This window comes from Amborella trichopoda, chromosome 6 (genome assembly GCF_054954075.1).
Source record: "Amborella trichopoda isolate Santa Cruz 75 chromosome 6, AtrichopodaSantaCruz75HAP2 v2.0, whole genome shotgun sequence".
Classification (NCBI taxonomy): Eukaryota; Viridiplantae; Streptophyta; class Magnoliopsida; order Amborellales; family Amborellaceae; genus Amborella; species Amborella trichopoda.
Window position 1 is genome coordinate 40,516,070 of NC_142341.1, and position 144,179 is coordinate 40,660,248.

A 144,179-nucleotide genomic window follows, 5' to 3' on the forward strand; every position below is an offset into this window, starting at 1 on the left:
TTCTCTCTTAATCTCACGAGGCTGTGGGCCCAACTCCTTCTCCCCTTATTCTTTACTCTCTTTTTTTAACTCTCTCTCTCTCTCATCCTCATGGATCCATAGTCTAGCTGGGGACCCAGCCACTTCTCCCCCTTTTCTTCTCTCTCTCTCACTCTCACGGGCTGGCAGTCTAGGCTGCGGGCCCAACCACTTCTTCCCTTCTTCTTCTCTCTTTCTTACCCTCTCTCTCACTCTCATGGGCCTGCAGGTTAGGCTGCGGGCTGCAGCCCCAGCCACTTATCCCTCTCACTCTCTCTCTTCCCATAAGACTCTTTTTTCTCTCGATCATCTATTTCTCTCTCTCTCTTTCACGTATCTAACTCTCTTTCTCATCTCTATCTCTCTCTCACGAATTTCACTCTCTCTCATGAAATCTCTTAAACTCTCTTTCTCTTATATATATATATATATATATATATATATATATATATATATATATATATATATATATATATATATATATATATATATATATATATATTTATCTTCTTAAGTCTCTCTCTCTCATCTCTCCCTATTGAGCCAGCAGTCTAGACTGCGGGGCTGGCTCTCATTCTCTCTTACTCATTCTTCTTCTTATCTCTTTATTTCTTTACCTCTCTCAACCTTCATCTTCTCTTAAACTCTCTTTCTCTCACATAAGATTCTCTCTCTCTCTCTCTCTCTCTCTCTCTCTCTTTTCTCAAGTCTCTTTCTATCGGGCCCACAATCTAGATTGCAGGGCCCAACTCTATTTCTCTATCTCTCTTCCTATTTGATCTTTCTTACACTCTTATTTCTCCTTCCCTCATCTTTTAACCTGCTCTCTCTTTATTTTCTTATTATTTCTTCTCTTACTTGTTTCTTCACTCATTCTTCTTCCTTTTTAAAGAAATTGAATTCTTCTTCATCTCTTTTAGAATAGTTGTTTATTATAAAATTTTTTATTCTCTCATGTTCTACTTAGAAATCTTACATTATCCTTCTATCGCATGATTGCATTCATTTTACTTTGATTTAAAGCATCTTTAAGAATCATGCTTATCTTCTCTTATATTCTCTTTCTCTCTCACATAAGATTCTCTATCTCTTTTCTTAAGTCTCTCTCTCTCTCTCTCTCTCTCTCTCTTTTCTTAGGTTTCTCTCTCGTCTCTCTCTATCGCACCCACAGTAGGCCGAGCTCTAATTCTCTCTATCTCTCTCTCTTTTTTTAAGTTTCTCTCTCGTCTCTCTCTATCGTGCCCACATTAGGCCTAGCTCTAATTCTCTCTATCTCTCTCCCTATTTGATCTTTTTTACACTCTTATTTCTCCTTCCCTCATCTTTTAACTTGCTCTCTCTCTTTATTTTCTTATTCTTTCTTCTCTTGTTTTTTCACTCATTCTTCTTTCTTTAAGAAATTTAATTCTTCTTCATCTCTTTTAGAATAGTTTTTTACTATAAAAGTTTTCATTCTCTCATGTTCTACTTAGAAATCTTACATTATCCTTTTATCGCATGATTTCATTCATTTTGCTTTGATTTCTAGCATCTTTAAGGATCATGGTTATCTTCAAAGAATGCACATTACTTATCACCATCTTTGTATATACCCTTTCTTAGACTTCATAATTCATTATTGTTATCATGCATATCGCATAAGGGGACTCTTCAAAAATGATTCGCGATGGTTTAACCCACGGAATCCGTTCTCTTGAATCCTCCAGGGTACTTCAATCACAAGTTGAGTACCTTTCTCCATTCACTGGTAACACTTCTTGGGTGAGGTGACATCGGAAGGCTGTCTGTTTCCGTCAGTTTATCTTTTGCATTTCTAAGACTAATTCATTTATTTTTCCATCCTCTTTTAATTCATTTTCTTTTTATTGTCTCTATCCCATGAAGCCTAATTAAGACGACACCTGAAAGCTAACCATACAGGAATTTAAAACAAGCTGAGCAAGGAAAGGAGAGGGAGTTGAACTCAAATCAAACTGCGGAAGCTTGGAAGGCTTTCTCCAAATATATAAGAGGGTAGCTTTTACCTTGACGCATCCCACGAATCCAAGCGGTAAGGTGAACATCTCACACTTCACTTACCGTGTTAAAATTCCCTTATCGTTGGTACCTATCCGTACGCATCGCGTGTGATTATTTTGAGGGGGTCTTTCCTGCTGAACCTGGGTCACCAACTCGAGATGCATTTGGACCTGTGAAAAACCCAGGTTCTCTAGGTAGTATTGTCAGGCCTCATGGTGAGGTCTTTAACTCCATTCTCACCAAAAGGTAGAGGCCCAAATCCCCACTGACTTACCACTTCAGAAAAGAGCGTGGGCTTTGGTTAGCGCTTGATGATTTGCAATGCTAGATCCTATGCTCAATTCCTACCAGGGTAGGGGCCCTCTCCCCACTAACTCATCAAAAAAATACGATCATGAACATGAAAAATAAAAAAAATTAATGAAAACTAAAATAATAATTATATTAAGAAAACATTTGGACCGTTAGTTACAATTGTTTTTAGATGGGTCACCTATTTGCATCCAACTTTAGATGGATGCTTTATGCCTCTCAACCTCATATTGTACAAATGTTGTCCAGTCTGCATGAAACAATTGTTCAAAAAAATAACTAACCCAAAAAAATAAAAATAAGAAAAATTCACGTATAGTTGTTGGACCGAGGAAGATGCAACAATGCATCCTGCTCGACTTGACTAATTATTAGAAGCGATTCCAAAAGGTATTGAAAACGCTGCAATAAAGGCACCGTTACCGTCTCTAATAAGACCACCCCCACCTGCTCGACCTGGGTTATGTAAGGTCCCCTACCCCTTTTTTAATAATATTTTAAAATGAAAAAGGTTATAGCTCATTTCTTTACTATCCTGGAACATGGCACTAGTGACAAATCATGAAGTACTAACGAAAATAAAGTCCAGTGGACGAGAATGCCAAACAATGGCTTGTAAACGATATGTGGCACTAACGAGCAGGGCTGAATCGCTTCCAATTTGAAGAGGGAAACACTTTAACAGAACAACAAGAGTTAGACCTTCTTCAAGAGCAAAGAATTATGCATAATTATTAGAAGCGATTCCAAAAGGTTTTGAAAACATTGCAATAAAGGCACCGTCACCATCTCTAATAACACCATCCCCACCTGCTCGACATGGGTTGCACAAGGAAGCCCTATCAATGTTTAGCCTAAAGTGATTAGGGCTAGGAAATGACCACACAACCAGGATGGCCAAACGTTGATGGTAATTGACATGTAAATTTTCAATGAGTGCTTTTTTTGAAATATAGAATGTCCATGATTTAGCATCAGCTAACTCTCGAACATGAGAGATGATCTGTCGAAACAATTGTTCCCTCCTGATTAATCTTGATCAGAAAACTCTCCGATTGTCTTTCGCTCATAAAATCCAGAAGTTGTGAAAAATAGAGACATCCAAATATTGAAAAACCCATTTGATTTGAATCTAAAAGATAACAAACTTCTTAGCATAATAGGAATAGAAGAGCAAGAAATAAAGCATTTCCCGCAACACCTTGTAAGAGATATCCATATAGCTTACAAAATATCACAGAGGAACAATAGATGGCAGGGGATGTCATCACTATTTGTGCAAAAGGGACATACATGACGGGTCATGGCTATTCCACGTTGTAGGAGAGAGATAGTGAATAAACAATAGTGAAAGGCTAACCAAGAGAACCATTCCACTCGAGGATGACATTTTGATGACCACAAGATTATAAAAATCGGCAAAGAGGTACCCTTATGCCAAATAAACTCCCAAGCCCTTTAGTTGAGAATAATCTACTTGCACAATAAATCCAAACTAAAAAATCCCTATGTGGTTGTAATGGGTAAATCTCTCAACCTCCTGCCATATCTAAATCAAACAACTTGATGTAGACGGGGGTAAACCCTAGGACTGAGGAGCACCACCAATATAATTGGAGACCTTTAGCATAGCAACCTCAAGGTCAAAATGTAAGTCAATGGGGATTTGGGACCCTACCTTTGTTGAGAATAGCAACCTCAAGGTCAAAATGTAAGTCAATAGGGATTTGGGACCCTACCTTTGTTGAGAATAGAGCTATAGACTTCATCATAAGGCTAGTTGGTATTACTGCCAAGGGTCCAATCTATTCTTGAAGAATGTGGATTCTTAACTTGTTTAAAAAGCACTATTACATATGTTTGGTAACGTCCTTGGTATTTAAATATAGGGAAAGTATATAACGAGATGATCTAGGGAAATTCACCATGTTTTCTCTCTTATCCAGTTGTCCAATTTAAGTGGACTGAGGTTATTTGTCTCAAAATGTTACAAGTGAGCCACTAACCATGTGTTATAGATTTGTCTTCTCAGAGTATTTTTTTTTTCAACTTTTTATAAAGGGTGCGGTATGTATAGAGCCGAAGCTCTAAACAATATGAGTAAAGCACACCTTCAAATAGTGTCGAGAAATGTGGTTTCAGTATTGGAAATCTTTGTCATAGCCATAAAATATATTTTTATCTTTAATTATAAAATTTAAAACTTAAAAAATAGTGTAGATCGAGCAGATATTTGAAAACTTGAAAATCTTAAAAATTGACAGTCGAAAAATATGTTACAAGATGCACTATTTTCTAAACTTGAAATCCATTTTTTTTTTTTATCATGTCCATACATCTTGATATCGAGATGATCACTTTTGAGGATATTTGGGCATCAAAACAACCTCTTCCATTGAAATTTTTGAGGTGTGCTCTAATTTGATTGTTTAGTGCCTCGACTCTATATAACATTTTTAATTTTATAAATCATATAAATATGCAAATTACGCATCGTCATCTCAATGGGATACACCTAAAGAAAATATTAAAAATATTTTTGAAATAATAAAATGAAAAAAATACCACTAAAACTTTTAGGGGTATTTTGGTTATTTTATTTATTATTTTGGTTATTTTATTTATCAAGAACATATTTTTTTAATATTTTTTGCCTGTGCGAGTTTAAGAGAGTGGACGCCCGAATTTGATGTCAAAATATTTTCTAGAAAACATTATAAATAAATCAGTATATAGGCATGATACTATGATTGGGGCCATATTAGCCATACATTCAGATTGGATAGCTGGGAGATGAGAGAAATGCATAAGATATATATGAAAATATATCTTACTTCTTTTGGGAGTATCTATTTAGAGAAAAATTATTCCATATCTCATCCAGTTCAAGCTTGCTATTAGAAAAGCAAACCCGTTCTTAGACTAACTAATTGTGGGAGGAAAGGAGGATATTCGAGCACGCGTTTTTCACAGGAGAGGAAAAAACAATCAGTAAACCATGTCTCCGTAATTATAAGAGCATGTAAAATGAAATACACCAATAAAGAAAATGAATAAATCAAATCCCATATATTGCAAAGTTGTCCATCAATTTTTTTGACATAAACCGTCCATTTTATTAGGGAAAAAGTTTATATAACGTTGCAACTTTAAAAAGTTTATATAACGTTGCAACTTTAAAATGTTGAATTAAGGTGCACCTCAAAAATTCGTTATAAAAGGTTGTTTTGATGTTGAAAAACCCTCTAGTTGATCATCTCAACATCAAAATGTATGAATATGTAAAGAAAACATATTTTGAGTCCCAAAAATAATATATCTTACAACACATTATCTGGACCATCTATTTTCAATATTTTCATGTGTTTATAGATTTACTGAATTTGGACCATTTTTGGAGTTTAAAAATTTATGTAATTAGAGATTAAAATAGATTCTCAAGCTATTCTAAAAAACTTTGACACCAAAATTATATTTGTGATAAAATTTGGAGGAGCACCTTTATTTAGTTGTTTATGGCTGCAACCTTATGCAAACCACACCCTTTTATTAGTACTACTTTGAAAGATACATGATTGTTGAAGTTCCTTTATTGAACATATATCAACCCATCGTAATGTATTCGAATGAAAGGTTAAAATAGGTTAATTTCCAGTTTCCCAGGTTTAATCAAACAAGCGATACGCAAATCTTAGATTACCAAACAAGGGCTTTGCCATTCCAGGTTTCTGAGTTCCAGATTTCATATTCCTAGGTTCCCAATATTTCCAGATTGGTAATTACTGAACACGTCAAAAAGTTGAAATGGACAGAAAGAAATAGAGAGAGGCTTAGTTTGGGCTTCTAACCAAGGAAAACGTTTACATATGGGTGATGCCCTGAACAATCAAATTAAGGCGGATCTCAAAACTTTACTAGAAAAAGTTTTTTTAATGCTAAAAACCCTCAATTCGATCATCTTGACCTCAAGATGTATAAACATGATAAAAAAATGGATTGCAAAGACATGATAAAAAAATGGATTGCAAGTCTTGAACATAGTGCATCTTATAATGTATAAATTTTCAGCCATAAAAAAGATTTATGATGCTAAAACAACATGTTTCGATACTATTTGAAAGTGCTCCCTTGTTTAGGGCCTCGGCCTTAATACAAAGCACTTTTTAAAGGGAGTGTTTGGAAGGTGTTCCTTTTTAAAGGGTGTGTTTTTTTATTAAGGCTGAGACCCTAAACATCAAAGGAACACGTTCAAATAGACCAAAACACGTTTCAGTATCAGAATTCTTTGTGATGGCTGAAAATTTATTTTTCGTCTCTAATTATTAAATTTCAGAATTAATATAGCATAGTTCAAGCAGATTCATGAATGCTTGAAAATCTTGAAAATTGATGGTTAAGTAAATGCACTATGAGATGCACTATCTTTGAGACTCAATCTATTTTTTCTCATTTTCATAGATCTTGAGGTCGAGATGATCGATTTGAGGATTTTTGGGTATTAAAATATGTCATTTTCTAATGAATTTATGAAGTGCGCCATAATTTGATTGTTTAGGGACTCACCCTTATATAAACTTTTTCCTTTAACCAAAGCAATCATGGGAAAGGCAGGAGACCGAAAACAATAAAGATTAGGTCTGGATGAGTAAGGCTTGTCCTTAAGTCCCAATTCTATGACAAGCTACAAGTTCATAAAATATGTAAAATCTTATGTTACGATATTGAAATGGTCTTATTACCTAATGGAAAGTTAGTTAATTCACAGTTACTGCAGGACCAAGGTTTGTTAGCACCCAAGAACAGCAGAATTCAGTTCCCCAAAAGTTGGATGGAATGTGTAGTTCACATGAACTGGAAGCCAAAGGATTGTCACTACATGACGATGATGAGATCTAAAATGTAAAATTGATAAGTTGTTGCGCCAATGTTTTATATATTATTTCAAATTAAATACAATAGACAATTATTTCATTGAAAATTAATTTATTTCATGTACAATAGACAAGTCACTTCATACATACAAATCACACAAGCCTTTAGCACATTAAGACACAGTTTGAACCTCCCATAAATTACACAATCTCTTAAAAATGAAGGCAGTTATACTGATAATTTACAATGGCTCATTTGAGATCCACCTCTTTAACATTGCAGCGCATTCTTTGGGCTTATACTCAGGAGCTGTGTGCCCGGCTCCCTACAGACCATAGAGTTTAGCATTAAAATAATGAGAACAGAAAAAACACAAAAGGAAGGAAAAAAAAAAATCATCATTATTGTCTCAAAAATTGTGATTACAATGAGATAATGCATTACGGAAACAGAGATGAATTGTTTCTCTTCAAAGACCAGACTACCAAAGAGAAATGATCGGCATAAATACTTTACAATCCATCAAAAATGCAACGGGCAGGGATTCACACTCTGCCACACTTGGCAACTAACGTTGACAGCACCTTGGAGCAAGACTTTAAAGCAACCACATAACTATAACTTATATCTAGATACTTAATAGGGCCCTAAATGAATTTCAGGCTGTAAATTCAGAGATTTTCGTTCTTTTCTTTTATTAATTGCTGGAAACTCTACTTATAGATGCCACAAATATAACACATTTAAATTATGGGATTATATGCAATGAGACCATTTACCTTTGATACAAAGTGAGCACAATTACTTGCACCCATCCAATGTGAAATTCGATAGCTTAGGTATGTCACGAAGTTTCGAAAAAATTTCTTTTGAAGTTTGAGCTTGGTCAATGGAATAAATGCAGCCACCCAATTTCACATCCAATGGTCAAAACTAATTGTGACCACCTTGTACAAAAAGTAAATAGTCTCATTTTATACTTTTTCTTAAATTATTATAGTCTAAAATCTTTATAACTCACTTCCAAATAATTTTTATTCAAACTAAATACAATACTGAGATTCTAGGAAGAAAAAATAAGACAAAAAACAACATCAACTAAATGTAAATAAATAAGAGAAGACTTATTGGAATTTTCTTAGGGTTCTAGTACACCCCACACCCGATCAGCTGATCAATAGTGCACTGGATCATAGAACCTGCTGAAACCACCAATCTGAACTAGGAAGGAATTCTAGAACTCCCTCTTTGATTTTAAAGAGAGCTAGGGCAACAATAAGGTTTTCTACAAAGAAACCATTTTTAAACCTCAGCAAGCCACAAAGGCACCTCCCATAGCCTAGGGTTGGGCGTGCCCTCTCCTTGGCCTCTCTTTTTGAGATGTGTGCAACATCAACTCTTATGGGTGGCATGCTACCTTTTGGGAGAGAAAAGAGAGAGGACCTAGAGAGAAATGACAGAGAGTTCAACAATATCTAGGATTATTAGGAGATCTGTGAGGTGAGAGAATATTAAATCTGAGCCATCAATCTTTGAGATTAATCATCATGATTCAGAGAGGATATTTAATAAACTTATCCCCTAAGATTTGACCCATATGCACTTCTAATCCATTTAGAACTTTGACTAGTTAAACCTTATTTTAGAACAATCAAAGATAAATGGTCTCCTAGAAAGAGATAATTAGGCCCTCTATAGTTATTAAGAAAATCAGTATGATAATCTTTAAAAAAAAATTAACCAAAATGTTACATTTTTTCTTTTACAAAAAAAAAAAGTGGGCATCACACTTAATGGGACATGTGGGCCCTCGTGGGCTTGACATGATGCCCCTATGTGGGCCCCACATGTGTTGGGGATGGGCCCTGAGCCCCCCACATGGTCCCACTAATAATTGAATTCCCAAAAATTCCCTCATATTTTAAAAAATATAGAAATACCCTTTTGGGATTTTTACACATTTAAAATTCGTTTTTAAATTTCTAAAAAAATCCCCAAAGATCATAAGAACATTTTTTTAATTGAAAACAATGTTTCTGGATTTCCATAAAAAAACTAAAACTAACAGAAATACAATCTAGAAGTGGATGGGTACCTTATTAGTCAGATAACAAGTGAATATCATGGCACTCCACCCGTGCCATGACCTATGAGACCCTACTATCTTCTTAAACTAACCAATTGAATCCATGACCCACAATCAAAAGCATGGGCTCATGATTGATCCGTCAAAGTTAGCAAATAAATAATAGAACCATTGTCCCAGTATGTGGATTACAAGTTCCCGCCAAGAGCAAGTCAAATGCACACATAACTATTATACAAAGAAGCACTCTCTCTATGCATATGTACATGTATCCTTCTATATAAGGTTGCTTCCCAAAATACGGTTGTCATATGTATATGTTATGTGGAATTTATGTTGAGTATTTGGCTCTTGCTTTCACAAATCCTTCCTCAGCAAATAGGAGACCATACACCTCTTCTGGCCAATAAATATTATCCCTAGGTATCTTTTCGACCTCAACAAGGGAAAACCCACAACAGCCACTCAATGGTAGTACCACATGCTCAGAGGTAAAGGTTTTGGATGTGACCCGAGCCCTATATCGCCCAATACTAGGTCAGTCAACCGCAATACAATTGAATTGTAGTGTACAAAATACTCTAAATTATTTTATTTTCAAGCTCCACAAAACCCAACATCTCCCATTTGGCCTTTGAAGGCCATACAATCACTTCAAGTCCATCGCATGTACATGCTTGGCAAACACAATTTTCACTAATCCTTATATCAAAGGATTTGTAAACATAGCCTCTATTGGGAGATAAGCAACCTCGGTCTCTTTTGCTCGAATCTCATTGCAACGTAGTAATAGTCCGGTTTTATATGCCTTGATTTCTTGTGAAATCGTTGCCCATTAGACCTCGTTGTCTTGTTATCATAGAAGATCCTTATGCATGGACATCTCACTAGATTGAATCTGAGCTGATTCTAAAACTTCTTCAACCAAACTGCTTCTTTCGTTGCGAGACCATAAGCCACATACTTTGACTCCATAGTTGAGATTGCAACCACGTCATGTTTCTTTCAGCACCAAGAACCATCTCCACTGGTAAGAGTGAAGATATACCTACATGTGGACTTCTCATTTGGATCTCCCCAATTGTCTGCATCTGAATATCTCTATGCCTAAATATCAGAGCTTCCTCCATATGTGAGTGCAAGATTAACAGTCCCCTTTAACTGCCGCAATACTTGTTTTATCTATTTCCAGTTCTCCATGCCTAGATTACTTTAGAACCTGCTAATCAAACTCATAGCAAAAGATAAGTCAATCCGGTCTCGTCCCTAACATAGCATACATAGCAACCCGACTGCACATCTGTAATGTATTTATATACATGGCTCTTTTCCTTTTGAACTTGTGGGACACATGGCTAGGCTTAACTAGTTTTTTTATTAATAGGGGTCAATATGGGATTACAATTATCCATCACAAATACTTCCAATATTTTCTTGCAATATGTCTCATGTGATAGCTGAATGGTTCTCTCTCTTCTATTTTTAGTTATCTTGATATCGAGTACATACAAAGCCTCTCCAAGATCCTTTATATTAAAGTGCTGAGAAATGAAAGCTTTTGTTTCCAAAACAAGAGTCATTGAACTACTAGCAATTAGCATGTCATCAACATACAGGGAGATGAACACTACATCACTCCCATTGACCTTGACATAGATGCAATAATCCTCCTGGTTAGTCACAAAACCAGCTTTTGACAAGATCTCTTGAAACTTCATGTACAACTGCTAAGATGCTTGTTTTAGGCCATAAAGGGATTTCTTAAGTATGCATATTAAGCTTTCTTTACCCTTTTCTATGAAAACCTTTGGCTGCTTTATGTAAATTTCTTCTTCTACTTCCCCATTTAAAAATGCCATCTTTACATCTATCTGGTGGAGCTCGAAGTCGAAATGGGCTGCTTTGACTAGCAAGATCCTAATGAGTGGGAACTTAGCTACTAGGAAGGTCTCATCATAGTCAATCCCTTCTTTTTAAGTGAACCCCTTCGCAACGAATCTGGCTTTATACTTTTTTAACTTCCCTTCCGCATTCACCCTTTTCCTGTAATACATTTACATAAGATTTCAATCATGAGGTAGGGTGATTAGATCCCAAACATGGTTATATTTAATGGAGTTTAGTTCATCTACCTTGGTTTCTTCCCACTAGTTCTTTTCTAGATTGAATATGCCCTCTTGGTAGGAACAGGGTTCATGCAAGGATATGTCTTCAATCTGCTCATAGAACTCTCTTAAGAAGCTAAAGAGTTCGGGTCTCCTTCTAATTCGGTTACTTCTCCTAGGCTGGTGGCTCAGGATCCTGGAACACACACATGCCACTCATTATTTCATAAAAGTCAGCTGGATTGCAAGTGGCATGACCCTCATGCGCATTACCAAGAATCTATACCCTTTTGGAAACCCAAATTTGTGCTAAATTTGTAAATATCCTACTATATCTTGGATATATATATATATATATATATATATATATATATATATATATATATATATTATATGCACACACATATTATATGTATGTGTGTGTGTGTGTGTGTGTGTGTGTGTGTGTGTATATATATATATATATATATATATATATATATGTATGTATGTTGTCCTATATCGTTAACTCCCATAAGTGTATACATGTGTATATTTATGACAAAGTTATCATCATCGTTTTAACCTTTTTTAAATTAATTGGGGTCGGCTATATGAATCCTGGTTCTCCATTCTGCTCTATTAGAGGCCATATATACGACACATTGCTTGAAAGAATTTTACCCAATCGTGGGCTTGAATATTTCTCTCCCTCCTATCCCTCAACCTTAATATGGTATCAGAGCTAAGCTTAAAATCTTAGGATATTTTTCTTTCTTCTGGGGCTTGAAGCTGTGGTACATCAACAAGGTCATATTTCCAACAAGATCATCTCGCTTTTTTCTCCAGTGAAAATGAGAAGCCCACGAGGAAAGGGTCATTGTATGTCGATAGAGTCTGTTCAGCCATATAAATATGTTGAAATTCCTTAGGCTTAACCTTAGGGCACACCACGTATGCATCTTTGATAATAGAACTAGATTCAATGGTTGAACTAATTTCCCCTATTGATTCTCTTTTGAGGCCTTCATCTTTTTCTTCGTCAAATGTTGCTTTAATCACGTAAACTTGGTCATCATTACAAAGTAGATCTCTTACAAGATCTTCATCTTCATCTAAGTATGTATCGAAAATTGGCGGCAGATTCCAATCTACAACTTGCTGATTTTCTATTCAATCGATGTAGAAATCACCCTCGTTCCCTTTCAAATATGTAGATCAACTGAATCCCATGATTTATTTTCTCGAACATGGGGCTCTCGACGCAGAGCGTGCACATAGAACGGGTTCTCAAAGACAGTGTCCCACTCCCTACCACCATTGTCTGTTGCTAATGTGTTTTGCACCAAGTCAATTCCTCAACTTTTTTTTTTTTGAGAGAAACTTAACATGGTATTACTGATAAGTGTTGTATATAAGTATTTGTGAGTCCGAATTCACCCGCTAAGGGTGACTCGGTAAAAAATTTGTCAGCATAACATGCACAAGAGGGGCTTATAGATACCGCCTGATTGCAAGGATTTACATGAAGCTTTCAAAAGTTATAGCATGCCTAAAATTGCCAAAAAGTACACTATGTTTATGATATGTGCCAAAGGTTTTGAGCAAAAAAGAAGTCGAACCCGGCTTGATCTTCTACTTGCATTCTAGCTCCCTCTTTCGCCAAGAGATCTGCGAACTCGTTGGACATCCTCCATATATGCCTCCAAGAGACGTTCATATCCTCGCAAATGTGGTCAATTTCATCAAAGATAGGGGTTAGGAACCATGGTGGAGTGGTAGTCCTACTTGCCCATGAGAGGACATTTTTTTAATCTCCTTCAATTATGAGGTGTAAGCCCCAAGAGTGATTGAAACTTTTCAGGCCTTGTAGGAGGGCCAAGGCTTCCGCATTATGGGCATCCTTGATACCAAGATGCTCTGAATGATGGTCTCTAAAGATCCCCCCAGCCCCTGCCGGGCCAGGATTCCCAAGGGAACAACCATCGAAATTTAGCTTGATGCTGCCTTCTGGTGGTGGTTGCCAGTTGTTGGGTCTTGGTGCCTCTCGTGGTTGATGATGGAGGATATTTTTCTATTGAGGGATGAAAAAACTCCTTGGTATGCCGAGATGACCTTGTGATTAGAGGCCCAGAAAGTGGCCATGGAAGTTGCCTTGTGTAGGAGTGCTGAGGTTTGAAGTTTTAAGTATTTCTTTCCACCCAGATGGTCCATACAGTTGCCGCTATGGTGGCCTTCCACAATACTCTTCCATCCTTCGGCCATTGAGAATCTAGATCATAAGAGATGAATGCTTTGACAGTAGGAGAGGTGACCCATTCGATGCCAAAGAGTTGCAAGACTTTGCCCCAAAGTTCGTAGGAGAAGTCACAGTGAATGAATAAGTGGGGATTAGATTCCTCCTCACTCTGGCATAACATGCATCTGTTGGGGATCGATCAATTCTTCAACTTGCCTTCTCAAGTCTTCTATCTCAGTGTATCCGAGGTCTCACTCTCGCTGGATGGGTTCATTCTTGGTACTTGGCCATAGACCATGTCCACAAGCTACAATGCCTATCGACAAACGCCACAATCCACAAAAATCGTCTAACATTCTAATACCACCTGACGCAGTTGAAAATTACAGACCGCCAATAACCGGCAAATCAGCCACGTTTTACAGAGAAATAAAAATCGAAAAGAAACTTACAAGAAAAAGAAACAAACACGGGGATCTGAGATCCCCACCACGCACCATCAACAAGAGAAGAAAAGAAACAAAAGCCAAGCATGATCTCTCTCTCTAAATAATAACTATATTATCCATTTAATAAAAAGAAAACCATTTGTTTACAATAGACTCCTTGCTACCGATACTATTTCTGTCTCTTGGAGAACCACGTCACCAAAAGATTAACTTATTCCTAATAAAAGCAAACTACCAAACTAACACCACCACAAAAAAAGAGAAAAAAGTACTTATCCTATGGACCCTACCTACTAACCCAAATTTAAACCAGCTATCCTATATCATTCCAACGGACCTCACCACAAAAAAAATCATATTTTAAATAAATGGACTCACTTAAAAAATAAATGAAAAAATAAAAATTTTAATAAAATAATCTTCTATTTCTTCTTCTTCCGATCACCATCTAAATGACAAAAAGAAATTTTTTAATAAAATCATCTTTTATTTCTTCTTCTTCCGATCATGATCCAATTGGTCAAAAAAATATCCAGCTTGATAATTCTCCTTTAACAAAATCCAACTCGATAATCTCGCTCTAAAAAAAATCCAGTTCGATAATCTCGACTGCATTAGTAAGTTTAACCCAATCTTTTCCTTTCAAGCAAAAACCCCCTACCTCATTAACTTTGTTTTCTTTACCCACACAAAAAACACATCAATATATTTCATATTCAAAGTACAAAAATATATTCATTACCCCTCTTGCCCAAACAAAAAAAAAAACGGGGGTTCTATGCCAGCATTAAAACTAACGAATTAGTACATGGCAAAAGACAAAGAGTTTTGAGTAATAGAGAGAATAAAAAGGATTGAAATCAAACACGATATTTCCTTGGGAATCGCTTGATCATCTAGGATTGATGATCACAACATTTAAGTTATAGGGGACAAACTACATGGAAGAGCCGCAATTTGCCAAAAAGTTCATTAGAATCCAAAGAAAATACAGTTACAACACATGATGAATGGAAAGTGAGAATCCGAAATTAATTGCATGGCTTTTGTATTCAATGCAGCAAAATAACCAAGGGACTACTATTTCTTAGAATTGTGTAGGATATACGAGAGGTGGTAGCCAAGACATACTTGCAACGAGATGATATGGCTAGAATTTACCAATTGCTTCGTAAAATACCGCATTTGCAATAAGGGAAAATGACTGTGGGAGAATACTTTGGGATATTAAGGCAAAAGTGGGAAGAACTAGACCACTATTAGCATATTAATCCCAACATTGATGGCAAAAAAAAAACAGGTCCATCCACGGAGGATATTTGATTTCTTAGCAGGTCCACATCCTAACTTTGAATTTCAGAGAGTCCACGTTCTAAGGGAGGATAAATTGCCCTCTCATGAAGCAATTTATAATTATGTGCGGGGTGTTGAGGACAACGCTCAAGCATCCGTCTTGAACAATCAACCTTTGTAGTAAGTTGCAAGCAAGGAAAAGAGGGTGTGAAATTACCAAACCATGCCTCACGTTCTCGTGTCGAAAAGAAGAAACTCAAGTGCTTCCATTCTGGGAGGAGGAGACATACCAAAAGGATTGTTGGGGCTTGCATCCACACTTGATACCAAGCCAAGGAATGAAAGTGCCAATATAATACCAAGTGAGAGGGAGGACATTCAGCCACACATAATGTATCCGTTGCAAGAGATCACGCCATCAAAAATCTATAACACCAATTGACCACTCTCAATGCTTCACTCAGCCCTAAGACACTAATAAAGCAACTAGCTACATATGCATATGGAAACCCTGTGTATCCCAAATCTAGATTTAGGGGCTACTAATCATACGGCTGGCAAATAAGTTAGTCTTTTGTCATTTTCTCTTGTTACTAGTGAAGTTAAACTTGTTGTTGGATCCATGACCAACTACCTCTAGGAGCCTCATTCTTACTCTTTGTAATACCTGTGCCTTCTTTCCATTCCAATCTTCTCTCTGTAAGCAACCTAACAAAATAACTGAATTGCAGTGCAACATTGTCTTCCTATATTATGTTTCTTAGGACCTGAAAACGAGAAAGATGATTGGTCGTGGCCGTGAAGAAAATAGGATGTACCTATTCAACATGGGATGTGCTTCTACTGCTCTCAATTTTGAGTCTATAAGATATGAGCATGTACTCTTGTGGAACACCCCCTTATGCCATATGTCTCTAAAATCGTCAAAATTATTGTTTCCAAATAAGTTTGATGATTTGAATGTTTCTCAGTTACAATGCCAGACCTATCAATTGTCCAAACCTATTGTAGAACCTATTTTTCGTCTAATGAAAATACATGGTCTAAACCATTCCATTTTGTTAATTGTAATGTTTGGGGGCTTCCTCCAGTTATTTTTGTATTTAGATATCGGTATTTTATCTCATTCATCAATGAATACTCTCATTATACTTGGTTCTATCTTATGAAAAGTAGAGACAAAGTAACCTCAATAGCTAAAATATTTCATAAAATGGTTCAAACCAAGTTTGAGACCCAAATCAAATTCTCCCATTCTAATAATGCACAAGAGTATCTATACAATGGATTAAAGAATTATTTTCTTGAACAAGGTCTAGAAACTTAGACAACATGTTCCTACACACCACAACAAACTGGTGCGACAGAACTAAAAATTAGGCAATTGTTGGAAGTTGTAAGATCTATCTTAATAGGAATAAAGGTCCATAATAAAAATTTTGATTGTCTGCTTTGTTCATTACCCTGGGCAAGGCTAGGAATATATTAGCACCCCAATCTACTAGATACGTGTTCCTAGGATACTCGAACTCTCATATGGGACATGTTCTATCTAGTGACTAAAAAGAAAATTGCCTCAAAAGATGCGATCTTCTTTGAGAATATACTCTACCTTTGTTCTTAGAGAGATCCGTTGTCACCCGACAAGCTTATTCCTCTTCTCGTGATCACAGATAGTTCTAGTAATCCAACCAGGAAGCTACCAAGAAACAGTTGAAAGTGTACACCCGAAGAAAGAACAAGGAAAGTCTAATATAAAAGATCAGCCGCAACTTCTTGATTTATTATTTACTTCTCCCCTTTCTACCTTTAGACCTTCTCAACTCGATTTACCTATTGCCACAAGAAAGGAAAGAAAGACTTGTATTTCTTATCCAATCAATAAATTTGTTTCCTATACTTTAATTTCACCCTCCTTTCATCCATATCTTTGCTCTACTTCCTTTCTTCTTGTTCCGACTAAAGTTGCAGATGTGTTGACCTATCCAGAATGGAAAGCAGAAATAATCGCCTTAGAGAAGCAACCAACTTGGTACGTAATTGATCAGCCGTGAACTTGGGATGTCATTGATCGACTACAAGGAAAAAATGTAGTAGGACACAGGTGGTATACATCCTGAAGCGCAAACCCCATGGTTTGATTAAGAAATACATAGCTCGTCTGGTTGCTAAGGGTTTTATGTAGATATGATAAATGCCTTTCTTCATGGAGATCTGCAAGAGGATGCATAATGGCATTACCGTTTTATTCTCAAGGGAGAGAAAGGGAGGGTCTGCAAGTTGAGGAAAGCTATATACAACGGAAACAATCACCTCAGGTTCGGGTCAGAAAATTTAGTATAAAGTTACCTGAATCTCTCTCTGATTCGGCAATTCCAAACAAAGGAATCATCATGAAACCACTTTCGTTGAAGTGTAGAATCTCAATTCCTTATGTTACGAATCTCAATTCCAACACTTATTGAATCTCACTTTTAATATTGTTGATTCCCAATTCTGTAATTGGCGAATCTTGATTCTACGCTTGTTAAAACCGGTATCCACATTTATCAAAATTCCATTAACAGAATTCCACCAGTTTCCTCTTTTCTTTTCCCTTTTTTCTTTCTTTTTTCTGTGAAATAATGTTTAGAAAATTTCAAGGCATCAAATTACTCGAGCAACACACCCAATCTCAAGCTATAAGGTGTAGTCATCTTTTTTTATATGAAATGACTAATAGAAATCGAGGTGGTTTTCTATGTTCTCTACTCAATTCTTTAGGTATGCATTGTATTGAACCAATGGAGAGATTTTAATTAAAGTGGTGTTCCTTGAAGCCTAGAATCTCGTTTCCAATATTTACTGATTCTTGATTATGTAATTGGTGAATCTTGATTCAACACTTGTTGAAACCCCTCCCCCCCCCACCACCACCACCCTTCTTCTTTTTTGCCTTTTTTGTATTTTCTGAGAAGTGATGTTTAGAAGTTTTCAAAGCATGAAACAAGCAAGACACCCCGTCTCATGCTACATGGTAAAGTTATCTTTTATTGGCATGAAATGGCCAATAGAAATCAAAGTCGTGTTCCACGTTCTCTACTTATTTCTTTAAGTGTGCATTGTATTGATCCAATGGAGAGATTGCAACTCCAAGATGTTAGAAATAATATAATACAAATAATGTAAACATGCATGTATGACATGTCGGTCAATGAATAGCAGCCAGACTGTACTATTTCCCTGTTCCCTCTCAATCTCAAATATGTCGGAATTTCAATTCCATAAATGAAGGAATCTCGGTTCCATAATGGTTGATTCTAAATAAGTTAGAATCTGGATTACATAGAGCTAGGAATCTCGACTCCATCTATGTAGGGATCTCGATTGCATTTTCGGTCAAATCTCGACTCCTATAAAAGAGGAGTCTCGTCTCCCACAATTCCTCTTGTACGGACATTGTTGAGTTTATGTGTCCATTACAAACCTTATGAGTGCTTATAACTAATATATTGAAATAGTGGAACATAAAATCAGTGGGAGTATGGTCTTTAATGGACCATACTAGACAAATACTATTTGCGATATTTAGATTTGGTTTGACATGCTAGGCCAGTGAAGTTGGAAAACCCATGATACTTGGGCATGGAACTAAACCGATGAGAGTTTTGAGGGTTATCCCTTGATGAGATCAGAGTTGCCCGAATGAGTGAGTCGAGGGACTGTATGACCCTTGTGGGTAATGGTTGGCCTTTAGAGACGAGGGCCAAGGCCTCATCACTTCATCATCACACGGCATGTACATATGATAGCTGTATCGGGAAAGCGAACCACCTTTCAGGGTGAAGCGTATATATATACGAGATTACCCCTATGCATCATAGAGTCGTGGTTGCATCAGGTCTAGATGACCTTGGTTCGTCTCAAGGGGAGAACCAATAGTTCATAGACTGGGATTGTGTCCTCTTGCTAATTGGGGATTTTGGTGGTCCAATCATGAACCCCGGTGGTGGTTTGGTGGGTCATGGGAACTACTGGGTCAGTTTGAGAAAGCAAGTGTGCATTATAATTCACAGTAGAAAGTGCAGTGCTCTAGCAATTTTATAATTCATAGACCTTGTTGGATTCGATTCCCATCAAAATTATTTGGTTTTAATTATTTTGATGATATATGATTTTTAGATTGATTATTTGCATTTTTGTGAATCTCTAAACATTTTATTTTTACAAATTGCATTTATAAATCCAGCAATAATCAATTTTCAGTATTTAAATATTCAAAAGAAAATAAAGTTTATTTCAACGTTTCTAAAAATCAAAATATGAATTTTATAATTAACTAATCATATGGGTACCCACCATAGAACATGGGCCCACCATTAATTAAACCACATGGGGGATTAGGTGGGCCCCGCTTAAGGGTGGTGCACCCCATTCAATAAGAAACACCCCTCTTACCATAAAAATTACACATGACTTGATTGAAGTGAGGACCACATGAAGACCACCAAGGGTGCACGCCCCACTCAAGGCAACCCTTACTTACTAAAAGTTGGTCAAGCTAACATGGCTTGCAAATCAAGATGAAAAACTTTGGTATGATTTGAAATTTAAAGAAGATTGGTTTCAATAAAAATATTGTATAAGAAGGTTATGGAAAAATAAAGTCAAATTGAGAATTTTTTTATATTACAATATTTGATGGGATTAGGTTTAGGAAGTTGGAGGATAAAGTTCTAAGCCTACTTGAGGTGATCTCTGGAGTCTTCCTTATATGCTTTCTTGTGATCTTTTATTCCCATGAGTATTAAGTTCTTCATGATCCCAAGATCAAGTTTATGCAGTTTTAATTGTGTGATAAAAGAATTGTTAAAGTGGCATTAAGTGAAAGCCCTTGGGATTCTTGGATTTTTTTTTGTTTCTCACTTCTGTAAGTAATCTGGGTGGTGAAAATAAAGAAAAAATAGAAAAAATTTAATCTGCATACACTTGCCCGAGCTACATAGTCCAAGTTTCATTGGTATCAAAGTTCGATCATATGCTGACATATTTCTTTTATTTCACGGTTTTTGTGAGTTGAGAATCAAAGATTCGAAAGCCAATGGCTTTGTGGTCATATGGCAAACCTCGGGAAAGCTTATTCGCATGAGTCCTGCATCTAAAAGGCACCTATAGAATAGGGTATTCTTTGTCATTTTGGAGCACTGATATGAATAGGAGAATGAGGTATTTCTCTTATGAATACTACAGTGATATGTTGTGTTATTAAGAGTAGGATCTTCCTGCAAAATTTCAATAGAAGATTTTGGAGGAATTGAGAGTTATGAATTCATCACTGAGTGGTACCAGTTCTGACCTGCAAAATCTAGGAACTGTACATTGAGTTCCATGAATTTTTCCACCAAGCAAATAATTTTACTTTTGGGTACTATTTGAATGCAACACATCAAATTGAGTCTACTTTCAAACAAAAATAATTTCATGAAGAAAACCCTTATGATTTGAAAGATGTTGTCATTTTATTGAAGGGTACGCAAGTGTTATTTTCTGCAATGAAAAACTGTCTTTGTGGCATGAATGTCAAGATTTTATTTTCATTATTAACAGAATGATCTAAGGGCCACACTGAGTTTCAAGTTTCCGTTTTGAGTCTAGTTTCAAACAAAAATTATCTGAAAGAAAAAAATCCAAAGGAAATAACAAAAAAAAAAAATTATTGGAGAAGGGTCGTCCTGAATTTATACAGGTAGATGTGTTTCATTGAGATGTGAATATCTATATTTGTCAAGCCTACTAAATAGAGTGATATGAGGCCTGCAAAAAGATGTTTGTTGCCATTTTGTGTCCACTTTACAACAAAAACAACTTTGAAAAGGAAACTCCATGTGCATAGAGAGAAAATGCAATTTTACTGGATAGTGTTCATCTTGGAATTCTGTAATATAACATATTTTGTGATGTGAATGTCACTTATTTATTTCTCTAAAGAAAGTATTTGGGATTCACATCATGATGTTATGCTTTGGTTTTGAGTCTAGTTTTCAACATAAAGGATTTCAAGAAGAAATTCTGAGGATTGAAAGAAATAATTATTTTATTGAGAGGTGCGCAACCTTTTTTTTTGGTGTAAAAACTATATTGTGATGTGTAAGTCACTAATTGATAAACTCACTAAATGGCGCGATTTGGGGATGGAACTAAGTATTGATTTGAAATTGAGTCTATTTCTATACTCAAAAGTTCTAAGGATAAACTCTTTGTGAGTTAAAAAGATATCATAATTTTATCATGGGATGTTAATCTTCTATTCTACAGTACAGCAAAAGATGTGACATATGAAGGCACATCTTTGTACTCCTTATAATGGAAGCATTTTTCAGGCTCATTCAAAGCTTTATAGTGTGCCATGAGTATGATTTATAACAATTAGAACTTCAGAGAGAGGTAATACAATGTTGGGGAGATATGACACTCTAGGTGTAGGGTGCTAAATCTGGGAAGGAACTGCATAAAATAGAAGAAACATAATATATGTAAAAGAATCTTGGTTTCTCTTCATAATGAAGGGATGTATAAAAAGGACTTGGGGGCAGCATAGAAATTCTAAAAGATCAATGGAAGAATCAAAATTGTGATTTTTTGAATGATAGGATGAAGAAGAGTATTTCTTCATGGTATAAGAAAGGGAGAAGCCATGGGTTGAAGAGATGGACACTTCGTTGATATGTAAAACCAATGATCAAGAGATTTTCCATCAGTTGTATGCTCTTCTAAGATCATAAGAAGTTCATTAGCAAACAAAAGCAATGATCAAGAAAGTTCAAGTACCACACGACATAGTTTTAAGGTCTAAAATCTATCCACTTGTTTTGCATGGTCAGGTCATATAGGGAAAGAGGATTCAACATTTTTTATCTCCTTTATACATCTTTGATTATATCTTGGCTATTTGTTTATGAATATGTATGGAGTATATAGACATTAGTTGATAGGTGCTAACATATTTGAAAGAGCCAGTTTTTTAATACCCTATGTTTTTCTGCCTCCTTGTGCTCGTGTTTGAACTACTCGAGGTAATAAAACATATGGAGATGTGGGTTGATCAAGGTCTATGGACCTAAATATCAAACACGAAAGATGAATATGGCTCATTCAAATATGTAACACGAACGGAGTGTTCCAATGGAACATGGTCTTGGTGACCATCCTCTCGATAATGTCCGACGATAATGGTATGTTGCATCTGATGATGATCTCATGTTAAAGACTTCAAATATTTGTCAGTTTTGATAAACACCTTTTTAGTTGTGTTTCATTTTAGCTAAGTTCATAGATGGCTTTTATATTTTGTTTTGTGGCTATAACACGACTTGGTAAGTAATAAAAGTGTATGTGGTAAAAATTTTAAAGGATAAATATGTTCTTTTAGAAATTGGATTGAACCTTTTATGTTGAAAAACCAAGGTCCATGGATACGACTTTGAGAAAACCCCACAGTCTTGCTTGGTCCACTAAGTATTTATGAAAAATTAATTTAAACCACCATGTTTTTTTTTTTCTAAATATTGCCTGTGAAAATATTCCAAGTCAAGAGTTTTTTATATAAGGAAAAGCATTCGGTCTGGAAAGTATTTCATGTACGTGTGAGAAAGTATCATTTATCTATGAACGGTTTTTAAATACCCATATGTCTTGACTCATGTATCATAGTACCAATTATGTGACCTGTTTTTTGAATTCTTTAGAATCCTCGATTAACTAAGATCGTGAACCATGGGGTATCTTAAAGGATGGCCATCTTGCTAGGCTTTCATGACACATGTTGGGTTGATAAGATAACTTGGTTTATATGGATATACAACCAAGAGACTAGTGTGGTTGAATCGTTGTGGTTCGGAAAAATGGTTTTTACATTTTGCTAAACCAAATGGGCATTGAGTTACTATTTGGTATGAGACTTGATCTATTACCACATGATACATGCATGAGAATGTTGAAATAATATTTTTTTTTACATGTTATGTTTGAGAGGGAGCTGTTAACAATCCCACGATTATTTTTAGATACTTGGATATTCATAAATGCAAGTATCCTGTTATGAGAGCTCCGGATAGCTTAACATTCCAATGGCAATACCTGGTTGTGTTGGCAGACCAGCTGAAAAATGTTGTTCACCCATAGAATTTAGATATGTGGTGTTGGTTGTATGGCTACAAAAGGGAGCAGCTTTATTAAAGAACTCCCTTAATCTGCTGAGATACGACCCCATGCAACGACGGTACGTAATGATCTTCAGTGACAACGAGTCTGGATTCACGATGCGACATAAAAAGATGGACTATGACCACGTTCGAGATGTGATTCAAGCAGCAAAGAGAAATAGGCTTCATGATTCGCTCAGAAGTTGCATCCATAAATCCTTTGTGAAAGGATTTATGACGAAAAAGTTCGTCAGGGTTAATGTAATGAGAGAGAAGAAGTGAAAAATGCTTGAGAGAGATTGCAATTGGGGGACGAAAATATGAGGAAGAGAAATTGTAAGGCCTTCAAAGGCCAAGTGAGAGATGTTGGATTTTTGTGGCAATTAAAGGCCTTATGAGAGCTTGTAAGTAATATCTTGATTAAACTCATATGGTCCTTAGTGAACCATACTAGACAAATGTTATTGTCGATGCTCAGACTTGGCTTGACGTGCTCAACCAGTCGAGTTGGAAAACTCATGTTACCTGGTATAAAACTAAACCAATGAGGGTTTTGTGGTTCATCCCTTGATGAGGTCGAAGTTGCCCAGATGGGTGAGCCGAGGGACTGTGTTACCCTTGTGTGTGATGGTTTGCCTTTAGAGACGAGAGCCATAGCCTCACCACTGAACCATCACACGACATTGTACATATGATAGCCGTATCGAGAAAGTAAACCACCGTTTAGTGTGAAGTGTGTACATGTACAAGAGATTATCCTATGCATCGTAGAGATGTAGTTGCATCCGGTTTAGTAACCTTGGTTTGTCTCTAGGGGAAAACCTCTAGTCCATAGACTGAGATTGTGTCTTCTTGCCTATTGGCAAACTTTTGTGGCCCAATCATGAAACCCTACAGTGGTCTGCGGGTCATGGGAACCGCTTGGTTAGTTTGAGAAAGCAAGTATGGATTATAGTCCACAGTAGAAGGTGGAGTGCTTCGGCAATTTTATAATTCCTAGACCTTGTCGAATTTGATTCCCATCAAAATTATTTGGTTTTAATTATTTTGATAATATATAATTTTTAGATTGATTATTTGAATTTTTTTGAATCTCTGAATATTTTATTTTACAAATTGAATTTATAAATCTAGAGATAATCATTTTTCAATATTTAAATATTCAAAAGAAAATAAAGTTTATTTTCATATATCTAAAAATCAAAATATGAATTTTATAATTCACTAATCATATGGGGGCCCACCATTAATTATATCGCATGGTGGATTGAGTGCGGCCCATTTGTGGCCACCGAAGGGTGGTACGCCTCAATAAGAAACACCCTCTTACCATAAAAATTGCATATGACTTGATTGAAGTGGGGACTACATGAAAACCACCAAGGGTGACACACCCCACTCAAGGCAACCCTTACTAAAAGTTGGCCAAGCTAAAATGGCTTGCAAATCAAGATGAAATATTTTGATGTCATTTGAAATTTAAGGAAGATGGATTTCAATCATAATATTGTGTAAGAAGATTATGGAAAAATATAGTCAAATTGAGAAAATTTTCCATATTACAATATTTGATAAGATTAGATTTAAGATGATGGAGAATAAGGTTCTAACACATTCCTTTTAATCATGATAGTTGATCTAAGGAATGAATGACTCATATTTCTCACCCCACAAGTCTCCTATGATCAATGGTCTGGATCAAATTTCACTAAGGATGGCTAACCCTAAGGAAACCCTAGCCCATGAAAAATTTATAAATAAGGGCCTCCTCTAACATAATTCTCTACACCATAAATCTCATCTCTCTCTACTCTCTAAAAGGGTGGCACGCCACCCTTAGGTTTTCATCTCTCTCCTCTCTCATCTCAAGATCTCTAAAGGGGGTTAGAAGGGAATCACACCCCACTAAGGCATTAAGAGGGGAATACCCCACTTAGGCATTAAGAGGGACATGCCCCACTTAGTTAGTGAAGGCATTGAATCCTTATGCAATTAATTGTTCCACATTCTCATAATTAAGGGTTGAGCCTTAATCTTTCCTATACTTGGTAGATCCAAGATATATCATTGATCACCTGCAGCCCGATTAAAGTAATCTCCGGTGTCTTCCTTTCATGCTTTCTTGTGATCATTATTCCCATGAGTATTATGTGCTTCATGATCCCAAGATCAAGTTTATGCAATTTTACTTGTGTGATAAAAGTATTATGTGCTTCATGATTCTTTGTGTTTTTAATGTTTCTCATTATGTATCTGGACATCTATAAGTAATCCGGGGGGTGAAAATAAATAAAAGATAGGAAACGTTTAATTGGTATACGCTTACCCTGGGTTACATAGTCCAACTTTCAAATGTCGACTACAAAAACAGGAATCTTCTATCTGGATGCAATTCCACTATTCAGATTCAGAATCGTTTCCAACAACCATGATTTAGTACATTAATATGCCTATTCAGATTTCAAAGAAGTGCTTTTTATCACCTTGTATGTTAAAAGTGATTCTTGTTCAACCATAATACTGGTAGTATACGTGGTTAATCACAAACTGTATGACACAGGAATGCTCAGAGCGAAACCTGCAGATATCCCATAGAGGTTAATCACAAACCGTATGAGCAACAATCAGAGCATCTAAATAACCTTGCTGTACATTAGAGATTAGGCAGACTTATCTCTTTGATTGTCTAACAGGCAGATGTTGTAGATGCTGTAGGAGTGTTGAGTCAGTTTATGCAATCACCATGCTCCCATCACTTGGAGGTTGTTTATCGCATGTTATAATTTTTTAAATCAGCTCTAGGGAGAGGACTACTTTATACCAGTCACTTCACCTTGATATACACGGCTTTTGTGATGCAGATTGGCTGGGTGCTCTCTTGATCAACGGTCTACCAGTGCCTACTCAAAGATAGTGGTGGTCATTTAGTCATCCAACAGAGTAAGAAGAGTTTTATAGCTCATCTTTAGCAGAAGCTGAGTATCGAACAATTGAAAACTACATGCAAAATAATTTAGCTTTGTTTTCTTCTTCAAGAGATGGGTGTCAATGCAGCAGCTCCTATTTCTTTACAATGTGATAATCAAGCAGCAATTTCTATTGCCTTGAACCTGTATTTCACTAAAGAACCAAGCATATTGAGATCTACTATCACTTCACAAGAGAAAACGTTGCTTCAAAGAAGATACGTATTCCATTTCTTCACTTCAAGAATCAATTAGCAGACATACTTACCAAACCATCCAATCAAGTTCAACAAAAAGAAACGTTGGGCAAGCTGGGCATCTACGATATATATGCTCCAGCTTCGGGGGAGTATAGCGAATATTATGGGCCTCACACCCATTCGGGAAAATTGCAACACTAACTATTGGCTCATGCCCATTAGGGAAATCTCCTATGGTGATAAGGCACACTGACCAATAACCCCTGCACTTTTGAAAACCCATATCTGTACTATATATCTAGATGATTTTGCTGCTGTAACCTTTATAAATGACAGTTGTAACTTAAATGATAGTTGGCCTATATTATAACTCTTATAAGGATACATGTGTATATTTAGGGCACATTGCCCATGATTGAAATAGGATGAAAGACATCTAAATTTTACCCAATTGTGGGCTTAGATATTTTTTTTCTCTCTTATCTCTTCAATCTTTACAGCATTCATTTGTATTGTTTCATGCTTGTGTTATGTCCAGCAAACTTGAGGACATTAGTGTAAAATGTCCTGGGGCAGATTTGTAATTTGTATAACATTTGAATCTCCTAAAAATCTGCCCTTACATCCTTAAATGTGCTGGACATAAACATAACATAAAAAAGAAAAAGAGAACACATATGCAGGACAGAAGTGCTCACAAGTGTAACATAGGTCTACACTCCCATTTATTGCCCAAAACTTCACTTGGAATCCTCACCATCCCCTATGTAAGCATTCAACATTGTGTGATCTATATTGTTAGCTTAGTTTAATTGAAGGGATTTATTTTCCCTTTCACACTGAATATAACAGATCCTTAGTTGGACTCTCAACCTCCGAGCTTAGGGTTCTGGAAATGTAGATTTTAAATCTTTTCCAAAATAAAGGAAACACTTCTTTTAGACTGCAGCTCTTGAATTTGTCAACATTTTAGTCATGTGTAAATGTCCTATATAGGCTCATGAATGGCCAGCTCATGAGTAGGAAGTATCCAAGATCACTCAGCTTTGATTCTTCATGATGTTCCCCGAACATCTTTCAAGTTCATGCTTGTGCTTTGCAATGCTAAGGGCAAAGAGGATGCTCTTAATATTTGCTCACATCTAGTAGTTTGGTTGAGCACATTTGTACCCTCACCATATAAAATAACCAAGGAAACTAAAATGTGGAGTGCTCAAACAAAAGCTACACTAGTCTCAGGCCGCAACCTATCACAGCCACATTTCTAAACGAACACAAGTGTGAACTACAAAATAGAAGAGAAGACATAAAACTAAATCAAGGAATGCCTAAACTAGGATGACCATCATCAGTAGCTTTCATACCTTAAACTAGCTGTCTGTGCTTATCTATGCATTGAGAAAGTTTCACCAACAAACAATAGACTCAGATAACTGATTTTAATACTTTAGCGGATAGGAGCTTCAGAAATTTCACCAATGCTAATGATTCACAAATAGATTTTTCGTAACAATAAGGTCATCATGCTATGTTAAAACAGTCTGATGAAGTAAAAGAAACTTACTCCCAAATTACCCAGGAAAAGGTGCAGATTCAACAAAAAAGTCGGTTCAAACTTTTGTACATTCTTTCCAGGATTCACTTCCTTTTTCGATAGCTCCATGTATATCAGTTGAAGGTGAGGAGACCAACTGCAAAATTCACTCCACTAGAGCTTTTTCTAAATCTCCAAGCTCAAATGATTCTAAACAAGGTTCTTGAGTTCTAAAGAGTAGAAGGCAGCCGTGAAGCAGGGTGGGTGTACCTCCATTTCTTTTATCCAAATAGTGAGGTTTGCGTGGAGCTTAATATAGCAATGAAAACGAGCTTACCTTATTATGTACTCTTGAAAGTGATCATATGGCTGGAACATGAGCTCAAGCTTACCTTATTATGTAAGTGATCATATGGCTGGAGCACAAGCTCAAATTGACTCAACGTCATTCTTATTGGTGATCAGCAACTACGAAATTTCTCTCCTATGTGTGAAGGGGCCTAGAATTGCTCCTGCACTGTCAAATATTAGGTTATCTAGGCCACCAGATGGCTGTATAGAATCCTCATCCCTCTCATCTGATCAAGTCCAGAGCATGCTTTTGAAATGTTCAGATCAAACCTAACCGGTACAACTTTGGGAAAAATTTCAAAGATCCATATGCTCTTGAAATATCCCTTAAGCCTGTCATATAATTGTGTTACAAAATTATATTTTCTAAAATAAGCTTCATGTAACTTACAAAATGTTATGTAACATTTTGATACATGAAATACGAGGACATAACCACTCTTGCCCATGTTTTCAATTCATTCAAAATGAGGTGTGCAAGAAAATAAAGACTTCGATAGAGTTTCTTCACTGGCATGCTTGATGGCCTCTACATTAAACTTCAAAAATGTACAAAAGATACAATACTTCAATCATGGAAAAACGGTTTGATCATATATACCAGGTATGTTATATGTATATCAAAATGTGAATTGGGACTGGGCTATAGTAACAGATTCCATATCGACCATTCTCGCCTGTCATCTTCCACTGATTTTTGTGTAATGTTAATATTATAAAGAGAGAAAATTTCTAAGGGGCAACACTTTATACATGAACCATTAAAGACGGCTACGCACTATGGCCAGGAGACTGTATTTGCCAAACTTTGATTTGGAAAAGGAAACACACATGAATTTAGGGTAAGTTGTAATACGATCATTGATTGATCTTTGGATCTAAAGTCCAAAGGAGAAAACCAATAGGACCTCTCAAATACTTTATCAATAATACAAATGTCTTCTAGATAGTAATTTATTCTCTAACAATAAATGTGTTGCAGAGTGTGGTAAACCCAAAAATGATTGCAGCAAATAGTAGAAGGTATTACCTTGACAGTAGCAAAGGTCAAATTATTGGCGTACTTCCTGGTGTAGCTGCAAAAACATGAGCCACAGAGAGAGAGAGAGAATCAGAGAGCATAGATGAGAGCTTATGTATCTTTCAAATAGCTAAAGCCCATTTATCAATTGGAATGGAGAAATGGTGAAGAAGCTTACCCTGCAACTTGGCCATCAACCAACCAAGCTCTCCAATCATCAATGATCGGGAACTCAAGAGATCTTATCCAAGCTTGAGTACCAATAAATGGAACACCACTATCATGATCTCCACTGAAACAGTCCAAATTAAAGCATCAGCGACAAGAAACAAAACCAAATACATGTCATATTGGAAGCCAAAAACCAATGTGACCCAATCAAAGCCACCTGCAAAAATGTAAAAGAGGATGTGTTGTTGTATAGCCAGTTACACTACTTAAACCTGGGGGGGCACCTTGGAAAACATTGAAATATCACCAAGTTAAAACATAATTGGTGGGGTTTGGCACAACTACAATTACGCGTATCAACGTACCCATCATAGAGAGAAAAGAATGCACAGGGGATCGACGTCAAATTCATTCTTGAATCATTTATTAATGAATTGAATTAAGAAGAGGGCTCTTAAAAAGTCTACCCTCCTACACCGCTCAGATGGAAAGAGGATCGGCCATAAGAAAATAACCACCAAGAGTGGTTGTTTGGAAGAGCGCGGAGCCCAAGTGAGTTTTGCAGTTCAGCAATCAAATCAAATGAGGACCTGAAAATGGCTGCATCTCAAAATCCCATCTTGCAGATGTATCAATTGAGGACCTGAAAATCTGCATATCCATCCTTCCTCACCTCCATTATTATGAATCTGGCCAAAAAAAAAAGAAAAAAGAAAAAAAAGAAAAGAAAAAAGGGGAATATTTCTAGCCCCAAAAATATGTTGATTTGCTATCCTTTTTACTGAATCGTCCACTTTGGAAAACAATACGGATGTCAATTTGCACCATGATAGGAGCTCCAACTTCAAGATTTGGGAGGAGAAATGGATTTCTAAGCGTCTAGAAGGAGATTCAGGTCCTCAATCCTGGAGGAGGAGATTCAGCTCATCAAATCCATCTCCACGATGGGTATTTGAGGCGCCACCACATAAAACAGCTACTTCGCCAAATAGTTTTGCAATAACAACAATCTCCAAAGTCGAACCATATAATCAGTGTTCAAAAATTCGCCCGCCCAGCAGCCTAGTGCAATTTCTTTAAAAACAAGCTAGGTGGGGTCATTATGCGTCTTGCATATGGGCGAAATGGGTTTTAGGGTAAATGAAGGGCAAAAAAAATCATTTTTTCCCTGACAAAGGGGATAAAAGGGTTTTGGAGGATATTATAAACCCTCAAAACCAAAACGGTAGCTTTTAGAGCAAAAAAAAAACTCCTAAAAAACCACTTTTTTGAGATTTATCAAAAGGTCGATAACTTTATGATTTTTTTGATTTTTTTCTAAAAACAAAGGCAATAGTTTGTGGTGGATTTGGAGCTTCTAGTAGTTGATTTTGAGGACATTTTGAGGTTTGCTCCGACGTCAATTTGATTTTTCTATTTTCAAAGTATTATCATATTTGAAAGAAGGTTTTGATTTGATTTTCCTACAATATATTATGTTGCGAATCATATATGTTTTTTTTTTTTTTTTTTTTTTTCTTTTACTATATATTTATATGTTTAGAGTTAAAAGATTGATTTTTCGTGATTAATTGAATTTTTCCTCACTTGGACAATAAAATTGAGCATATATCATATTCAAGCATTTTAATGTCTTACAAGTTACAATCTCTTTGAGACTTGTATCCATAAATCTGTTATGTGATTGTACGATTAAGTTTTCGTCTATGTCACGAGAAGTTTGGGGCCCTAAAATTGCGCTAAAAACTCCCTAACACTTAAAACCATGCCCTAAGAACTTTTTTTTTGTTTTTTTTTTTTGGGGGAGAGTTCAATTTTGGTGAGGGCACCCTGTGTCTAGGCAGCCGAATCTGCATTTTGAATACTGCATATAATCATGACCAAAAATCTTCTGCTGAATTTCATTCTAGGATTCAGAAAATTATAATACTAATAATCTTTAGATTGCTTTATAGAAGATTTAACAATTTGGGCTTAAAACATAAGCTTTACCTAAAACAAAGTTTTTCCTTATTTATCAAGATCCATCCCCTTAGTTATCTTGATTTCCTCGTTTTCAAAATTTCAAACTTCTTGTCACATTATCAGTAAAAAGAAATAATTACAGTGAATATCGAATTCCTAGCAAAATCAGTAACAACCCCTGCTACTTATGTGGAAGCTATTTTTGAATTTCCAACTTTGATTATGAAAAACATACATTTTTGTGCTTTTGTTCCCAAATTAATAACACAAACAGGGAAAGGCAATATGCAGGTACCTATAAATGAGAGCTGAGTAGCCTCTCATAGTCAAATTATAATGATAAACAACAGAACTTGTAACATCTGCTTTAAAATTGATACCATAGTTGCATCTTTTCCATTCTTTTACAGTTCCCTGAAAACAAGAACAAAATAGCTATTTGGTTATCAAGAAGCATGTTACAGGATTTTTCAATGCTTCACTAACAACAGCACATACTTTTTTTCATCTGAACTGAGAGTATATAATTGAAAGATAGAATCAGTAAATTACTATGATTTACTATTTAATATAAAATTTACTTCTTGATCATGTACTGAGAGTCTGAGAAAAGAGCAGAAACTAAAACCAAAGTTCCACAAATGAGGGCACGAGAGAGTAACAGTTCATGCCTCACAACAGATCCACAAAAGTAATATATTCTGGAATTCTTGACCATGTGACTGTGAGCAGAAAGTGCAGGGTGATCAAAGTAAAGATTCCACAAATTTTCTTGTAATTTTATTACATGTGCCTAGATCCCCCACATTAAATGTGCTGTGATGTACATTCAACCATCATGAAATAAAGAAAATATATCACAGAAGAAAACAAAAACAATGACGGAGACTAGATTGCTACCGCATTCTCACACACCAAACACAAACTCAAAATAAATCAAGAAAGAAACGTAAAAACAAACTTTGAGAGTTGTCTCGGATTACCTCCAAGGACTTTGTACACCATCCATCTTACCTGATCAGTGGCACATCATAACTTGGGCAAAGTTCTTTTCAATTCTTACAGCTCTTGACCTATTCTACCCTTCTCAAAAAGGAAATCTAGCCAGGTGTTCTCCAAAAGAGACTCACATTATCATCATGTAGGAGATTTGGTCACGACCCTCTATATAAATTTTCAGGTGAGGATTTAGAGGAGATGACATTGCCTTCTATGTAGATTTTTAAGGTGAGAGAGGCTTTTAATTAAGCCCTTTATTCTTAGATCAACCATCATGATATAAGAATGAGAATTACACCATTGCCTCTAGTTGGTCGTGTCCCAAAATCTTTCAAATAAAGAAAAAATTGCTTTTCTATTTCAAAAAGAATTCACACCAGCTTTCCCATTATCTCTAGAATTCAAATCATTCCAGAAGCTCAATCCTTTATCAAAAAGACCAACCCTTTTTAAAATAATTCTCATTAAATTCATTATCATCATCATCATCATCATCATCGTAGCCTTTTCCCAATTAATTGGGGTCGACTACACGAATCCTAATCTGTCATTTTGCTCTATTAAAGACAATACCCTCAATGAGGCCATAAGTCTCCATATCTTTTCGGATTACTTCCAACAACATCCTTTTGGGCCTACCAATTGTCCTTTTCAGTTCTTCCACTTGAACTAACTCGCACCTCCTAATAGGTGTTGTACTTGGTCGGCACCACACATGGCCAGCCCACCTAAATCTATTCTCTCTCATCTTATCGCCTATTGCAGCCACACCTAAATTCTCCCATATGGATTCATTTTGAGTTCTATCCCTTCTTGCTTGCCACTCATCCATCTCAACATTATCATCTCCACTACACTCATTATATGGGATAATTCTCATTACATTATTTTATTTTAAATGGAGATTTGAAAAGCGAAAACTAAAAAACTATATGGGTTCTCCAAACCCTTTTATGAATTAGTTGTATAAAAATAATGACATCTCTCAAACAAATTAAAAAATGAAAAGGGGGCTCAGTTCATGTGGGACCCATTGCCAGTGGGGCCCATGTGATGCACGTGAGTCATGAACACATATGCCGCAAACGTAGCCCACGTGTTGCTCAAGTGCTCTAAATTTGGAGAGGACAAAAAATTAATATCAAAATGGTCCTATGGAGAGGGAAAAATTAACTCCACATCAATCCACCTCTCCTTTGAGAGCAGAAAACTATAGTTTTGTGGCTCTAGAGAAGTAAAACATATTTAATATCTTCATCTAAGTGCAATATGATGCACTTAAAGATGTAAGAAAAACTTGAAAGAGTGACCATTGTATGGGATGACACATTACTTATTGCAAGGTATTTTGTATGTGGTAACCATGAATTCACATTCTACCTCCCAACTTAACCAACAAAGCGCATGACCTATGTGTCTCTATTATATGGGCTCATGATTAGTCCATCAAAGTTAGCCAACATGTAAATGGAGTATAAGGTTACTATGGATTTCTGGGGTCCACCAAGGACAAATCATCTCACCCAAATATATATATCACTCAATGGTGTGGGAATCCACTCTCAACACAAACACACATAGAGCACCCGAAGTCCCCCAAATATGTAGTTATCATGCATGCATGTTCTACAAGTTGTATCTCAAGGTTTTGGGTCTTGCTCTCACAAGCCTCTACACTGTCATGCAGGTGTACTTATTCCTCCTGGCTCAAAACCACTGCATTCACTCTGATCTCAATGAAGGTTGACCTGTAAACCAATTTCAATGTGTCAAGGCTCATGACTCTCCAAAACCCAGGCCCTCGAGTTTTTCTACTAACCACCTTAAGTCTAGCATGCAAACCATAGCTAGTCTTATCCGTACTCATGCTTATATGCTTTAAGCCCTCTTCGCCCAAAAATTCCCATTCATCCCTCGTCGCCCAATCCAAACTACCACTCAAATTAGGGTGCCTCCTTTATTCACATAACCCATATGAGAAAAAGGCTACAAGACTCTAAAGGTTTTGTTGTCCTTCTCCAACCAATCCACATCCTTCTTATGTTGGATCTATTACCAAAACTTTCCTTCTAACATTTTAACCCCCCCCCCCCCACCCCCCTCTTCCAAAAAAAAAAAAAAGCCTTCTTATGAATGAGGTTGTCCATCAGCTTCACTGTTGAATGGTCATTGGGCAAAAATAGACCAAGGCCCATGACCATGTTTTGTTTGTCCTTTGCCAGGAACTCTCAGCTGTTTTAGTTTTCATGAATGTTTCATCCAGTGGATTTCCTCCATGATATAACTACATCCATAGTTGTTGAGAGCAAGATCGGGAATGGTTCCATGATCCTGGTAGGATCGATGGATCGAAGCTACCTTGAAGATCCCTAGTTCCTCTATTAGATGGGACAATGTCCATACAACGTCAAAATAGGGAACACAGTCCATGTGTGTTGTAGATCTAGTTCCTCTATTAGATGGGATCGATAATTATAATACTGGGGAGCGAGATCCTCCAATTTGGAAATGGAGTTCCTGAGCTCAGGTTTTTGAGTTTCTTAACCTAGGGAGTGCAATAGGAAAATGATAGGAGTGAGCTCCATCTACTTGAAAAATGAGGTCATCATGCAAGTTTAAATAGGGTTCCCTGGCTTTACAGGAAAGTTCCCAATGGCATTAATTAATAACATCTTCATTTGAATTCTTAAATCTACAATCAGATCTATAATGCCCAAATTTTTTACAATTGAATACCAAACATTAGGCATTTCATACCTTTGTCAATTGAAGGGCTGGCCGAAATTTCTACTGCCTTGCCCCATGAGGGTGCCTTACTTCACCTTTACTGCTTCCAATATTAAAGTTGTCGGGATCTCGTCCCCCTATGTGTGTAGAACCACAACTTCTTTGTCCTTGTCCTCTAAATCCACGTTCTCTTTCATCCTTTAGAGAAAGCTTTGCTTGAACACTTGCTTGGGAGGACTGTTTGTCTACTGAAACATTCTTCGCTCCCGAGCATGTAGGGATCTAGATAGTTGACTAATATTCATAGCCGATAGACTTTACTTTCCTCTATTGCTACAACAATGTGTTCAAATTTTGTAAGTATAGATCTCAATAAATTTTCCATGACACGTACATCAACCAAGGTTTTCCCATTTCTTCTTAATTGGTTGACTGCAATCAAACCTTTGTGAAATAAGAGCATGAAACCCAGAAGAACAATCTTTTAACTTTAGGTAAGCCTTCATTTGAATGCTCTAATTCTCATAATATGCCATGGAGAGGTGCGGGACTTGTGGCTGAAACACGATGCTTGCAAAGGCCATCTCTCTATCAGGTAGCTTTGATAACCAATGTAATGGAGGTATAATAGAGAAAAAGAAAAAGGAAGTTGCTACAACACTTTGGAGTAATTTGGAAATTTTCGCACAAGTTGCAGTCTTTAACCAATGTAATGGAGGTATAATAGAGAAAAAGAAAAAGGAAGTTCCTACAACACTTTGGACTAATTTAGAAATTTCGCACAAGTTGCAGTCTTTTTACAAAGTCACACAAGTACCACGGATATTTATTATTATTTCTCTATCCTCTCACATATGATCCTTGGATTTATTTATAGCAGCCTCTTCTCTCTCTAAAATGCACAATGTGACACTCTTTATATCACTCCAGAATTCTTCTCTAACAACACCCTCGAAATTTCCTTACTAACACCTACTTCAACTATCTAGACTCTTCTATATGGGAACTCTAAAACATCCTTCTACTAGAAACTTTTCATGCACATGCATATTAACGCTCGTTGAGTTGCTCAAATTATAACACAAACTCAAAAATGGGTTTACGTCTTAACAATATTCCTTATCCTTTTTTGTCACTCTGCAGCTCATCGACCATAATATACGGTTACTAGTATATTGGTATTTGTAATTGTACATCTCAAGCTGAACTAAGAATTTACTGGGAATGATTAGAAAAACTTTCCTTGGGAAGGTAGAATCAATTTATTCTCCTCTCCTAGGCTTTCATTGATGTAGGAATGAGAGAGAAAAGAGAGAGGGATAGCTAAAGAAAAGAAGAAAAAAAGAGAACTTAACTGTGATACAAAGACAATGGGTTGAAACTAACAAAGCCTAACTTCAATGGCTTGTACAGGGACTCAAAGACACTCCAAATGGGAACTTAGTTCCTGATTATCTGAGATCTGCAAAAAAAATATTGATTTCCAATAGGGTAAGGTCTCCCCTTTTAATAGATTTCGTTTGACTTCAAAGTAAAAGCTCTCTTAAACTCTACCCCTTCCTAAGTCATGCAGAATACACTTTCCCAAGCCATATACCACTGCCTAAGCAAGGTTTCAAATTCAAATTCAAACATTTCCCTCCAAATTTTTCCCACAGCCCAAAATTTAGAAGAATCCCTCCTAAGTTTTCTGTAAATTCCAGTAAAGTAACATCACGGAGGAAAAAAAAAAACCAAGCAAACAAAAAAGAAAAATGCAATTCTTCTTTAGAAATCTACGAGCTCTTCACATCGGGCTGGTTCTTCCACTTTACTAATTCCTAACTGTAATTCCCTAGCTGGTAGAGATGATACGGCTATCCAAAATCCTTTCAACCATGTCCCCATTTTGCATACGTAGATGTGCTTCCCAACTAGCACCACCTTCCATATCAACCTCCCCATGATACTCATAGAGGTCGGAAATGTTGAAAATAGGAGAAATTTCATATGTCAGGAAGCTTGATCTTATAGGCATTCTGCCCTAGCTTTTGAAGCACTCAACCAGGGCCAATCTTCCAATGTTTAATGTTATAGTAGTGCCCCTTGGGAAGTGCTCATGCTTAAGATACACCATTACCAAATCTCCTCCTTCAAACATTTTTCACATTGGTGCAAGTCCGCATCAGCTTTGTACTTGTCATAACACTTTTGTAGTCTTTATAGGACTTGTTGATGGAGGTCTTGGATGTGGTCAGCCCATAGCTTTTGCATCATTGCTAACTCGTACCCCTTGGGGCAAAGGGACAAGGTCAAGCACCTTGTGTGGAGGATGACCATAAACCACCTAAAATGGAGTGCTCCCTGTGGAAAGATTAAGGGACCTGTTGTAGGCAAATTCTGCCTAAGGTAAAACTCAATCCCAATGAGAAGGCCTGTCCCTAGCAAGGCTTGTCAACAAATCTCCAAGGCTCCAATTGACGACCTGCTTTGGTCGTTAGTTTGAGGGTGATAGACATTGCTACACTGCAGTTTAGTGCCCAAATTTTTCCACAAGGGTTTCCAAAAATGGCTCACAAATCTTATATCTTGATCGGAATTGATGGTCTTTGGCACACCATGAAGGCGGACCACCTCCTTAAAGAAGAGATCTGGCGCTTGAGTCGCATCTAAAGTATTTAGGCAAGGAATGAAGTGGGCCATTTTAGAGAACCTATAGGCCACCACAAAGATAGAGTCACACCCTCTCGAGGTGCAATGAAATCCTACAAAGTCCTTACTCACATCTAACCATAGTCGGTCAGGGATAAGGGAGTATAAAGATAGGTGTTTGGAGATTGCCCTTTCTTCCGCAAGGGTTGTGCTCTTATCCAGCCCAAAGTGACCACTAAGATTGTCACGATGCATCTCACCCATGATTTTGATGTGAAGCAACCCCTAGGGAATGCAAAACCGACTCCCTTTGAAGAGAAAGTCATCCTGCATAACAAAATAGCACACGTTTCCATTTCTCCTTGTGCAAGTTCATTGTTTAAAAAAGCAGACCACTCAACGCCGAGGGGGTCCAGATAGGCGGCCAAATTAGGCGGGCCGTCCCTAAGCACCTGCCTAGGCACCAGGGAACCCGCCTAGGAAGGTGCCTAGCATTCAGCCTTGGGCAGCCGCCCAGGGCCTGCGTCCCACCTAAGGGCGGAAATGCCCCTCATTGAGTGTATTTTTTGGTCTTTTTTTTAATATAAAAAGGGCAAAATAGTGGATTTTAGGTTCATTTGAAACTTAAACCCTATTGGAGCCTATTTTTCAAAGAGAAAAACCCCAAAAAACTAGGTTTTGATGATTTCCATAGGATCGAAGGGTTTCTCAAAGTTACGAGAAATCGATCTAAGCATCACTCATTGATATTAGATTTAGTTTTGGATATTTTCTAAATCTATTAGATGGTTTTTTAGAAGATTTTGAGTCCTTAGAAGTATCTTAGAGGTGGAAGTTTGGAGATCAAGCAATCAAAGTTAGTGAAATTTTGATGTGGACTTGTGTCTTACACATTTGATGTGCCCTAATCCCTACTCTTATGTGTTATACCGTTATACCTATATTGTTAGACTATAGCAACATTTTTCTTTCTACTAAGCCGCCCAGGTTCTGGATACCCGCCTAGGCGTTGGGCAGCCTGGACCCCCCCCGGGCCGCTTCGGCACTTAACATTTTCTGAAACACTAGGCAAGTTGCTAAAGGATCTTAGAGAAGTAAGGGTCAGTAGTATAAGCTTGAAGTAGGGACTCAAACCCCACAACTGAGGTGGCAAAAGTACTAAGGAGGAGACACCTCCGACTGGGGGAATCAACCACTTTGTTTTGGCCGCATGATTTGTGGCGGACTAAGAAAGTAAACTCTTGTCAGTACGAGACCCACACAGCACGCCTATGATTTAGGTTCTTTTGAGCACTCTGATACTTCAAATCTTCATGGTCTAAAAATAAGATACATTCTCTTTGGATGAGGTAGTGCCTCCAATGTCTCAAGGCTTGAACCATAGCATAGAACTCCACACTGTAAGTAGCATAATTAATCTTTGCCACACTTAGTTTCTCGTTAAAGAAGGCCAGAGGTCTACCCCCTTGACTTAGGGGAGCTCCAATTCCCTCCTTCGAGGCATCACAATCTACTTGGAAGACCTATTCAAAGTCTGGAAGTGAAAGGAGAGCCCATGTCATCCTTTCTTTCACCAATTTGAAGTTTTCAGCAACCAAAGTCCACTCAAACATCCCTTTCTTCTTGCAATCAGTTATGGGTGCTATTATGCTGTTGAAGTTTCTGATAAATCTCTTATAAAATGTTGCTAAACCATGAAAACTTCTCACATCAGTTACTGTTTTGGGTGTCGGTCAGTCCATAACAAAACCCAAAAATACTAAGTTATTAGTAAAAAATGAACCTTTTTTTAGGTTTACAAACAACTTTTCTTTTCAAAGGTCCTCCAACACCTCCTGTAAATGCAACAAATGTTCATCAACGCTTTTAATACAAATGAAGATATCATCAATATACACCACTACAAACTTGCCAATGAATGGGCGAAGTTGCCACTCATCCATCTCAACATCTTCATCTCAGTTACACTCATCCTATGCATATGTTGTTTCTTGCCCGCCCAACAATGTGCCCCATAGCAAAGTTGGTCTCACAACTGTCTTACAGAACATCTTCTTCAGCTTCATTGGTACTCGGGAATCACATAAAACTCTGGTTGAACATCTTCACTTCGCCCACCTAGCTCAAATTCTATATGCGACGTCTTCCTCAATATTTTCATTTTCCTAGATTATCGACCTAAGATATCGATAGTGGGCTCGTATTGGTATTTCGTGGTCGTCAATCGTAACTACTTCTTATTAACTAAACTTGCATTCCATAGACTGTCAGACTAATTTACCTTTAGATTCTAGAGCATCCCTTCAAAATGCTATCTTTGTGTTGACACCATTTTGGGTCTCATCGATCAAAACTATATCATCCGCAAATAACATAGACCAAGATAAATCATCTTGCAGGTGCCTAGTTAAGTCGTCCATAAAGAGGTATGGGCTCAACACTGACCCTAGATGTAGACCTATTGTCACTAAAAACTCACTCGTCTCTTTACTAGTTGTTCACACACTAATTAGTGCTCTCTCATAAATATCTCTCACCAAGTCGATATAGTATCTGGAGACTCATTTCTTTCCTAATATCCACCAAATTAACTCTCAGTGCACTATATCATAAGCTTTCCCTAGATCAATAAAGATCATGTCGAGGTCTTTTCTCTTAAGTCTTAAACTTCTCAATCAATTGCCTAAGTAGGAAAATAGCCTCAATTGTTGACCGCACTAACATAAAACCTAATTGATTTTCTGATACATACGCTTCATGCATTGTCATTGCTTAATCATTCCCTCCCACAACTTTATAGTGTGGCTCATATATTTGATCCCTCAATAAGATTAAAAAAATCTTAGAAATGATATGTTCAAAATCGTTGGTGGAAAGAAGTAATGAGCCTAGTTAAAAAAGGTATTGTATAATGGTTTGCCACACCATTGGTAGGTCTTCATGGCTTAGACAGAATCACAAATCAAGTCGAAAGCCAAACAACAAGAGGTTTAAAACCCATATGAGTCATCCTACTAAACGTCCAATGTTCATCCGAGTAGACTTGGCCGAGTAGTGTACACATTGAAAAAATAAAAAAATAGAAAGGGTATATAGAACTTTGAGGAGAGCAAGAGCCCCATAAATCAAGTAACATCAATGGCAATGCTGATGCAAAAGACTAGAATCTGTTTTTGAAGAATAGAACCAATCTAGAGCATTGTTTATCTTAGTATAAAGAAGAAAATCCCAGCTGCTCTTTTAGAGTCTAATGGTGCTGAGCATTCAAGTGAAAACTTAGATGTTTGCCTGAACACGGGAAGAAAAGAAATTTGCATGGAAGAACAACATGCAAACAAAATTACTTTGAATGATGCTCTGCCTATGAGGCAATCAAAAGATACTTCCCCTCTTTCCGTTGATGAACCATAGTTGTTTGAGATTGTGAATCATTTTAAGAATCAGAATTGCGAAAGAAGATTTTCGCTTTCGGAATCGACATCTGTATAAGAGGAAATGTAGGAAATAAGATTCCTTATTTATAAGAATCAAGATTCGACCTAAATGGAATCAAGATCCCTACATATATAGAATGGAGATTTTGTCCTCTTTAGAACCAAATTTTGACGACCTATATGGTAACGGGATTCCGATATCTTTGAAATCATGTTTCTAACATGTCAAGTATTAATATACGTGGAATCCATATTCAATAAATGTAGAACCGAGATTCGAAATTTGCAAAATCGAGAATTAATAAATATTAGAAACAGTATTCTATAAGTGTCGGAATATAGATTTCTAAAATAAGGAATTATATTCCTAGCTTTACCAAATTAGTTTCCGTAAAGATTCCTTGTCGAAAATTGCAAAATCGGGATTCCAAATTGGAATTGCAACCTTGGTTGAAAGGTTCCGAACTATGTGAGGAACCCCAGCGGATTGTTGCTGGTACTGAAATCAGGGGCCTAGAGGTTGTTCTTGACAAAGCAATTCATCTTAACGAAGGGGAAGGATATCGAGATAGAGGAAAAGGGAGACGATTTCTAACCCCCTTTGAGAGAGAAATAGATGAATCGGGGGGTTGGATCAACCTCCTTTCAGATAGAGAGAGAGGGAGATGGAAAAAGGCAGGGAGGGGGTGGGGCGAATCTGCCCCCTTTTTGAGAAAGAGAGAGAGAGAGAGAGAAATTGTGTTTTCCTGTGTACCCGAGTGGGTATGGGGGTATTCTCCTCGACCACTGGCCCAGGCCAAATAACTCGGTTGAGTCCGAGTGGACTCAGCTGGGTTGTTCAACATTGGCAAAAACCAAAATGTGAAGACTCCCACCAAAATATATCAGGATTAACTACTAAGGAGGAAGCTAGTATTCATGTGGGGTTCGAGGGGACAAGGAGTATCCTAAATGTTGATCAACAAGTCTCTATGATGGCTGCTTCCATCCCTGTTAGGAGTGTTAACAACAATGCCATAGAAGTGGTAGAGCTTCTTTTAGGCGAGGGAATTAACTAGAGCTGTACATATTCAAGTTTGGGTCATGGAGGTGAAACGTTCAAAGTTCAAACACTTGAAGTTCGTAAGGATAAGCCAAACAAGCTGACCTACCCTTTTTCTTTCTTTTTTTCTTTTTTTCTCTTTTGGCTACCACATGAATAAAATCATAGAGTCGCATCAAGTTTTTGAGGAAGATTTTTTGCAAGGACTCTGGTGGTTTAGATAAATATGTTTTAGAAGAACAACAATATAACAAGTTATCAGTTGTTGTCTTACTTTTTTTTATGGTATTAAACATATATATATATATATATATATATATATATATATATATATATATATATATATATATATATATATATATATAGTTTGGTAAGTTCAGACACATGCAAGGAAATGGCTATATCAGTCTCACCTTCTTCACATGGAGCACCTCTTGAACCCTCTCATTGTTTGCCCAATAATGGGAAAGTATATATCCATATGTCTGCATACCATTTTGAGAATGTGAAATATTAACAGAAAAACAAAAGAATCTGAAAGAAAATCAGTGGTTATGTTGTGTACATGAGATAAAGAGACAAACCAATTTGTAGGAAGTGTACTCTGTAAAATATAAAAGAGAGAGAGGGGTACCCTGTAACTTATGAGAGAGAGAGAAGGGTACCCTGCAAAATATAGGAGTTGACTGGAGAGGTATGCCAGAGGAATTCTCATGGAGCCATCTCCTAAGTCCTGTTCCTATTTCTACTCTTGGCCTTGGAGAAGCAAAAGGGCATAATGGCTCCAAAATGTGGACGGGATTAATTCTTGAAAGGCACTACAAATACACAATCAATGCCTTCAGTGACCACTATTACGTTCCCGAGAAACACGTAGCAAATATAATACAAGAACAAAGAGATGCAATGCAAATAACTAAACTTACCTCATGTACAGCTTGCATATTTACATTACACTGTGAACCTTTTGGGAAAGCATACTTGCCATTGCAACTTATCTTGGTAGCCTGCAAATAGATTGACAAGCATTTAAATTTTACTCCATGCAGACATATATTCCTAAAATCATTGTGAACAGTATTTAAATGAACACTGCATCTTTTCAAATCCCAGAATACACTTTTTGAGCTAGAAGTAGTTTTGGTCATAATAAAAATGTATTTTCAAGTGCAATAATGAAAAACTACCTAAAAAACATGTCATCATCATCGTCATCATTGTCAAAGCCTTTTCCCAAAAAATAGGCGGCTACATAAAAAAAATGTATAAGACAAAAATACATTGATTTTTGTGTGCGGACTTACAAGCACATATAGATGATCAATATATCCAATCGGCACAAACTTATAAAGTGAAAAAATAATGGATATGACATTTGAGTTCACCATGAATCAAGTGCCAAGCGTGGATAATGAATAGCTGTCTACCGTACATCAGACCAGTAACTAGTATTCTTCTGCCTCATTTTTCCTAGACAAGCTGTAAAGACTACTTACTTTACTCTACTTCACAAATCAACGAGCAGCAATTTCTTATCTCTATGATAACCATGAGATAACTTATTTATAAAGTTTGTGTAGCAACCTATAGGGACTGTTCATTGAGTAGGACAAATTGCCCAAAGTATAATTAATCTTCTTTTCCTTTGACTGGGGAACCAGAACTAAGTCCAACCTATTGTTTTGATAATTAAAATCAAGGTTTAGGTAAAACCAAGGAGGAAAGAAAAATTGTACAAAAATTAGTAAAGACTTACGTGATTTGGCAATTGCCTACATCCACATGGCTGTAAACTTTCTCTTCCAATAATCAAAAAAATATCATGCAAGTGTGGAGGATACAAGAGTTTAGAAAGTCTCTCAAAAGCCCTAAATAAAGTTTTCACTATCTAGAATACCTATCTAAAGGCTCAAGAAAGCTCACCCTTTTATTAGTCTCTCTCTTTACACTACTTATCTCTCTAAATAATTACCTTTATATAGAGAAAACCAAAGAATCCAATATGTGTTGTCTTTCTCTATCCCAGCCCTTTTATATTTAGGACTTACTGAGTAGTAGCCCACTCAATTGGGATCCCATGAATTTCCTAAATCGAAAAGGAATCACCTTCCCATATAGGAGTTGAAGTAATCACGTGTGGGTTATGTTAGGGTGCTCACACTATGGAGTAATTTATTATTGTACCTAACAATTTTTGACACTTCTATATTCTTGTTTTGTACATGGAGCATTTTTTAATAAGGGTCATTATAAAGAGTGTGACGTCATCCACATGGAGCGTGACGTCACCCACATAGAGCATTAAATGCCACTAATGTAGTCCATGTGGTTGATGTCACACCCCATGTGAATGATATCACACCCTCATAATTATCAAAAATACCCTTATTAAAATAATGCTCTATGTACAAAACAAAGGTATAGAAGTGTCCAAAATTTGTGGAGTATAATATTAAATTACTTCATAGTGTGAGCATCCTAACGTAACCCATATATATATATATATATATATATATATATAAACATGGCTTCACTGCCAACATTACCTCCCACGCTAGACAAGAAAATCATTAGAGGTACCGGAAAGAAAGAATTTTCACCTCATGTAAGAGATGGGCTGCTTTGTGGCCCTCTCGGAACAATTAAGAGTCACGGTACAGGAAATTCACCAAAATTTGTGTGTGTGGGAAAAGAAGTGGGAAACAAGAAATAACTAAATAAGCAAGCAACCTACACAAAGATTCACATGGTTTTCCCTTATAAGCTACGTCCAAAGGCGAGAGGCAAAAATCCATCAAAAATAAAATGATTTGATAGAGTAGTTCACCTTCTTCCAAGAGGATATTGATCTCTCTTGAGTGTCTTCTTCAAGAGGCTTTCCTTCTCACTTGGATCACAAGTCTCTCTCTCTCTGTCTCTGTCTCTGTCTCTCTCTCAAGGATCTCTTATCTCTAAGGTTTCTTCTCTCTAATTGAGCTCTCTCTAACTATCGTTCTCTCTCTCTAAGAGGTTTTTCTTCTCTGTTAGGTTTTCTCCCCTAACAACCAGAGCTCTCTCTCTCTCTCTCTCTCTCTCTCTCTCTCTCTCTCTCTCTCTCTCTCTCTCATGTTAAAGTTAAACGTGCCTCTCGAAGGCATGGCCTCCAAGGTAACTCCGCCTTCACCACCCCCCAACTAGTCATGCCAGTCCCGAGCTGGGTAAAGGAGGAGGTAGGTAGACAACCAGCATAAAACTTTGCCACAACTTTTCATGAATCGTGATGAATAACTTAGAATCTAAGTCATTGAGAGCTCTTCCTAAAAATCTGTCATTCCTTTTTGAAATGATGTTGGGGCCACTCCTCATGGGATGGGAACCCAAACAAATTCCCCTTTCAGTCTCATGATGAGCATTCAGCCTTGCATATCAACTTAGTTCTTAAATGGAAGCCCTTGCAGTCATGTTTCTGCACAGCTCCTATTTCTCCTTAGCTAAGATCTTTGTCATCATATCCAATGTATTCTTGTCGGTATGGATCTTCCCTAGCTATGACAATGTTTTCACAAGGCAATCACAAATCTATTGATAACGCACATCAATGCACTTTGATCTTGAATGGAAGCTTGCATACTTGCGCAATTGGAATGTACATTGACTGCGTAGGGAACGATAACCTATCCTCTTTCAAGCCTAACTAAGGAATCTTTTCATCCACAACATTTTGCTGCAAGCTTCAGTGATTGCAGTGCATTTGGCCTTTGTAATTAACATGGTCACACATCTTGCAATTTGCAGAGCCATGATACAGCTCCCTTACAAAAGCCATGATCCTAAGGTTGACTTTCTCGAGTCAATATTTCCTGCTATTTCAGCATTTACGTATCCATGTAGCATGGGTTTTCCTTCCCAAAAGCTTAAGAAAGCTTTGGATGACCCCTAGAGATATCTCAGTATCCACTTGAATATTGTCCAATGTTCCTTACCAAGATTGGCCATGTGTCTAGTCATCATACCAAGTGCATGTGTCATATCTGGCCTCGTGAACACCACAGCATACATCAATTTCTGATGGTCGATGCATAACTTTATGCATTTTTTCCTTTTCTATCTCACTTGAAGTGCTCTACTCAGCATTTTGCTTGAAGTGACCGCCAAGTGGAGAATCGAAAGGTTTTGTCTAGTTCATGTTGAAACTTCCGAGCTCTTTCTCAATGTATCTTTCTTATGACACCAGCCTTTCTGCCACGAGAAAGCTTCATGCCAAAGATTCTTTGAGTTGATCATAAGTCCTTCATGGAAAAGGACTTCCTTAGTTCTAGCTTCAATCTGTAAATTTTGTCGATGTCTTTATCAACAACCAGCATATCATCAAATATAGAGCAAAAGGATAATAAATTCAACATCAAAAATTTCTTAATGAACACACAATGCTCTGAGGTTGTTATCTTGAACCCACATTTCTACAAGAAGGAATTGAACTTCTTGTGCCACTGACTTGGGGCCTCTTTCAAACCATAGAGACTCTTCTTCAGCTTATAAGCATTGTATTATTTATCTTATACCTTGAATTCTTTTTTTTTTTTGGAAGCTGCATACTTTGAATCTTTTTAGCAGTTGGATATATATCTCTTCCTCATCACAGTGGAGAATGCAGTCTTGCATCTAGTTGCCTAACTTCTACATTCAAGCATGCGGTCATACCAAATACCACACGAACTAATAACGCTTTCATCACAGGAAAAATATTCATCAAATCGATGCCATGTTCTTCTTGAAACCTTTCACAACTACTCTTCCCTAGTAGCTTGGTTCCCGGTTCTTCTCTTCAGTCTTTAGTTTGAATACCCACTTGTTCTTAAGTTCTTTTTGTCCTTTTGGCAACTATATTATTTCTTAGATGTGGTTGTTATGCAAGGAATCAATCTCACTGATCTTTTAGCAAACCTACTTTGTGTTCATCAAGGTGAGCTTTCTTGTAGCTTTCTGGTTCACCGCTGATAAGTTAGAAGGACATTTTTTAATGCAGAGTACCTATTTGATGGTTTTTATTGTTTTGAGGACCTTCTCAGTTCAATCTCAACAGGTTGCTTCCCTTGCTCCATAGCACCCAAAGCTGGTATGTCACTCTCATGGGATTCATCCTCTTCTTGCAATTCTCCCCTATGTCGATCATATATTACGTTAGGAGGAATTATGACTCGATCCTGTAAAATCATTGAAAATTTTTGGTTTTTTGGATTATTCACATCTTCAATGTTATGTCTTGCTGAAATACCACCTCTACTCTTGATCATGTTTTTGTTCTCAAGGTCCCATAGCTTGTAACAGAGCTCTTCATTGAGCACCCCAAGAATATGCATAGGAGTCATTTCTCATCCAACCTGGATATCTGTTCCTTGGGCACGTACACAAATGGCTTACACTTGAACAACTTCAAGTGTAAATATGATATGTCTTTTCCAGTCTAAACTCTCTCGAATATATCATCATCCATAGGAAATGATAGGGATCTGCTTATAAGATAGCTTATTGTGAGGTCTATTTCACCCTAGTATGGTTTGATAACTTGATGGTATATAGCGTGCTTTGAACTCCATAATGGTTTGATAACTTGATGGTATATAGCGTGCTTGGGACTCCATAATGGTTTGATTCATTCTCTTTACTACACCATTATACAAGGGTTATATGGTATTGTGATCTTGTGCTTCATTTCATGCTTGATACACTTGATTTTATTATTTCATTAGGTACACCCACACTTTCCATGAAGCATCATCTATAAAATATGAAGTGCCACCAAGAGACTTCACCTCCATGGGACCGCACATATCTAAATACACCGTATCAAGGATTTCTATATCAACTATAGAGCTCTTATTAGTGAAAAAGTGTTTATGTTACTTACAAAACAAGCAATGGTGGGTTAGAGATAAATTCTAGATGTTGGGAAAGATCTACTTCTTTGCTAAGATCTCTATTCGTTTTTCACTCAGGTGGCCAGATGCTTATGCCACAGGTCTAACAAGGATTCTTCCATTGCAGCATCAACCTTACCACTAGAGATATGCATAGATTGTTCTATAGAGTGAAATTAACAGGTCTTGCCTTTAGCCATCACAAGATATCCCTTTGTCAGCTTATAATATCTTTTACTGAATATTGAGTGGTACCTTTCGTCATCCAAGTATCTTCCTAAGATGTAGCTCAAAATTTTAGTACATCCCTAACATCTTTGAGTACTAGCAACATCCTAATATTAGTCTTGATGTGTACATCTATTCTTCCCACAACCTTTGAGGAACCATTTTTCCCCATCTTTACAATACCAAAAGTTCCTGCCTTATAGGAAGTAAAACAATATCTGTGGGATAACATGAAACAATGCTTCAACATCTGTAACCCAATCAATGTACAAAGCCTATGAAACACTGATGCACTAATCACTATAGTTTCCAACTACCCCTACATTACTTTAATGGTCACTGCAGCAGTTTCCTTGCACCATTCTTGGTATTGTTCTCTTTCTACACTCTTATGAGCTTCATATGCTCTTTCTTGATGCACCCATTCATATTATTTTCAAAACACTTTCTAGACTTCAATCTAGTTTTGGGTTTAGATCAATTACTTTGGTCTCTACTCCTAGACCTTCGTCAATTTGTGACAAGAGCTTGTGAAGTGGATGGTTGGAGGATCCTTTACCTATCTCCTCCCTTGGCATACTACCAGTGACCTCTGACGTGAGTCATGATCACCTTTCCTTCTGGCGCTAAGATGCTCCGGGAGATCACCAATGTCTCCCAACTGTCTGACAATGAACTGAGCAACAACAGATCATGCAACTTATCATCTAAAGTCATTTTCATTATTGCAAGATGGTTGGCGCTGTTTTGCATCTCATTTAAGTGCTTTACAATAGAAACTCCATCCCTGAACTTCAAGTTCATTAACTTCCATATCAAGAAGCCTTATTCCTAATAGTCTTCTCTCACCTAGATCTTGTAGCTTGTTCCATAGTGACTTGAGTCATGATCACCTTTCCTTCTGGCGCTAAGATGCTCCGGGAGATCACCAATGTCTCCCAACTGTCTGACAATGAACTGAGCAACAACAGATCATGCAACTTATCATCTAAAGTCATTTTCATTATTGCAAGATGGTTGGCGCTGTTTTGCATCTCATTTAAGTGCTTTACAATAGAAACTCCATCCCTGAACTTCAAGTTCATTAACTTCCATATCAAGAAGCCTTATTCCTAATAGTCTTCTCTCACATAGATCTTGTAGCTTGTTCCATAGTGACTTGGGGGATATCTCACTCCACATGATGGATTGGAAAATAACCTTTGCCAACCATTGTCAAATTGCTCAGATTGCTTTTCAGTCTAATTGCCACTCTTCATCAGATGTGCCTTCAAGCTTGTTTCTACCCCCCTCAAAAGGCATATACAAGTCCTTACAATATAGAAGATCTTCCATCTTTGATTTCCTTATGATCCAATTGCTCTTGCTAAGGACAATCATCTTGCTCCCGATACTGGAGTCCACATAAACAACCAAAACAAATGGTATTATCTGAATTCTTCAGCGGTCTAGTTCACTGACACCGATGGTCCACTCACTTGTCTTTATTGTCGATTTAAAGATGCATCGACGGTCTTTCCTCTCAGCAGTGGTATACATTCTCTTCACCGACAGTTGCACACCAACAGTCTCACATGGTGGTACACGTCTTCCATTGATGGTCTACCAGATAATCACTGGAAGCATTCTTCCACAGTTCCACCGACAGTCCTCCTACACCAATAGTCTACAATTACCAGCAGTTCCTTTCTAGTCCACACTTGACTTCAATGGCAATTCACACTGATGCACTAGAGGTCCAACAATGAGTCACAAGTGGTTCAGTTCACTTCATTGTAGTATGGGACAACTTCCCAGGTATATAAAACTCACAGTCGGTGTGTCAAGTCTCTTCTCTGTACCAGCAGTCTTAAAGATCCATTGTTTGGAGGTTCAACCTTGCTTATCTATATATGCTAGTCTCACTTCACCTGGCTGTCTACAAACCGGCGACTTAAAGATCCACCATTTGGACGCTCGTTCTCGCTCGTCTATGACTTCTAGGTGATATCTTGGCCTTCAAATCATTAAGAACTCTTCCCGAAAAGCCCTACGGACTAATGCCATTGAGGGGGCCTGTCATTCCCTTATCAAATGATGTTGGGTCCCTCCTCATGGGACGGAATCCCAACCAGAGAAAGCTATTGTAATACATAGATATGATTCCCAGCCAAATCAATTGCCATGTATTCATAGTTAGATGCTCCATATTGGAAAGTTTGTAACCATCAACTGATCTAAGATTATTCACTCTGAATAGGATCACTAATGACATCAAAGAACCAGCACCAGTAGCACATAATGCAACAACTCATGACCGAACTCAATGCAATCAATATTAACCCTGAATAAGATCAATAAGTGGACATCAAAGAACCTGCACCAGTAGCACATAATGCAACAACTCATGACCAAACTCAATGCAATCAATATTGGATGAATACACTTAAAATTGATACCAGCAAATACAATAATTCTTGTACATAAAATTGCTATTTCCTGGACAAACAAATTCTTTATACATAATCAATAGAAATTTCCCAAAAAAAACATCAAAATTTTCCTTCTTGCAATAGCATTTAAATTCGAGTTGATGATTATTGGCAGTCCTATAGATATATTCACCAGCTCATTTAAAGATGGAAAAGCTTTACATGTGGTGCCACGCGCATCATCTGATCTGAATTTACGGCTTGGATTTTTCTCTCACGATGTCATGTCAAATGATTTTTACTTTTCTTTCTACAAAAGATTTTTAAGCAAAATTTAGGACATGATCTCACCTTATTGTGGCGGACCAGGTAAAAAATATTGGGTTGGGTATAAGCACAATTTCTAGTTAGTAAGCCGCAGATTGGTGTGTTTGTTAGTGCGTCCTACATAGTTGACTTCTTTTACATGTATTGGCATCCATTATGATGAGGGCTATTTTTTTTTTTGAACTCCGTAAAACGATGGCCTTTTTTACTTTAATTATTCTAAGAGAAATGATCTTGACCCTCTCCGACCCATGTGGAGGACCTCCAAAAGATCACCATTAAAGTTGGTACGGATCTTTAGAAAAATCAAGTTCCACACCCACTTGATAACTTTTCTAGAGATCTCTACCAACTTTAATGGTGGTCTTTTGAAGTCCTACACATGGGTGGGGGAGGGTCCTATAGGATCATTACTCTTATTCTAATATCTCAAATCTAAATCATATATGCTACAATGTAAATCTAAAGCATATATATGTTACAATGTCTTTTGGGGCTGCATAAAGTTTGGCCTTGTGAGGGTTCCCCCAATAGAATGGAAGGGAAGACCTCTTGAAAAGAGGTGTACTATGTAGGAAGCACTATACTATAAATATTCAGATTTTGAAAAGCCGAAAATTTTAATTTTAGACTTTTGAAACAGAAAGTTTAAAAGATTTTGGTTTTTGAAAAACCGAAAATGGGTAGCTCCATCTTTTTCTTAAAAAAAATATGTTAGGAAGTTGAAAAAACAGATATATGAGTAATAATAGAAACTTTGAAGTATTTCCATAATAACGGTACATATGACCGATAAATACCTTATTTTCCTTTTTTTTTTTTATGATGTGTGGCACCTCTATTAGAATTTTCACATCCCAAATTTGGTGCAACATTGTTGGTAAGATTAAAAAAATAAAATAAAATACCCTAAACCATTGGATAACATCTAACACTCAAGAGCTATCTTATGGCATTGTGATTAAAGTCATCTTAGACGTCCATTCAAATCAGAAGGCTTAGAACATGTCTCATATATAATTTATATACAGGTGGCGCCCCATGTAAAGCGTCTCTTTTAAATGTATGGCAAAGCAAATCAACATTACCTGCCAGTGAAACCCGCTTAACTTGAAATAAGAATAAGAATGAAAAAATCCCCAATACCTCAAACAATTCATCTGATATGAGGCCCATCCCATGAGCAAATGGAACTAACTGGGAATCAAACTCAACATCTGTGACTGGATTGCCCACCAAGTAACCCTGAAAGGCATAACTGACGAATTAAAAACCCTCTGATATCATAAGAATACAATATTTTCATCACAAGTCATTTCCTCATTTGAGATTGCAAACCTTGAGATTAAAAACAGGTCGATAACCGGAATCAATGCCTGCAACAACACCTCACTCAAAGAAATCAAGCATGACACATCATTTCTGCTTTAAAAAACAACTTTGGGAGAGAGAGAGTAATGTTGGGGTACCATTGGCTATTTCATAAGTTAAGACTGGGACTGTTATTCCTGAGTAGGAATCCCCTGCAATGTAAAGTGGGTTTGACAAGAATTCTGGGTATTCAATGAACCACTGTTGTACACATGACGAAACTGTATATTATCAGTCATCATAATATAGTGAGGAAAAGTAGTTATAAATGTTGACGGTAGAGTTACTTACATTGGTCAAAAATTTATGGAGATCTTTGACAGTCTTGGAATCGCTGGTGGCATAGTCTGGAGGGGATTTGGAATATGAAAAGCCAGTTCCAATAGGTGAATCCACATATATTACGTTAGCAACCTGAAAATGAATCAGTGTTCGTTGACTCTTAACATATCGTTGTTAAAAAGTTTATATAATGTTGAGGCAATAAAAAGTAAGGTGCACCTTAAAAATTCCTTAGATGAGGCCTCTAATGGATCATCTTGACCTTGAAATTTATGAATATGAAAAAAATGGATTTTTAATCGAAAAAATAGTGTATCTTGTAATATATTATTTGGGTGGTCAATTTTTAATATTTTTAAGTCTTATAAATCTGCTCATTCTACATAATTTAATAATGGATGTAGTTTGTATGGAGCCCCGGCTCTAATCAATCATATTAGAGCCTACCTTCAAATAGCATCGAGAAATGTGATTTTACTATTGAAAATCTTTGTGATAGCCTTAAATTATAGATTTAAAAATAGTGTAGATTGATAGATCTATGAAAACTTGAAAATTTTGAAAATTGATGGTTCAAAAATACATTACAAAATACACTATTTCCAAAACTTAAAATCTATTTTTTTCTCATTTCTATGCATTTTTATGTCGAGATGATCAATTTGAAGATATTTGAGAATGAAAACAACCTCTTCTAGTGAAATTTATGAGGTAGGCTCAAATTTTATTGTTTAGAGCCTCAGCTCTATATAAACTTTTCCCTTTAATAATTAGATATAAAAATATATTTTCAGACCATGATAAAGATTTTTGCAGGAAAAATTATCTTTACGCTTACTTTGATTCTTTACAATCTCAATCTCATATAAACCCCACCCTAAGTTTTTCTCTCAAAATTGGCATGACGAGACACATCAGTACATAAAATAATTTTATATTAAATAATAGTATATTTGTATAATAGAATGTGCATATTATACTTCCCACTCACCTTTGTAGTGATAGCTCCTTACTGTAATTCGAATGATGGGTCTCGAGGTCAAACATTGTGCGCTAATGTTCAGCATCATTTTATACAAATATGGTAATGTTTTCTATTAGAGTTCAAAAGATTGGCGATTTGGATCAGGAATAAGCGATCCAGATCGAAAATTAATGGGTACCAACCTACTTCATAGTAGGAATCATGAATGAGTTCGAGTGCGATAGACTTACCCAATTCTGTCAGAAGTGTTAAATTGTTCATCTCTCAAAAGTTATTTGATAAATTTCCTTTCGAAAAGAAAAGGCCAAACTATAACCCCAAACTTGACAGCCTTTAGAGTGAGGTAGTAATGTCTCCTGCTTCTAAAGCTCATGCACTTGTAGACATAATTGGGAGCAATGTTTTAAAAAACAGATCGGGAGGTAGGATTGGCATCTACTTGACCAATCCCTATTATGGATCCTAGATAGTTTGGACCAATTCTTCATGGTGAGAATCAGCCCCAAAAAAAAAAAATCTAGATTTGAGAAATTTGTAATTTGAAAATTTAAAAAATAATAAAAAATAAATGGGTAGAACTCGGGTGATTCGGCTAATTCGAATCTCCTACTTGTAACATACTCATCTTATTCTCAAAGATCCATATTCAAACGCATAGACCTGAATTGGAATAGTTACAAAAGGGTAAAATCTTAAAGTGATTCATCTCTTACAAGTATTTTGATAATTTTTTCTTTTCTAATATGACATGTACTCAGTGCTTGATACATGTCGAAGCTCGACTCGTGTTAACACGCGAGACATGGAAAAAACCCCATGGGATATGAGATGAAAAAAGGAATTATCAGAAACAAACAAACAAACATACCTTGGTCCAAGAATAAGGATTGAACTGAAGAGCTGGCAAAGTTCCATTATACTCCTCCACCTTAAAGCGCAGTGGGCCTGAAACTAGAAAGACTCGAGATCAGTGGAAAGAAGGTAAGGTACATTGGTACATGAAAAAGCCAATTTGTCCTAAGTTCTTGCATAGTAAGTAAAATCATGGCACATGAAGGCCAGCCAACAGGCTTTTCAAGCAAAGCCCACCTGGGTCTGGTTTTTTTTTAAAAAAAAATTAAATATGCTTGGCTTTAAAAAAAAATTTATTTTTTTGAAAGAAGTAATTTGAAATTTGCATAGTTCGAAGAGTTCAGGGTCAGGAGTCAAGCTATTCCAGTTTGAGGAAGTCTAGAGTCACCACAATCCTCCTCGTTTTTTTTATTTTTTACAAGTGGTGGAACTAATATTATTCCCGGTCTGAACGGTAATCAAACAGTTCCATATAGAGCTGGCCGATTCTTTAAGATGGATGCTTTGTACCGCTAGACTACATAGTGTAGAAATGCAGTCCAACCCCCACGAAACAATTTTCCTTAAGACTACCAAATCTTCACAGTCTATATAAAATTGACGCACATTTGTACAAACCTTTTCCTTAAACATATATTCCGAACATATATGTCATACCTAACTCACATCTATGTTTGGATATTAATACCTAACTCTCCAACGAACCTTTTGATGAAGTCTTTGACTCCACTCTCTGCAAAGAACAGGGCCTAAATCCGCACTGGCCTACCTCTTTTTTTTTATACCCAACTCTTAAAAGAAAAAAAGATAGAATTCTTTTTCTACTATCTCTTATACGTATAATATCAGTGACCAGACACCCGACAGTTCAGATAGGAAATTTCCGATCTCGACAAGGAATTAATCAAGGCTCACATGGTTTCTTAATAGAATTGAGAATTAGACTGATTCTATTGAAACCGCTCGTTTATATCAACCTGGTTCCCACACAATATATTATCGTATGCTTCTTCTTTTTTTTCCTTTTGCATTAATAGCTTTATGCTATAAATTTTTGTTGATTGTTATTATTTTAAGCCTGAAATAATTGAGCTTTACGCTATATTAAGCCACAACATTAATTCATTTCGACAGAACAAATTGAGATATTTACGCTATATTGGCATCCAATAATAAATTTTTATAAAATTTCTTTTGAATTTAGGTTTTTTTAATGATTTCCTGGGAGATATTGATCTATAAAGGTTCAAATTGTGTTAGCAACAGGTATATATATTATTTATTTAAGAAAAATCTGGGGTTTTTTAAAAAATCATTTTTTTTATAATATGGTACTAAACGTTTTAAAAAAAATTGCATTGTATTGTATTTAGAATGCGTTTAGTTAATTTTATCCTATTGATCCATTTTTCTATTGAATTTTATTTTTCTGAAAAGTAGTATTTTGTTAGTAAGTTTGCTATGGAGAGGTTGCATTTTCTTGAGAATATTTTTGCAAATGATGCTTTGTAATATTTACAAAAACCACAAGTATTATCGATGAGTCATATTAATATCATATAAGTTTATATAATTGTCGCTATATAACATAATGGAAAAAAATTGTATAAGGTTGCAACCTTAAAATGTAGAATTAAAGATGTACCTCAAAATCAATCTTAAAAGGTTGTTTGCATGTTGGAAAACCCTCTAATTGATCATAAAGATCAAGATGTATGAATATGAAAAGACAAAAAGGATTTACAGTTTACGAAATAGTGTATCTTGCAGCACATTATCGAAAAAGTCTATTTTCAAGATTTTTATGTGTTTATAGATCTACTTAATTTGAACTATTTTTAGAGTTTAAATATTTATACTTAAGGAAAAAAAAAAAAAGATTCTCAATCCATCCTAAGAATTTTATATATCAAAATTTTGTTTATTATAAAATTTAGAGGTGCATCTTAATTGGGTTGTTTAAGGTAGCAACCTTATGCAAACCACACCTTAACATAATAGCTTATTATTTGGATAAAATCTTGATAAGACATTATAATTATCATAATTATAAATAATACAACTATAATTAGTATTGTTATTGTAAATGATTTATTATATTTAATTGAATGACAATAACATTAGAATAAAAAGATTTTCCATTTTGATAGCCACCGAATTTAGTGACTAGTGCAAAATATTTGGGTTAGCTAAATGAGCATGATTTTTCTATGAGGCAACTCCCAACTATTATCCATGCATGATCCATACTAGATTTGCTTATTGTTTTTTTCTATTGGAGCAGCGTGGCAAGCTTGTCATAGTCGGGGAGCTCAATAAACACGTATCATTTCATGAAATAACTTGAATTTTCAAATCTGTATATTGATACATGATGACAATATAATTTTTTGACAAGGGTGCGGTTTCTATAAGGTTGCAATCTTAAACAATCCAATTAAAGTGCATCTTAAAATTTTATCATAACATGTAATTTTGTTGTAAAAAAGTTTTAGTATTATCTTAAAATCTATTTTCATACCTAATTAGAAAATTTTAAAATTAAAAAATGGTTAAAATCAAGTAGATCTATAAATATAAGAAAATATTGAATATGGACGGTCTAGATAATGTGTTGCAAGATGCACTATTTTCGCGACTCAAAAACTTTTTTTTTCCATATTCATACATCTCGATGTCGAGATGATCGATTAAAGGGTTTTTTCAACATTAAAACAACATTTCCGATAGATTTTTGAGGTGCATCTGTTATTCTACATTTTAAGATTGCAGCCTTATTAAAACTTTTCCCTTTTTGATAATTGTACGAGACGAACGTCAATCCATATCTGCTAACGAGATGATCGCTTTTGTCCAGCCAATCTAGATTTTCAAACACTAAATACAGCCCAAAAAAATTTTTCTCTCACGCAAAAGAAGAAAAGACTCTATATGTTAAACACAAACCTACGTCTCTCCTCTTTTCTCTCTAACCCACAAACTTAGATTTCTCTCTCTCTCTTCCAACCCAACCTACAAACCTAGATCTCTCTTTAAACATCCTGTTCCCGAGAGGGAATTTCAAGAAACCGAAGATCCTGAGACCATAGAAAATCTCAACACCACCATGTCCCTAAGACATAAACCTTAGGAGCACCAAGCACCTTAGAAAACAGTCCGTACACAACGCTAACACCCAGAACCCGGAGAACAAACACCTAAAACTCCAAGCCCCGTAGACACTTCGAAAATCTATCACTCAAGTTCGTATCAAGTCCCAAATTGAAGTAGATGTCATAAGATCTCCAACCGCTCAAGAATCACTGGAATTATAATAATACGATTTGGCAGTTATGGCCTAAAATAAATTTTTCTCCAAAAATAACGGTTTGGTCCCTAACGTTGGCATGACAAATACCAAATATGGGACCAGCACTGTCGTGCCAAAAGAGTCCCATTCTCTGCCAGCAACGCTCAAGTGAAGGGTGGCAACGCCGGCCTCTTTCCCTTGCAATGATTGGTTCCAAGAAATTGGCCACTAGAAGACAGGGCCTTTGGAGGATGAAGTTGGTGGTACTAACGTCGGCGTTTGTGGTGGCAATGACAAAAAAAATGACCAAAATATTGAGCAAGGCAAGAACAACTGCGACATTTGGAGGTGCCAACGTCCAAGTCAGAGGTAGCAACAACGACCCAGCATGACATTGCTAGTGACCATTGCGGTGCCACCGGTAGCAACAACCACCACCCCAAACCCCACCCATTGGAGTTCGAGCCTCATAGACCCGTCAAGAATCAACCTTTTGGATCCAAATTCAATTTCAAATTAAAGTAGAGGTCATAAGCTTTCCAATGGCACAAGAATGGTCTAAATACGATATTTGGTTTGAAGTTATGGCTAGGGGAAATTTGTTTACAAAAATGACATTTTGGTCACCAGTGCTAACACCATCGATGTCCACATCCAGACCACCAACACCACAACAAGGAAGCCATTCCTTAGCATCAGAGCCGCCAGCACCCAAGTCAGGGGTAGCGACGTTGTCAGCAATAGGGCCCCAAAATCATTGGCCCCGAGCCACTGGCCTAAAGACCCATTGAAAAACAATACCCGAATCCTCACGTCAACACAATGTCGATGGTACCCACGCCAACATTAGTATCGCTAATGCCAAGAATTGGACATTAAAAAATGAATGATTAGGCTTGGTGTCAATAGTATCAATACCAGCGTCAGGGGTGACAACACTGAGTAAAGGCAACCACTACATGTGTGCAATAGTGAAACCATTAAATAGGGCAAGACAATTTTGAAAAATAAATGATTAAGGATGGTGTCGGTAGTACCAACTTGGCATCAGGGATGGCAATGCCTAGAAGAGACAGCCTCTTGCACATGTGAAACACTTATTTTATTAAATGGGCAAAGACTAATTATTGAAAACGAAATAATTAAGGCTAGCATTGGCAATACCCATGCCCGTGTTTACAGTAGCAACGCTCAGGAAAGGCATGCCCAAACCATCAACATTGTACACCACTATGAATGTGGCGCCCATGCTGGCGTCAATGGTGGCCTCGACGCCACTCAGTGACCCCAATCACAAGCCGCTCAACAGAACAGTGTTTTCACTAATGAGTGGGAGCATGTTACACATGTCATAATGATTAAATGGCACTAAAGCCGCGGCGTTGTCAATGCCAATAACTACATTGGCACTAGTGGTGCTGCAAATCGACGACCCATATTAGATCCAACCTTTTGACATCGTTGAAGGGAAAGGGATTTTTGTTTATATATAGGACCCTTGGCCTCTGATTTTGGACCCCATGCTAAAGACTTTGAACCCTAATTGAAACTTTGCCACACACGTCACTCTACCCTTGGATCCCGAAAAACCTAAGCCCAAGCCTTGATCCTGACATCTTTAAATCCTAATCCCGATATCCTCGTGCCCTGATCCCCTTGATACTGATCGCTCCTACCCAATGGACTATGAAGGACTTGAAAAAGTCAAAGCACCAAGTACGGTTCTAAATTGGCTACCGACTCTGGTGCTAGGCTTGGGGCTCAACTTAAGTTGTCTTCCTCTCCTTATTCTCTTTTTATTTTTTGATCTATTTCAAATTTTTTTCTAAATTTCCCCCTCTTTTATCGAAAAACCCTTTCCAAAACCTTCTCGCGGATTTTTGGTTTTACCGCTTCATGAGTTGGACCTATCGGTAATCCATATGGGAATAGTCCAACGACTAGTCACCCGTCAGGGTTACAAATCGACGGGACCCTTATCCTCTACCATCTGATCGATGAGTTTGCAAGGAAAAATGAAACGGAGGTTACACCTGCTATGTTAAAATTTCCTTGTATAATCTTTACACAAAACTGACATTTTTCTCCTCTTCCTCTCAGCAATCATCCTTGTATCAAACAAATCAAACAAAGACTTTCTAACATTCATACAAAGGTTTGAGAATTCGGAAACCCAGATCGGGATCGCCCAATCTAGACCAAGAATCGTCGACAGTGATTTGGATCCCTCAAATATCAAGAGCCATCTGTGTCTCTCCTGAACTGGCCGACTCACTAATAGAATCAGTTGGTTCTGTTAGTAATCGGCCGGTTCTATTAGAACTTAATCAGCTAGAAACGGTCGCCCCTTGTTGCTTGTTTTTTTTTTTTTTTTTGAAAATGGGTAGTAGCCCACACATTTGTAAGCATAAGTTAGTATGAGGCATTTCCCACGCTTGCATAAGCACATGTCAGCATGAGGTCTGCGCATGTAACATTATTGAGTTGGGTAGCTAAGCATTTTACGAAGGCATTTGTTTCTCTAAATGCTTGGTGTGGGATTTTTTTTCAGGTTCTTCACTCTACCGCATAAAGTATAATGAGTTGCACGAAATAAATTTGAGCCGCATGAAATATTTGACTTTGAGTCGCATGCAAAGAAACCTAAAAACTACAATTTTGAGAATTATTGTGTGGCTTTGAAAACATTTTAGCTGAAACCGGCCGATCTGAATGATTCTCTGATATGGATCTCCAATCCACTGATCTAACATGGTTTTTAGGTTGGCCGATTTGGGTTATTGATCCACTTTTTTAAAGACGAAATGAGGTCGTGACCGTCTGATCGGCTCAGATTCAATCTGGGTCATTGGGCTCATATATACATATGATCTAGTAAGCTAACCTTAACATTTTCTTATATATTATTATAGATATATATATATTTGTTTGTCTAGAGTTAACAACCCCTCAAAATACAAAGGTTAAAGTTAGAAGAGATTGTGATAGGTGTACAATGATGATTATTTTTTGTTTAAAAAATTATTTTAATAGGTAACTTAACTAATAAGCAAGGGCAAATTTGAAATTTTTACAAAAGTACAATGGCATTTTGGAAGTTAGTGTCCTAAAATTTTATTTGTAGAGTGTCATTGTATTGTAGTAAAAATTTCAGTTTTATCCGTTATGGAGATGACAAAAGTATCGCTTGTTCTGTAGTAATATTTACAAAATTTATGTTACATAATTATGAAGATAGCACAAAAAGTAACTTTTTAAAAAACATTAGACTACAAAATTAATAAATCCTCCCTTCACAACTCTCTCTATCTTTAACCTTTGTAATTTGAAAGGTTGTGAAGTTTAGATTATCCATATATATATATATATATATATATATATATATATATATATATATATATATATATATATATATATATATATATATATATATATATATATATATATATATATATATATATATATATATATATATATATATATATATATATATATATAGGCGAAATTGCTACAGTTTTTGGCCTCGGTCACAGACTTGTTACGTCTATCGTGGTTTATTGAACAGACCCACAATGGACGGTACCGTTTGTTGCAGTTCCGCGTGAGTGTTTTGACTGCCACTGACCTAGTACAGACATGCTAAGTTTGCGGCAGTCAAAAAACACACGCCGCCTGATTTTTTTCGAATGGTGATGAGCCTATGGGGGAAAACACTGTTCATTTTCACCCATAGACATTGCATAGATGTAGATGTTTCATATATATATATATATAGATAAGTAAAATATATTAAATAATAAAATATATTAAATTTATATCATAAAATTTATATTATATAAATATGTTATGTTGTATAGATATATAAATATATCTATCATATAGTATGAATATTATATATTACATTATATTAGATAATATAATATAATATAGGGAAAAGTTTATATAGAGTCGAGGCTCTAAACAATCAAATTGGAGCCCACCTCAAAATTTCACTAGAAGATGATATTTTGATGCCCAAATATCTTTAAATTGATCATCTAGACATCAAGATGCATGGACATAAGAAAAAAATGGAGTTTAAGTTTTGGAAATAGTATATTTTGTAACGCATTTTTGGACCATCAATTTTCAAGTTTTCATAGATCTCTTGATCTACACTACTTTTGAAGCTTTAAATTTTATAAATAAAGATGAAAATATATTTTAAGGCTATCAAAAAGATTTCCAGTATTGAAACCATATTTCTCGACACTATTTGAAGGCAGGCTCTAATTTGATTGTTTAGAGCCTAGGCTCTATACAAACCGCACCCTATAATATAAGTATATTAGTAATGTGTATACTATAAATATATAATATAATGCTATATAATATACTATATAAACTAATATATATTATAGAATATTATATTATCCTAATAGTATATATTATGTTATACTAGTATTCTATATTATAATATAGAATTATATTATATTAATATAAACCAACTTATTGTTTAATAGTAAATATTATTTGCATAAATATAATTTATATTATTTAGTTAAATATAATTTCTATATTAAATATATTATTTAATATATAATAACATATTATACTATATTTATTATATTGTAAATAGTGAATAGTAATATGTGGATCCACATGTAAAAATAAAACCCAATAAATACTTCCCCATGGGTTCAGGTGTGGTTTTGTTCCCAAGCAGAGTGAACCATTTTATGGTAAAATGTTTTCTAATGGGTTTTGGTTTTTATATTTTGTTCCCATACCAAATATGTGTAAGTCAATTTTATGAGGAAAATCTTTTTACACCAACCAATCGTGCCCTAAAGGGTGGCATTTACTTTCCATAATGAAAATAGTAGATGAAACTATAATTTTAGATTTAGGGTTATAAGGACCCAAACTTTTTCTTTCATTCTTCTTTTATTTTTTTTTATTTTTTTTCTTTTCTTTTTTTTCCAAGACTGGTTTTATTGTGAATCAAGGATATCATATAAAGTTTTAAAAATCATGATATGTTGATGCTATGCCTCGGAGAATAAGCATACAATCTACCTTGGATGAGAAATATGTTTAATGCGCCCTCATAATGCAAATACGGCCCTACCTTCCCATGTTTTTTATAATAAATAAAGGGTATTGTCTACAAAGAGATTATTTATCGTTTGTATATAGATGTTACAATCATTTTCATTCAATCAATGTCAAATTGGATGGGCTTGAGGTGAGTTATGAAGTCCGAGAATAACTTTTTCTTTTTTTTGAAACTTTGTGTTATTCAATAACACTCCAACCACATCTCATTTTGAAATTTAAGGGGCAAGATTGTGACCTCCATGTACAAAAGATAAATGATCTTTTTGTAAACAATCCCTAAATAAAAGAATCAATCATTGTCCAAATTAAAATAATAGAGGAATACCTAACTTATTGAACTTTTAGTATTATGCTTACTCGTTTTGGTTCTGTCTAGGTTTTATTTGGAATTAAGTTTCAAATCTAGAATTTTCAAAACCTAATCATTCCCAATTCGGATTGGCAATCTGTATTGGAAATCCGGTTGGACCGAGCTGCTTTTAGGATGGTATTGGTCCGGGCCCAGTTATCCCTATAAATCCAACACCACCACATCACCAAGGGAAGAAAAAAAACTACATTTTTTTCCTTTTTTTTTAAGCCTAATGTTTTCTCTAGTCCAACTTAAATCCCCAGTTTTTTTAAAACAAATTTTAAATATTTTCTAGGTCACTGATTTTGGCAGATCCAAATTTATCTCGTACGTCAATTTAGTGATCTGACTCAAATTTTATGGGGTAAATCATCCACCCTCCCAATTAAGGTTTTGAAACATTGGTTGAGTCATCGAAAATGGGTAAAGAATAATTAAAAGAATGGTGCATGATGATTCCAGGTAGGGGTCGAATACGGGTCGCGTCTGGTTGGACCTAGACCCAGACCTGAATAGTATTCGGGTCTAGGTTTTGGACCTATACCCGACCCGACCCGACCTATCGGGTTTCAGGTCTAGTCAGGTCCATTTCCACCTCACTATGAGCTTCTTTTTCTTCTTCTTTTGTTGACTTTTTCTTACCATCATATACCCATGTTATTGGCACAAGGTCACAATCACCCACCATTAGATTTCAAGCCGTCTAATTTGTATTTTAATAGCTAAAGATGACTACGAGTTCTTATTGTATATGATCTTTAGTACACCCAAATGAATAGGGCTTGAAATATTTTATCTCCAACAATTTATGGGTAAGGGTTGAATCCCACCGGACTCGGATGTAGACTTGAATAGTGTTCGGATCTAGGTTTTGGACCAGGACCTGACTCGCCAGTTCCAAATGTTGGACCCATACCTAGACCCGTGTCGGGTATACCCGACGGGTCTTGCGTCAGTCCGGATCCATTGCCACCCCTAATTCCAGGCACCCCGAATAATGCACATTGATCCAAATCACTAGATTTTAAAAACTTGGTCCTAAACTTATATATAGGTAGCATTAAATTGCATTATAAAGTATGTCAAGAGATCTTAGCATTGTATAAATGCTAAAAGAAAGAATCTTCATGGACCTGCAAAAAATTGGTTCACATGCTCTTGAATACTAAGGACGAGTTCAGGCCGAGCATACAAAGAGCGGGCCCCAATAACGTAATCAGGCGAGGCCAGGACAGCCTGAACCATTTGAGCAAGGCCCAGCGCAAGCCCGACTTGGTAAACCTAGTCGCCACAGGCTCCAACAACCAATTGGCCTGGGGCTTGGCAACTTCTTGTGGCTTGTTATCTGATTTTACTAGTAATTGGAGCACATTGTACATTTACTATTTCAGGCAAAAGAGCTACTTGGGAGCATTTCTTCCAATTTGAAATTTTGGGATTCTAAATTCACATGAAGAGTATTTTCAGAAAATAAAATTTGGATTTTCAATTTACAACCATTTAAAAATGAAAAAAGTTTATATAAAGTTGCAACATTACATTATAGAAAAAAACATCTCAAAAATCCATCGGAAAATTTTGTTTTGATGGGAAAAAAACCCTCTAATTGATTATCTCAACCTCGAGATGTACAGATGTGAACAAACGAATTTTCAAGTAGCAAAACTGGTACATTTTGTAATTTATTATTGAGACCGTTGATTCTCAAGATGTTCATATGTTAGTAGATCCGTTCAATATGTACTGCTTATTTAGTTTTGAATTCCATAATTAAATGCAAAGTAGTTTTCCAAGCCATCATTAAAATTTACGAGACCGAAATGACATTTGTCATTGAGCTTTGGACGTGCGTCTTAATTGGATTGTTTAAGGTTGACACTCAGTATAAACCACAGGGCAAGCTTTCTATGCTTCTTCTACAACATAAAACTTATATACTTCCCCTTATCCAACCGTCCATTCGGAATAGAGGGCTAAGATTGCCCCAATCACAATGTCACGTCTCTACACTATTTTATTTTTATTTTTCTTTTAATAAACTATTTTGACATCAAATTTTGGACATCCAACCCTCTATTAAACTCGCACTAGAAAAAAATATAAAAACAATATTTCTAATAAAATAAAATAATCAAAATACCTCTGAAAGTTTTAAGGGGTATTTTGGTCATTATATTTTATCTAAAAATTATTTTTAATATTTTTTATAGGTGCGCCCCAATGAGAAGATGGTATATACCAAATTTAATATTCATACAATTTGCATAAAAAAAATTTATTTTAAGACGTCAGATCTAAGATCAAACGGTGAATGGCTCTCTTGATCAAAATTGGACGGCTGGCTGATAAGGGAAGATAGATGTTCTATGCTGTAGGAAAACCGTAGAAACCTTTCCCTAAACCACAACGTTTAGAAATTAAACGAACTCTACACAGTTCAACGAGTTTTTGTTGAGGCATATATATAGAGAACACATTGAATTTTTATCTTGAGGGTGGCTGCCACGTTGAGGAGGTAAACACCTAAATTTTGGGGACCTAAAAATAGTCACGAACAGGAATATAGCCAAAGGAGAATTTGGATGATATATTTGTGGACGAGCATATAATCTTTTGGCTTTTATAGTGAAAAAGTATATAATGAGATTATTTATCTTTGGTATAAAGTAGTTACAATTAATCTTAACCATTGAATGTGAAATTGGATCCTTGTATTTATTCTATTTACCAATCTCAAAGTTTACACGAATTTTTTTCGAACTTTATGACAAACCAAACTATCAGTTTTCACATTGGATAGTTATAAATAATTGTGACCATCATATACCAAAGATAAATAGTCTCATTATGTACAATCTCCTGTATAAAAAATATATATATATAAATTTGACCAAGAAGAGTATTGAATTTCACATTTAGCCCCGAATATCATGGTGCTATTGTGTTTACATAATAATAACAATAATAATAATAAGCATAAGGAAGAACTTTATATGCAATACCACACATGTATAAGAAAATGGTTTGATAGGACTAAAGCCCTATCAAAATAAGTAAAGGCTCATCTAATAACTCATCAAAAATTGTAATTCAAGCATTGAAAAACCTTTTACATCCATCATCTCAACTTAAATAGTATGGTTTTGAAAAAGATTACGATTTCAAACTCTAAAAAATAGAGTATATTCTAACAAATTAGTTAGACCATACATTTTACCGTAAAAATAAATATTCAAATATCCACAAGATCTGTAAGATTTTTGAGTTTCAAATTTTATTGTCGGTATTAAAAATTGATTTTAAAGCAATCATGGAGATTTCTATCGCCGAAAGTGCAACCCAGACGATCATATAAGGTGAGGCAATTTTTTGCTTTCGTTGAGCCTAGCCTTATAGAAACTTCATGTATAAAATATACGTCACAACTATCCTCAGCCGTCTAATTTAAATGGGAAATTTGTTAACTTTCGATCATAATGTCATGCCTAAGAATATTTTGGTTTTTTGTTATTTTTAAAAAAGTATTTTGACATAAATTTTGGGGTATAATAACTTCTTATATGTGTTTAACTAATAATAATAAAAAAATGTTTCTGATGGCGTTGCAAGATATGGATGTATTTTGGTTATTTATTATTATCAGAAATTGTTCTTAATTTATTAGGTGTGCACCTATTAGGGGTGGCAATGGGTTGGGTTTGACTGGACCCGAATCTAGACCTGAAAGTATTCGGGTCCAAAAATTGGACCCATACCCATACCCATACCCATCAGGTCCTGGGTCTATTCCCTCGGTTCTCGGATCCCTTGCCACCCTCACTATGAGCTTTTTTTTGTTTTATTTTGTTCTTTATTTACTATCACTTGCCATTAGATTTCAAGCCCTCTAATTTGTCATTTAATAACTAACAAGCTGTCTAATTTGTCATTTAATAGCTAACGATAGCTACGAGTCTTATTGTATACGATCCTTAACACACCCAAACAAATATGGCTTAAAGTATTTTATCTCCAACAATTTACGGGTACGGGTCGGGTGGATCCAAACCCGGACCTTGACCCAAACCCGAATAGTGTTTGGGTCCAGGTTTTGGGCACGGAGCTAACCCCCCGGGTCCAAATGTTAGACCCATACCTAGACCAGTGTCGGGTGTACCCGGCGGGTCTGGGTCGGGTCCTGGTCTAGGTCCGATGCCACCCCTAGTACCTATGGCAAGTAAGGATGCCCAAAATTGTATGTCAAACTGATTATGTTTGTAGGGTAATCGAACCTTCTACAAAATAATTTATAAAATAAAAATTAAAAATTAAAGATTAAATACAATAGGCACTATAAGCCGTCCGTTCAGTGTGACTAAATCTATCCATCTAATTAAAATAAGGAAGACCTTGTGAGACCCTGCCACACTTAGTGGCGTAGGACCTCTAATCTAGGCCGTTAGATCAAATCTGAAGGAGAGATTGAGGGGCTACTGGCTAACCTGTTAAGAAAGTCAAAGGGTTAACGCCTCCCTGTCTCTCTCTTAAAACTCCCACCCTCTTTTTTCTCTCTAAATATACTCTCTCCTCTCTCTCTTTAAAACTAGGTATGTGGAAAACCTTAATGTCTAATGAGGAAAATTAAGACACCATTCCTGACTTGCAAATCCTCGCTTTTATCTGCCATAGAACCTCTCACAAAGCAATCCCACCATTGTTATACGCAAAGGTTCTCTTATGTTGACGTCGAAATAGAAAAAATACTATTATTTAGACTCTCTTTCTCTATTGGATAAAATCTATGACATCGAAGCAATATTCACTATGAAAGACTCTATCATAAAAGAATCAGACTTTTGCATCCCAATCCCTTGAATTTCAAAAAAGATCTATGAATTAGGAATATGCAACAAAACCCAACTTTGAATTAGTTATACCCAAGAAAATGCTTCCTTCACAAATAATCGAAGGTATGATGTGGTATTTGGGTTTACCAAGGATTATTTAAAGGTTTTAGAGATTACTTCTAATAGGGTTTTTTCTCTCTATAATATGGAAGATGGGAAATATGGTCTGAGCTTCAATTGTGAAATACTGGAGGTACCCATATCTTTATTCAACAAAAATCTATGTGAGAAGGGAGTTACAGAGAAGGTAGGCGATTGCTATCTCTCTCTACTCTTTAAAAGGGGTTCGATTAAAGCAAAAAATCAAAGATTGGGTTGAAGAATTGTAGAAGCTTCCCAATATATCCATATGAAGACTCTTGTGATTTGAATCCAAACAGTGATAATTCAGAGAAGAGAGTTGTTGGGATTTTACGTGAATTGTCGTCGAAGTTCGAGCTCTCTCTCTATATTACCATGAAATATGGCCTCTTTCATTTTTCTTATAGTCCAAAGTCTGAGCTGTCTCTTTGCTGCAGTGAAATTTGGAGGTGAGAGGGGGGAGGAGGAAGGGAGAGCGAGAGAGGGGATTTTTTCCATGTCGAAGAGAGAGATTGCGAATGAGAGGGATAAAGGGAAAAAAAGTAAATCCTGCTTAGAGAGCACGAATAAGGGGGAGAATACGAAAAGAGAGAGTACGATTGAAGGGAGAGAGAGCCGGTGACATTTAAAACTTACCTCGATATTTGGATTCGATCCAATGGTGATCTATTAGGGTCCTATATCATTGTGTATAGCAGGGTCCATAGAATCAATACTCTTCAAAATAACCATTTAAATAAGAAGACCAAAAATAGCAATATGTTTTGTACGTAACTGCCTTGGAACCATACGCGCCCCTCAAATGCTTTTTAAAATACTTGCATGAACGGTTTTATTTTTTTGTCTATAACAGAAACGAGGCGTTATTTGTAAAAGGGTGCGGTTTTTGTCAGACTTAGGTCCTAAACAATCAAAATAAGGCTCATCCTCAAATAGTGTCCAAAGATGTTGTTTCATTTATCAAAAATATTTTTGATGGCTTGAAAATTTATTTATAAAGTTTAAAGCTTCAAAAATATTTTTGATGGCCTGAAAATTTATTTTTATCTCTAACTGTAAAGTTTAAAGCTTCAAAAATAGTGTAGATCAAGGACATTTATGAACACTTGAAAATCTTGAAAATTGGCGGTCTAGATAATGTATTACAAGATGCACTATTCTAAGGCTTGAAGTCCATTTTTTTTATGTCTATGTATCTTAAGGTCGAGATGATCAGAATTGAGGGTTTTTCAACATCGAAAAAACTTTTTCTATTGAATTTTTAAGGAGCGCCTTAAGTTTATTGTTTAGGGCCCTAACCTTATATAAACTTTTTCTTTTGTATAATAAAAATTGAAACTGACCTCATAACTTTATAATAATTTTCTAAAGAGGCAGTTTGGAATTTCCAATATAATTGTGCTGGGCTGGGGTCAGGCCTAAGGCGGCTTTGCCACGGACCCACCATGATTGTGTTTGTTTTTGTTTTTTTGAGGAGGGAGTTAAGCAGTAGAAATCAAACTTGAAAAAGCTCTAGGACCGTCCTTGCCTTGTGGGCCTAAACTGGTCCAAACCCCATCAGGCCTGTCAGGCTGGGCCCGACGGAGCCCAATTATACCACATAGGACATATATTGCCCCACTAAATGTGTGGTGTGTATTACTCGGACAATCATGATAAAAGCAGGTGAACAACTCAAATATGTCACCTCTCAAATTCATTAGTTAATAAAGCAATCAACAGATAGGACGCGTACAATAAGCTGAAGTAGTCAAAATCAAATACATTATTCAACGCTATAGATAAGAACAAGATGAACCATTAGCCCTAAGTCCTTGTTTTTTTTGAAAATGTAAAACATTAGCCATTAGTCAAGTAAATAAAATTCAAACTTGAAAGTGAGCTTAAGTCGTCATTGGAATGGAAAAATGTTTGTAAAAATCTATTTTTTTTTCCAAGTTCGGTGAATTTGGTCTACAAAAGGAGCTGACGGCTCTCTCAATGCAAAGCGCATAACAAAAATAGGCTCAAGGCTAGATGGTCAGGATGGTGGATTACCACAACATTAAGCGGTCAGGATGGTAAGGTTACCACGCAACGCTCTATTCCTACTACAAGCAAAAAACCCTACCCCCACTTAACTACCTAAAAAAAAAAAAAATTAAAAAAATAAAAGAAAAATACAGAGCTGTTGATAAATAGTTGGACATGTTAATCCCTTTTGATCATGTTATGTTATTATGTTTGCCTCTATATCCCCATAAATTATAGCATCTATTGATTGATTAATTTATCCACGTCCACATAAAAGCCTTGGAGCTGTACTATTTATTTCCTTTTGTCCACCAATAATACTAAGGGTTACCCTTCCCTTCCATATGTATCATTGATTTAAGAATTGGACGGGTTGGTCCAGTCACCAACTGGTTCAAAGCTTGAGCATAATTGCCCAAGCCGAAATTGATTCTAAGCCGAATGAAGTGATTTTAAAATTTTCTAAATATTATAATAAAATATGGAAAAAAATTCTCTGTACATACAAAATGCGTGAACTCGAAAGAAAACAGACTATTCAAACTCTCCAACTGGAGCACTATAATCCCATAATGTACAAGAACCAAACGTCCAGGTGCTCAAGAACTTAAAACCTTTTTTTTTTTTTTTGGAAAATAGTCATATGATGCACCTAGATGGATCCCAAAATCTATGATAAAAAAAATCCTTCCAAGTTTCTCTTTTGCCGGAGGGAGTTGTTGTACAATATGCTCCTGCAAAGGACATTGCTCTACGTGCTCATAGGAAACCATCTATACTTGTATAAAATTATATATAACAGCCTCTAAACAAAGTTAAAGAAAAAACAGGTTTCAATAACCGAAGAAACTCTCTGTAATATAAGAATTGAATGTTATGCGACCATTTATTTTTGGTACAAGGAGGTCGTACACTTATTTTTAGGTATTGGATATCAAATCCAATAGACAAAAGTTTGGCATACAAGGAGGTCACACACTTATTTTTAGGCAGTGGATATGAAATCCAATACATGAAAGTGTAGCACAATATTCGAAAAATTTTATTTTGAACTTTGTGCCGAGGCAATAATACATCCTCAAAGATGATTGTGAATTCATTGTATCAAAAGTAAATGATTGCATTATCCGAACTATTTTTTGAGTTTCAAAGTTTGTAGTCAATGTTGAAAATTGATTTTAAAATACGATGAAGATTTCCAATGCCCAAAGTGCTTTCGAGGTGAGGAAACAAGGTGGGACTTTTTATTGTTTCGGTAGGCCTAATAGAAATTGTATCCATTTTCTAATGTAGTAAAAATAATGAGAATGTGTGAATCTGACCTGTTTCGAAGACGAGACCACTGAAAGCTGTGCACCCAGGACCACCAGTGAGCCAAAGGAGGAGGGGATCTTTTGTTGGGTTATTCTCAGACTTGATAAAGTAGTAGAACAGTCTATATTCATTCACCTCATCTACACTAATATACCTGCATAAATAACATTTCCAATTATTATATGCACACACTGCGTCTCACTCCAAAAAAACTAGGCAAAAAATAGAGATAAGCACCAACTTGTGGAAAAAGAATCATAAATTAAGTATAGGGTATGATTTGTAGAAGGTTGCAACGTTAGATGGATTTTTGAGGTGCATTTTTAATTCTACATTTTAAGGTTCTAATTTTATATATAAACTTTTTCTTTTTAAGTATAAGATGGTTAGAGAGCGAGAGATGTATTGAAATATGTCCGAAAATCTATAGTTACAGTTTGCAGGTGTATTGAAGATAAAAGAAGGGCAGCTGGAGGGTCAAGTTTGAATCGCTTAACTCCGAGTACTTTGGCCAAATCGATTTTCTATACATGAGATATAAGGATGATTAAATATCTTTCTCTTACCCGGAGAAGAAATCGAGTGGGAGGGGCCCTTCAAAGCCAGGAAGAAACTCCACTCTTGCCGAAAAATCTGCTACGATGCAATCTGAGATAGACAGGGAGCTACCCACCCACACCAAAAGTAGTAAGAGGGCAATGTCATGGTAGAACACAGGCTTTCTCCCTTCCATTGTCCTCTCTCTCGCGCTCTAGCTTGCACGATTTCGACTGTGTGCAATCTCTCTCTGATTTGCAGGTTTGGCTATGAACAATACAAATCTCTCCAAAATGGATTATAAATAATAAAAATTTCCCTCTCCTTTTGGCTCTTGCTGGTTAGTGTCCACATCAATTTCGCTCCAGCTCTGTTTTTTGCGGGTTAGATTACCTATAAAAATGAGGCAAAAGAAATTTTAGTTATGCGGGAGTAGCATGTTTATTTACTCCCTAGTGTAAAAGCCCACCTAGAGTACATTTTAGGACTTCAAATTTTAAGGATCAATTTTAGGACTTCAAAATTTAAGGATCAATTTTAGGACTTCATAGATTACCCTCAATAAAAAGTTATCTTAAGGGTACCATCCATCGCATGAAAAAAAAAATAACGTCTCGAGATTGAATAGAGACTCGTCCAAGTTTGTAGATGGTGAGATCTAAGTGTTAGAAAACTCAAAATTTAAATTTTTTTTTTTTTTTTAAGAAAAATCACCTAATAATTTTAAAAGAAATTTATGTACGGACCAAATTATTGATCCATTATAATGAAATAGCCAAATAAGGAGCCATTATTACCAAAAAGGATGGAATCCTTATTTTCTTTTGACAAGTTTGCCCCTGGTCCGATGTTGTAAACATCGGACCGCCAATCATTCATTTTTTTTTATAAATCAAGCGGTCCGATGTTTCTAGCATTAGACCGCAAATTGTTTAATTTTTTTTTTCAATTTTGTATCTCAGCAACTCTATTTTCAACCAGTGTGTTTAAATACTATGGTCGAGGACATCTGATTTGTTTTGTTGGATTGAATTCGAGTTCCATGGAAACCAAGGAAAGAAGCCAATGGACTTTATCTCATTCATGAAAAATGAAATGCAAGCTTGATGTGAATGCAAACCCAATGACATAGGATAATCTAGGGGCACATATTGGTTTATTTGGGATATGGCATGTTGCTTGATTTGGGAAAAATAAAATCTTAACCAGTTCAATGTTAAAACATCGGACCGTTTGATTTGGTAAAAAAATTGAACCGCTTGATTTGTAAAAAAAAAAAATTAAACAATTGGCGATATAGTAAAATAAAATATAAAATAGATTCCATCCTTTTTGATAATAACGGCCCATTTTTGGGCCATTTCTTTATAACGGATCAATAATCCGGTCCGTCCGTAAATTTCCCTAATTATAATGTGGTTCCCAAAATTTCAGATTGAAAAATCCCCTCATATAAGTCTTCTAACACAAGAAATAAAAGTAGGGAAAGTATAGAATGAGACCATTTATCTTTGATACAAGGTGGTCACATTAATCTTAATCATTAGATGTGAAATTGGGTTACTGCAATTATTCTATTGACCAAGCTCAAACTTCAAAATAACTTTTTTTTAACTTTGTGACCTGTCCAAATTATCAAATTTCACGTCAGAATTGTAACCACCCTGTATCAAAGATAAATGATGTCATTATGTACAATCCCATAAAAGTATTACACACTCAAGAAGCCAAAAGATATTATGATAGTAAATTCTTTGTTCTTTGTATTCATAAGCACGGTTTCCACGTTCGACCATATGTCAGAAAATAAATATACGGAAGTTCAACGATGCAAATTGATGGTGATGCTTGCTATAGGCGGTGGTTTAGAATCCCGATTAAGAGGTTCATTTCGAATCGCTTATCTAGGTTGGATCAGCTTTTGGGTGAGAATTAGTCTAAAAGTTTTTTAAATATTATTTTTTATTTTAAATTTTAAAAATTAAAACTTAAAACATAAATAGATGAAAATCGGGTGATTATGCCAGTCCGAATCGTTCGGTGACCTACCAGGTTCACCTATTTCTTTGATAAAATGAGGTAAGTCTATCAAATCGGACCCAATTCTGGGGCCAGACTAAAACCGGATTGGTCCCCACTCATTCATGTCTTGGGAGTCATCGCAATCAGCTCGGAATTTGGTCCCTGGTAATTTCAGAGGAGGAATTCAAAAATAGGCCAGTCTCCCATGTCCATGTTTGGGTAAACAAGTCCATATTTTGAATTAAGTGGTTTATCGTAAATCAGAAGGGACCAAAGTCATCGCAATCCGCTCGGAGTTGGGGCATGCAAGTCCATGTTTTGAAGTACGTGGTTTTATCAGAGGGGAGCAATTTCATTCTAGGGTTGTATAGTAATAAAATAAAACAATCTTGAAAACCCATGTTAAGGCCATTTGTTTGACCCAAATTTTAAAATATACACTTTTTTCATTCTAATGAACAATTACAAAACACAAAAATTTGAAAACACAACCTAAAAAGTACATTTTTAGCTCGATTAACGTAAGCTGTCTGTTTGGGTGAGATGTGTGGATCTAAACTTCAGAAAGATCTTTTTTCTTCCTAAATTTTTTAGATAACTTTATTATCATTAGCTTAAAGTTAAAAAAAAAAATGTTGATTTTGAATTCATAAAAGCCTAGATCTTGAAATTCACCAAATGGACGGTCTAAATTCATTGTTGGAGGAGGCTCATTTTGAATAGGGTGCAAATTATTATTATTATTATTTTAGATTGATTATTGAAATGGTCTTATTACCTAATGGAATGTTTATTAAGTCAGTTACTGCAGGACCAAAGTTTGTTAGCACCCAATAATAGGTACAACTCAACTCTCCAAAAGTTGGATCGAATGTGTAGTTAACATGAACTGGAAGCCAAAGGATTGTCACTACAGGAAGAGACAATTGAATGCCGAAATATGCCAGCCAACCATGATAAGATCTAAAATGTAAAATGATGAGTTGTTGCTCCAATGTTTTTATATTATTTCAAATTAAATAGAATGGACCATTATTTGAATGAAAATCAATTTGTTTCATGTGGAGTACACAAGATCACTTCATGCATACATATCATACAAGCAATATCATGTTATTTGCCTTTGGAACTATAAGTCAAGTGAAGTGATGAAAATGACACAAGATCACTTCATGCAGGTATACTGATAATTTACAATGGCTCATGTGAGATCCACCTCCGTAACATTGCAAGACATTCTTTGGGCTTATACTCAGGAGCTGTGTGACCGGCTCCCTATAACCATAAAGTTTGGCATTAAAAGAAAAATACAAAAGAATACAAAGGCAAAAAAAATTCTGATCATTATTTCACAATATTAATGAGAAAATGCACTCAGGAAACAGTGAAGAATTACACAAGTTACTCTTTAAAGGCCAGACTACCAAATAGAAATCATCGACATATACAATTTACAATCCATCACAAGTACAAATGGCAGGGATTGCCACTCTTGTAGGAGGTATTGGGTTTATGTGACCATTAAAGGCTTTCTGTGTATTGAAATACTTTGAAACATAAACTCAATGGAAGTGTGCTCCCTTGAAGACCATACTAAGCGAATGATGTTTGCTTATACCGGACTGTGCTTATCAATCTAAGCCAGTCGGCTGGAAAACCCTAAGTACCTGGGCATAAATAATTAACCGAGGATCATTTTGGATTAACCCTTGATGGGATCGGAGCTTATGCCTAGCTGAGAGAGCCGAAGGACTGTGTGACCCTTGTATGTAATGGTAAGCTTATTGAGATGGGGGCCAAAACCTCATCCATATTCCATCACACAGCATTCATATTGATAGATCGTTCGGGAAAACCGGATATCCACCTTTGGGTAAAGCGTATGTATGTGCGAGAGATACCCTTATGCACCATAAAGCTATGGTCGCATCAAGTCGTGGTGACATGAACTCGTCTCTAGGGGAGGACCTGTAATCCATAGACTGGGATTGCGACTCCTTGATTCATCGACCTAACTTTGGTGACCCGCTAATGAGCCTCTGCTTGGATTGTGGGTCATGGGAAACACTGGGTCAGTTCGATAAAACTAGTGTGGTCTGTAGTCCACAGTTGAAGGTAGAGTACCCCATTATTTACAGATTGAATTCCTAAAGCCATATGGATCTTTTTCCCATCATATTAATTTAATTATGTTCATTTTATTATTGAAATTATTTAGTTTTATTATTAGAATTTTTGTGAATCTTTTAATATTTTATTTATATTTTTTTTGGATTTATAAAATACAGTTATTGATTTTACAAAGTTGTAAAAATTCAAATACATCTTAAAATTTTTTTATTAAATTTTAAAATTTTTATAAAAATTCTAATGGGGGCCCAAAGTGTATATGGGCCCACCATGTGACATGTGGGTGGGGCCTACATGTGCCACAAAGGGGTGATACGCCCCATCCTTTGGATTCATCTTGTTTCTTTGTGATCAAGGTCTTTAAGATTATGGTAATTCTGATTTGAGGCATGTGGTCAAATCTTGGAAAGGATATAACAGCCATGGCATATTTTGTAATATGATAAGTATGCTTTAAAAGGGATATGGTCAATTTGAATAGATGATAAATATTGACCTTATCTTGTTTAAAATTTTTTGTAGTATTTATTTACTTGATAATGTTTGACATATCCTTATGGAATATGTGATATGATCATGCTATTTTTATGGAATGCATGATATCTATTTTATCTAAATATATTGATGGGAAAATGATTTAAGGAAAAGCGGATAATGGTTCAAGCACATTTCATAATGTTGATAGCCCATCTATGGAATGGATGGCTCAGATCTCTCACCCCACAAGTCACATTGATCAACGGTATAGATTCAATCTCATGAAAGAGGCAAACTATGGGAAACCCTGAAGAAACCCTAGATCTTATTTTCTCTATAAATATGAGAGTTCTTTCCCATCTCTAAAAAAAAATTAACCTCTCTCTCTCTCTCTCTTCGAGGGACACCCCTCACTCTCTCCTTTGAGTTTCTCTCTCTAAGCCTCTTTGTCCTCAAGTTTCAAAAGAGGGCCACGCCCCAACTCTAGCTACTACTCTTTTTCTCTCTAGATTTAAGAAGAAACTAAGGTTTGTAGAAATTAGAGGGAAGCCTAAGTTATTTTTGGAGGTTAGGATTTTGTGGAGAATTAAGGTGGTGACATAGTTTGGCTAAAATTTGCTTTCTCGATTCGAGATTGAAGCTAGACCGCAGATCCCGCGCCATTGGATATGAGAACTCGGTGTGGGGTGTAAGAAGCCCGGTTGAGGTAATCTCCAGCATCTTTATCTTATACTTACTTGTTCTTTATTTCATATTCTCAAGCATCGTATTAGGTTGTATCAATGACATCAAGTAGTTGAGTTTTATTTTGTTGTTATGGTATTCTATTTTAGAATATCTACTGATTGTAGTAAGACCATCTGTTAATGATCTTGTTGCTAAAAAGATAAGGGGTTATTATTATTATTATTATTATTAAAAAATATATATATTATAATTCCCCGACAAAAGATTACATAGGTCTTTTTTTTCAAGAGGCTCCACTTGAAAAACTATTCATCAAACCCAGATACTGCTAATGTTGACAACACCTTGGAGCAAGACTTCAATGCAATCAAATAAGCATAAATTCTATCTAGATACTTAAAGGCAGACGCTAGTCGGTCTAAAAACATGGACTCAGGGCAGAACTTACCAGCATCTTCATCTGAATGAAGCAACAAGACTCGGGAGAGTCTCAAACAAACACCAAAAATGTAAATAATAGAAATGCCTAAGAGTCTTGAGATTAGGGCTGTCAATGGTCCGGGCCGGGCCTTGGGCTTGGCTGGGCCATTTTCAGGCCTGATCCGGGCCAGTCACAAGCTTTGGCGCAGGCCCGGTTCGGTTCACAAAAATAGCACTCTTTATCGGGCTGGTCCGGCCCGTTGAACCCGAAAAATAATTTGGCCTGACCCGATTTGGCGCGGCCCATTTAGACTTCCACTCTCTCTATAAAACCTTTTTTCTCACCCCACCGCCCCCTCTCTTTCTCTAAAAGGCCATTCTCTCTCTGTGCACCCAATCTCTTTTTTTCTCCCTCTAAAAACCCATTATCCCTAAAACCCAATCTCTCTCATTCTCTCTAGAAACCAATCTCTTTCTCTCTCTAAAAACTATTCTCTCCCTCTCTAAAAACCCAATCTCTCTCTAAAAATCCATTCTCTCTCTAGAAACCAGCCCCAAAACAAAGAGAGATGGCGGATGGAAGAGATTGTGCATTCGAGATGAGGAGAGAGATGGCTGATGGATAAGATTGAGCGTTCAGCTGAGGAGAGAGGGGGCAAGTAGAGCTGCCAATGGTTCAGACCGGGCCGTGAATACCACCTTCTTCTTTTTAAGTTATAGATACCACAAATTACATTGAAATATTAAATTTTCCTAAAAACAATTTTAGCATATGGTTTTTTTTTGGCTTAATAGAAACAAGAAAAGTTTGAAGAGTGAGATAAAATGTAGAAAAAAAAAAAAAAAATCTTAATGGACAGGGCAAGGCCGGGCTTTAATACTGCATATTTGGGCCAGGCCGGGCGTTCCGATCACAATGTCTGGGTCTTGCCGGGACGAAGCATTTGTCAGGCTTTAGCATGGGCCCTGCCTGGTGGTAGCCCTACTTGAGATACACATCCAAGGCAGAGATTCGTTCCTAGGTGGATTTGATTCAGGAGTTTTAATCACTGGATGCTATAACATAGCAATGTTACACCCTACAAGTATCTGTAAGAGAGCCTTCAAAGCTACTGGTGATTTTTTAAGAAATGTTTGTGTTGTTGTCCAATGCCTGTTTCAACTCTATTTAGGAACGCTCACTAATTCCATGACTCGAACATATTATGAGGAGATATAGTGCCCTAAGCATCATACCCATAAAATTGATTGGACTTTTGAAATAGAAGATTTATGATTTTCCTATCTAGAGTTACAATCTTGACTTGACCTTGTCTTTGACATTTTCACGGAAAATAGTGATTTGAAGTAAGAACTCTAGTGCTGCAAAGGCATTCGCTTAACAATCTATTACAGGGATCACAACCTCTAACCCGACTCCAAATGCTGAGATGTGGACATTGTTTACCCAAAGGCCTAAACTACCAAGGAAGCTACTATAAAGCACTTCCTGCTGTCAAATGTTTTTAAGTGGAACACAACACAACTATCAGAATGTGCGGTATGTTTGCACAACACAAATCTCTAGACAAATGATAGAGACATGATAACATGAAACTATAATGACAAGCAAATGAGTAGGAGATAGCTCAGGCCACTAAGATATCAACCTAGGTGAAGTGAACTCGATGAGTTCGATGAGCTAAGCAACTGAAAGTCCCTTTGATAATGCCTTTTCCCTTTCTTCACCTCTTCCTCCCTATAGACAGATGTCAAACTTAAGAACACTTTCTCGTTTTCTGTATTTGTTGAGAGTATTATCGACCTCATGAGCAATAACTATTATGGGCCTCACACCTATTAAGAAAACATGCCACAGTAACTATTGCCCCATGCCCCTTATGGAAAACTCCATGTGGTGATAACCATGCACTTTTAGCAATGCAAATCTATTCCAAATTTGTATAGTATCTTTCTACATCTAGATGATTTTCCTACTGTAATATATATACATGCTAGTTGTAACCTGCATGAATGTTCACTTATATAGTAACTCTCATGAGGATACATGTGAAGATGTAGGGCACATTGCCCCATGATTGAAACAAGGTGAACAGCATCTATATTACCCAGTTGTGGGCTTGGATTTTTTTTTTTTCCCCTCTTATCTCAATCTTAACAGTATTTATTTGTATTGTTTCATGTTTATATTATGTCCAGCAAAATTGACGACATTAATGTTAAATGTCCTAGGGCAGATTTGTACTTTGTACAACATTTGTATCTTGTACAAATCCCCTACGTCCATAAATGTGCTGGGCATAAAACATTACATAAAAGAGTACAAGAGAACAGATATGGAGGACAAATGTGCTCTCATGTGTAACATAGATCTATACTCCCATTTATTGCCCAAAACGTCGCATGGAATCCTAACCATCCGCTAGGTAGGCATTCAACATTGTGACCTATATTGTTAGCTAGTTTAATTGAAGGTTTGGGCATCCCCTTTCACACGGTATTTAACAGATCCTTAGTGGGAATCCCAATCTGCAAGCTTAGGATTGTGGAAATGAAAATTTTACTTAACACCTTTTCCAAAATAAAGGAAAGATTTCTCTCTCATATATAGGCACATGAATGGCCAGCTTGTAAGTAGGGAGTTTCCAAGTTCACTCAGTTTTGAGAGTTTATGTTGTTCACTAACATCTTTGAAGTTTGCATTTGTGCATTGCAATGCAAAGGGAAAGAGGGTGCCCTTAATGGTTGCTCACATCTAGTAGTTTTGTTCATCACAAGTGTACCCCCAATGTATAAGAAAACCAAGAAAATTAATATGTGGAGTGCTCAAATAAAAATTGCACCAATCTTAGGCCGCAACTATCACAATCACAGTTCTTAATGAACACAAAGTGTGAACTACACAGTTGAAATGAAAACATAAAACTAAATCAAGGAATGCTTAGACAAAGATGATCAGTCATGGGCGGCTTTAATATCTTAAACTAACTGTCTGTGAACTAAGATAAATGACTTTATAACTTCTAGGGGATAGGAACTTCAAAAATTTCACCAATGCAAATTATTCACAAATAATTTTTTTTATAACAATAGCGTCATCATGCTATGTTACAACATTCTGATCAAGTAATAGAAACTTGCTCCCAAATTACCCAGGATTTAACAAGAAAATCAACATTGAAAATGTTGTACGTTCTTTCCAAGACTCAATTCCTCTTTTGATAGGACAATGTATATCAGTTGAAGGTGAGGAAACCAATTGCAATATTCAAGGTTTAATTCTACTAAAGCATTTCTAAATCTCCAAGCTCAAATGATTCTAAAACAAGGTTCTAGAGTTCTACAGAGTAGAAGGCACCCATGAAGCAGGGTGGGTGTATCTCTTTTCTCTTTTATCCAAATAGAGAAATTCGCATGGAGCCTAATATAGAAATGAAAACAACCTTACCTTACTATGTACTCCTTAAGGTGACCATATGGTTCGAACGCAAGCTCAAAGTGCCTGAATGTCATTATTATCAGTGATCAGTAACTATGAAATTTTTCTCCTACGGGTGAAGGGCCCTAACACTGCTTCCACACAGTCAAATATTGGGTTATCTAAGCCACCAGATGGCTGAATAGAATCCCCATCCCTCTAGCCAATATCTAAATGGAATACACCTAATTGTCATCTGATCAAGTTTAGAGCATGCATTAACCAATACAACTTTGAGAAGATTTTCTAGCGAAATATCCCTTAACCGCGGCATATAATTGTTTTATAAATTTATATTTTCTAAAAATCAGCTCCATGCAAAATGTTCTATAGCAGGTCATAACCACTTTTTCCCAGGTTGTAAATCCCTCCAAAATGAGGTGTTCAAGAAAATAAAGACTTTCTCATAGGCATGCTTGGTGGTCGCTAAATCAAACTTGCAATAATATACAAAAGACAAGACATTTTAGTCATGGCAAGAACTTTTGGGCGAATATACCAGGTATCTTATATGCATATTGAAATGCGAATTGGTACTTGGCTAGAGTAACAGATTCCATTATCAGTCATTCTTACATATCATCTTTCACAAAGCTTTTTGTGCAGTGTTGATATTATGAAGAGAGAAAAATTAAAAGGGGTGTAACTTTATACATAAATAATAATAACATAAAAAAGAAATGCATTTGCCAAATTTTGATTTGAGAAAAGGAAACGCAGATGAATTTAGGGTAAGTTGTAATCGATCACTGATTGATCTTTGGATCTAAATTCCAAAAGAGAAAACAAATAGGAACCTTCAAATACTTTATTAAGAATACAAATATCTTCTGAATAACAAATTATTCTCCAAAAATAAAAAACCAGAAATTATTGCTGCAAATGGTAGAAGGTATTACCTTGACAGTAGCAAAGGTCAAATTATTGGCGTACCTCCTGGTGTAGCTGCAAAAACATGAGCCGAGAGAGAGAGAGAGAGTCAGATAATAACCTATGTATCTTTAGAATAGATAAAACCCATGCATCAATTGGAATGGAGAAATGGGGAAGAAGCTTACCCTGCAACTTGGCCATCAACCACCCAAGCTCTCCAATCATCAATGATGGGGAACTCAAGAGATCTTATCCAAGCTTGAGTACCAATAAATGGAACTTTAGCATCGTGATCTCCACTGAAACATTACCAACTAAAGAATCAGTTACACTGCTTGGAAGTTTCAATTAAACCTGGATGCCCCTAAAAAACCAATCTTGCAGATGGATTGATTGAGGACCAAAAAATCTGCAGATCCATCCTCACCTCCATCATTATCAGTCTGAAGAACAAAAAAAGGGACAGATTTCGAGCCCCAAAAGTGGACCAACCATCTTGTCCCTCTTCTTACGAAACCATCCATTTTGGAAAACAGTACATACTTCGATTTGGAACATTTTAGGACCTCCAAATTTAAGATTTGGAAGTGATTTCCAAGCATCTAGGAGATTCAAGTTCTCAAGCTCTTCAGATTCCGAATCATTTTCATGATCCGAAACAGCTGGCTAAAAGATTCGTGTTTTTTAGATTGATGTCCGTACGAGGGGACTGCACGAAAAGATATTCCGATTGTATAGGAATCATGATTCTTACCCAAATAGAATAGAGATCCCCTCATACATGGAATCACGATTATGCCGTCTTTTAGAATCGAGTTTGACCCATATGGAATCAAAGATTATTTTTTAAATGGGGTCGAGATTTCGATATCTTTTAAAATTGAGTTTTTTATGTGATTCTTCTCGTATGTTTCGAATTGTTCATTTTCTAGTTCAGGGCTCTATATTTGTGTCTTTAATTTGATAAAGAGAGTATCTTCGTATATGGACTCCAAATTCAAGTAATGTAGATTGCAAAATCGAGATTCAACAAACGTTTGTTGAAGTACTTTCCCAAATGAAATACCCTAAGTTTCTCTTTAAAAGGTAAATATAAAAGGGCAAATTGCAAAAACCGTTTCAAAATGTACTTTTTACGCCCTTTACCCTACTCAAACATACTCAACGTTTCAGGCAACTTCCCACAAAAATCATGTCTTCTAACAAATACCTCCTATACAAGAAGTTAAATTTTTTTTTTTTATAAAAATACCCCTCTCTTTAGTAAGAAATCATTTTTGGATCCCAATAAAAGGAAAATGACGGACCGCACTTGTACAACGCCGGACTGTTCACTTCAAAACCCCAAACCGCTACTTCAAAACGCCAGACCGGCCCTTCAAAATGCCGGACCGCCATATCAAAACGCCTGACTGCCCCTTCAAAAAATGTCGGACCGCCATCATGAAATGCCGGACCAGTCATTCCAGTAAAAATAATCGTCGGACTGCCTGTTGAAAATGCCGGACCGCCCTTTCCAATGAAAATAATTTATGTGAGGGAACCGTATTTTCATCCAAAAAAAAAGAACTTTTGTATGGGGTATTTGCTAGGAAAAGTTGGGTGGGGTGAAGTGAGTAAAAAGTCCATTTTGGGGGATATTTGCAATTTTTCTAATATAAAAAGGAAAAAGTTCACATAACGCATCAACCTTACAGAGTTTACTTCAAAATCCATCTGTAAAGGTTGTTCTGATGTCGAAAATCCTATAATTGATTATCTTGACTTATACATATATAAATATAAAAAAAAGGAGATTTAAAGTCTTAAAAGTAGTACATCTTGGAATATATTATCTAGACCGTCCATTTTCAAAATTTAAAAGTGTTTATAAAACTACTCGATATATACTATTAGGATATGATATTCTATAAGTATTGGAGTTGAGATTCTTAAAATAAGGAATCGAGATTCCTGAATTCACATAAATGGATTCCGTAAAGATTCCTTTTCAATAATTGAAGAATTGGGATTCTATTGGAATCACGACCTTGGGAGCAAGATTCTGGTAACTATGCTCAAAAGTTGAACCATATAATGCTCTATGACAAAAAAAGAAAAAAAGTCATTTTGGGATTCAAAAAAGTATAGCACCATTTTTGGGGCTTAAGAAACAAATTTTACATAAAAAATTAAAAAACATCATAGTTTTTTCTTATTTCTCAAGATCAGCCTCTTTACTTATATTCATCCCTTGTTTCAAAATTTCAAGATTCTCGTCACAAGTATCGTTAAAACACTATTTCAGCCAACATCCAAATTCTAGTGAAATTCGTAACGACAGTGGCCACCAAGGTGGAAACTATTTTTGATTTCCAATTTTTATATAACCTATGTTTTTGTGCTTTTGTTCCCAAATAATTACTCAAACAGGAAAAGGCAACGTGTGGGTACCTATAAATGAGAGCTGAGTAGCTTCTCATGGTCAAATTATGGTGATAAAGAACAGAGCTTTTAACATCTGCTTTAAAAGTGATACCAAAGTTGCATCTTTTCCAATCTTCTACAGTTCCCTGAACACCAGAACAAAATAACCATTTGGTTACCAAGAAGCATGCTATAGGATTTTCTAATGCTGCACGAACATTGGCTCATACTTTTGTTCATCTGAAATGAGAGTACAAAAATGAAAGACAAGGTCATAGAATCAGTAAATTATTATTTGATATAAAATTTACTTCTTGACTTTGTACTGAGAGTCTAATACAAAAGCAGAAACTAAACTCAAAGGTTCAAAAATGGGGGCAGGAGAGAGAAACAGTTTTTCTCACAACAGATCCACAAAAGTAATATATTCTGGAATTTTGGACCATGTGGCGGTAGGCAAGGTCCAATTACTTTGGCTGAGTCGATTTTCTGCTCTAATTGCACTTTTATTACATGTGCCTAGATTCCCTTATTACTTGTGCTACTCTATGTACATTCAACCATATTGAAATGAAAAAAATACATCACAATAGATAACAAAAACAATGACGAGGAATGGGTTGCTGCCCCATTCTCACAAAAACAAACTCAAAATGAACTGTGAGAATGGTCTAGGATTACCTCCAAGGACTTTATGTACCCATCGATCTTCCTTGATCGGTGGCATATCATAACTAGGGCAAAGTTCTTTTCAATTCTTACAGCCCTCATTACTTCTTTATTATCATCAAGTGGAAGAGTAGTGGAGACGACTTTGCCTTCTACTAAGAGATTTTTAAGGTGAGAAAGGCTTTTTAATTTGAACCCTTCAATCTTCGATCAGCCATCATGAATTAAGAATGAGACTTTGACCGTTACCTCTAGTTGCCCTTTTACCAAACTCTTTAAAAAAGAAAAAATGTTATTTTTTCTACTTCAAAAAGAATTCATACCATTTTTCCCATTCTCTCTGAATTCATATCTTTCTAAAAGTCATTCCTTCTCAAAGAGACCAATCCTTCTTCTAAAATAATTCTTATTAACTGTTTTATTTCAAATGGAGATTTGAAAAGAGAAAAGATAAAAAAATATAGGGAATATCCAAACCCTTTTATGTATTAGTTTCATAAAAATAATGAAATCTCTCAAACAAATTAAATAACTAAAAGAAAACAATTTCATGTGGGCTGGACTGCATTTCTACATATGCGGTCCAAAAAGTGTAAAGCATCCATCTTAAAGATAGATGCAAGTCGGTGTTCCATCTAAAAATAATGGAAACTAACGGTCCAAATGTTTTTTCACTAGAATTATTTTTTTTATTTTTTAAAATTTATTTATTTTTTTCACATTCATGATCTCCATGTTAGAGATTCCATATTCTCAAAAATTAAGTCTTAAAATCTATCTAAAAAATAGTTTTATTAAGGAGCCCGGATTTCTACATATATGGGCTTGGCTCCATAGAAAGCCGGTCCATAACTAAAAGAGGGCTTAGTGTTAAGTGGGACCCATCGCCTATAGGGCCCATGTGTTGCACATGAATCGCGAACACATGTATGCCCAATGTGGTCCACATGTTGCTGAAGTGAGAGGAGAAAAATATAATAAAAATTTAACTCTACATTGATTCACCTCTTCTTGAGAGCACAAAAACTATAATTTTGTGGCTCTAGAGAAAAGTAAAACATAATTAATCTCTGGGTAAAAGTGTAAATATGAAGCACTTAAAAATATAAGGACAACATGAAAGAGTGAGTGTGCCATGGGATGACACAGCACTTATTACAAGGCATCTCATATATGGTAACCATGAATTCACGTTCTACCTCCCAAACTTTCTTTTTGGGTAAAAAAAATTGATTGGGCTGAGAAAATCTACCTCTTAAACCAAGAGAGCCCATGACCTATGTATCTCTTCTATAAGGGCTTGTTATAGGCCCATCAAAGTTAGCCGACATGAAAATAGAGTATAAGGTTATTATGGATATCAGCCCCCTCCCCCAAAGGACAAGACATCTCACCTAGACATATACACAACTTAATGGTGTGGGGGTCCTCTCTCAGCACAAGCATACATAAACAGCCTAAATTCCCGAAGTCGTATAGGTGGTGCATTAAGGTTTTGGTCCTTGCTCTCACAACTGTTAGCATCCTTATACAAGAGTACTCACTCCTCTTGACTCATTGGGCATTCATATCTTTGTCAATTGAAGGGGTGGCTTAAATTTCTACCACCTTGGCCCCATGAAGGTCACCTCTGTAGGGATCTCGAGAACCCCTTAGCTTGCAGAACCGTGAATCCTAAATATCGAGAACCCACCCAAGATCGTGTACTCAATTGGCTAAATGCGAAGTAGATGAATACAACAATAAATCGAGTGCGAAAAATAAAACAAACATAAAAAGCACACCACGGCATCGACAACTAGAAATCCATTATCACAATGAATATTACAGTTTTGAATTACAAAAGATAATATTTATCTCTAAACATTAGGTAAAAGACCATCACCGATTTTTCTTTCTAAACCCGCTCGAGCGATACTGTCGATCAACATCCTCTTTCCCACCGCAATACCGTTATTGGAAAGATAACCTTGAGAGCAACCGAGAGACTTTTTCTCTTTAAAACTAAAAATTAACCAACTCAAAACTCATGAGAATACCGCCTCTCTCTCAAAGGCCATGTCTCTCTCTCTTTGAGACACACCTCCATATTGGAGATCTAATCTCTCAACCCCCAAGGGGGTGACCTTCAAAAGGATATGGATATTATGTTTTCCTTGATTCCTTTTATAGAGATTACCTTGAGTTTATTTTTTGCTCCCCAAGAAACCCCTTCATTTTTTTTCATATAACCCTTAATCTTTTAATAAAAGATAGGTATGGTGATTTTGACAGCCTCACTTCCCCTTTACTACTTTCGATATTAATGTTGTCGGGACCTTGTGAGTTATCATTCTATGAAGCTTAAGGTTGATGGAAATGCCATGTGAATTATGATGATTTGATATCCAAATGAGATCTAATTTTGCTGTCTAATTTTTTTTTTCAATTAGAAAAAAAACTTAAACATCCATGTTGGGTTTGGTAATAGCTAAATCACCATACCTATATTTTCTTCAAAAGATTGGGGTATTATGAGAAACATAAAATTAACTTTCTTGGGAAGTATCTTTATAAGAGAGTAAAGGAGGACATAATACCATCATTTGAGGGTCATCCCTTTGGGGGTTATGAGCATGGATCTCCAATATGGAGATGAGTCTCCAGGAGAGAGATATAGCCTTTGAGAAATGGGCAGTATTCCCATGAGTTTTGGATTGGTTAACTTCCACTTCTAGAGAGAGAAAATCTCTATATTATTCTCGAGGTTATCTTTTCAGTAGTGATAATGCGGTGGGAAAGATGATGTTCATCGACGGTGTTACTCGGTCAGGAGAGCGGGTTTAGAAGAGAAGATCTGTGATGGTCTTTTACTAATGTTTAGAGATAGATATTATATCTTGTAACCCAAAACTGTAATAGTGGATTTTTAGTTGTCGAAGCCGTGGATGTAGTCCCACAGAGTGAACCACGTAAATCGTGTGCTGTGTGTTGTTGTGATGTGCTTTTTATGTTTGTTTTATTTCTCGCACTCGATTTATAACTGTATTAATCTACTTCACAATTAGTCAATCATGTACACGATCTTGGATGGGATCGCGGTGTTTGGGATTCCCGATTTCGCAAGCTAGGGGTTCATGAGAACCCTACAATTAGTATCAGAGCATAAGGTATGTACGGGGCTAAGGCTTGCATTAAGAAAATGATGAATAGTGGAGTTTGATGGTTACTTGGTTTGGGGTAGAGAAGTATGAAGGTAAAGTGTTTGTGAAAATTTCATAATGGAGGCAAATGAGAAGAAATCAAGAAATATTCATGGTTTGAGGTGGAGAATATGAAAGCAAAGTGTTTGTGAAAATTCTACAATGGAGGCACGTATGAAGAAATCAAGAAATCTATTCAATGAAGATGTCAAGGCAATTATAGTGATTTTGCGATCAAGGTGGAGATTGTTGGGTTTGGTGATAGCTAAATTACCATATCCATATTTTTTTCTAAAGATTAGGGTATTATGGGAAATAGAAAATTAACTTTTTTGGGAAGTATCTTTATAAGAGAGTAAAGACGGACATAATACCCATCCTTTGAGGGTCACCCCTTTGGGGGTTATGGGAATGGATCTTCAATATAGAAATAGGTCTCGAAGAGATAGAGATATGGCCTCTGAGAGAGGGACGGTATTTCCCATGAGGCAAGTGAGAAGAAATCAATAAATCCATGGCTTGAGGTGGAGAAATATGATGGCAAACTGTTTGTGAACATTCCACAATGGAGACAAGTATGAAGAAATCAAGAAATCTATTCAATGAAGATTGTCAAGGCAAGTATGGTGATTTTGCTATCAATGTGGAGATTGTTGGGTTTGGTGATAGCTAAATCACCATACCCATATTTTCTTCTAAAGATTAGGATATTATGGGAAATAAAAAATTAACTTTCTTGGGATGTATCTTTATAAGAGAGTAAAAGATGACATAATACTCATCATTTGAGGGTCACCCCTTTGGTGGTTATGGGAATGGATCTCCAATATGGAGATGGGCCTCCAAGAGAGAGAGATATAGCCTTTGAGAAGAGGCGGTATTCCCATGAGTTTTGGGTTGGTTAACTTTCACTTCTAGAGAGATAAAATCTCTATATTGCTCTCGATGTTATCTTTTTAATAGCGGTATAGTGGTGGGAAAGAGGATGCGGATCGACGGTGTTGTTCGATCGGGAGAGTGCGTTCAGAAGAAAAGATCGGTGATAATCTTTTATTGATGTTTAGAGATAGGTATTATCTCTTATAACTCAAAACTGTAATCTTCATTGTAATAGTAGATTTCTAGTTGCCTAGGTCGTGGATGTAGTCCTACGGGGTGAACCACGTAAATCGTGTGTTGTTGTGATGTGCTTTTTATATTTGCTTTATTTCTCGCACTCGATTTATAGTTTTATTCATCTACTTTACATTTAGTCAATCATGTATACGATCTTGGGTGAGATCCCGGTGTTTGGGATTCCTAGATCCGTAAGCTAAGAGTTCATGAGAACCCTACAGTCCAAACAAAAAAAAGTATGTTTTGATGCATGCTAGGAAACAGTCAAATCAAACTCACCTTCTTCACGTGGAGCGCCTCTCCAACCCTCTCATCATTTGCCCAATAATGGGAAAGTATATAGCCATATTCCTGCATAGCATTTTGAGAATGTAAAATAACAACATAGAAGTAAAAGAACCTGATAGAAAATCCGTAGTTATGTTGTGTGCATTAGATAAAGAGAGATAAACTCAATTTGTGGATGTAAGAATCTGATAGAAAATCAGTAATTATGGTGTGTACATTAGATAAAGAGAGAGAAACTCAATTTTTAGGTGTATAGCAAAGAGAGAGGTAGAGGGTACCCTGTGTAAAGTATAAGAGAGCAAGAGAGAAGGGTCATCATCATTTTAGCTTTTTTTAATTAATTGGGTCTCTTTCTCTATTCTTCTCTTAAATGTCATATCCTAAGTGAGGCTATAAGTCTCCATATAAGATTCATGATGTGTTTTGACAAAATTTTATACTCACTACCTACCTAACACAACAATGCCCGTTTACTTGAACATGGATAGGTTAATAAAAAGTTCAAGATCACTGCTCTTCTTAAACCAAGAGTACCCTACAAAATATAAGAGAGAGAGGGGGTACCCTGCAAACTATAGGAGTTGATTGGAGATGTATGTCAGAGGATTTATCATCGAGCCATCTCCTCAGTCCTGTTCCTATTTCTAGTCTTGGTCTTGGAGAAGCAAAAGGGCATGATGGCTCCAAAATGTGGACTTCATTAATTCTTGAAAGGCACTGCAAATACACAATCATTGCCCTTCTTAGCTACCATTATTGCTTTCTATAATAATATGATCCAAGAAAAAAGGGATGCAAATAAATAGACTTACTTCTTGCACAGCTTGCATGTTTAAATTACACTGCGAACCTTTTGGGTGAGCATAATTGCCATTGCAACTTATCTTGGTGGCCTGCAAGTCACTCGACAGGCTCTTAAAATTTACTCCATATATATCTTCAATCATATCAACACAATACTTTAGGCGCCGTTTGGATACTTAAAATATGGAGACACCCACTTTATAAGAAACAATTAATTCCACCAAAATACCCTTAAGAATTAGAGAGAAACTATATCTAATTTTAGAAAGAGAAACTACTTAAAAAATTTTAGAGAGAAAAACTATTTTAATTTTAAGCTTGAGAGAGAAAATATCTTGAAATTTTAGAGAGAGCAATTATATCAAAATTTAAAGAGAGAAGTACTTAAAAAGGTTTTAGAGAGAAACTATATCAAACTTTTTACCAGAGAAACTATTTCCAATTTTAAGTTCTAGAGAGACACAATATCTTTAAATTTTGGAGAAATGAACTATATCAAATTTAAGAAAGCAAAGTACCTAAAAAGCATTTAGAGAGAAACTATCTCAACATTTTTAGAGAGAGAGACTATCTCAAATTTTAAGTTTTAGTAAGAAAAATTATCTCAAAATTTTTAGAGAGAAAAACTATCTCAAATTTAAATTTTTATAAAGAGAAAATACTAGAAAATTCTTATAGAGAGAGAAACTATCTCAAATTTTCAGGTTTATAGAGAGAGTGCTTGAAAATTTTTAGAGAGAGAAACTATTTTAAATTTTAAATCTTACATAGAGAAACTATATGAAATTTGAAGATTTAAAAAGAGAAAGTACCTGAAATTGTTTGGAGAGAGAAACTATTTCAAGCTTTTTAGAGAGAGAAAGTTTCTCAAATTTTCGTTTTAGAAAGACAATGTACCTGGAAATTTTTTGAGAGAAACTATCTCAAAACTTTTAGAGAGAGAAACTATCGTAAATTTTGACAGTTCGAAAATGCATTACAAGATACACTATTTCCAAGACTTGAAATTCATTTTTTCTCGTATACATACATCTTGAGAACAAGAATATTCATTTGAGGATTTTTGGATATCGAAACATCTAGTGAATATTTGAGATAAGTCTTAATTTTGTCACAGATATCTAAAAAAATTATCATATGGATATAGAACTTGACCTTTCTAAAGATCTGTACCAAATTTAATGGTGTTCCTTTGGGGTCCTACACACATGGGTGTGGGAGAGTCTCACAAGGTCATTTCCCTATATATATATATATATATATATATATATATATATATATATATATATATATATATATATATATATATATATATATTCTAATAAAAATAAATAACAAAAAAAAGCCATACACATTTTAGGGATATTTTGGTCATTTTTCGTACTAAAAAAATATGCTTTATTATTAATATCATTTGCACGCCCCCCCCCCCCCCCCCCTATTAGATGTGTTCACACCCTAAATATTGTGCAAAATGATTTATAAAATAAAAAATAAAATACTTTGAGCCATTAAATCAAGATCTAACTTATGACATTGTGATTGAAGTCATCCTAGATGTCCATTCTGATTTGAAAGCATAAGAACATGTATCATACATATTTTATATATAGGTGGCCCCACATGTAAAACTTCTTCTTTAAAGATATGGTAAACCAGATCAAAATTACCAGCCAGGGACACCAACTTAACTTGAAACAAGAATAAGCAATGAAAAAATCCCCAATACCTCAAACAATTCATCTGATATGAGCCCCATCCCATGAGCAAATGGAACTAACTGGGAATCAAACTCAACATCTGTGCCTGGATTGCCCACCAAGTAACCCTGAAAGCCATAACTGACAAATTAAAAACCCTCTGATATCATAAGAATACAACATTTTCATTGCAAATCATTTCCTCATTTGAGATTGCAAACCTTGAGATTAAAAACAGGTCGATAACCGGAATCAATGCCTGCAACAACACCTCAATCAAAGAAATCAAGCATGACACATCATTTCTGCTTAAAACAACTTTAGGAGAGAGAGAAAGAGAGAGAGTAATGTGGGGGTACCATTGGCTATTTCATAAGTTAAGACTGGGACAGTTATTCCTGAGTAGGAATCCCCTGCAATGTAAAGTGGGTTTGACAAGAATTCTGGGTATTCAATGAACCACTGTTGTACACATGACAAAACTGTATATTACCAGTCATCATAATGTAATGACGAAAGGTCGTTATAAATGTTGACTGTAGAGTTTACTTACATTGGTCAAAAATTTAAGGAGATCTTTCACAGTCTTGGAATCGCTGGTGGCATAGTCTCCAGGCGTCTTGGAATATGAAAACCCAGTTCCAACTGGTGAATCCACGTATAATATGTTGGCAACCTGAAGATGAATATAGTTTGAGACAATGTTTAAACAATCGACTCGACCGAGGTATCGGACCTTGGCCGAGGCTAGATACCCGTCGAATCCAAAAACGCCGGTCTTAGAGGTGAGCAGTGAGATACCTAGGTATAGTACTTTTATATCAGTACATAAACCATTTTGTATTGAATAATAATATAGTTATCTAATAAAATGTGCGAAATTAAACTTCCCACTGACCTTAGTAGTGGTAGCTCTTACTGTAATTTGAATGTTTGGATCCCGATGTGGAACCTCATGTGCTAAGGTTTTGCATCATTTTCTATATTAATTTCTCTTTTTTTTACATCATCATAATTTTTTTCTAATTAATTGGGGTCGTATTCATAAATCTTGATCCGTCATTCTGCTCTACTGTAGGATAGAATTTATGATAAATTTTGATAAAATTTTGCGTAGGCTGCTTAACTAACACAATCTCGGTTCAAATTGGATCTTGGAAATTCAGATCCAGATCTGGATCTGAATAGTATTCATTGGATTTGGATCCAAACCCGAATCTGAATAGTATGTATCGGATTCAGAACAGAATTGAATTATGTATATACTATTTTAAAAAAAAATTATATATATAAAATAAAAAAATTACTATTTAAAAAACTGGGTTGGATCCGAATTTGGATCTAAATTGGATCTACCTACACTTGTGTCCGATCTGAATTTCAATTCGGATCTGACTTTTGGATCCGAATCAGGATTTCAGATCTTACCGAAAACCGATTAAAGTCCAACATCCCGGTTTCAAATCTAGATCGGGTCAACTCTCACCCCTGTACTAGGTGGTCAATACATATCGAAGCTGGATTGGTGTTGACATGCGAGACATGGGAATAGCCCATATGTCAAAGTAGCACGGGATGTGAGACAAAAAAAGAAATTATCAGAAACGATGAAAAATGAAATTATCAAAACCAAAAAAAATAACATACCTTGGTCCAAGAATGAGGGTTGAGTTGAAGAGCAGGTACAGTTCCATCATATTCCACCACCTTAAAGCGTAGAGGGCCTGCAACTAGAAAGGTTGGGAATCAGTGGAGAGATGGTAAAGGTGCATTAAGAAGAGAGGCCATGCAACACGTCCATCGAGCAGAGCACACCCCGGCCCGACCTTTTATTTTAAAATAAAATAAGCTCAGTTTTTCTTAAAAATAACATTTGCAGTCCCAAGTCGGCTCAAGATCAGGACCCAAGTTATTCCAGTTTTGAGGAAACGTGGAGTCACCCTAATCCTCTAGGTTTTTTACTTTTTTAATTGTTTTATTTTAAGTAGTGTCAAAAATAACATGTCGATACAGATCAAAATTGAGCAATCTGGATTGAAAATCGGTGGAACTGGTATGGTTTTCAGTCAGTACCAAGAACGCCAATTCCATACAGAACTGGCCGGCTCTTTGATCCGACTATGGAAACGCCCAAGTCGGACAACATGAATCAGAATGAAACCATGGCTACTTAGATGAATTCTAATTTTTGAGACATTGTCTTAAAATACATTCAAAGTTTTAAATGGGTGAGTAAGATGGCATTAAATTTGAGTAATAGCTACTGGGATTCACATACACTAACCATTAAAAACATATTTTATTAGTTAAATATTGTTTGTACTTATATATAGATTATGGTTTGTATAAAGTTGCAAGTAGAAATAGAGATGCATTGTTCTACCCGTCTATTTTAAATCAAGCGGTATATATTTGATGTCTTTTAAAACAATATTCAAAAGTAGCATATGCAATATCAAACCTACACTATCCAAATAATATGGACGGTTTGGATTACTTAAACCATAGTTCTATAAGTAAGGTTGCACAATTATATCGACTTTTACCTTAAATATATGCTCCAAATATGTCTTAAAAACTATTAAAAAATAATAAATATAAAATTCAATATCCATTACCTCTAACATATAAAACCAGTGACAAGACATCCGGCATTTCGGATTAGGAAGGGCGATCTAGACTGGGAATCGATCAAGATTAACATGGTTCCTTGTTGGAACAGGGAATCGGTCAGGTTCTTTTGGAATTGCTCGTTTACCTTAGGGAACTGGGTAGTTCATACAAACCAGATTGCCACACAATATATTATCTTATGCCTTTTTCTTTTTTTCTTTTATAGCTTTATGTTGTAAAATTTTGTTTATTATGATTATTTGAGCTTTGGGGTATGTTAAGCCCCAACATTTGTTATATAATTTTAATATTTTTTGTTATTATAACAATAATATAATTTTAATATTTTTTATATAAATTCAAATAGCATGAAATTTAGAACATAAACTATTCCCATCAAGGCGCACATAATAAAAATATTAAAAAAAATAATTTACATAAATAAATTAACCCAAAATACCCTTTGAAACTTTTAAGGGGTATTTTGGCTAATTTAATTTATACGAATTATTTTTTTCATATTTTTATTAGGTTCGACTAATCTTGAAGAATCGGCTATCCAAATTTCAAGTAATATGGATTTTTAGAAAAAAAAACTAAAATTCAATTAACGAAATACAATTGTGACCATTGGATTGGTCCAGATTCAATCTAGGCCGTTGGGCTTACACTGTTCCATGAGCCCATGGGCTCATATGAGCTTCTATGGGCTCATATGAGGTTCCATGGGCTCACATTCCATATATATATATACTACACAACACCTATAGGAAAAAATGAACAGTGTTTTAGCCCATATGCTCGGCGCCGTTTGATTTTTTTGAACGACATGGAATAAAATACTGCAACCAACATAGTAGGTCCGTTGCGGTAAAAAGACCACACGAAAACTGCCACAGACCACAAGTTGTCCGTTGCAGAGCAAAACATGTTCAAAATTGCCTATAGGTATTTTTAAGAGTTATATATATATATATATATATATATATTTGTGAAAATTTCAAATTTGCTTTTGTTTAATGATAAAATTACCTATTTGAATAATATTTTAATAAAAAGTAATGATTGTTTTGATAAATACACCCATCACAGCTCCTTCTAACTTGAACCTTTGTATTTTGAAGGGTTGTTAACTCTAGACAAACCCTATATATATATATATATATATATATATATATATATATATATATATATAGGAAAAAACTAAAGTGTGCAGCCTAGCTTAAATAAGCTCAATGTGCCAACGACCCAGATTGAATATGGGCCAATCTAATGATCACGGATGTCTGATAGTGTTTGAATTTTTCATTTTTTTTTACAAATCCAAATTACTTTAAATTTTAGTAGTATGTTCTTCTCATCAAGGCGTACCTAATAAAAATATAAAAAAAATTATCAGTAAAAAAATAATTGACCAAAATAACCATCAAAAATTTATAGGGGTATTTTTTGTCAATTGTTTCTTGTAAAATAGTTTTTTTATTTATCAAAAATAGGGGAATCTTCAAAAATTATAAAAAAAATATTTTGCATGAAAACAATTCACCAAAATACCCCCGAAATGCTTTGGGGGTATTTGGGTCAATTTATTTTTATGTATAAGTTTTTTTAAAATTTTTATTAGATGCGTCTCAGTAAGATATACGTATCCTCCAAATTTTAGGTCATTTCAATTTGTAAAAAAAAATGAAAAATAAAATACTACTAGGGACAATGACTTTAGGCTGTGCTTAGAAAGCCTGGACCGGATGGCCCAATAAAATAATCAGGCGAGGCCATGAAGCCCGAACCAATTGACCTTACCCAAACCCGATTGATTAACCAAATCTCCCTTGTAATAGGAATGATCTAGAAAGATGCAATCTTGGAAAGGATTCTCTTGATAGATTGTAATTGTAACCTCTTTCCAAATGTGTACAATTAATGTAATCAAATCCTTGATTGATTCAATCAAGGATTCTTACTAAATATGTTACCAAAAATGTTGATTACAAAACTATTACAAATAGAACCAACATCTCTCTATAGGTGTAGGGAATTTTACACATATATTATTTCTTTAAATTTCTTTATGGTATCAAAACATACCTAAATCATCAACTACGTGATTTGTAGCTCCAGTGTCAACAATCCGACTTGACTCAAGGGGTGAGGTGAGATATATAGACCCGAGAGAGTGAGTCAAAGTATTGTCTTGAGAGTTATGTTGAGTGCAGTGATAATAGCACCGGAGCGAGATGGTTTATGCGACCACAGATTTGACAAGATTCAAAATCAATCTTATTTATAGGATATATTGGGGGTTTTGGTAAAAGTCATATTGCTCGACCTGCATAGTGCGGTGGACCACCTTGAGCACCACTTAGATTCCCATGACCGAGTCCTCTTCCTCTTTCATGACCTCGTCCTTTTCATCTTCCTTTGGGCATTTGAGAGGATGCATAGAGAACCTCATGTGTGGTCCAGATCCAGTGGTTGAGTCACTATTTCCTATAGGTGAAAGATTGAACAATAACTCATGTTCAAGTAGGAGAAGACGGAGACATGTACATGATGGTAGAGGTGGTCGAGCTATAACTAAAGCAACAAACATTTTGTATTCATCACCAAGCCTCCACAAAATTTAACGAACTTTTTCTAGACAGAGACATGTGTATGAGGGTAGAGGTGGTCGGGCTATAACTAAAGCAACAAAAATTTTGTATTCCTCACCAAGCCTCCGTAAAACTTAACGAACTTTTTCCTTTTCATCAACTGGATATTGTATAATTGCCAACTGATCAAAGAGAGATTTTAACTTGTTTAAATTCTATTGAATAGATTGTGTCTCACGTGTGTAATTTTGAAGCTCGATGCGAAGATGCATCAATCACATCTTAGATTGTTGCACATAGGAGTTGTGAAGGGTAAACCAAAGATCTTTTGCACCGGCAATGTCAAGAACTTGTGCCGAAATATCAGGGGATAACATAGAGTTGATTCATGCCATGATGAGTTGATCACGAGCGTATCACTGTTCATATTCTGGATTACAAGCATCTTTATCATAGAGAAGAAACGTAGGGGATTTAGTTTCTTGGAGTAATAAAAAGCAAAAGATTGTTTCACGCTCAAGTTCAGAAGCAGAATATCGAGTAATGTCTTCTGCGGCTGCTGAAATCACTTGGTACCACCACATTCTATTATAATTGGATATTAGAATTCAACATGTAATTCTTCATTATAATAATCAGAGTGCAATAAAGCTTTCCTTTAATCCAGTTCTTCATGCACGGTCCAAGCATTGTGAATTGGATTATAATTTTATTCAAGAAAAAATTGAAAGTGAAAAGATTACTTTTGATTATATTTCAATTACAAAACAACTTGCTGATATTTTTACAAAAGGTCGTCCTACATCACAACATCGTTCGATCGCAAACAAGTTATCCATGTTTCACATTGACAATAGTTTGAGGGGGAGTAATAGGAATGATCTAGAAATATACGATCTTGGAAATGATTCTCTTGATATATTATAATTGTAACCTCTTTTAATATGTGTACATATTACTGTAACCAAATCCTTGATTGAGTCAATCAAAGATTCTTAACAAATATGCTGATTGCAAAATATTATAAATAGAACACACATCTCTCTCTATGAGTGTGGAGAATTTTACAGAAATGTTCTTTTTCTAAATTTCTTCACCCTGGTTTATGCGCTGACACGATAGAAGGAACCTTTTCAATGGTTGAGATTCATAAGGTCATATCTAATGGTCTTAAACTAATTTTATATTTTATTTAAATAAAATATTTATTTGAATTTTCGGGTTATAAGTTTGTTTTTATTAAGAGAAATAAATAAAAATAATTAAAAACTATTTTAAAATAAAAAATCGCAATATCCCTAAATTTATTTTGATTAATATGTTTTACTCAAAATAATTTTTACTTATGTTTATTTAATTCTATTTAAAAAAATAAAGCAAAAAATCAAATTTTATATTAAAATTATTTTTAAATAAAAGTTAATAATAAAAAATGAGATTCATTTTTTGCCATTGGATGAGACTGGTTCAATGTAAACCATTAAAAAGTGCTTGTGCACCTTTTAAGCATCACAACCTGTGGACATAATACCAACCCTAAAAATAATTCTTTTACTTCAAATGTAAAGCATACTTGGGACTATTTTTGCTGATTTGAAATTTTTGGGATTTTAATTTTACAAGATGAGTATCTCCGGTAAAGAAAAATTAGATTTTGTGTTTATGAACACTTAGATCTAACCATCTTGAAATTAGACAAACTCTATAATGTTGGAAGAGTTTTGATTGAGACATATATAGAGCATATATGAATTTAGTATCTTGAGGGATATTGCCAGGTTGAGGCGGTTAAACCCTAAATTTTGAGGTCCAAAAAATATGCATAAATGGGATCATAACTAAAGGAGTGATCGGATGATGTACCTGTAGAGGAGTATATAATCTTTTTGGCTTATATAATGGATAATAGTCGTAATAAATAAAATAATAAAGAAACTCCTAACCAAGACGTGTGTAGCAATTGGGATAATTTCAGTCACAATGCCTGACATTATTTTATTTTTATTATTTTTCTATATAGTATTTTGATATGAAATTGGGGTGTACTCACTTCTTATATGTACGTATCAAATGAAAATAAAAATATGTTGTTAAAAGTATGTTCATGGTAACCTTGCAAGTTACATATGTATTTTGGTCATTTATTTTTATTAGAAAATTTTCTTAATTAATTAGGTGTTGGTGGTGTGTTGGGATGCCCAACGCGTCATGGAAAATAAATTTTAAAATAAAAATATAGCATGCATTATAAGCCATCCGATCAAGATCAAATACTATAAACTAACGTATGTTATTGTGATTGAATCTGACACAGCCATCTATTTATATAACGATTTAAATAAGAGAACTAAAAATAGCACACGTCTTATACATGGGTGTGGTTTCTATGAGGTTGCAACCATAAACATTCCAATTAAGGTGCACCTCCAAATTTTATTATGACATGTAATTTTGGTGTAGAAAATTATTAGAGTTATCTAAAAATCTACTTTCATATCTAATTATAAAATTTTAAACTCCAAAAATGGTATAAACATATGAAAATCATGAAAATAGACGGTCTAGATAATGTGTTTGTTGATGAACTATTTTTGGGACTCAAAATCCTATTTTGTTTCTTCATATTTATACATCTCAATGTCGAGATGATTAATTAACGAGTTTTTCAACAGTAAAACAACCTTTTCTGATACGTTTTGTAAATGCATATTTAATTCTACATTTTAAAGTTGCAACCTTATACAATTGTTTTTCTCTATATATAGGTGCACCTTAAACAATCATAGTAAGGTGCACCTTTAGTCATAAGATACAAATTTAGTGTTAAAAATTCTTACGATGCTCTCAAAATTTATTTTCATCACTACTTATATAAACTTTCGAACTTTAAAGATGGGCCCAATCAAGTAGATCTATAAACATATAAAAATCTTAAAAATGGACGGTCTAGATCATGTTTTGCAAGATGCTTTATTTTGGGACTTAAAATCATTTTTCTCCGTCGTATTCATACATCTCAATATTAAGGTGATCAATTAGATGGTTTTCCAACAGCAAAACAATATTTTGACATAGATTTTTGAGGTGCATCTTAATTCTACATTATGCGGAGTAAACCATATATAAACTTTTTCCTTTTTTCTATTAATTTAAGGGTATGGCTTCTATAAAGTTGAGGCCCCAAACAATAAAAATAAGGCATACATCTAAATAGTGTTGAAAGGTGATTTATCAGTAGTAAAAATCTTTGTGATGGCCTAAAAATTTATTTCATCTATAATTATAAAATTTAAAGGTTAAAAAATAGGATAAATCGAGCATATATGTAAAAACTTGAAAATATTGAAATTTGATGGCTCATATAATGCATACAAAAGATACACTATTTCTGGGACTTGAAATCTATTTTTTTCTTTTTTTTATGTCTATACATCTTGAGGACAAGATGATTGATTTGAGGTTTTTCAACATCGAAACAACTGTCTTTTTTTTTTAATGTAACATCGAAACATCATCTTATAGTGAATATTTGAGGTGCGGCCTAATTTGATTGCTTAAGGCTTCAACCTTATATAAATTTTTCCTTTAACTGAAACATTAGATATATAACAAGAGGCGAAACTGACCTCATAACTTTAATTTTCTTTTAAGGGCATTTTGGACTTTCCAATATAACCGTGCTAGGCTGGGTCAAGAGTGAGTTGGCGTGGCCATGGACCCAATATATTGTTGAACGGGCCAAAGCTCTAGGACCCAGCCTTGCTCCGTGGACCTAAATTTGGGCCCCAAACCCCAGTCAGGTATGTGGGGATGGGCCCGACTCAGCCCAACCCTACCAACTAAGAAAAATGTTGCCCCACTAGATGTGTCATGTGCGGTGGCCAAATATCTATTTTTCAACATCATTGTTATCATGATAAGAACAAGTGAACCACTGACATCACTCACAGCCATTACTTAATAAAGAAATAGATATAGGATGAGTACATTATCATGAGGAGGTAGTCAGAGATGACATTAGTCAAATCCATTAGCTAAAGCATTTGATAAGAATAAGATGATCACGTTAGCCATAAGTCAAAGGGATATAAATATTCAAATTTAAAAATGAGCGAGCGTGTCTCTTTCCTTCCTATGGTAGGTGAGTTCGCTATGTAAAGGAGCTGCAGCCTCTCTTCAATGGGTTTAAGGCTAAGCGGTCAGGTAGTGGGTTACCGCAATATGATATCTTGAGTTCGTAACCACATATTTGAAGGGTTTAAGGCTAAGCGGTCAGGTAGTCGGTTACCGTAACATGATATCTTGAGTTCGTAACCACATATTATAAAGACGGCCATTGTTATAGCCAACCAAATTTCTTTTCATTTTTTCTTTATGTATAAGGTAGCCCTAATATTTGGAAGGGTGACACATTTGAATAAGAACCTGGGGTTAGCACCAAAAGCCTTGCAATATAAAATTTGTAATAGTAAACAAATATGACAGTGGACTACAATAAAGAGACCACTAACTGTTGGATTATACTGTTTAAAAGGATTATACAAGAAACCTAAAATGATTTGCGGCTTCCACTGTAGCACACTGTGAATTTGCTCCATCGGGTAAAATTCATGTTTGGACACCAAATTTTGGGGGCTAGTGGCCTCTAGAACTTAGTAACCAACCTAAATTGAATAGGACTCTCCATATGCGTCACGAAATGAAGGTCTTAAAGATTGTACAAGAACCACTCAATTTTTTGAGAGCCGTTCGAGAACTTAAAATATGCTTTTTTCTGTTGATTTGATCTCCTTGGATCGCAGAATCCCCAATAAAAAAAATCCTTCCAAATTACTCTTTTGCCTGAGGGAATTGGTGTACAGTACGCTCCCATGGGACATGTTACACGTACTCATAAGAAACAACTTGCCTGTTATGTTATATAAAAGTAACGGGCGCTGGTGCTAAAAAGAATAGCCGTTATATAAGAAACAGACTGTAGTAGCCGTTATATAAGAAATTGTCCATACTGAAAGTTACGGCTAAGGAGGCTAAACAATGTCTATCTGTTCACAGAGTAACGGCCGTTATTTCCTTTATAACCTTGTTATTGTAGAGACCTAACGGCTATTACTGTGGGTTTTCAATTTTTTTTAATAAAACAATATTATAAGATTATATATGACAGCCTTCAAACGGAGTTAAAAGAAAAAAAGAGTTTCAATAACGGAAGAGATAATCATTTCCCCCCTTATTTATTTTTTATTTAAAGGAAAATGGTTTAATGGGGCTGTAACTTTATCGAATAACTAAAAGCTCGTCTCAAAACTCAACAAAAATTGCAGGCTTTAAAAAACTTTCAAATCAATCATTTTGGCCTTGACCATTATTGTTGTAAAACTAATTAGGATTTCAATCTTAAAAATTGGTTTATATCATAACACATTATCTAAGCTGTTCATTTTGACTTAAAAATTAGTGTTCACGTATCCGCAAGATCTGTATTATGTTTTTTTAAGTTTCAAAAGTTTATAATCCACAAGATATGTACTAATTTTTTTTTGAACTTCAAATTTTATATTTGGTATTAGAACTTGATTTTAAAGCCATCAAATTTTCGATGCTAAGAAGTACTTTCTAGGCAAAGATTAAGGATGAGGCTTTACTTTTTTTTTTTGTTTCATTAACCATAGGCGTTTTTTAGCAGGGTCGCTATAAATCGTCAAGCGCTAACCGTTAAGCCCGGGCTCTTTTCACAAAAAAAGTACAGCCTTTTCTTACTGTCATTTACCCATCTTGTCCCATCTTTCCTGGCACGGTAAGAGGAACGGAGCACCTTGGAAAACTTTAAAGAGTAAAAATAATGAGAACGTGTGAATCTGACCTGTTTCGAAGACGAGACCACTGAAACCTGAGCATCCAGGGCCACCAGTGAGCCAGAGTATGAGGGGATCCTTAGATGGGTTATTCTCAGACTTGATAAAGTAGTAGAACAGTCTATATTCATTCACCTCATCTACACTAATATACCTGCATAAATAACATTTCCAATTATTATATACACACTGAGTCTCACTCCAAAAACCTAGAAAAAAAATAGAGATAAGCACCAACTTGTGGAAAAAGAATCATAAATTAAGTAAACGACGGTTAGAGAGATGTATTGAAATATGTCCCAAAAATCTGTAGTTACAGTTTGTAAATGTGTTGAAGATAAAGGAAAAGGCAACAAGAGGGCCAAGTTTGATTTGTTTAAGGCTGAGTACATTGGTCGAGTCGATTTTCGGAACACCAGATGGTTAAAATATGTCTCTCTTACCCGGAGAAGAAATCAAATGGGAAGGCCCCTTCAAAGCCAGGAAGAAACTCCACTCTTGCCGAAGAATCTGCTGTGATGCAATCTGAGATAGTCACCCACATCAAAAGTAGCAAGAGGGCAACGTCATGGTGGAACTCAGCCTTTCTCCCTTCCATTGGCCTCTCTCTTTTCTGTATTTTGCAGGTTTGGCATGAACAATAATACCTCTCTCCCTCCCCAAAATCGAGTATAAGTAATAAAAAATTTCCCACCCGCTCGATCCTCGCTGGTTTGATTGCATTAAAAACTGAGCCAAAAGATGTTTTACATATGCCGGAGTAGTATGTTTATTTACTCCCTAGTGTTAAACCCTACCTATCCTAATTGCATCTGCACAGGAACAAAAAAATATTTTAAAATTGAATAAAGGCCATCCAAATTTTTAGATGGTAAAATCTAAGGATTATAAAACTCAAGTTTCACATTTTTTTTTTTGTAGAATAATCACCTTATAATTCTGAAGTGGTTCCCAAATTTTCATATTAAAAAATCCTCATCTTTGACTGGGAATAGAAATATACTATACTCCGAAAGGAGCATACTATATGTGATCAAGAAGCCAAAAGATTCCTCGTTCTATGTTAGCAAGTTATTACACGGAAGTTCAACGATGTAAATTGATGGTGATGCTTCTACCTGCAGGCGGTGGTTTAGAATCCGGATCGGGAGGTTCACACGTTAGATGGATTCCGAATCGTTGATCAAGGTTGGATCAGCTTTTGGTTGTGAATTGGTCTAAAAATATTTTAAATACTATTTTTAATCTGAACCTTAAAAATTAAATTTTTTTTTTAAAAAAACATAGAAATAAGATGATTCGCACTTACTTCTTTGATAAAAAAAGGTAAGTATATCAAATTGGACCGTCCAGACTAAAATTGGGTTGGTCCCCACGGATTCGACTCGGGAGTCATGGCCATCGGTTCAGAATTTGGCCCTTGGCAATTGCAGAGGCAGAATCCAAAAATAGGCAAGTCTCCCAGGCTTCAGGTTACTTCCTAATTTCCAATTAGTTCATCCGAGTTTAACAACCAACTTTGCCTATTTGTATTAGCCAAAAAAAGAAAAAGAAAAAGAAAAAAAAAAGAAAAAGCTTTATTGATTTGTGGTTGATTCGATCTCTGGACATGTCGGAGGCAACATAAAATTTAATATCCATAAGTAAAACAAGTTTTCAGAAAGGACGCGGTTAGCATGCAATCAAGCCCGTGCACGTAGAAATGCGGGCCTTGCAATAAATTTTTTTTTTTTAAATATATTTTGATCTTGATTTTTAGAGAATGTATAATCTTTATCATGGAGATTATGAATATGAAAAAAATAAAATTTAAAAATTATAAATAATAATTATATTAAAAAAACATTTAAACCGTTAGTTACAATTGTTTTTAGATGGACCACTTATTTGCATCCATCTTTTAAGATGGATGTTTTATACCACTTTGCATGTTGTAGAAATGTAGTCCAGCCCGCATGAAACAATTGTTCTTCGAAAAAAATGTTATGTTCTAAGTGGATATGCTCGAGTCCAATTAGAAGCAATAGGGGACAAGCTCGAATCCCCCATAATAGGGCAAAGTAACCTTTGTTTTACAAAAGAATGAAAAAAATTTTGATTTCTCGCTTATTTATTCACCTAAATCTCCCAAAAGCTGTTCCAATATTTTATTATCTGGCCTCCAACTTCTCACTTTGCAGGAGGCACATCGCGGTGTTTCTCTCCATAAAAAGCTCTCTTCTCTCTGAAAGAGAAGCATTCTCTTGTATCCTTGTCTCTCTCTCTAGAGGAAGCTCACATTTCCCATATGATAACCCAAATAGGGCATACCTATTATTTCCTCTTTCATCTCATATATATTAGGTTAGGAATCCGTATCAAACAGTAAACTTTCATAGATGTTACATATCTTCAAAACCAAAAAATATATCCAAGAGTCTTAATCTTTTTGAATTTCTATTTTCTCTAGAAAACTTATCAATACTAATCCCAATCCAACATAACATGGGATTTTTTTATGTGGGTAATTTTTAAATATCACCATATCCATCAACATATATGATCACTTGCATGAGAAATAATCTAAACACATTTTAAATATTATTTTTAATCCAAAAATCTAAAAAAAAAAAATTTTTTAAATAAAATAGATGGAAATCACGTGACTCGGCTAGTCCAAATTGCCCAGTTACCTAATAGACTCACCTGTTTTTTTGACAAAACCAGATAATTCTATGAAATTGAACCAATTCCTAATCCTGGCTGATCCCAATCTTGATGACTTGGGACTCATTGCAATCGGCTTGGAATTTCAGAGGAAAAATCCAAAAATAGGCTAGTCTGGCGTCAGGTTACCTTGTAATTTCCAATTAGTTTACAACAAACTTTGCCTATTTGATAATATTTAATTTCTGTAGCTAAAACAAAATGGAAAATTGTTTCTTGCGGGCTGGACTGCATTTTCACATATGCGATCTGGAAAGTGTAAAGCATCCATTTTAAAGATGGATGCAAGTTGGTGTTCTATCTAAAAACAATAGAAACTAACGATACAAATATTTTCTTAGTAAAATTATTATTTATAGTTTTTAAAATTTATTTATTTATTTATATTCATAATCTAAATTTTAGAGATTACTTATCTTTAAAATTTAAATATTAAAATCAATCTCAAAAATACATTTATTAAGAGGCCCATATTTCTACATACGAGGGCTTGACCGCACAGCATTAAGGATTCGTAGTACATTATTGGTGGACGGGGATTCACAAAATTTAGTTCTATAGTGTCATAGTGAGCAGAAAATTCCATTGGAAATTTCGATTACTTTGGTGCAAATTCCGGGCCCTATTTGAGAAGGTTACGGCCTTATTGATAAGGTTACCCTATCTTTTACGCATATCAATAGAGAAGCTACCCATATCGATAGAGAAGCTAATAATGATGTATCTTTTATCCATATCTATAGAGAAGCTACCCATATCGATAGAGATGTATCTTTTACCCATATCTATAGAGAAGCTACCCATATCGATAGAGAAGCTAATAATGATGTGGATCGGTTGGGTCAACATGGGGTGATGCCTTTGGAGTTAGGTGTTGTTCGTGGCTCAATGTAATTTGTTTTATTTGTAAAATTAGTAATTTTTGTAAAAAAAAAAGCCTATCAGTTAATGATTGTGATGTTTGTTTTGGAATGAAAATTGGAATCATTGTTTTTTATTTTTTATTTTATTTTATTTTATTTTATTATTTTTATTTTTATTTTTATTTTTATTTATTTTTAGTGGGAATGACGAGCCTCTACCCAGATAATGCAATGTGAAAATTTTCTTTTTAAAGTTGCTCGCTAGACCGAAAAGCCACGGTCATAAAAAAATACTCTTAAAATAAATTTTAAGAAAATTTATCAAAATGCACTTGAAGTTGTGATTTAATTCAAAGAACCAACCATACTGACGTCGTGGATAAATCAAAAATACGGAAACCAAAACAACAATTGCAGTGAAGAATGCGATTGCGTTATAAGGTCGTAATTGAACAAATTGAGCAAGTTCGAATGGACACAACATGAAACCTATTAGTCCCAAAGCACCATAAAGAGCTGCAATCAAAGTATACATAAATTGAAACAATTGAAAAAAAACTAAAATATTAAAGGGTTCATAGGTTAGAACTCTCCCTAGGTCATCGTGTACCACTTGGCCCCATTTTCCTGAGTATATCGATTTCGTGGTCAAGCCTAAGGATATTAAAACATTCAGTAATTATAAAAATTATAAAATATAAAAGATTTATTTTTAATATGTTTGTATTATTATTATTATTTATGTTTTCAATTATTTTAACAAAAATTGGAAAGTGTTCTGGATTATTTCTAAAATATTTCTAGTCAAAAATTGATTTTTTCAAAATTTATTTTGATTACTTTTTTAACTTCATTTGAATGTGTTTTATTTAATTTTATTTTAAATATATTTTTTATTTTGTTTAGTTTTATTTTTGATTTTTTTTTTTAACACTATTTAGCCTGGTCAGACCGCAACCGACAAGGGCTAAGTAATTGGAACTCAGCCCAAGTTATTCGGCTACGCCGGCCAAGTTCCGTCCCCAATTGTCTGCCACTAACAACCCTTTTTTTAACCTCCTCTATTAGCTTTTTAGTAGGGTAGTTGGCGGCGTGATAATGATTTGGCACAAGTCTCAAAATAAATTTTTTTTAATTGTGTAGCTTACTTCAAGCTGTTAGATTTTATATCTAATAATTAAATGTGATTACGACTTCTTGTAAGAAAACTGAATGGTCTTATAATATACAATTTTTTTCATACTATATTATCTAAAGTCGCCAAATTCTATGAGGTAAACAATGGTGTAATTGAATCTAACTAATAGTAAAAATTTATCATACAAGTTATTGGATCCTATGTTTTCTCATATATATTAGGATTTAAAAACCATCTTAGATGCAGAAATAGGAATCTCAAAAGTTGGATCCCACCAAAATTATGTACTTATCTAGCTAGAAACAAAATAAGAAAAAACACAAGTCATAATATGAGATTCCCATATGGTGACCCAAATAGCACAAACCTATTCTTTTATCTTTCATCCCATATATATATTTTGATCAATTTATTTTTTATCAATTATTTTTTAAATATTTTTATTAGATGCGTCTTGAATATGGGTCGTTGGGCTCATATGTTCATATGAGCTAGTGGGCTAATCCCAATATATATATATATGGAAAAAGCTAATAATAACTGACAAGCTATAATGAATAGTAATATAGGTGGAATGTGAGCTGTTAGATCTTCATCATGCGATTCATATTTTATTTTTAATTATTTTTCTATAAATCGGATCATAATAAAATTTTAGATATATGTACTAAAAAATTGGGAGCACAAAAAAAAATATAAAGATAATATTTTCCAAAATATAAAATAATCGAAATACCCTTAAAAATTACGGGGGTAGTTTGGTCATTTTAAATTATTGAAAGTAATTTTTTTATATTTTTATATGGTGCGCAATAGTGCTAGGTATATACACCCAAAATTTCATATTAATTAGATTTATATAAAAATATTAAAATTAAAATAGGAATGTGCATTATGAACAGCTGTTGTAAGACTTTTCCAAAGTTCATAGTCCAAATTTCAGATTATTCCGATTTATAGAAAAAAAATGAAAAATAAAATACTACTAGACAATCGTGACCATGCGATGAACTTTGGACGGTGATGAGTGTAGGCGAAATCACTGTTCATTTTCGCCTATAGGCGTTTTGTAGTAACTATATATATATATATATATATATGAAAAAAGTTTATAAAGAGCCGAGGCTCTAAACAATCAAATTGGAGCCTACCACAAAACGTTTACTAGAAGAGGTTGTTTTGATGCCCAAATATCCTCAAATTGATCATCTCGACATCAAGATGCATAGACATGAGAAAAAATGGATTTCAAGTTTTGGAAATACTGTATTTTGTAACACATTTTTGGACCGCCAATTTTCAAGACTTTCAAATTTTCATAGATCTGTCGATCTACACTATTTTTGAAGCTTTAAAATTTATAAATAAAAATAGAAAATATATTTTAAGGCGTTAACAAAGATTTTTAGTATTGAAACTACATTTCTCGACATTGTTTGAAGGTAGGCTATAATTTGATTGTTTAGAGCCTAGACTCTATACAAACCACACCATATATATATATATATATATATATATATATATATATATATATATATATATATATATATATATATATATATATATATATATATATATATATATATATATATATATATATATATATATATATATAGCCTTTTTCTACATAAAACAACCTTTTCAAATATGCTTATCTGCTACAGTGAAAAGCATATTCTGTCGGTGGTGGCTACAGTGAAAAGTAGATTCTGTTGGTGGTGGCTATAGTGAAAAGCAGATTTTGTCGGTGGTGGCTACAGTGAATTTTGTCGTTTATGAAGAAAATTCAATACCTGCACAATCATCACCATTCATTAGAATGTAGTCTTCTTGTTCGTCACTCTGAGTAGAGGTGGACATTTTTTCTACATTATCTTCTATTGCACTCCAGAGCTTCCTTTTAAGTTTTTCTTAGGATAGTCTGCGGTTTTGTTGCTGTAATATTGCAACATATTCTGATATTTCTATTTTTTGCTTTTGAGGTGAAAAGGTATAAGTTTCATTTTTATTTTGTCTGGATTTAGGGATTAATTTTTCTAACTATTCCACCATTTGATATGGATTTGTCTTCTCAATTTGGAAATATAATCCCACCTGTCCATATCATCTTCTGAGACTTGATAATCCCATTTTAAAATCCGCGGGACCTGATATAAGGTCATAAAATAGATATGATAATCTCTTTTAAGACTTTGACTATTATAATCAGAGAATTTTCTCTGTGAAATTTGTAGATCTGCTGGGAGAATTTGGCTTGATGATCCCCATATATAGAACCAATTTTTAAACCAATTTAAGAACTCATTTGGTTCAGTTATTTTAAACTGAATATACCAGCTATGTATAGTATGAAAAGACTTCATCCCAAGCCTTTATATATTCAAAGTAGTGATCGGATTTAATTTTAAACCCTTTCGTATTGATGATCCTTGGTTTTAAAGGATCGAGTCCCCAAGCTATGTAAGAAATAACTTTTTTGATTTGAAATTTGGAGTATACTATTTCTTTTATCATTATTTCGGTAATGGTAAACTATAAATACCGAACCTGTTTCCATAAAGATATTTTCATACCATTCTCTGCATCTATCACCCATATTAGGATGCATGTGTTGCCTGAGATATAAGGCAACTATTTCAGTCGGATTTTTTGATTGATGATCATTTTCTATAATCAGCAAATGAATATATGTTGTTTCTAAATATGTGGTTTTAGTACTAAGAGTTTGAGTGCTTATTGGAGTTTGAATGTGAGATATATCAATATTTTGTATTTGCCTTCTTATTAAAGCATTTGATGTTGATGGTGATGCCAGGGATTTACCCGGGCTAGGGATTATTCCATCGATCGCCTTTGTTGACTCCTTTTGCCCTCTCTGCAAAAATTCTCATGTCAAAAAGTCAAGCAAATAGTTAGTGTTTTCATTAATATGTTCTATAATAAATTTAAAAGCAGAGAGAATAACTTGCCACCTCACGAAAATTTGCTTTGAAACAAGATTTTTTACGTCTTTTTGCAGAATATCTTTAGTTGCTTTACAGTTCGTCGTATAAGGAATGATTGGTTGAACAGATCACTTTGAAATTTTGTTACAGTATGGACAATAGCAAGTATTTCTTTTTTTACTGTTGAATAATTTTATTGGGCCGGGTTCCAGGTTTTAGAAGTAAACAGGACTAATTGTTCTTGATTATTGATTTTTTGTTTTAATACTGCACCAAGTCCCTGTTCTGAGGCGTCTGTTTCAATTATTTTAAACGTTGTACGACTTGATAAGGCTAAACATGGTAATTCCTTAGCTTTCATTTTAATTTTTTTGACTAACTTAGTATGTTCCTCGATCCAACCAGGAAGATACTTTTTCAACCTTTGGAATAAAGCTTTTGCATCTAAAGCCAAATCTTTATAGAAGTCAGAAATATAGTTTAAATATACAAGGAATTTTTGTAGCTCAGTTTTTCCCGTAATCACATCTGGGAATTTAGATGCAAACTCTATTGCTCTATCAATGAGAATGATTCTTCCCTGGAAGATATTATGTCCTAGAAATCTAATTTTGTTTGACAAAGATTTATCTTTTTTGCTGAAACTACCAAGTCAACATTTTTTATTGCTTTTATGAATGTAGCCAAATGTTTCCAATGTTGATCAATTGGTTATGAGAAAACAAGTACATCATCAATATAAACAATCATAAATTTAGTGTATGGATTAAAACTTTCATTCATGATATTTTGAAATTCTTATGATGCATTTTTTAATCCCAAGGGCATAACATTCCATTCAAATTGTCCAAATGGGATATTAAAAGCAGTTTTGTATTTATCCTTTTCGGCAATTTGGATTTGCCAGTAACTTGATTTAAGATCAAATTTTGAGAATATACAAGCGTTAGCCAGTCTATCCAGGAGATCTCTTTTATTTGGGATTGGATATCTAATCCATCTCAGAACTTTGTTGAGTCGTTTATAAGTTATAACCAGTCTAGAAGCTCATCTCTCTATCTCGAAGGCTTTTTTTACATAAAAGGCTGAACAACTCCAAGGTGATGAGCTTTTTTTGATGTGTCTTTTATCCAATAACACTTTTATTTCCTCTTTACAGATTTCAAGTAGCCTATTATTCATTTGAATAAGCCTTGCTTTAGTAGGAATTTTTTCTTTTAAAAAATCTGGCTCATAAGATAGTTCAACAATATGTTGCTTTCTATCCTAAAAACCATTGGGGATGTCAACACATATATTTCTTTCCATATCCATTTTTAGAGATTTAATTTTATTTTGAATATCGGGAAGTAATAATTTTTCTTCCATATTTTTGTATTTTATTTTTTCTTTCAGATGGTAAAGAAATTTTTGTTTAGAAGAAATCTTATTTTTAATATTATTAATTTCATGAATTCTAGGTTTATCAATAAAGGTGAATTTAACCTTATGTTCTTCAATACTAGCCTCCCTGTGTCATCAATTTTAAATGAATAGAGCATGTTTAAGAAGGGAGTCCTTAGAATAACAGGTTGATTTAAACCTTTTACCTTTATGAAGGGGAACTTGAAACAAGCACCATTATTGCATACTGCAGCATATGATAGTTTATAATTAATAAGCATTTTGCTGTCGTCGGCAGTGTTAAGAACTTGGGTAGTCTTGCTGAAGTATTTTGTTGAAACTAACCCTTCATTAATACAATTTAAGTCAGCTCTTGAATCAATCAAGGCAATAGTTTGAAAACTGCATTCCTTTTGGACTACAATTTTGATATTAGTAAACCATTTTTGGGCTATTATTTTGTCTACTAGGTTTATGTATTTGCAATCCTGGACCTTTTCTATCACATTCATATTAGCTTTGGAGGTTTCAGTTTTTTCTTTAGGAAGGGTATCCTCAACCTCGGGTGGTAACGGGGTATCATATTCAGTTATCAGATTATCAAATGCTATTTTTATATTTTCTTCTTCAGTTTCTTCTTTGAGAGGTTTCTGGGTTAATTTTAAAATTTGGACCCTTGTTTTTAGCGCTATCAACTCGTTTCTTACCTTATTGATTTCATGTTTTAATTCAGATATCGAAGGTTCTCTTTCAACCTGAGTTTTATTTTGTACTATTTTAAGAATGTCATGGAAACTATAATCTTCTTATTGGAACAAAAGAAGACTTTGTTTTTTCTGATGGGGCCTTAGACATGTTGATGTATTGAACTAAGGCTTCTCTTTTAGCCTCTGGATCTGATATTTTGTCAATAAGGTCTATAATCAGATCTTCCTCTTTCGTGAGGGTGTTAAGACTTAACCCATTCAATCCATTATTGCCTTGTAAAAATCACATTGGCAATTTTCTTCATTTGGATTATCTTCATCATTAGAGTCTGAATCAGAACTGCTGATAGTGATATCTTTATCATTAATTTTTCCAACTAACATTTCATTTTCTGAATCAGAAGAATCAAAAGTTTCATCTTTTATTTGAAGTATTTCAAATAATTGGGTTTTAATATTATCATCTATTTCCAGAGAGTTAATCATTCTTTTAACTCTACATTTATCTTTGTAATGACCTACTTTGCCACAATTATAACAAACGGGAATTCTTCTTTTTCTCCTATCTTTAAAGGGTGGTTTGTTTTGTAAGAATTTTCTAGAAAATTTTTCCCTTTTCTTTGAAGACTGTTTAAATTTTCTCTTTCTGAATTTTTCATGCTTTTCTTTATGAAAGGGTTTTGAAGGGGGTAGGGTGTTATAATCAAACTGTTTACAAAAATCTCCTAACTCCTTTCTCCCCGTTCTTCTCTATTTTTCTAATTGTCTTCGAAGTTTGAGGTCTATACATAAAGCTAGACCTTTAGCACATATTTCGGTTGAGAGTTCTCCTAGTGTATACAATGAATAAGGAATAATTCCGCCATGCTTATTTTTAAGCCTTGTTTTTACCATTTCTACAAAAAGGGGTGGTAGACCAGCTATAAATTTTTCTTTCCAATGGTCTGATTGACTATCATCTTTTGATAGTAATCTTGAGAAAAATACATCTTTATACCATTTATAATGACAGAATGTAGGATATCTTAGATTTGATAAGAGGTCTTCAGACCTTGCTGCTAATAAAGCACTGCTTCCTACAAAATGGAGGGTAATTGTATATATTAGAGTATTGACCATATCTCCTTCTTGGATTATATTGTCTTGGTCATTTTCACTTTTGACTATCCATTGTTTTGAGGTATTTAATATTTGGTTTTTTGATTCTTTATCCACATGGAAATCCCACCAACATCTTAGCCATCATGTACATCCACATATTATGGCTTTGACTATCTCATGATCTTGATTTCCGCTTGCCTTACAGGCAGTGACATACATAGTCATGTGTTTCATAAGATATAAGATTTTACTCTCAGCCATGCCATCTATATTTCAGTTTACTATGGATTTTCTTGAATAGGAGACCAAGGTAGAAATTAGGTCTTTTTCTATTTGAAGATCTACTGGGGTAGGTCTAGGATAGTACATTCTGGTTTGGGATACAGGCCTAATTTTTTTCCCAAAATCAATGTCTAAGCTCTTTGTTTTAAAAGCTTTCTCCATTTCAGAAATTTCTTTATTAGGTTCTTTTTATAGGACTTGAACATCTCCTTCCTTGGTTTTGGAAGACTGACATTTTTCTTTTTCATTGATATTCAATTTCTTCAATCTTCTAATCAAATCCTCTAATAATTCACTATTTTCCTCTTTTTTCTTTATTCCTTGTAAGCTAAACTTTCTTGTTTCAATAGTTGGAGGAGGTTTGAATAGAACAACTTCTTTTTGCTTACCAATGTTTTTGGTTTCTATAGTTGGATTTAACTTATTAACTGCATTTTCTATTCTTGTAGTTTGCTTCCCTATTGTTTGGAGAAAAATATTTGTATAATTATTTTGTTCAATAATGTGTGGTATCCCTTCAAGCTTGGCCATATTATGGTCGCTTTCTTTAAGTCCTATTTTAAAAGGGGACGCTTTGACTTCAATTTTCTCCTCGAACTTTTCTCCTGTAAGTTGTAGACTAGTTTCAGGGGGATGAATAGACTTAATTGTCTCTCTTTTAGTGGTTTGAAAGGTTCGAAAAGGTTTTTCAACCATATTTACGTCAAATTTTGGAATTTTTATTCCATAATCTTTTGCTATGTATTTTAACCATTTAAAAAATTTAACAGTTGCTTTGTGCTATATCATGAGCCTATTAAATTTTAAATGGAAGGCATCCCAAAGAGGTTCTTTAAACTCTTTGAAGAACCATTATCTTATTTTTCTATTTTCTTCAGAGTAGAAGTCTTTTTTGATCCATTCTTTATCAATCTTGATTTCTTTTTTTTAAATAACACATATATCAAAATCAAGATCTAAAGGTGTTGGCTCTTCTAATTCAGAAGATCCTGGAGTGTCTATTCTATAGACTGGTTGTTGAACTTGGTTTAGAGTTCTATTAAGTATTTCAATAATAGTTCTTCTATGAGTGGGTATTCTTTCATATTCAGATTGTGGAACTGAAGATGTTGAACTCCTAGGAGGATCCCTGATACTTGAATTATCAAGTCTTAGTGTGGTTCTTCTAGAAGATGGAAAACATATTTCTATCTCTCCGTCAGAGTATTATATGATTTGTTTAGGGTCTTTATTTTCAAGATTTTTTATCTGGGATTCAGATTATAAAGACCAACGCTCTGGTAATTTTACCTGAGACCATGCCACTGACTTAGGTATAACTAAATTTGATTTTTCAATGTTTGTCTGGAAAAATATAGTTTGTCCTTTTAAATCCAGCTGCCTAGCATTTGGGCATAAAGTGTTCATTACTTTGTAACATATTCTATAAACAAATGCCAAGTTTTGAGAACCTGGGTCCATTTCAAAACCTTGAGTTTTAAGATTTAGAGTTAGGACGTTTAACAGATTTGGATTTGTTAAGGCCACAGAGAAATTTGGAAAACAATTAAAGTATATTGGGCCCTTACGAAGATTAGATTCAACTATTCCTAATAAAGAAACAGTGAATGTTTTGTGTCGACTGTCTCTTAAACAGAGTAGAACATAATTATTTAATCCCGTCCTTGTCAATGGTTTGACAGCTATTTGTACCAAACCAATATGCAAATATTTGTAATATTTCTTCTTATGATCATCGATCATTCTTTGAAAAAGTAATTTGAATTTATCTTGAGTTTCCATAACAAAGATATTTTTTTTCAATTGTTTTGATTGAAAAACTACTTTTGAAATCAAAAGTTTCCTTACTATAAACATCCGTTATGGGTACTTTTGGTATATTCTAATTTTGGATTTGTTTTTCTATATTATCTATTATTACTTCCTCTCTATTATTAACACGAAGAGTATTAATAATAGGAGCTGAATTATTAGATAACGATCTGATGAAATTTGCCATTTAGTTCGAGTCAACTGGAAACAGTCCTTACACTTTTCTGGGTCACAATGACTTTGAACTAACCTTGTAGATTTTTCAGACTTCTTACTTAATCGTTCAGTTTACTACTAATAAGTATAGTTATACCACTGTAAGTAACTTGGCTCTGATACCATATACACATCAACACAACAACATACATAAACAATATTAAAGTAACAATAATCAGAATAGAACTATAGATCACGGCTAATAAATAAAAACAACAAACTTATATTTCACAGATACAGAAGCTGATAAACAACCTTAACTGTTCGGGAATATACTTTGGCGCACACACACACACACACACACACACACACACACACACACACACATATATATATATATATATATATATATATATATATATATATATATATATATATATATATATATATATATATATATATGAAGAATCTACTGTAAGCCGGTGGGCTTACAGGTAAAAATACGCCAAAACGGCCCAGATTGAATTTGGGTTTATTTGATGGTCACTAAACAATCATAACCTCATTTTGTGTTTAAATTTTAATTATTTTTTTATATATCCAAATAACTTGAAAATTTAGGTGTGTGTTATTCTCATCAAGGCGCACCTAATAAACATATCAAAAAAATAATTTACTAAAAAAACATTGATCAAAATACCCTTGAAACATTTCAAGGGTTTTTTGATCAATTTACTTCATATAAAATATTTTTTTTGATATTTTATTAGATTTTCTTATTTTTGAAGAACACACATCCAAAATTTCAAGTTATTGTATTTGTAGAAAAAAAAATTAAAATTCAAACATGAAATAAGGTCGTGACCGTTAGATCGACCTAGCTTCAATCTTGGCCGTTGGACTTATTTTTACCTGTAAGCCCATAGGCTTTTAGGATCATTTTCCATAGATATATATATATAGGAATGGATTCTATCAGCCCACGGGCTGACAATTGCAGTGTCAAGTAATAGTCCGGATTGAATTTGGGCCGATTTGACGATCACGACCTTATTTCATATTTTAATTTTTTACAAATTCAAATTATTTAAAATTCTAGGTGTTCATTCTTCTCATCAAGGCGCACCTAATAAAAATATGTAAAAAATAATTCGCAAATATAAATTGATCAAAATAACCCTGAAACTTTTTGGGGGTATTTTGGTTAATATATGTTTTACAAATTATGTTTTTTATATTTTTATTAGATTACCATTATTTTGAAGAATATGTGCTCAAAATTTCAAGTGAATTGGATTTGTATAAAAAAAATAAAAATTTAAATACGAAATGAGGTTGAGACCATTGGATTGGGCCTAAATTGAATTTGGACCATTGGCTGACACTGCTGTAGCTGTCAGCCCATGGGTTGATAGGATCATTTCCCTATATATATATATATATATATATATATATATAATTTTAAAAGCAGTAGGATGTGGAAGAGAAAGGCATTCAAGGGTTTTGACCTTACTCTTTATTACCTGTATTGCTCGTGTATGTATATCAGTCCAAGGAGGTGGATTCTTCTTGAGTCTATCTACCAACTTTACATCACTGCATCCCTGAAACCCAAGTCTCAGCCGAACCTCTGCAACAGTTCCTCCTCACAGTTCCTTTTTGCAGCTATCATTGCCCTCATAGCTAAACCAGGTTCTCTCATCTACAATTCAAAATATTCCAATACATTTCAATTTTATACATAAACCAAAATTGAAAGAGCTGAATAATGTCAAAAGCCAATTACAAGACAAAGAAAAATTTCTTTGTACACTTAAACAGGAAAGTTGAAAACATCATTCATTATTTTTTGAAATTCTGATGGTGCATTTTTTAATCCAAAAGGCATTACATTCCATTCGTATTGACCAAATGGAACATTCAATGCAGTTTTATATTTATCTTGTTCTTGGATCTGGATTTGCCAGTATCCTGATTTCATATCAAATTTTGAAAATATACAAGCTTGAGCAACTCTATCCAATATAACAATGATCAGGATGATCAGGGTTATATCAAATATGTAAACAGCAAGCTGTTATATTGGATTAATGATTGTAAAATTCTGTAATAGTTTAAACAGAATAATATGATTCCTATTAAAGGGATTATTGAAATATCAAGTACGATCCACTGTATATATATATATATATATATATATATATATATATATATATATATATATATATATATATATATATATATATATGAGTTTGTCTAGAGTTAACAATCCCTCAATATACAAAGGTTCAAATTAGAAGGGGCTGTGATGGGTGTATTTATCAAAATAATGATTATTTTTTTATTAAAAATTATTTAAATAGGTAACTTTATCATTAAGCAAGAGTAAATTTGAAATTTTCACAAAAATACAATGACATTTTGGAAGTTAGTGTTTTAGAATTTTATTTGTAGAGTGCCATTGTCCTTTAGTTAAAATTTCAATTATACCCTTTGTTGAGATGACAAAAGTACCATTTGTTTTTTAGTAATATTTACAAAATTACCCCACAAAAGTAACTTTTTTTTAAAAATAGACTATAAAATTAATAAATCCACCCTTCACAACTCTCTCTATCTTGAACCTTTGTGATTTGAATGGTTGTGAAGTTTAGATTATCCCATATTTATATATATACTACAAATGCCTATAAGAAAAAATGAACAATGATTTCGTCTACCCTCATCACCGTTCAAAGTTCATCACATGTTCACGATTGTCCGATAGTGTTTTATTTTTAATTTTTTTTATACAAATCAGATCAACCTGAAATTTAGAACCTGTGTTCATAAAAAATAGACAAATCTACTAAAAATATCAAAAAAATGTTTTATATAAAAAAATGACAAAAATACCTCCAAAATGTTTTGGGGGTATTTTAATCAATTATGTTTTCATGAATATATATTTTTTATTTTTGTTTGGTGCGCCTCAGAAAGATGTCCACACGCTCTAAATTTTAGATCATTCTGATTTGTAGAAAAAAAATAAAAAATGAAACACTACTGGATAATCATGATCGTGTAATGAACTTTAGATGGTGATGAGGGTACTTTCCATATATATATATATATATATATATATATATATATATATATATATATATATAGGGCAATGATTTCATGCAACGGTCGTATCATAGTATGATGCAACCACATTTTTAGAACACTATGTTTGTGGTATTTGTATGACCTGAATTTTATACACACTCTCTTCATCTCCAAAATCCATTCTCAAAAAACAAAACGTTCATTTTGGACCCTAGATATGGTCAAAATAAGTTCCCTCCAACAACGAATCTAGACCTTTGATTAGGTGAATTTCAAGATCTTAGCCTTTACATACTCAAAGTCATAATTTCCTTTTTTAACATTGTTCATCTAAGAATAATAAAGCCATATAAAAAAATTGGAAAAGAAAAAATACTTCTAAGGCCTAGATCTAAGCATCTTATCAAAATGGATGGCTTATGTTAATTGGGATAAAAAAATACTTTCTATGTTTCATTTTTAAAATTTCCTTTTTTGTGATTGTTCATTAGAATAAAAAGAGTGTATATTTCAAAATTTGGATCAAACAAATTGCTCTAACATGATTTTTGAAGGTTGTTGCATTATATTACTATACAACCGTTACATCAAATGATTGCCACATATTCTCAAAACCAAGAGATATACCTAAGAGTCCTAATCTTTTTGGATTTCTATTTCCTTATTAGGAAACTTATCAATATAACTCACAATCAAACATAATATGAGATTTTTTTATGTGAGTAATTTTTGGATATCACCATATCCAACAATCTCTACTTGATATCAAAATCACCTGCTCACCGTGCCAATATCCAATGGATAGCTTTATGAATTCTTCATCTTTTGCCAAAAAACTCTTATATCATTCTTGCTGAAAAATAGTGTTTGCTATAGTTTTTTCCACTTCAAATAAAACACTCACACACTTTGTCATGTGATTTTCTTCAACCAAATGCATAAACATTAGCCTTGTATTGAACCATGAGCTCTGATACCAGTTGTTACAATATAAGAATCCCTCTTAGATGCGGAAATAGGAATCCTAAAAGTTGGATCCCACAAAGATCGTGTTCTTATCCAGCTAGAAAAAAAAAAAAGGAGAGAGCATGAGTCATAATGCCAGAAATAAAGCATGAAACACACACGTCATACGAACATAAAGATTTACATAGTTCACCTCAAGAGGACTATATGCACGGGCACGAGAAACTGAAATCCACTACACCAATGAAAGTTACTTTATGGATTTTGGGACATATAGTTATTTCTTTAACACTCGACAAAACCTAGTCGAGCAAACGCTTTAAGACCTGCTCTCTCAATCAGCACGACCCACCAATCGCACATATCCAGCTCTCTCGATCTGCACGACCCACCAACCTCACATATCTATTCCACAACTAAATCACTGTTCAGAAAGAGACCAATCTCTATTCCACGGCTAAACCACTGTCCAAGAAGAGACCATTGAGAGCAATTGAGAATTTCTCTCAAAGGGGCCATCTAAAATATTTATGGGGACCGCTTCTTTACAAAATACCAGCCTCTCACTCTACAGAAAGCACATCGTGGTGTTTCTCTCCATAGGAAGCTCTCATCTCTGAAGGGGAGGCATTGTCTCTCATTCCCTTACCTCTCTATCTAGAAGAAGCTCACATTTCCCATATGATAACCCAAATAGGGTACACCTATTCTTTCCTCTTTCATCCCATATATATAAGGTTAAAAATCTACATCAAATAGAAAACTTTCATAGATGTTACATATCCTCAAAACCAAGAGATATATCCAAGGGTCCTAATCTTTTTGGATTTCTATTTTCCCTAGGAAACTTATCAATATCAATCACATTCCAGCATAATATGAGATTTTTTTATGTGAGTAATTTTTGGATATCACTATATCCATCAGGGTATATGATCCCTTGCATGAGAAATAATCTAAACATTTTTAAATACTATTTTTAATCTGAAAATATAAAAAATAATAATTTTTAAAATCAAATAGATGGAAGTCACATGACTCGGTGAGTCCAGATTTCCCGGTTACCTAATAGACTCACTTGTTTCTTTGACAAAAGGAGGTAATTCTATGAAATCGAACCAATTCCTGATCATGACCCATCCCAATCTTGATGACATGGGACCAGTGTTCGTAAAATCAAACCGGAACGGTTAACCAGACATGAGGTCGGAAGCGGTTTAATCAGCCAAACCGATCAATTCAACTGTTCTCATTGGGCAAGTCCAGAGCGGCCAAAAAATTGTTGAAAAAAATAAAAAAAGATGCAAAAAAATCTTGTAAAATGTGAAAAACATATAAATAACGATTAAAACAAAACGCATTGAAATGAAGTTGAAAATTAATGAAAAAATGGATTTTAAAAGTGAGTATTAATGACCAAATCAATTTTTAATATTTACCATAATGTAAAAAAATATTAAAAAGTGTATTACAAATCAAATTTCTTATTTTTGAGATTTTATTTACAGTTTTTTGAATTTTTATTTTTAAAGTACCGGCCGATCACCAAAACCGCCCAAGATCAGAATCAGAAAGGGGTCGGTTCCGATCTAACCAGGTAGTTACCGGTTAGATCTGCCAGGTTAGATCACCGGGGTTTTCTAACAATGCTTGGAACTCATTACAATCGATTTGGAATTTCAGAGGAAAAGTCCAAAAATAGGCAAGTCTCCCAAGCGTCAGGTTACTTTGTAATTCCCAATTAGTTTACAACAAATTTTGTCAATTTGATAATATTTAATTTCCATAGCTAAAACAAATGGAAAATTGTTTCATGCGGGATGGACCGTATTTCCACATATGCGGTCTAGAAAGTGTAAAGAATCCATCCTAAAGATGGATGAAAGTAGGTGTTCCATCTAAAATCAATGGAAACTAACGGTATAAATATTTTCTTACTAAAATTATTAATTCTGGTTTTTAAATTTTATTTATTTATTCATATTCATGATCTCCATGTTAGATATTACATGTCCTTCAAATTAAGCATTAAAATCCATCTCAAAAATAGATTTATTAACAGGCCCGTATTTCTACGTATACGGGCTTGGCCACATAAAAACCAGGTCCAATTGTTTTTTGGTTAGATGCTTTTTTTATTTGGGACTTTTTTGAACACACGTCCACTTGACCCTAGTGAATGTCCTCCTGAAAAAAATAAAAATAAAAAGAAAAAAGCTATACAAAATGGTTTTCTAAGGAATGAGAAACTGGGGTAGTGTTAGATCAATAGCTAGATGTGCCGAAAAACAAATTTTTAGTTTTGAATATGTTCATATATTATTTTCTGGAGTGTCCCCCAAAATTTCAAAAAAAATTCAGACCTAGGCGTGACATCATTTTTTTGGGTGAATTATCAAGGATGACATTAAGGGTGGCAAACTGTGAGAGAGAGAGAGAGGGAGAACATGGTTAAAATGAGGGTGTCTCAATTAGCTGAATAATCATGGAGTCTTTTCCAGGTCACTTTCTACCTTCTCATAGGAGCTCTCAAGGGCGAGGCCAACATTGTTCAATCCATTTAGAGGACTTAAAACACATTATGTAATCAAATTCAAAAACCCAAGAGCTTGTTATTTCAATTTGAGATCCTTTATTATTAAAATATCTTTCTTACATTTTAAAAGCAAAACAATTCTGCTGGCAATAACTTAAGAGGAATGAAGAATTAGGGATTAAAAGTTTCAATAAGCTATTAATCTTGCCCCTTGCAGTGATGCTTGGCCTTCTGGTGCCTAGTCTCACAATTCCTCTTCGTAATTCGAGCATGTATTGTCTCGACCTTCTTTATCCTCTGCTGAATATTTCTAGCACCAATTTGAACTGATGTCTATGCGAATCTATCCCATCCTCGAATCTCCCTTTGTTCGTAAATGCAATAACTCAAGGCAGCTTGTTGGACTCCTCTTGAGTGGCATTTAAGCGTAAGTATTCTCATGCCTTATACTCTTAGAACAATGGAGAGCATGATGGTGCATGTGCAGAATAGGTAAAGCGTGCGACGTCCACATGTGCACGTGCACGTATGTGGACGAGGGTGTAGGATCAAGGCCGCTTGATGACGCACTCTCGTATTGGCATATGAAGCGTCCCTCGCCCAAGGGCATTGGTGCAAAGGTGCTTGCATCGGTGCGTGAGGCACCCTTTGCCCGAGCATGTGAATGGATTGGGCTCGCGGGTCGATATCTTTCTGTGAGCATGGCTCATATGGAACATCCAACAGTCTCTATTCATTGAAGAGGTGTAGCCTTGTAAAAGCATCCATCGAGTTAAGGGTGTGCATGTAACTTGTAACTGTTGGTGGTACATATAACTACTACTACAGTAAATGGGCAGCCTCTAGGAGCTTTATGAAAGGGGTCTTTTTTGCCATATAAATTACACTCTTGCATCACTTTTCTAATACATCTTCTCACACCATTCTCTACGAAAATTCAAAGAGCATAACATAGCTCTCATCTGTCTTTACTTGTTTTTCTCTCTTTCTCTCTCCAAACTTTCACAAAACGCTAGTGTTTACTATCGGCTTCAAGCTCGGGTGTATAGATGTAGATACCCCATTTTAAATCTGACAAATTCTATGGTTTTCAGAACCCTTAGGACTACATTATCCTAGTAGACCCAATTTAATTACCTCAAACCTATCCAAATCCTATCCTAATTTGAAGTAGAGCCCAAGAGGTTTCTAACTGTCCAATAATCACCTGAATCAGACATACGGATAAAAAATATATAACAAATGACAATTTAGTCCCTGTGAGACCCAACTGTCGAGCCACGGGCGGGGCTGTAACGGGCTCGACAGGCCCAGACGTAGGCTGATGATGCAATCAACGCATCTGATGATGCAGTAAATGCGTTTTCTTTAATTAGATAAGATTAAAACTTCAAGATAAATCCAAAACATTTCGAAAAAACTTCAAAAAATTTAAGAAAAATTACCAATTGAATCTTACAAATACCCCTTTCCTTAAACCCAAAATAAGAGAGAAAAAGATACAAAAAAACTTAGAAATTTCCTTAATTAGGAAGCCAAAAATATCAAAATAGGAAAAACCCTTAGAAAATTTCTAAAAATTTAGGAAAAATCCCAAAAAATTAGAAAAAATATCAGAATTCATATTCAACCTCTGGAGATCACAAAACTCTTAGAAAACTAAGGAAATACTCCTTCAGACCATGAGAAAGACCGACAACTTTAGAAAAATCTTTAGATTGAAAACCCTAGAGAATATAAAAACCCTAGCCTCCTAAAGGCCTAACCCCCAAGACTGAGAAAACCTAGACCTAGGGCACAAAAACCTAGATCAAAACTAGAATTAGGGCACAACAACCCTAGATCTAACTCTTTACACCAGAGATCTGTTGGTTAATATCCAAATCAGAGAGGCAAAGAGTATCGGTTCTGATACGGGCGAGCCATCGAAGGCTCAGGAATGCCAGGCCATCCGGCCCGGTTTGGTATTATTTCTTCCTCTTTCTTCTTCCTTTTACTGTTTTGCTTCTTTTATTTCTTTTTAATCTGTTAAGTTGTCTTAAAAATCGTATTTTATTGCTTTGTATCATGCTGGCTCTGCCACAAATTTGAGAGTAGATCTGCTCGTTTCCGAGCAAATCTAGCCTCAGATATGAATTCGATCTGTCCCACTTTCTCTACCACATTATTTACATCTTTTTAATTAGTTTAAGGGTTAAAATTCGAGATATCTTCATTGGAAGATTTGTCAGATTTTCATCGTAAACAATTTGGCGCCCACTATGGGGCTATTTCGAGCTTGATCCAAGCTTTAAAATATGATTTTTATTCACTGTTTTTGGTCCCAAAAGTCGGCTGTGACTAGAATCCAGGGTCTCAGTGCTTCGAAACCTTGCTTTTTCTAGGCGACACTCCCAGTGTCGCCGCAATTCAAAGGTCTCAGAAACCTCTGGAACTTTGTGGATCTATTCTAGGGACTCTTTTGTGACTGCACAAAAACATTCAGATCAAAATAAATTTTTTAAAAATATAAAAAAATATTTTTTAGTTAAATATCGGCTTTTCTAGTTTACTTTATTTAATTTATTTCATCATAAATATTTTTATTTCCTACTTCTTCCAAGTTTAAAGTAGTCTTATTTCATCAATATTAACAAGATAAAAATATAAAAAAATTAATTTTTTTGGGTGACACCAGCCGTGTCGCCCACCGTGCCCAGAAAAATTCTGGGACCCCACATGACCATTCCATGGACTTTTGCTCCATGTTGACCAATTTTTGACCTAAAATAAAATATTTAAAATATAAAAAAATATTTTGCTTCAGATAGATTTGTTATGTTTCCGCCCTTTTGATTTTATTTTAGTTTGTTAATTTTGACGGAAATCATATTTTTCCTGCTTTCACCATGCTTAGTTTAACTGTGTTTCATCAAAATTAAAAAGATAAAAAAAAATTAGAATACATTAGGGTGCTTAGCCCGCCAAACTTAGGCCTACTCTTGGTTCGAGGCCAGACTCGTGCACCATCTAGTCTAGATTCTAGCATAGGTCAAAGCTTAAGAGTTTCCTCTAGAGCTAGGATAGGCTTACCCTAGTTCAGGATCTTAACGAAAATCAAATGAGTCTAATAAGTCTAGGTTCAAGTCTAGTCTTAGCTAAGGTTTTTGTCGCTAGTGTCAGGCTAGGTTTGCCCTAAGTCGTTGAGTTTAGATCTTACCCTAGATTTTAGAACCCAACCAAAAGCAATCACCATGTCAGTCACTTAAGGCGACCATGATGACTGCTCCACGGCCGACTCTAAGCCTAACCTGCCCAAACTTAGGGACTAGTATGTTGCATTCCCTTGGAGTTATTGACAGACCTCAGGATAATCCATTATCCAACGCCCAAATCTTCAATTTGAGGCAGAGTCCCAAGCTTCCACTCCTAATCCTGAGATTTGTGTGGCTCGAAAAGCCGGCTCCGCCTGAAAAACCTTGAATAGTCATGGAGTCCGACTAGGCATCGTTCTATAGGGCATTTTAGGTAGCCAAAGTAGAAGTCGAGTGAGGGAAGAAATTCATGCAACATCTAAAGCCAATTCCCATAACTTGAACCAAGATAACTCTAAGATGCAGCGATCTCAAAACCATGACCCACCTAGTTCTAGGGGATCTAACCCAACCTTGAGCCACCATAGTACAACTCATGATATCTTGAACATTGTACGAAGCAGATGTGTCGACTCAAACCGACCCTTAGGCGAGATAGGCATTCAAGTTACCCTCAAAAGTCTAGTTGACCTAGGTTACATTGTTCATGCCCCAGCTTACGGGCCAATCCCAAACCAAGTTAGTGGTATGGGTCAACCCTTCGCATAACCAAGTCAGTCGATTCTTCAATCGGTCCCCCTGGTTCATCCGGTCCAACAAACCGTGCAATTTCGCAACCGGTGGCGACACTTATGGGTCAGTACGCCCCTCAGGAACCAATGTATCAAACCACCCCGATGACTGTTGCTCATCAATCTCAGGCCCATGTAGGCTAACATATACCCGAAGTTTCAACTTATCAGTCTATACTTGGGAACCCACCAACTAGTGGGCCTACTGCAATGCCAAATACTCAACAAGAAGGCACCTTAAAAGCAATGCATGGTATGCTTGTAAGAATGGGCTTGCATGAAATTCTACCCCTAAAGGCCTATGTTCATGAGACAAGTTCAATGGGAAGAGAGATCAATGGGAAGAGAGATCCAGATATTCACATCAACGCGTAACTCATCTCCGTTCGAGCTTTGTGAGGCAGGCCTAATCAACTGAAGGCCATCTTTTCACAAACATTGACCGGTGAGGCCTTGAACTAGCATCGAAGAACAATGTCCGCTCAACCACACATCTCTCAAGATGAAATGTTCAACCTATTCGTCTCTCACTACCACAGGTAGACACCAAAACCTCTCTCCCTGAGCGAACTTAGTGCAACAAAACAAAACCCAAGAGAATCCTTCGAGGATTTCATCGGTCGATTCTGCGAGGTAGCAATGTGGGTCATAGAATGCCCACTTACAAACCCAACCAAGATCCTCATAGTCTTAGAGAATGCTGCTCCCAAGTACAAGACCTTCTTCAGCCAAGATCTTATCCTCCAGTCTTTTGACTCCATGATCGAGCGGGTGACATGACATGAAAGGGCCAGAGGGACACCCCTCAGCACCAAGCCCGACAACAAGCCGATAACAGCTCCCCAAACTAAGGACAAAAGCAAGGGGAATGCTTCCGATCAGGTTAATGAGATCGCCATTAACGGGTCGGCCCAAGGTTCAGCTGCACAACGCAAAAATCGGAATCAAAACCGAAAGGGTCAGCTTAGAGCTAACGCTCAAAATAATAACCAAGGGTAAGTGGATAATTTCACCCCTCTCAAAGACCCATTAGAAAAAGTGTTGGAATTACTCTTGGCTAAGAATATGGTTTATCTCCCGCCACCATCTAAACCGCCCTTTTAAGTCACGGATAAGAGAAGGTAGTGCAAATGACATCAAAACCATGCTCATGATACTCAAAACTGCATATATTTGAAACAGGTGATTCAAGGGTTAATCAATAGGGGGACATCACTGTCGCACCTAGAAATCAACATGTCGAAGAGCCTAATCAAAAGATAAGTATCTTCACAAATCCTCTCCCTAAAAATATGGTCACGACGATCGAAAAGCCAGGAGCTCAAGACAACTCGAAAGAGAACGTTGTCATTCACATGATTGAGTGTGGAGACGAAGAAGAGGATTGGCTTGTGATCATCGTTTTCGAGAACCTGAAGAAGATCTTTTGAGCCTCCAAAGAGGAAGCCCTTGATCTCTAAACCTCGATAACCTTCCCAAATGGGACCGATATGATGAATATGACACACTAGAGATTGATATGGTCAGGACCAATGAAAATGTGTCATCTTCCAAACAAGGGGCCAACACCCAAAAGTCTCCCATTACTCTTACTAGGGTTGACCCTATTGAGCTTCAGGCTGGTGAGGTCGACTCGTTAACCCGAAGAGGCCGAGTGTTCAAACCCATTCAATTGTTGGCCGATACTCTCGATGAAAGAATGAGAAAAACCTAAAAAACTAATCAACCAGCGGGGGTCGTAGCTTGCGAGCCGAACAAGGAAATTCAAGGATCTGCATCCACCTACGATCTACCAGCTCATCTCGAGAAGATCCAGGCTCAAATCTCTATCTTGGACCTACTCGCCAATTCACAAGCACGTAGAGCCCAGATTGAGGTCCTTGCCAAGACACACATCCCGAGAAACACACTGCCGGATGAGTTGTGCGGAATGATCAACCAGCTGATGGCAACAACACCAGTCGTGTTCACATATGATGACATCCCAGCCAGCTTCAACCGATTTCACATCCAACCTCTGCACATCACCGTCTTTATGCAAGGATATGAGATACGAAGAGTGCTTATTGATAATGGGGCATCTTTAAACATATGCCCTATGAAAACAGTGAAACAGATAGGCAAAAGCCCGGATGACTTCGAGCCATGTCAACTAACTATCGCTGCATATGACGGGACTAAAAATCAAGCTGAAGGCATACTGCCTCTCATACTCAAGATTGGCCCTACCGTTCAAGTGATAAAGTTTTATGTCTTGAACATAAAACCTTCTTTCAACATGCTGTTAGGAAGATCATGGCTGCATGAAAACCTCGTGGTCACCTCTACACTCCATCAATTCCTCAAATTTCCAACTAAAAACGACGTTACAAAGGTATGTGCTAAACCCCTTGCTTTTCTCAATCCTAGTATACATAACGGGCAGCTAGCTATAGGAGTCGAGCTCGGAGAAATCCCATTCGCTTCTTTCGAGCAAGCCGATTGTGCCACCTTACGCCTAGAGGCCGGTGACCCTGTTCCTCAAATTTTGCAAACTTCTGCATCGATGGATGACATTATCCAATGTCAACATCGATACAGTTTCGAGTCCCTCGAAGCTTAGCACATGCTCTTCTCCCAAGGCTTCCAACCAGGCCAAGGCTTGAGTAGTCAAGGGCAAGGCGTAACGGAGGCAATTTCTGATTCATTCGAAGCCAAAACTGAAAATGGAGATCAAAGAGGTCTCGGGTGTTCTCTCACCTTATTACAAAGCTGGATGAAGCCTTCAAGCTATCCGGGATTTGCATTTGAAGGCATTTAAAGCCTCGATCCTCTCGATGCCCATCCTTCAAAACGGCCTAAGGTGATCCTTGAATCCTCAACGGGGATTTGAAGACCTTTTTGCTGACCTGGATTTGAAGGTTTGCACATCTCAGCACAGCACACATAAGAACTGGGAATTGAAGACCTTTTTGTTGACCTGGATTTGAAGGTATGCACAATTGGCTCTAATATAGCCAAGCATGCTCATCCACCAATTCAAACCCAGGAACGGAATTAGTCGATTACTCCTTTATCTTGAGAATCGTTGGAAGCATACCAACGGCACCTTCAAGTCTTGGTGCTAAAAAACGGATAGGCACAGGGTACCCTACACGTCCAGTCCCTAATATTTCTCTCGCGAGTCTCATAAGGCAAACCTCTTGTGTTATTTCAAAAACCGTTGAAAAATCAAAACATGATAAAACTGATAATAATTAAAAAGAATTTTCAAATATGGCAAACACTCAAGATAGCCCGATAACGGTGCACAATATCCAAGATGACGAATTGGATGACCAAGATGAAGATCAAGAGAGCCAAGAGTATGAAGAAATCCCTCAACCAGAGGAACTCACTTCCCATGTTGAGTAATTCAAGAAGAGGTTCAATGGTGACCCAACGGCTATCATCGAAGAGACAATCGACATAAACCTAGGAACTGAGAAGGACCCAAGGTTAACCAAGATTGGAACCTCCCTATCTCCTGATGAGCTGGAAAATATGATTTTCTTTTTCAAGGAATATCGCGATGATATGTCAGGGCTAAGTCTCACATTGGTGCAACATCACCTAATATTCAATGAAGGGGCCAAGCTTGTAAGGCAGAAACTCTGACGTCAGAAGACTCACCTTGAGCTCAAAATTAAAGAAGAAATCGACAAGCTACTCAAAGTGAAGTTCATTACCCCCGTCGATTACTCAGAATGGTTGATCAACATAGTGGTCATACCAAAGAAAGACGGGAGTATATGAGTATGTGTTGACTACAAAGACTTCAACAAGGCATGCCCAAAGGACAATTTTCCATTACCAAACATAGATGCCTTGATTGACAACACTACGGGGCACGAGATGTTCTCATTCATGGACACCTTCTCAGGTTACAACCATATCTTCATGGCAGAAGAAGACGAGATCAAGACTTCGTTCATAACGCAATGGGGAACTTACTGTTACAAAGTCATGCCCTTCGACCTAAAAAATGCAGGGGCAACTTATCACCGGGCAATGACTAGCATCTTCAATGACTTAATGCACACCATCATAGAAGACTACGTCGACGAAATTTTGGTCAAGTCGAAGACCAGGCCTAATCATCTTACCAACCTGAAAACCATTTTTGAAAGGCTCCGGAAACATCAACTCAAACTCAATCCTCAAAAATGTGCCTTTGGGGTGTAATCTGGCAAATTACTAGGCTATATAGTAAGCCAAAGAGGCATTGAGGTAGACCTATCCAAAATACGAGCCATCACTGAAATGCCTTCTCCTCGAAACATCAGAGAAATTCGTGGGCTGCAAGGTCGCATACATGCCATAAAGCATTTCTTTTCACAACTAGTAGACAAGTGCACGCCGTTTAATAGACTATTCAAGAAAGATACCCCATTCGTATGGGATAGTGAGTGCCAAGAGGCAATTGATCAAATCAAGGAGTAACTCACCAAACCTCCCATTCTTAGTCCTCCTAGTCCAGACAAACCCTGTTCCTATACATGTCAGTAAGAGACAAGACCATGGGGGCAATGTTAAGATAATATGATGACCATATGGAAAAGAAAAACCGATATACTACATCAGCAAGACTATGGTAGACTATGAGACAAGATACACTGATGTGGGGAAGCATTGCTTGACTCTTGTGTGGGCCATGCAGAAGTTAAGACATTATATCTTATCTCAATCAATCAAGCTCATCTCAAAAATAGACCCACTCAAGTACTTATTGGAGAGACCAGTCCTGAATGGACATTTGGCAAAGTGGAGAATGCTATTAAGTGAGTTCGAGATCGCATATGTTACTTAAAAATAGATGAAAGGACAAGCTATTGCTGACCACATAGCTGAACATGCACTGCCAGATAACACTCCCGTCAATACAGATCTCCCTGATGAGAACCTCTTCATAATTGAGGAATCAATTTGGGAGCTATACTTCGACGGTGCAAGGAATGAATATGGGTCAGGTATAGGAGTCATACTATGCTCACCTGAGAAGATTTTAATGCCAACAGCTATCAGATTGCACTTCCCATGTACCAGTAACGTTGCTAAATATAAAGCCTTGATAGTTGGGCTGGAGAGCACCATGGGAATGAAAATCCAACAAATACGAGTGATTGGTGACTCCTTACTCGTCATAAACCAAGTTCAAGGGATTTGGAAGGTGAAAGAAGAAAAGCTCAAGCTCTATCAAGAAAAGATGGAAAATATGCTCCCATATTTCAAGAAAACCACCTTCAGCATGTAGCTAGGGAAAATAATCGGTTCACCGACACCCTTGCGACCCTTGTTTCAATGGTTGATGTTCCTCCAGAAATCACCACGCTGCCATTCAATATTAGGAACAAACATAGTCCTTCCCCACCAAGGATCAACGAAGAAATAAAGCAAGAAAATGAGAATGATGGGGAAGTGTTTCTCATGGCTTCAGATGCGCTAGTTTAGGAAAAACCATGGTTCCACGATATTCTGTCCTTGTTGAAAGATGCGTTATACTCTGAAGGAGCCACCAAAAAAGATAAAGAAGCCTTTCGAAGGTGTTTTTATGGGATTCTTAGTAAGAGGTGATCTCCTATTCAAAAAGTCATTCGATGACATCATTCTACGGTGTCTTTATCAGCCAGAAATTGACCAAGTATTGACAAAGTTACACAATGAAGGAGGTCATTCTGCCGCAGCCGCCTTAGCTTAGAAAATCAATCGCCAAGGCTATTATTGGACCACCATGGCTGAAGATTATTGGAAGTTCGTAAAGATGTGTCCCAAATGTCAGCTTTATTGAGACCTCATATATGTACCGTCCGTACCACTCAACTCAACACCGCATGTATGGCCCTTCGCCATGGGGGGTCTTGATATCATCAGAATGATCTCACTGAAAGCCTCAAACGACCACCATTTTATATTAACAATTACTGAGTACTTCACCAAATGGGTAGAGGCCGCATCATTTGTCAAAATTGAGGGACATGTTGCCCGTTTCATAAAGAGCAATATTGTATTTAGGTTCGGTGTTCCTGAGTCAATCATTTCTGACAATGGATCCAATCTCAAAAATGAAAAGGCCTCTAAGATATGCAAAAACTTTGGGATAACGCAGAAATTCTTCACACCATACTATCCTCAAAGAATTGGACAGGCAAAGGCTACAAACAAAGGACTTCTCAAAATTAAAGACAGAATAATAGAAGGTGTCAAAGGTTGGCACGAAAAGCTAAGTGACACACTATGGGCTTACCAGACAACTGAAAAGACTCCTACTGGCATGCCCCCGTACTCATTGGTGTATGGTATAGAAGCAGTGTTACCCATTGAAGTCGAGATGCCGTCTCTCCGAGCATTTATTCATAAAGATTCAAATGAGGAATAAAAGATCAAAGCACATATGTTTCCCTCGTTAATTTGGATGAAAGACGACTACGAGCAACATAAAATATTGTTGCTTAGCAGCGTAGAATAGAGAGGGCATACCAAAGTAAAGTTGTTCCTTGACAGTTCAGGGAAGGGGACATGATATTCAAGAAAATCTTCCACAATCTTGCAAACCCACCCTTTAGGCAAGTTCAAACTTAATTGGGAGGGGCCATTCGTGGTCACCCGAGTGCACGTAGGCAATTCTTACAAGATCAAGAATCAGGAGGAGTGCGAACTCAATGACCCCATCAATGGGATTTATCTCAGAAAATACTACCCGTAACAAGCTCAAAATTGGTGAAAACCTGAAAAGGCATAAAAAAAAAAGAAAAAGAAATACCACTCAAGTACAAACAAATACTTCCAAGTTCCAACAATACGACACAAGCAGATCTTGAGGACGAAGACTCCTCCTAAACCCTGTAGGTTACCAACTTAGAAAGAGGCGGGAGCGTGATATTAATGAAAAAACGAAGTGACTTCGACGAATCCTGGAAGAACATCTGGACCTCTATGAGATAGAAGCTCAGCAAGAATCCAAAGCACTCTTCATGGACGCGCGAAGCACAGGATGAATGCTCCAAAGGTGAACAAACAACTTCAAGATTTTTGAGTTCTCACGATCCCACAAGGATATCCTTTCATCATCTTTGGGTAAAATATAATAGAGAAAATGACCACCAAAGGGGCCACAGGTTGCAAAACTGTAAGGCTCGTCCCTTTTAAAAGCATGTTTTCAATCTGATTGTTAAAACCATATATTTCCAAAACCCTTGTAGAAAGGACTTCCTCTATCACTACAAGAGGTTAAACTGTTAGTCGATTTGTCCTTGTTCTTGAAGCCAATTTCATACGGCTGTTATGAAGGCTTGAAACTAACCAGGCACTCCATGGTTGTATGAGTATAACTATCAACTACCACATATCGGAGATGGGTGAACCTCGCCAATGACAATATTGGCTAGTCTGAGAGTGTTTTTCTCTCGACTGGATCCCCTTAGGCGAAATGAGGCAAGCTCATCCCCGTGTGTGCGTATGTTGTCCCAATGTCCAATTCAAAAAACGTCAAACTCGTGCGATGTAAAAGAGCCTAGATAGGATAAACGTCATACTCATGCAACGTAAACGAGCTGAAACAAGATAAACGTCAAGCTCGTGCGACATTAAAGAGTAGTGATAGGATAAACGTCAAACTCGTGCGACATAAAAAAGTCGAGACAAAAAAAAAAAAAAAAAAGAAGGTCAAACTCGTGCGACGTTAAAAAGCTGAGATAAGAAAAACATCAAACTCGAGCGACGTTATAGAGCCGAGATAGGAAAAACGTCAAACTCGTGTGATGTAAATGAGCCGAGACGAAGACCGTCCAGCCTCGTATGACGTGAAAGGTCGGGTGTAGCCAAGTCACAACCACCTTGTTCAATGGAAAAATATCAAACTCGTGTGACGTAAAAGACCCGAGACAGGGACCTTCTCTCCCTATATGACGTGAAAGGTCAGGTGTAACTAGGACATAACCACCATGTTCAATAGAAAAACATTAAACTTGTGCGACATAAAAGAGCTGAGACAGGTATTGTACAACCCTGTATGACGTGAAAGGTCGCGTGTATCCAAGGTACAACCACCATGTTCAATGGAAAAATGTCAAACTCATGCGACGTTAAAGAGTCGAGACAAGTATCATCTATCCCTACATGACGTGAAAGGTTAGGTGTATCCAGGGCACAACCAACCTATTTGATGGAAAAACGTCAAACTCGTGCAACGTAAAAGAGTCGAGGCAGGTATCGTCTAGCCTTGTATGATGCAAAAAAGTCAGGTGTATCCAAGGCATAACCACCCTATTCGATGGATTCCGTCTATCTCCGTATTGATGTAAAAAGGTCGGGTGTATGGTCCATCGCTAAAAGAGCCGAGACAGGTATCGTCAATCCCCGTGTGATGTGAAAGGTCGGGTGTATCCAGAGCACAACCACCCTATTCGATGGAAATACTTCAAACTTGTGCGAGTAAAAGAGTCGAGGAAGGTACTGTCTAGCTTTGTATGACGCAAACAAGTCAGGTGTATATAGGGTACAACTACGCTGTTCGATGGATTCCGTCTATCCCTGTATTGATGTAAAATGGTTGGGTGTATGGTCCATCACTACATAACGCTAAACTGCTTAGAGGGCTCAATGGTTGCAGGAGTTAAAACTGCTAACCAACCTTGTTTTTCGAAATATCTTTCTCTTTTCAATATTTTCAATATATGTCTTGTGTTTTCCAAAAACTTTAATTTTTTTGTTAAAATCGTAACCTATCCTTGGTTCGGGTTCTATTTCAAATCTCTCCCTACTTTAAAAAATTCTAAAAACAGTCTAAAAACGTCTTAAAAAAAATTCTAAAAAAGTCTTAAAAAAAAACGAAGGAGCTTAGACGTATATGATGATTACTGCGTTGCCATGATTGCCACGTTGCTTCCTCGTCTCTCACTTCGGATTCAGCCAGATAAGTCTCTTCCTATATAAAGCCTTTTCCTATAGACAGCCTTACGAAACCCTAAGGGGAACAAAGAAAATGCCAGAGTTAAAAATTCAAACTACAAATGCCCTTGAAGTTAAGTGGCATGGTTACAAATCCAACTCGAGTTTCAAGCTTGTATAACTCACCAACATCTCATGCCGTAAACCCTAGGAGTAAAAATTTCCTAGGTGGGTGAGCTCGGTAAGCGTAATGACTTGGAGGGAAAGTTGGTGTGCCCCCTGACCACGTGACCTCAGGAAGAAATTTAAAATGTCTGCTTTATCTTTGAAAGTTACTTGCCCCTCGAAGGACAGAGAATGCCAAAGTATCTACTTCTTTGCCACTCACCTGTCCCTTGAAGGACAGGTAGTGCCAAAGAGGGGCAACTGTAGACACCCCATATTAAATATGATAAATTTTATGGTTTTTTGAACCCTTAGGACCACATTATCCTAGTAGACCCAATTTAATTATCCCAAAACTACCCAAATCCTATCGCAATTTGAAGTAGAGCCCAAGAGCTTTCTAACGTCTAATAATCGCCTGTATCGGACTTACGGATAAAAAGATATAACAAATGATAATTTAGTCTCTGTGAGACCCAATTATTGAGCTGCGAACCGGGCTGTAACGGGCCCAATAAGCCCAGACGTGGGCTGATGATGCAATCAATGCATCTGATGAAGCAGTAAACACGTTTTCTTTAATTAGATAAGGCTAAAACTTCAAAATAAATCTAAAACATTTTGAAAAAACTCCAAAAAAGTTAGAACAAAGCACCACTTGAATCTTATAAATACCCCCTCTCCCTAAACACAAAAGGAGAGAGAAAAAGAGACAAGAAAAACCATTGAAATTCTCGAAATTAGGAAAATTACCCAAAAATAGGAAAAACCCGTAGAAAATTCTTAAAAATTTAAAAAAAATTTCCAAGAATCCCAAAAAATTAGAGAAAATCTCAAAATTCATATTCAACCTCTGGAAATCGCAAAACCCTTAGAGAAACTATAGAAATTATTCTCCATACCTCGAGAAAGACTGACAGCTTTAGAAAAATCTCTAGATTAAAAACCTTAGAGAAGATAGAAACCCTAGCCTTCTGAAGTCCTAACCCCCTAGATTGAGAAAACTTAGACCTAGGACACAAAAACCTTAGATCAAAATTAGAATTAGGGCACAACAACCATAGCCCTTTACACCAGAGATATGCTGGTCAACATCCGAATCAGAGAGGCAAAGAGGACTGGTTCTGATATGGGCGAGCCCTCGAAGGCTTGGGAATTCTGGGCCATGCGGCCCGATTTGCTATTATTTCTTCCTCTCTCTTTCTTCTTCTTTTTACTGTTTTGCTTCTTTTATTTATTTTTGATCTATTAACTTGTCTTAACAATCGTATTTGGATGCTCTGGATCATGCTGGCTCTACTACAAATCTGAGAGTATTTTGCCTGTTTTCGGGCAAATCTAGCCTCGTATCTGAATTCGATATGTCCCACTTTCTCTACCACTTTATTTACATATTTTTAATTAGTTTAAGGTGTTAAAATTCTAGAGATCTTCATCAGAAGATCTGTCAGATTTTCATCGTAAACAATAGGGCTTTGGAGTAAGAAAATAGACTTATTAGTTTTCCAGTATCCCAAGGATGAGGTGCCTTTCTTATGCACACCTATTACAGTATTGAAGGGGGGCTAATATCGTCTTGAGATTGCAAACTCTAATCTGATCATTGCGACCTCAAGATGTGTGGCGGTCATGCACACATTATGCTGGACTAGCTTAATTTCAAAAAGGATGCATATCTACACATTGTAGCCAGTCCAACACACATTATGCTGGACAGGTTTGATATTTTCTTGAGAAAATTGTTGTAATTGAGATATCTTTGTTCTGAAAATACTATTTTTTTACTTGGGGGTTAGTGGAAAAAATAAATAGTTTTGGGGTTATTGTTGTGATTTACAAAATAAGTTTTTTTTTGAATGGTGGGTGCCCTGGGAGGTGGGTTTAGGGGGGGGGGGGGGGGGGGGGGGGGGGGGGAGGGGAGGGGGAGGGAGGAGGGAGGATGTCTGATAATTGCGACCTCAAGATATATGCATATGAAAAAAGAAACAATTTGAAGTCCTAAAAATAATGCATCTTGTAACGAATCATCTGGACCGTGTATTTTCAATATTTTCAAGTGTTCATGGATATGCTCGGTACCTTTTTTGGTATTTTATAAATGGAGATGAAAAGAGATTTTGAATCATCATAAGATTTTCAACATCAATCTACATCTCCAAGCAAAATCAAAAGGTGCGCCGTACTTGTACAATATAAGGAGCGCACCTTATACAAATCTCACCCCTTAATCTTTGAAGGGGAAGCGATTTACCACTTTTTTAGCTCCGTATCTATGCTTTGATTTTTTGTCCTTTAATTTTGTCATTACTTTTGAAGAACTGTCTAACAATCAGTAAAAATAAATTAGTAAAAATGATGGGAAAATTTTCAGGTCAAACAAATACCATTAAGGACCATGAGTTGACGATAGCTGGTTCATGTATAAAATGAAGTAAAAGTGCCGATTGTTTTGTCTCAATCATCCTTCGACGAGTAGCTGCATCCCGCAATAATAAGGAAACTCAGCAATGCCTAAAAAGGTGACGAAAATGTGGCGGACACTTCATTTTGTGTCCCATAATGAATCAATGAAAGCTTCTTCCATATTCAAAACCTTTTCCATTAACTTTTATTATCTAGTAATGAAACATAGTCCATAGGAAATTGAATATTACTCAAAAAAAAAAATACAAGAATGTTTCCCTAGTTCAATATTTCATTCTTCGAGCCATCAAAATTTCGTAGTAATGAGTGCTCAATTTACTGCAAATTAATTATTATCCATCCAGAAGTTGACCTGGAGTTTATCAACCAGTTGTTTATCAATTTGGAGACCTTTGCAAGAACAACATCAAAGATAGGTGGGTTGGCTCACAATGTCACGTTTCTACACTCTTTTGTTTTTAATTTTTTTATAAACTATTTTTGACACCAAATTTTGTACGTCCAATCCTCAATTAAACTAGCACTAACGAAAAATATAAAAAAAATATTTTCAATAAAATAAAATGACCAAAATACTCTTGAATTTTTCAAGGGGTATTTTGGTCATTTTATTTTATCAAAAAAATATTTTTAATATTTTTTAATAGGTACACCCCAATATGGCAAGTACCAAATTTTATATTCATACAAGTTATATAAAAAAATTTAAAATAAAAGACTTTGAGATGTCGGATCTAAGATGGTGAGTGGTTCTCTTGATCAAAATTAGACGACTGGATGGTAGGGGAAGATTATATCTTCTATGTTGTAGGAGAAGTATAGAAACCTTTTCGAAGAGTTATTTGGGTTCCCTGAAAAACTAAGGGAGAGAAAGGGAAATGGGCATATAGGGTTTTAAGAGAGCTTTGAGAGAAGGAGGGGCAAGTGGAGAGATAGAGAGAGAGAGAGCGAGAGATGCAGGGTGTTGAGAGAGAGTAGTTAGTCTAGAGACAAGAGTCTCAGAGGGGGGAGAGATGAGTGGGGTTGCACATAATGGAGGGCAGAGAAGTGAGAGTTATCGTAGAAGTAGGGTGTCAAGCGAGAAGTTCGTTAATTTACTTAACTATTATCGGACCAGATATCACCTATGCGGTGAGTATGGTTAGTCAATTCATGCAATCCCCTAGATCTTCTCACATGCAGGTCGTTGATTGAATTCTAAGATATTTAAAATCTTCCTCTAGTCATGGAATCTGAATGAAAAACAATGGACATGAAATATAATTGGTTATTGTGATACAGATTGGGCTGGTAACCCTTCAGATAGAAAATCTACCACATGTTTCTGTAGTTTTGTTGGTGGAAATATTGTCACATGGAAAAGTAAAAAGCAAAATGTTGTCGTTAGATCCAGCTTTGAGGCAGAATATCGTGCCGTGGCGTCCACAACTTGTAAACTAATTTGGTTAACATTCTTTCTCAATGACTTAGGTTTCAAGTCAGCCAAGACAATACCATTATTTTGTGATAACTAAGCTGCAATCCATATTGCAACTAATTATGTTTTCCATGAAAGAACTAAACATATTGAAGTTGATTGTCATTTTATCAGGGAGAAGGTTCAAGCCAAGACTATTTATACTCCTCATGTTATCAGTGAAAATCAACTTACAGATGTCTTCACTAAAGTGGTTAGCAAAAAAAAATTCATCCATGTTCTTGACAAGTTGGGCTCGTTCAATCTCTTCGTACCAACTTGAGGGGGAGTGTTGAGACGGCCTGGTGTATCCCAGTGATATCTGCATATCAGCCAACATTCCTAAATCGCATTGATTTCCCTTAATCAGACTGATCACTGTTTCCTGTTGTGGACTCTTCAAAATAGAATGTTATCATGTACAATTCTATATATCCGTACAAGGGAGCCATAGAACGGTTATAATAATACAGATTAATTCTCCCTTCTTGGATGTAGGCCCAATTAGCCGAACCACGTAAATTCTTGTGTGCTTGTTTTCTCTCCCATACTTTTAATAAAAATAAAAATCTATAAAGGAATCACAAGAACAAAGAATAAAACGCATGGATACGAATATTCTAATATGGACCCATAAACACAAAGAGAAGAAAGAACACCCACAAAAGGGCCTCTCTCTTTATGATCTCAAAGATCAATTTTTTTTTTTTTTTTCATTCATAAAATTTCCTAATTATAATGGCCGTGCCTCCTTTTTTTACCAGCTTGTTTCCTTTCTCAAAAAAGACTTCCCTTTCAAACACGCTCATGATCTTCTGTTCATATTGCACGTCCTTATCTTCTATTAAGATGCAAGCTTCCTTATCTCCTTTCAATGCAAGCTTCAAAAACAACCTTCCTAAACACGGACTTAACCCTTCCTAAATGCAGACTTATCATTCTAGACGTCCTAAAATATCTCCCGACTAAATCTAAAATGTACATACCCAAAAGATAATATTCCTTCAAAATAGGAAACAAAAATATACTTCCTATCGGTGTTTAAAAAAAAGTCGAACCGGACTCGCCCGGTTCGACTCGGGAATCGCCATGGACGGTACGAATCGGTGAAAAAAACGGGAATCATCCGGTTCTAGAGAGAACTGGACGATTCTGCACAGTGACTCGCATATTCACTGTACGAAATCGGCGAGTCCGTACAGTGAATCGACGAGTCCCGTACGGAAGAATAGAATTTTTTTTTTTTTTTTTTTTTTTTTTTTTTTTTTTTTTTTTTTTTTTGGGTAATCCATGATAGATTTTTTTGTAATACTTGATCGATTTTTTTGGAGTCCATGATCGATTTTTTTTTTGTAATCCATGATCGAATTTTTTGGTTTTTTTTTTTTTTTTGTAACCCATGATAGAATTTTTTGTAATCCATGATCGAATGTTTTGTAATCCATGATCGAAATGTTTGTTTTTTTTTTTGTATCCATGATCAAAATGTTTGTTTTTTTTTTGTAATCCATGATCGAATTTTTTGTTTTTTGTTTTTTTTGTAACCCATGATGGAGTTTTTTGTAATCCATGATTGAATTTTTTGTAGTCCATGATTGAATTGTTTTTTTCTTTCTTTGTAATCCACGATGGAATTTTTTGTTTTTTTATGTTTTTTTTTTTTTGGTAATCCATGATCGAATTTTATGTAATCCATGATCAAATTTTTTGTAATCCATGATCGAATTTCTTGTAATCCATGATTAAATTTAGTAAAAATTTGTGATTTTTTTTTTTTAATCCATGATCGAATTTTTTTTGTAATCCATGATAGAATTTTTTGAAAATTTGTGATTTTTTCTTTTTAATCCATGATCGAATTATTTTTTGTAATCCATGATAGAATTTTTTGAAAATTTGTGATTTTTTTTTTTTGATCCATGATCGATTTTTTTGAAAATTTGTTAATTTTTTTTTTAATCCGTATTATTCAAAGAGAAAATGAAAGAGATGATGATTCTAAGGCCACCCTATCCCAGCTATATTATTCACATATCGAGTCCCAACAGCAACAGTGTAGGGATGAGCATAACAGTGCAGGTGAGCATGAAGGATGGACAAGCTTCGGGGATTTTGGATTGAGAACACAACAAAACACTAACACTCAGGGATTTGGGAATCGTCAGACGCCTGCTAATATCGATGATTCGTTTTTAGATCGAATCAATGAATTGTTAAACGAATTCAATCAATGGCACCAGCGTGACCAAGAAGAACAATAATGTCCTCTATCATTTTATTTTTAGATCATATGTTACTAATTTTATGCTTTATTGTAGTCCATGTATGTTGATATACTTATTCCATGATAATTCTATGTCCATCCTTTTGTGTGATGTAAATTAAATGTTGAATAGCGGTTCATATAGGGAAAGAACATATCAATATTCGCATATTCATTCAAAAACATGAAAATTCTTAATGGAGTACCATTATTTCTTATTGAATTCCTAAAAAACAATATTTATAATGAATTTTAATAATTTTTTCGGATTTTTTTTAAGTTTTATTCTGACCGATTCACTCGATTTCCGATCCGAATTGCCGATTCGTCGATCCGGATCGGTTTTTTGGATGCCCAATCCAGGTCACCCATCCGTTTTTTAAACCATTGCTTCCTATTAAATATCCAGAATGACAACTAACGAGAAATGACAACCAACCCAAATCTACTAGAAATTCCAATATAGCAAAAATGGACTCTTTCAAAATATAAAAAAAAAACGTACGTCCTAAACAAAATAGACTTTTATCTAATTAACCAAAAATAAATCCCTATAAAAAATTGATCCTAATAAAATAAATAAAAAATCTACACAATCTCAATAAAATTAACAAAAACTAAAATTAAAATTGCAGCCAGATTTTGATCTGCATCAGAAACTAGTGTTTCTTTTGGGTGGGTGATGAAGAGGAGAGGAGAAAGGTAGGGAGCTTCAAAGAATACGATACCCTCAATCCAAAGCAGAAGCTTGATTTGGCAAAACAATCGAACCAGCGACCAGCCCAAGTAGAAGTATGGTTTCAAAAAAACAGACGAGCCAGGACTAAGAAGGGGAGAAAGACAGAGGGACAATTCCCACAGGTTTAGCTGAGAAGAGATGAGAGCTGAGAAGAGATGAGAGAGGAAGCGGCTGAGAACCAAGAGAGGGTTTTGTTTGAGAGAGAGACAGAGGGACAATCCCTACAGGTTTAGCTGAGAAGAGATGAGAAAGTAAGCGGCTGAGAACCAGGAGAGGGTTTTGTTTGAGAGAGACCCGGAGAGTGGTTTTGTTTTGTTTGTGAGAGAGAGCCGGGAGAGGGTTTTGTTTGAGAGAGAGACCCGGAGAGTGCTTTGGTGTTGTTTGAGAGAGAGAGCCGGGTTTTGTTTGAGAGAGAGCCATTGCCCTATGGTCTGAGAGAGATGGTAAACATGAGGCTTTTAGAGAAAGAAAGAGATTTTCTCTGATACCATGCTAAAGAAAAATAGAAAAAAAAAGAAGACGTGATTTCTTCTATTGCTTTACACGGTTTTTATAGGTTACAAGAGCAACATCCTCCAATTTATGGAATTGTGTAATATCTCAATATTCGTGGGATTTGTGGAGATAGGAACAAATCTTCTAATACTTATAGATGGTAGATAGGAACAAATCTTCTAATACTTATATTGGTAATATGAAAAGTAAAAAACGAAAGAAATGAAATTTATCACTTCTAAATTAGCTACCAAAGAAGCATGAAAATGAATATTAAATTGCAGAAAAGGCCAGCAACGATTCCTACATAAGAAGCACCTCAAAGGTTATGGGTTAGAGAGAAAAACTGAT

General features: G+C 35.6%; 2 protein-coding genes and 1 long non-coding RNA gene across 12 annotated transcripts; all 3 read right to left on the minus strand.

Annotated features, from left to right (window-relative positions):
* Positions 1-7,295: 7,295 nt before the first annotated feature.
* LOC18429980 (serine carboxypeptidase-like 15) lies at positions 7,296-72,890 on the minus strand. 5 transcript variants are annotated; one of them, XR_016058501.1, is made up of 17 exons: positions 72,548-72,890; positions 71,990-72,135; positions 54,963-55,039; positions 53,119-53,241; positions 52,926-53,028; positions 52,795-52,832; positions 52,603-52,701; positions 43,520-43,600; positions 43,259-43,411; positions 43,007-43,078; positions 32,056-32,174; positions 29,803-29,916; positions 29,634-29,679; positions 26,386-26,452; positions 26,036-26,261; positions 25,879-25,934; positions 7,296-7,546 (listed from the first exon to the last, which is right to left on the minus strand). XR_016058501.1 is itself a non-coding variant. In XM_088870803.1 (14 exons), the coding sequence occupies exons 1-14, from the start codon at positions 72,712-72,714 to the stop codon at positions 7,463-7,465; spliced, it is 1,422 nt and encodes a 473-aa protein (XP_088726929.1). In that variant the 5' UTR covers positions 72,715-72,890; the 3' UTR covers positions 7,296-7,462. The 5 variants fall into 5 exon arrangements, 1 of the variants encoding a protein (XP_088726929.1); XR_016058500.1 differs by lacking the exon at positions 25,879-25,934; XR_016058499.1 differs by having other exon boundaries at positions 26,036-26,452.
* Positions 10,814-11,608, minus strand: LOC148781755 (uncharacterized). Its single transcript, XR_016058504.1, has 2 exons — positions 11,440-11,608; positions 10,814-11,350 (listed from the first exon to the last, which is right to left on the minus strand). It is a non-coding gene; the product is annotated as an uncharacterized LOC148781755 (long non-coding RNA).
* On the minus strand, positions 72,795-104,900 carry LOC18429981 (serine carboxypeptidase-like 17). Of its 6 annotated transcripts, none has more exons than XM_011623521.3 (15): positions 104,763-104,900; positions 104,276-104,644; positions 103,841-103,986; positions 94,418-94,494; positions 93,324-93,446; positions 93,130-93,232; positions 92,992-93,029; positions 92,800-92,898; positions 91,079-91,159; positions 90,831-90,983; positions 90,258-90,329; positions 85,039-85,157; positions 82,791-82,904; positions 82,632-82,677; positions 75,524-75,815 (listed from the first exon to the last, which is right to left on the minus strand). In XM_011623521.3, exons 2-15 carry the CDS (start codon positions 104,428-104,430, stop codon positions 75,732-75,734), a joined length of 1,410 nt encoding a protein of 469 aa, XP_011621823.1. In that variant the 5' UTR covers positions 104,431-104,644; positions 104,763-104,900; the 3' UTR covers positions 75,524-75,731. The 6 variants fall into 6 exon arrangements, 4 of the variants coding, with proteins under 4 accessions (XP_020520377.1, XP_011621823.1, XP_020520376.1 ...); XM_020664717.2 differs by having other exon boundaries at positions 94,418-94,500; positions 104,763-104,793; XM_020664718.2 differs by lacking the exons at positions 75,524-75,815; positions 104,763-104,900 and adding an exon at positions 72,795-72,911 and having other exon boundaries at positions 94,418-94,500; positions 104,276-104,738.
* Between the last annotated feature and the right edge of the window lie 39,279 nt (positions 104,901-144,179).

Coding starts and splice junctions, on each gene's coding strand:
- LOC18429980 (XM_088870803.1), bottom strand. CDS start 72,714: ATGGAAGGGAGAAAGCCTGTGTTCTACCATGACATTGCCCTCTTACTA. Junction 52,833..52,925: donor AACTTATGAAATAGCCAATG/GTACCCCAACAT, acceptor GTGTTGTTGCAG/GCATTGATTCCGGTTATCGA. Junction 52,702..52,794: donor GACCTGTTTTTAATCTCAAG/GTTTGCAATCTC, acceptor TATGCCTTTCAG/GGTTACTTGGTGGGCAATCC.
- LOC18429981 (XM_020664717.2), bottom strand. CDS start 104,430: ATGGAAGGGAGAAAGGCTGAGTTCCACCATGACGTTGCCCTCTTGCTA. Junction 91,160..92,799: donor TATCAGATGAATTGTTTGAG/GTATTGGGGATT, acceptor AGTGACTTGCAG/GCCACCAAGATAAGTTGCAA. Junction 90,330..90,830: donor CAACTCCTATAGTTTGCAGG/GTACCCCCTCTC, acceptor AATGCTATGCAG/GAATATGGCTATATACTTTC.